At 35.1% G+C, this 127,688-nt stretch overlaps 14 protein-coding genes, 3 long non-coding RNA genes and 1 other non-coding gene across 22 annotated transcripts; 10 read left to right on the top strand and 8 right to left on the bottom strand.

Moving 5' to 3' along the window:
• Positions 1–6,286: 6,286 nt before the first annotated feature.
• On the top strand, positions 6,287–53,700 carry LOC6639761. 2 transcript variants are annotated; one of them, XM_023181915.2, is made up of 3 exons: positions 6,287–6,823; positions 40,944–41,138; positions 52,744–53,700. In XM_023181915.2, the coding sequence occupies exons 1-3, from the start codon at positions 6,505–6,507 to the stop codon at positions 52,968–52,970; spliced, it is 741 nt and encodes a 246-aa protein (XP_023037683.1). In that variant the 5' UTR covers positions 6,287–6,504; the 3' UTR covers positions 52,971–53,700. The 2 variants fall into 2 exon arrangements, with proteins under 2 accessions (XP_023037683.1, XP_015034471.1); XM_015178985.3 differs by lacking the exon at positions 6,287–6,823 and adding an exon at positions 19,677–19,894.
• Trnar-ccu lies at positions 43,098–43,169 on the bottom strand. Its single transcript has one exon. It is a non-coding gene; the product is annotated as a tRNA-Arg (tRNA).
• Positions 53,701–61,393: 7,693 nt separating the features above from the next.
• LOC124460000 lies at positions 61,394–62,434 on the top strand. The gene is made up of 2 exons (XR_006953955.1): positions 61,394–62,295; positions 62,368–62,434. It is a non-coding gene; the product is annotated as an uncharacterized LOC124460000 (long non-coding RNA).
• A 2,376-nt stretch (positions 62,435–64,810) lies between these two features.
• Positions 64,811–65,407, top strand: LOC124459999. Its single transcript, XR_006953954.1, has 2 exons — positions 64,811–64,988; positions 65,043–65,407. It is a non-coding gene; the product is annotated as an uncharacterized LOC124459999 (long non-coding RNA).
• A 3,240-nt stretch (positions 65,408–68,647) lies between these two features.
• Positions 68,648–70,677, bottom strand: LOC6639763 (Golgi pH regulator). 2 transcript variants are annotated; one of them, XM_002062881.4, is made up of 7 exons: positions 70,524–70,676; positions 70,185–70,455; positions 69,889–70,114; positions 69,645–69,829; positions 69,391–69,572; positions 69,151–69,336; positions 68,648–69,094 (listed from the first exon to the last, which is right to left on the bottom strand). In XM_002062881.4, exons 1-7 carry the CDS (start codon positions 70,563–70,565, stop codon positions 68,819–68,821), a joined length of 1,368 nt encoding a protein of 455 aa, XP_002062917.1. In that variant the 5' UTR covers positions 70,566–70,676; the 3' UTR covers positions 68,648–68,818. The 2 variants fall into 2 exon arrangements, with proteins under 2 accessions (XP_002062917.1, XP_023037643.1); XM_023181875.2 differs by lacking the exon at positions 68,648–69,094 and having other exon boundaries at positions 69,311–69,336; positions 69,411–69,572; positions 70,524–70,677.
• A 76-nt stretch (positions 70,678–70,753) lies between these two features.
• Positions 70,754–73,775, top strand: LOC6639823 (nischarin). Its single transcript, XM_002062882.4, has 3 exons — positions 70,754–71,121; positions 71,191–71,424; positions 72,340–73,775. Exons 1-3 carry the CDS (start codon positions 70,909–70,911, stop codon positions 73,351–73,353), a joined length of 1,461 nt encoding a protein of 486 aa, XP_002062918.1. The 5' UTR covers positions 70,754–70,908; the 3' UTR covers positions 73,354–73,775.
• LOC26528791 (ankyrin repeat and LEM domain-containing protein 1) lies at positions 71,460–72,305 on the top strand. The gene has a single exon (XM_015178987.3). It carries the CDS (start codon positions 71,508–71,510, stop codon positions 72,279–72,281), a length of 774 nt encoding a protein of 257 aa, XP_015034473.2. The 5' UTR covers positions 71,460–71,507; the 3' UTR covers positions 72,282–72,305.
• A 2,790-nt stretch (positions 73,776–76,565) lies between the features above and the next one.
• Positions 76,566–82,710, bottom strand: LOC6639825. The gene is made up of 7 exons (XM_002062884.4): positions 81,660–82,710; positions 81,297–81,601; positions 80,708–81,232; positions 80,552–80,642; positions 79,221–80,107; positions 78,791–79,158; positions 76,566–77,994 (listed from the first exon to the last, which is right to left on the bottom strand). Exons 1-7 carry the CDS (start codon positions 82,579–82,581, stop codon positions 77,124–77,126), a joined length of 3,969 nt encoding a protein of 1,322 aa, XP_002062920.3. The 5' UTR covers positions 82,582–82,710; the 3' UTR covers positions 76,566–77,123.
• A 669-nt stretch (positions 82,711–83,379) lies between these two features.
• Positions 83,380–84,732, bottom strand: LOC6639826 (lipase 3). The gene is made up of 2 exons (XM_002062885.4): positions 84,577–84,732; positions 83,380–84,513 (listed from the first exon to the last, which is right to left on the bottom strand). The coding sequence occupies exons 1-2, from the start codon at positions 84,673–84,675 to the stop codon at positions 83,410–83,412; spliced, it is 1,203 nt and encodes a 400-aa protein (XP_002062921.1). The 5' UTR covers positions 84,676–84,732; the 3' UTR covers positions 83,380–83,409.
• Positions 84,733–87,768: 3,036 nt separating this feature from the next.
• LOC6639827 (DNA-directed RNA polymerases I, II, and III subunit RPABC4) lies at positions 87,769–88,286 on the bottom strand. Its single transcript, XM_002062886.4, has 3 exons — positions 88,101–88,286; positions 87,947–88,039; positions 87,769–87,873 (listed from the first exon to the last, which is right to left on the bottom strand). Exons 1-3 carry the CDS (start codon positions 88,156–88,158, stop codon positions 87,851–87,853), a joined length of 174 nt encoding a protein of 57 aa, XP_002062922.1. The 5' UTR covers positions 88,159–88,286; the 3' UTR covers positions 87,769–87,850.
• A 63-nt stretch (positions 88,287–88,349) lies between these two features.
• On the top strand, positions 88,350–89,038 carry LOC6639728 (39S ribosomal protein L41, mitochondrial). Its single transcript, XM_023181832.2, has 2 exons — positions 88,350–88,413; positions 88,480–89,038. The coding sequence occupies exon 2, from the start codon at positions 88,487–88,489 to the stop codon at positions 88,985–88,987; it is 501 nt and encodes a 166-aa protein (XP_023037600.1). The 5' UTR covers positions 88,350–88,413; positions 88,480–88,486; the 3' UTR covers positions 88,988–89,038.
• On the bottom strand, positions 88,982–89,882 carry LOC6639729 (serine/threonine-protein kinase fray2). The gene is made up of 2 exons (XM_002062888.3): positions 89,197–89,882; positions 88,982–89,122 (listed from the first exon to the last, which is right to left on the bottom strand). Exons 1-2 carry the CDS (start codon positions 89,791–89,793, stop codon positions 89,042–89,044), a joined length of 678 nt encoding a protein of 225 aa, XP_002062924.1. The 5' UTR covers positions 89,794–89,882; the 3' UTR covers positions 88,982–89,041.
• A 421-nt stretch (positions 89,883–90,303) lies between these two features.
• LOC6639730 lies at positions 90,304–106,488 on the top strand. The gene is made up of 5 exons (XM_002062889.4): positions 90,304–91,434; positions 104,087–104,248; positions 104,316–104,660; positions 104,727–105,119; positions 105,185–106,488. Exons 1-5 carry the CDS (start codon positions 90,667–90,669, stop codon positions 106,184–106,186), a joined length of 2,670 nt encoding a protein of 889 aa, XP_002062925.1. The 5' UTR covers positions 90,304–90,666; the 3' UTR covers positions 106,187–106,488.
• A 645-nt stretch (positions 106,489–107,133) lies between these two features.
• On the bottom strand, positions 107,134–109,864 carry LOC6639731 (fibrinogen-like protein 1). Its single transcript, XM_002062890.4, has 3 exons — positions 109,725–109,864; positions 107,379–108,460; positions 107,134–107,308 (listed from the first exon to the last, which is right to left on the bottom strand). Exons 2-3 carry the CDS (start codon positions 108,431–108,433, stop codon positions 107,167–107,169), a joined length of 1,197 nt encoding a protein of 398 aa, XP_002062926.2. The 5' UTR covers positions 108,434–108,460; positions 109,725–109,864; the 3' UTR covers positions 107,134–107,166.
• Positions 109,865–109,911: 47 nt separating this feature from the next.
• Positions 109,912–113,440, top strand: LOC6639732 (E3 ubiquitin-protein ligase ZNF598). Its single transcript, XM_002062891.4, has 5 exons — positions 109,912–110,378; positions 110,442–111,151; positions 111,216–112,434; positions 112,487–112,684; positions 112,757–113,440. Exons 1-5 carry the CDS (start codon positions 110,094–110,096, stop codon positions 112,958–112,960), a joined length of 2,616 nt encoding a protein of 871 aa, XP_002062927.1. The 5' UTR covers positions 109,912–110,093; the 3' UTR covers positions 112,961–113,440.
• Positions 113,441–113,443: 3 nt separating this feature from the next.
• On the bottom strand, positions 113,444–116,632 carry LOC6639733 (RNA polymerase II subunit A C-terminal domain phosphatase). The gene is made up of 6 exons (XM_002062892.4): positions 116,102–116,632; positions 115,605–116,041; positions 115,363–115,544; positions 114,238–115,299; positions 113,952–114,170; positions 113,444–113,892 (listed from the first exon to the last, which is right to left on the bottom strand). Exons 1-6 carry the CDS (start codon positions 116,549–116,551, stop codon positions 113,759–113,761), a joined length of 2,484 nt encoding a protein of 827 aa, XP_002062928.1. The 5' UTR covers positions 116,552–116,632; the 3' UTR covers positions 113,444–113,758.
• Positions 116,633–116,905: 273 nt separating this feature from the next.
• LOC6639668 (steroidogenic acute regulatory protein-like) lies at positions 116,906–120,089 on the top strand. Of its 3 annotated transcripts, none has more exons than XM_023181830.2 (12): positions 116,906–116,969; positions 117,266–117,402; positions 117,470–117,618; positions 117,692–117,850; positions 117,932–117,985; positions 118,047–118,179; positions 118,251–118,393; positions 118,615–118,767; positions 118,831–118,935; positions 119,009–119,550; positions 119,616–119,739; positions 119,806–120,089. In XM_023181830.2, exons 2-12 carry the CDS (start codon positions 117,300–117,302, stop codon positions 119,899–119,901), a joined length of 1,761 nt encoding a protein of 586 aa, XP_023037598.1. In that variant the 5' UTR covers positions 116,906–116,969; positions 117,266–117,299; the 3' UTR covers positions 119,902–120,089. The 3 variants fall into 3 exon arrangements, with proteins under 3 accessions (XP_023037598.1, XP_046865933.1, XP_023037599.1); XM_047009977.1 differs by having other exon boundaries at positions 116,907–116,969; positions 117,277–117,402; XM_023181831.2 differs by lacking the exon at positions 116,906–116,969 and having other exon boundaries at positions 117,236–117,402; positions 118,254–118,393.
• A 3,886-nt stretch (positions 120,090–123,975) lies between these two features.
• LOC111519818 lies at positions 123,976–124,931 on the top strand. The gene is made up of 3 exons (XR_002724492.2): positions 123,976–124,046; positions 124,099–124,619; positions 124,687–124,931. It is a non-coding gene; the product is annotated as an uncharacterized LOC111519818 (long non-coding RNA).
• The last annotated feature ends 2,757 nt before the right edge of the window (positions 124,932–127,688 follow it).

Raw genomic sequence — 127,688 nt, 5'->3', positions numbered from 1 at the left:
CGTGGTAGGCAACATACGATCATATCCTACGATCATAACCGCTAACATTGCAACATATTTTTTTGTTAAATGTTGCCAATCTCTAGCAACAAGCGACTTTACAACCTTTTACTTAAAAATATCCCTTTTATTAATATCTTGCATAAAAATTCTACAGCGGATTTGAATAATACCTATTCGATTGAGCAAAATACTTTTCACGATTTTACTAAAAGACTGTCACTAAAAAAGTATTACAGATGTGGGACAAATATTATTATATCCTTATACGGCTAATCCATCGAAAAAGCCCATTCAAGAAAAACAGTTGTTACAAACTGTACAGATTTTGCCTTGATCTGACTGTGGTTCGCAAAGTCTGTCATTCAACAGACATCAATCACATTTTTGTTAGCCTAAGCCAAAATAATAGTCATTTTTATTCTAATTCGCATCATCATCATCAATCAAGATCATGGTTGAATGCTATTTTCTAAGAGGGTCAACGGCCTACAACAAACTCAAATGGCAATGTGTGGAGGGTTATGGGGAAAATGTCTCCCTTGTCTATGACTAGGCATTAATGCTTATGCCTTTGCTTGTCACATGGCCAAATTGAAAAATCCATTTTAATGCAAGAATTAAAGTTGTGGAAAACAGAAAATTCACTCTGTCTCGTTTGTCGCTTGTCAATTCGTGCGCCTAACCCTTTACATGTATGGCTAGAGTCATGCCACAGTCACATCACATCACATCACATCACATCACAATCACGGTAGATACAACATACACGTAATGCAAAACGCAAAAACCAAATTGTTGGGTAGGAAATGCAAATAGTATCCTTCTCTCTGGGAATATTCAGTTTTTCCTGTGGCGTGTCTCCCTCTGTCCGTGTCATTCATGTAACCTTTCAATAAGCGCATGTGTTCGTGTTGTTCCTTCATATGTGTATACGAATGAGGGTGTGTGTGGGAGAAGAAGGCAGGCTGGCAGGAGGGGCATCGTGCTCGTCGGGCTACTCTTGAATCCGATTTTAAAGTCATCATTGAGCACTTTTGACATACGAACTGTCATTTTTTTGGTTTCGACCAACTCTCCTTCACTCTATTGCCTGGTTAATATTGATAGCTTGGCAGATAGCCAACCAGCCAGTCAGACAGACAGCTAGCTAACGAGCCAGGCAGGCGGTTCGGCGGGCATGTGAAAAGGATATAAATGCAGACAGCCATGCAATATGCGCAACACTTGATCGCTTTAAATAAAATTCAACTTTTTGTTAAAGCCAAAGAGGCTTTCGGGTGAAAGATTAATTTCTTTAGACCGTTAAATTTATTGTATTTCATCTCAAATCAATTGCATTAATATCACAATGTCATTGGATATTGAATTTAATTAAAATTTCTTGTAAAAGATTCAAAAGGCTCCTCGAACGAAACAAAAACGAAATTATTATGTAGCTTATCATAATATAGGTAATAGTTTGTCTTGCGCCATAAGCGTTAAGCTTTGAGAAAATTGACTTCAAAACCTGGAGCATAAGAACAATTAAAATTCAAGGAATGATTACTTTAATGTGCTCACTAAAAGAAAAAATTTTATAAAATATTTCCATTACCTTTCATTCGTTTACTTGAAGCCAACTGGGATTATGATTAATTGTATTAATTCAAAACAAATTAGGCGAAAAAAGAGAGGTATATAAATATATATACAAATATATCTTCAAGCTATTATATATCATGTCAGCGCTTATTCAATAACAGACTTTCGCTGTAGTCCATCCTCACACAAAAAAAAAACAGAGACAGGCAATAAATGAAGGTGCCACAAAAATAAATTTGGTAAATTTTTGTTGACGCTGATGTTATTGCTGTTTTTTTTTTATTATCGCGTAGCTAAAATGACATCAGATATGGCAGGCGATACATTCCATATACATATATGTATCTAACATGTCTGTGTATATATTGTTTTGGTTGGTGGTGTTGGTCAAGGTAAAAAGTCAAATAAATGACGAAGGAAAAATTCGAGGAAAAATAAGTAATTTTTCGCAAATGTTGACACAGTAAAAAGTAAATAAGATCTAACTCAAAGAAAATCCTACGGGAATTGACGTTAGTAAAAGCAAAAGGTTATACCAAAACTCAACACAAATTTGCCTTTAAAATTTATTATGTTTTATTGTCAATACTTTAAAAATTGTTGCGCTCTGCTGGCTCTTAAAAGGACACCAAGCTAAAAAAAAGGACACGAAAACTTTCTTCAGTTCTGGCATTTGTCCCAGAGGAAAATGTTCGTAGGCGGCAAATTACACAGAGCGAAAGAAGCAAAAAGTACCAGCCAAGGGCAGGTCGAAAGTCAAAGAGGAAAGATTCAAGAACAACGTGACGTATACGTAATTTTGTGACGTTTTGTTTGCTCCACAAAACAAATCGAAGACACAAAGGCTATTTATATTGTTTCCCTTTTTCCTTTTCTGTCGCTCATTTCCCTTTCTGTCTTGCGCCCTATTTTGTCGTGTTCTTCTACTTTGTGTTTGGGTTAATAAAAATAATGACTTTGCATTTGCGCGTTGGCAAAAGATGCGAAATGATGGCCAAGTCAGCCTTGAGAGAAACTTGTCAGTCATTTTATCAACCTTAAAAACAAACTTAAACAAAATCCCAAAATGAACGGGGTGTATCTTTAAAGATTGGCCCATAACGCGGAGCACAAACTTTTCAAATGCTGGCATCCTCTTGCCTTCTGACGCTCAAGCATTTCTGGAATTTTACAGAAATTTCCAGTGAATTTTCACACGCCTCTGACAGCCAAAAGGAGGTCCTTGTTGTTGTAGCTGGTGCCACTCTTATGCTGCTGACGCTGCCGCTGCTTTTGTTGTTGATTTTCTGGTTTGTACAAATTCGCGCATAACGTTCCCATTCACGCTTGAAAAATTGTCTGACAGATCATGAACACAGCTTCGGAGGGGGATTATGAGAGCATTCCCTTTTTAAAATAAAGGTCTAGTATTAAAAGTTTTGTTTCTGAAAGATATACCCCAGATCAGATTCAGATTTAGTAAGCCAAGTTAGTTTTTGTGCTATGGTTCTTTTAAAACTTCCATTTATGGCTCTTTATTGACTCTATTATAAGAATTGCAAAATTCAGTTACAAATGAAAGGTACAAAATTTATACATTTGAATTTTCGTTAGGTTAAGTCAGTTACTGTGCTAACACAGCCTTTGTAAAGGTTTAAGTACACAATTTATGTGTAAAGACATCAAGTTTAATATATTGAATCTTTATTTTGGCGATAAAGTTGTAAGTCAATGAATAATAATGATTCCTTGGAAAACTCAAATTTTATGTCATTATGAAATGACACAGCAATTTCTTCACTTGTAAACACCGTTGCGATCTTCCTTTAACACTCCAATTTATATCTTGAGCGCAAATTGAGTCATGGCAATTTTTCATTAAGAATTTTGCTCGCCCCTCTTCAATGAAATATGTTATGTCCATGTGTGTTGAAATAGTGTGGTTGGCAGCTATGTAGTATAGTAGTTTTTGAGTACTAAGTGTTGGAAGGGTTCCAAACAAAAACCCAAGAAAAGCCCAGAAAGAGTGCAACAGATTTCGGTTTGGTTGGGTTCTTTCCTTTAAACTCAGCTCTAATTCGCAATTGAAATTCTTTGAAATAATTTATTTAGTGGATTTTTTTTTCTGTGGTATTGTTTTCAACTTGGCTAAAAGCAATTATCCATACACAGAGATTAGTCATATTTAATGAACATGCAGCGAAATCTTGCATTTGGAATACATTTTTGTACAGTAATTGCTAAATATTTGCACATTTTGTCCCATTATACAGGGTGTCTGAAATTTTGTTGTATTTCATTTATTATTAATCAGACAATTTGCATGACACATATACATAATTTTGTTGATTAAAAATTACGCCTTAAAATATGCCACGTTTTTATTGAAGGACAATGATGATGATGGTGTGCTTGAATTAGTCTAAACAGCACACCCTTTGCAAATCGAGTGCGAGTTAGGGGAGGAAAAAGAGGGACAGCAAGTAAATGAACAAATACAATAAAAGCGTACCAATTTATTTGAGTGTGTGTGTGCGCTTGTTTGTGTGAGTGTATGTAAATTAAATATATAAAAAATACCAACCAACTCCCAAAAGGCCAACGCCGCAGACAAAGGCAAAAAAAAAGAAATAAAAATAAAAACACTAGAAAAAATATTAAATCCAAATAATTTGAGTCACCACGAAGTTTAAATACTCTTGGAAGAGTATAACATTACAAGAAAACTAAATAAAAATCCTTAGAAAATCGTTGGTGTATGCATTTTACAAATCTGAAAGACGAAAGGTAAAAAAAGAAGTTGAGATAATTGGAAATCAATAAAAATTAAGATAGAGGCCAGTCGTGATAAACAAAATTGCGACAATTGAAAAGCGGAATAATTGGCATTCCGGATTCTTGAGAGTTGGAAATAATTGGAAGTTAAAAATAATTTAAAATCGGGATGATCGAGATAATAAAAACTGGAAAGTGCTCTAATCACTTATTGAACGTTATGTTAATATCAAAAATCTAATTAATCTAAGCACTTATTAATGGAGTTAAGGAACAAGTTATAATCTACTGTTATTTCACTCAAAGCTGTTCATTTTTTAAGTACCCTGTCACTAGAAAGAGCATCGCAATGAAAAAATACACAGTTTTCCGAGGCGGCGGCTGTGGCAAGCCTTTGCTGCTGCGTCAACATTGTGTGGCATACTTATAGGCGACTAGTTTCAAGTCCATAGGAATCGTAGTATCCTCGAAATATACTAAACAATGATACAAATAAAAACAAAACTTTCATTGATATTTTTTTATGGACAAAAGCTTCAAATTTCCTTTTTTTTGTCTTTTTCTGTATCTGTGTGTGTGTGTTTCGGTTGTATTATTTTATTTTGTTTCAGCTTTTTACGGCTGGCTACACTTCAGGAGATATGTATGAGAGTGTATGTGTATATGCGTGTGTGTATGATGATGATGCCATTGCCTTTGAAAAGTTGTGAGGCTGCTGCTTCTGCTGCTTTGCTGTTGCTCCTTCTGCCAACTGCGGCAGCTTACTCTCTCTCGCTCTCTTACTAATTGTTCTCTCTTTCTTTTTGGCTTCTTGCCTCCCTTCTAAATATGTTTGCACAGTGGTGCATCAAATAACGAAAACAGTGTAAAGTACTTTTCATAAAAATTTAAAGGTTAATTTAATATGTTAAAATAGGATTACATAAGTAGGTTTTCAATAAAATAGAAATTCGTTATATACTGGCTGAAATAGTTTTATAAACCTGCCCGTTTTAGTTTATTTATGCCACGCCCCCTACCTTTGAAAGCTATTGGGATAAAACTTGGTATATGAGCAATTTATAACCTGGGTGAGATGATACTTTTACCTAAGTTAAGCTAAGCTACTAACCAAACAAATAAAATATTCTTAAAGTTTAACTTCCGCTATTTTATTTTAGCTCATCACAATATTTAAACGACGGTTACAATCCGGGGAAGCAGTAGTTCCATGAAGGATAATGAAAAAATTATAATTTTCCTTAGACCCTTTAAAGAGAATCATCGTTTATATGCTAGGTAGTTATTCTCTTGTTAGGGAACACACTTTAATACGGATTATTAATTTTTTTCTTAATGTTTTAGTTAAAACTTTTCTACAACCTTTGATCCAGTATGACTTCGCTCTCTTTGCAGCCCACGCTCGCTTACTCTCTATCTCTTTCTCTGTGTTAGTTGCGTTGAGTTGAATTCTCTCTCTTTTGCTGCCTTTGGGTGTCGTTGACTGCCGGCGGACGCTGACGTAGACGTTGACGTAGCGCTGCCTCTGACTGTTGTGCTATGCTTGTGGGTCCTGCAGGATAACAAAGTCAAATCGAGTCAGAGTCAGAGTCACATTCAATTGTGTATTGTCCACTTCGGTTGGGAACCGTTCCGTTCAGTTTAGTTTTCGGTTCCGTTGCGTGTTCAGTGTTGACGCGACGCTGGCTTAAGTCAGTTGTGTGTGTAGTGTGTGAGTGCCTCAGAGAGACGGGGTTTTCTTTGAATTAGGGTAAAGCCTTAAAGTTTTTGTCGGGCTGCCTCCTCTAAGAACTGTTTGGTTGTGCGCATCAAATATTTTTTATATGAATAAAAGCATTTTTCTATACTAAATTTAAAGTAAGCAGCAACAAACAAAATATTTTGTCGAATATTTTTAAGCAACAAATAGAAAAACAATAATAAATTAAAGGTTTCTCCAAAACAATAACAACCAAAAGGTTCAAAGTTCACGAACAACAAGTGAGAGCTTATACACACGTGTAAGTGTTTGCCTGTGAGTGCGAGACATGTATGTGCATTTGTGTGTGTGAGTGATTGTGAGTATAGAATTGATTAAACAATAGTCAAACCTTTGACTGGTTACCTAGGCCAACAGAAAAAAAAAGAGTTCGAGAGAGATAGACACGAAATTAAATTGTATTAAAAATGGGTTGCAATACCAGTCAAGAGCTCAAGACCAAGGATGGCTCTGCATTGGACGCAGTCAGTAATGGCGGTGGAGCCGACGTAGAGCCCAGTGCCCCACAATTGGAGCAAAGTGAACTCAATGAATTGTCAAATAAATCATCAGCTACGACAACTGCGAATCATCATCATGCCAAAACGAATTCCCTTATATCGAATGGAGAAGCAGCCAAAACAAAAAGTGGAGGAGTTGGATCAGTAGGAGGAGAAGGAGGTGGAGCAACAAATGGTCTTTGTGATAAGGCTGAGATAACAGAACTCAATGATGAAGAGGATGAAGGTAACTTGCATATATCAGAACATGATGATTTACCCTCATTCTCACGTTTTCGCACATTTTGTCAGTTTAAGTTTGTGTGTGTGCGTGTGTGTGTGTGTTGAAGTGTGAAAGAAGTCCTTTATGTGTATGCCTTATTCGCACTTTTTCCTTCTTTTTTTTTGGATTGTTTAATGGTCTCGCAAATATATATTGTTTCATTTTCTCTCGCCGCCTCCCACTCCATATATGTCCTTTCTCTCTGTTTAGTTATAAGCACATTTTTATTATATGACCACAAGCAAACAACACAATTTGTGCAGATTCTTAACATAGTTAAGTAGCTGCCCTAAGGTAAATGGAATAAATGGCAACGGAAATGGCTTTTTCGACTTCATTCACAAAAAAAAAATATTCTGCCTAATGGATATGTGTCCTGTTAAGACCTACTGCTCCTAATAAGGCCATGAATACTACTAATACAAGAAAGACCTTTATTTTGTAACCTCACGATTGTCTTTAGCTAAATATTTATGTCATTTGGGTGGACCACTATAGAAAAATATGACTTAACCTTAGCGTAATGGGCGACTATTATTATTCATACGACATGTTGTCTGCAAATAATGCCACTCGACACACCATCATAGCACGCTGTTTCAATATTCAAAGTTAAACGCATGCTTTAAGAGCTTACAAAATTTAGTTAATTACTTTAGTGGGCAACAGCTGGGCGTGTATTTTGATGCAGTTTCATCTAAGTTTTAAATACATTTCATTATATAATTTGTCCCAAAAATAATTATTAACATTATATAATTTGTCCGAAAAATAAATAGTGACATAAAAAAAAAAATTTAATGTGTACAAATTTTATTTATAAACTTTCATTATTATTTTTCAAAATTGTTCTATTCATTTAAGCAAAGAAAATGCCTGAAAATGTAGGGGACAAAATTATTGACTGATTCATTTAAAAAAAAAAAATTATTATTCTATCAGTTATTTTAACTGTTATATGTACATACATATCACTGTTAAATGTTTTTATCGTGGACTTCAATTTAAATGCTTCTTTCTCATTTTATTATATGTACAATTCTCGTAATCCAATTTGTATATTATATAATTTCTATATATATCACTATATATATCACTTTTTTTTAATTTTATAACTTTATCACTCTTAAAATATTTTTAAATATTTTTATAAAAAAAATTGCCCAAAGGCTAATCAATATTTTGGTTGGAAAAACAATTCTTTTTACCAAATGCTGTATAAGTAGTATGAGCTTTAACTTTTTGGAACTACATATCGTATGAGTAACAAATTTCTAATAGTATGAAATTATTTTAACTTTACTTTGTGTATCAGCAATTTCAATTGCCATTTTCCAATTTCCGGCAAATGCCAAAATCTTGTAGTTCAAAAAATACCACTACAGTTTTAATTGATATATAAATTTCTTATTCTTTGTTTTTACAACTTAATGTAGCACCCTAAAAAATAAAAAATTTGTTGCTATTTTAGGTTCGGAAAAGTTGATATAAATGTTTTCTGCTTGAGGTCAAAGTTGAACGCAAAACCACGAAATAATTTTTTATATTATTTCTCTTTGAGACAAAGTTTTGCAGTTTGTTTGCCCAGGCAAATAATAAAATCCCAACGAAAAGAAAAAAAAGCGACAAAGAAAGAGAAATTGGCTTGGGCTAGGGCGGTGGGGTGGCGGAGGAATGGAAACTGTAAGCCACATCATGACTCATAAATTAACAAAACGTGTTCTCCCTAAAGGCAGGTGCAGCATTTTCTGTTTCACCAGCTTCCCATACCTATGCCCCATTCCAGGGACGGAACCAGGAGGGTGTCCAGGGTGTCCGAAGTTTTAAACTTCACAGTCCATTTAGGACACGGTGTTTTGCAAAACTTTAGTACATGTCCAATTTTTATTTTGTTTAGTACCCATTTCTCGATTGAAGCCCCCGGAATTTTTTTCTAAGTCCGTCCCTGCCCCATTCCCTTAACAACTTTCCTTGCGACTGAATTTCCAACCTAAAAGCGATTCCCCAAGGTATGTGAACTGCGCTGATAAATTGCACAGGCGACACTTTATCAGCAAAATAAAAACGGAAGGAAAATAACGGAAGGGGGTAATAGGGATGCGATGTGTGTTTGTGCGGGAATGAATAAGTTAATGTCACAAATTATGATTATTGCTAAGCAATTTCTGTTTCATTTTAATTTGAACACATATATAATCTGAATTTATGCAAGACGGCGCGCTGCGGCGCTTTGCTTTAGTTGGAAAAATGAAACGACGCAACTGCGAATTTTTTGGTGGAAAAACAAAAAAAAAAACAAGGAAGAGCGTGTGCGCGGAGCCCAATTAGCACTTGATGAATGCTTTCTTTTTCCGTTTAATTTTAATGATGTGCAGGTGGATAAAAGGAAACCTTTACCTAATTGGAGCAAACAAAAAGAATTTAATTTTAATCATAAAAAACATTTTCAAACAAACTTCTTTGTGTTCTAAGCTGGTATCAAACATTAAGACTACTCAGTACAATTTTAAAATACTCTGCTTTAACGTGATCTACAAAAAAAATCAGGCACAATATTTTGGAGAAAGTACTAAAAAATCTCAAACAGCATTTTTACAAAATTGAGCTTAGTTGACACAGATATTTTTAGAGTAAACTGAAGTAAGTCGTATCGCCGACTCATGTGTATCATGCACCAGTGAAACAAATATTTAAAATTTATAATAACAAATGCATACATGTATTTGTATTGGCAAAAATTTGTAAAAGGCCTAATCACTTTACATACTACGCGAGTCTATAAACCTAATTTGGTGGCTTTATCTTTTATAGTCTCCGATATATACCTAAATATCGGAACTATGACCATGGCAAGATCGACTCGGCGAAAAGCGTCTAGCTCTAACTTTTTTTCACTTTGAATGTGCACGAACGTCTGTAGCTACACCGTGAAAATGCCGATATCTAAAAATGAAAAAATATGTTTCAAGTATATAAACTTAAATAGACTTCTAACTAATTTGCGTGAAAAGTATGTCTAACCAAGGGTGACCTGGTCTCTACTTACTAGCACGCCGAGCTGCTTGTATTCCGAACTCGGTTACTTGTGCATCTGAAGATCCCGTTGTTTGTATAGTTCTTAGATCCTTATTAAAGTTAAAGAATAATTCATTTTATTTGTGGGACTCGATGTGGTAGTTTGAACTATAATATTTTGGTGACCTTAATCTCTTGTTCACAGTTTGAAAGTTAAATTTTTGGCACATCCGAAGTGATATTACCAATCTTCAAATGCCAATCTAAACCTCCATTTTTATTTATTTAAAATACTTTTTTTCTACATTTAACTTTTTATTACAAATTTATCCGGTTAGTTAAGGAAGATACGTATCCAAGTTGTATGTTTGTCATAACAGCATTTGAGTGTGGCATTAATTTTATATGACAAACACGTAGACACATAGACTTTGAGTGTGTGCGTGTGTCACCCTCTGTCTGTGTGGGCCTTTGAGTTCCTCAAAATAAATTGAATATTCTGTGTCACTTCGTCTGGCTTTTTGAGATAATTAAGAAATGATGATGATAACTCATCACATAAACCATAGAACGAATACAAAGGACACACACCAACAGAAATATATACATATGTATGTATATACATATGTAAACCATGCATATGTCTTGCGACTACGCCTTGAAAAATTACCTTACAAATTAGCCATATCTTTAATGAATCTAAACAAAAATATGCAAAAATTCCTACATAAAATCCTGGGCAAAAAAACATTCATAGTTGAAGATGATAAGTAAATCAATGAACCAAGGGAGGTGTGGGGCAAATGAGCAATGCAGATAGGCAATTAAGACTTGAATATAAGAAATTAGGGGATAAAGGCTATGGAAGGTGTTCTCCGGGTGAACATTTTGGCAGACTGAGCTTGATATTAATTTCAAATTGAATTCAGTTTCATTTGGTTATATATTTTTCATAATTTGTAATCAATTTTACACTTAGTACGTGAGGCTTGTTCCCTTTTGCATATAATTTTATCTTCGTTTTTTTGTTCTTGTTGGTCTGGTGTTTCCTGTTAATTGTCCATTGCTAATGTTGTCTTAATTGAGTGCAAATAAGGTGTTTTACTTTGACAGGCATTCAATTAATTGAACTAATGATTTCCTACAACTTTACTACCGCATTTTATGGTATAATGTTTAGTTTGCTTTTGAGGTGTGGCCAATCTAGCTCGCCAATCTTATATTTTGGCCTTTTATGGTTGGTGAAATCATCAAGTAGTTAGTGTTCTTAACGAAAGAAGATAATCATTTTGAAAGCAATAGTGTTTACAATGAATTGAGGACTTCTAAGATATTAAATGCGAGATTTTTAATACAAAAAATTTTTAACAAGTTTTTAATGAAAGCCAATTTTTACTAACTTAAAGTTAGCAAATCCTTTGGTATTGAATTTACATACAGAATATTCACACCTTCTCCTTAAAATAACTTTAATAAAAAAAGGGGTAAAAAAGGTTAAATATTTTTGAAATATTTGTATAAATACATACATAATACGTCGTCCCGCCGACTTCTGTATGCCACGCACCAAACAAAAAAATTTTTTAATTTCGAAGACCAAATGTACATATGTATGTTTTATTTCAGGATTATATCGTACATATGTACTTATATGGTTACAAAATTTGTAATACAAATCATTTTAAACAAATTGTTATAAATTTTTGCTGCCGAGTTTCATGAAAATTTAGCTTTAAGTCAAACACACTACCCTGAGAAAAAAATTTTAAACTTGAGACATATTCATGTTTTATGGTGCAGATTCGCTTTGCTTACATTTTCAATTACATGCCACAGAAGGGAAACCAATACCTTAAAAAACATACATTTTTTACAAGGAACATTAAAATTCAAATTTAGGAGCAGCAACAGTCGCAGCAGTTCTGCCAAAACGTTCACAGCTCATTTGGTTGTCGTATCAATAACACGTATACGCCTTGGTGAACCCTCCCATTTATTTTAATTTGGCTGACTGACGAAACATCCAAGTAGAATGAAATGGTTTGGCTTAAAAATACTTTTTTGGCCTTGCCCAAAAAAAAAAGGAAAAAAATTATGAAAATAGGCTAGTGCTGGGAAATTGAGATTGAAGAGATGAGGACGTAGGGTGTTGGTTGGTTTTTTTGGGCTTGGTCAGTTGTGTTTATTCATTTGGGAATGAACTATTGTGTTTGGCATATTTACACGAAAGAAATGCATAAAAGTTGTACTCATTTTTATTGTTGTTGCTGTTGTAGCTGTCCGAAATGCGTGCCCAAATGTTATTTGATTATTTAACCAACAACAATTCCAGCCATCCGAAAAGAGAGACTAGCGGCGCCTAAGCGATATAATATGATAAAATTTCGCATTAAAATGGCCCACACGAGCATTTTGTCGTCGTCGTCGGTCCAAAATGGAAATGATAAATTTTGACAGTTGTTCGCTGGGTTTGAGTCTTGAAGAGTTGGAGTTGGGGAAGGCTCAGTTCAGTATACCCTTCCAAAAGGCTATATTAACTTTTGTCTAAAGTGTTCAACGCATTGAAGGCAGCATCTCCAAGCAAGTAGAGTATATATATTCTTAATCAGCAGTAGTAACTTTTTTCAATAATTATCATAAAAATTAATATTTGTTAGTTTTGTATCCCTGTTAATAATGTGTGGGGCAAACATAACTGTAAAAATTTAATCAAGATCGGACTATGTCATATATCTTTTATAAGGGAGTTCGGTCGAAAACAGTAACATTTATTAATAACTTTCTTACTTTTCACACGAATGCCCTAAAATTTTTCGATGAAACAGTTTTTTAACAAGGATTACACACCGTAATTACTTTTGCGGCTGTTAAGTACAACATAGGTCTCTAACTAAATCTCTTTCAAACATAGATAGTACGAATGTTCTCAAAATGCTTGTTTTGTACAAGCAAAATCAAGCTGTTATAGTCTTTAGGAAAATCAGTTTTATTTGAATTAAACAGGCGGCAATGGCTAGATTTTTTTGGAGTAATTATAAACTTCCCAAATTAATCGAACCTTTGATTTCTAATTATGTCCGATTTTTTTCTAATGTATTGTCATTAGTAAGTCCTTTTACATTATGTTTATATTTCAGAAAAATTACATCAAAAAGACTTCATGTATTTGTCTACCTTAATTTTATATGTGATTACAATATATTCATTTTGACCAAAATTGGCTCCTGATTATTGACTGGACAGAAAAGATCTCATTAAAATTTGTTAAGATAGAGAATTAAATAAAAATTCAATTTAAGTGTAACTATACATAACTTCTGTTAATATAAAACAATTGCTTATATTCATGTTCTTTTCTGTCTCTTGCTTTTTTTTGCTTATCTCTCTGTATACACTTTTTCAGCTTGTCACGACGACTTCCGCTTTTCCTCTTGACTAAATTCTTTTCAATAACAAATTTCTTTCACTACTAGGCTTATTCCTCTGAACTTAGGTTCTTCCTTATTTCTCGCATTATGAATTTATTATACCATGGCAATTGATATGGGGTACACCAACATAATTTATGACATCTATCAAGCACAACAATACTAGTCAAACACATACAGACACCCACAAACGTGTTCACATCAACACAAATACGCTCACTTGGATACATTTGCTGTCTTTTCTTTCGTTTCGCATTTGTCACTGGTAAAATATATGCACAATATATTCGCATGATATCTCTTTTTGGGTATTAATCTAAATGAATCCCTTCCTTTTTTACCAGCTGTGAATACAATTATTCACAGTCAATACTGTGATTATTTATTACAGTTATGGACATAAAATATAGAAATAGAAATAGAATTGGTTTAATTTTTACAATTTGAAACTTTTATTAAATTTTCTTATGGACGAGTTTTAATTTGAATGTCCCAAAGATTATTTAAAGAATGTGTGATTTGTTGTAGACCATGGACTATACTCTCCTCGGATAACTTTTTGTAGCTTAAATCCATACTAACAAATATAAATAAAAAGAAAATAACTTCGGCTATACCCTTGCAGTCTTTGGGAATAATATTTTTTTACATATTTAAAATTCTTTTGCAACTCAATTCATCAATACACAAACAAAACATTATTACTCATTTTACTACAATATTTTTCTTCTTCTTTTCTCATTCTCTAAGCAAAGCCATACGCATAGTGTTTATGTAGCGTTGCGTCTGTGTGTGTCTGCTGGTCTGTACATTTCGACCAATGACGTAGTAGGCAGCGCTTAAGCAGAACCGATTTGTATTGACTGTAACTTGTGTTCTATTTATCCGATCGGATTGCAATTTTGGGATCTGATATTGTATATCCAATACTATCACATTAGTGAATTTCATAGATACTCCAACTGCTTTAGCTACTTTTCGTATATAACTATATCCTATATGTCTCCAGGCGTAGGTTAAAGCGTCTGCATCCTTTGGACAGACGACCAACACCGATTGCTCGATAACATTAAATCATTTTATAAAGTTCAAATTCGTTGTAAAAGCTGTCTGAAGCTGAGACAACACAAATAAAATTCCAGATATGTGTAGACTTCTTTTGTATCGCATATGCTATGATGAGGCATGTAAAACAATTTAATAAACATACATTTGGTCTTCGAAATTTGAAATATTTGTTCACTTGGTGCATGGTATACCAAAGACGGCGACACGACTTACTTACTTAATTTTTGTTTTATAACGGCAAAAAGATCTTATTAAACATGACGATAGATTTTGTTTAGAAAGATTCAAGGGTATCAGTTAGTTTAATAGGCAAAATTATTGATAGGATTCGTGCTATTGATGCTCGGATACTGTTCAATGAGTCAAAATATACTAATCTATGTATATACATTCCGCACAAATACGAAAAATAAAAAGAAAGCCTAAGAACAGCAAAGTGAAACAAACAAGAACAAACTAAATTGCTTATAATATAAATATAATTTCTATATATTTCAAAGATCTTAAGGAAAACACTTTAATTTAAATAGATTCATGGAGATACCTATTTGTAACTTAAGCGTTTGGATAGGTTAACCTATTGGCCCGAAGTGTATTTTGTAGGTGACCATCTGCTCAACCTCTTACTTTCTTAATTTTCACTTATTACTTAATTATTTCTGTGTGTTCCCGTTTTGTTTTTGGGTAAGTTAACAAACTTTTCGGTTCCACTTGACAAATCGGGCCGAGTCAAATCTATTTTACCAAAAATAGAATTCCATTTTGACAATAATTTTGTGGCACGACAAAACAGGACATATTATAAATATTCGTCTATCTAGGCGTAGCCTACTTTTGGGCGATTCTAGATATGGGCGGGGGCTTCAGTTTTATATTCTTTGCCCTACGCACACAAACACATAAATAGACAAAAGCCGATTTTCCCGGGGGAAACTGGTATGGAGCCATTGTGTGTCTTATCGCCTTAGAAGAAGCTAATAATTATGATTATTTTCGAAAATTTAATTAAAAAATTTTGTGTACTTTGGAACTGTTTGGTTTAGATCTGAGGAAGGTCGCAGGAAATATTAAGTATACGCTATATTAGTAGCTGTTGCTTCCGTTTTTATGCCAATAACGAGCAAAAAAAAAAGCGTACACCAAGGCAAAATACTTTATGGTGGGGTATCCTAGCCCCCTCTTGGCATTCAACGTTCGCTTGACAACAAACAAAGCGGAAATTGATTGTATTATATCCAGTATTAAAAACAACAAACAGTAACAGTAACAGCCCAGCAGCAGCGCCAACATAAAATGTAAAACACCATTCAATGCGAGAGCGTGGTAGCATTATGTATTGCGACGCCATGACAATAAACTTGGCGCCACTTCTCGCCTTTATGCATATCCTCATATATATGACAATGAATTGGCCATATACGTTTCGCCCAGAACGCAAATTGGTTTCTATACTTAACCATTATAATGGGTAATATTATAGTCTTCGATTGGTTGGTTTCACTTGCCTTGTTAGCGTGACGAATACGGGATGGATGTGAGGGCTTCTTTGCCGACACCCTCCTTTTGTTGTCCTCTCTTGCTATATGTGTTTCACTTTGTTTGTGCATAACATTCTTCATGCAATTAACTTGATTATGTTTTTCTGTGTGTGTATGTATGTGTATGTGTGTCAGGAAATTTGGCAATAATTGGGCCCACCCCAGATAAACAAAACGCAAAAAAAAGACGAAAAAACACGTAACTGATTAAAAGTTTAGCAAGTCAAGCGAACTGCCGTTGAGGCAGGCAGACTAACCGACAGGGCACAGTGGGCTCAATAGGACTTTAATTAGATGAGTATATATAATTTAAAGGATGTGCACTTTTATAGGAAAAGAATAATAGTTTCCATTTCTTGTGGAAAACCAAAATAAAAAGACAGTATTTCAAATAATAACTACCACAATATAGTAATTGCTTTATCTTTAAACGTCCTATCAAAAAATAAACTTACTAAAACAAGAACAGAATTCAAATCACGACTATTGGTTTAAGATTTAAAGTGAATTAATTAAATAAAATATTAGTATAATGCTTTGAATTATTTCATTACTTAAATAACTTAAAACAAATGGAAATACTTGTAGAAAGTGAAACCTCCAAATATGGATTAGGGGAATAAAGCACACCGGGGCAAAATGTTTAAATGCAAAAACTAAGAAAATGACTATTACCAAAATCTAATCGGCAATAAAACAATTTTACTACATTATAATTGGTTAACGATATACAGTCTCTACATGAACAAATTTTCTGCATCCACTTTGATTTTATTCTAGACTACTGTTTATTTTGGCTTGAAACGGACGGATTGAAGGGGCATAGGGAAAAGTAGTCTCAGAGACGTCTAACTTTTAGGAGACTTTACTTGTGGGTGTGTGTGTGTCTATTTTCTGTGTTTGACTGCGGGCGCTCTATTGCCTGCCCAAGCATAAGAAAGCCCAGAAAATGGAAATTATATATATATATATATAGCTTTATAGTATACACATACATATATATGAAGGTTCCTTGGCTAATTTGGTAATGAAATTCTGAACATAGCTAAACCTAAGGCTCTTTGCATATGAACCAATGTTTAGCGGTATATCCACAGGGAAGGGAAAAGCAAATACACTGCTGAAGTGAGGGTAAAGAGAAGTTAAGCTAATGATTAGAAATTTTGCCTCTTATAAAAATTGTTACATACATATTTTTTTGTTGAAAGCGTATAAAACTTTTACACTTTAAGTGTTAAATGTGTTAGGGACTATAAAAAGCTTTGGGCTAGTTTATAGATGTTTATGGCTTATGAGGTGGCTCATCGTCATTAAGTTATTTATTTGTGAATGGCTTGAAATTTACTCTGTTTAGTCATTAGCAGTTTTCTTTTTTAACTTAAAATCAAACCAATGAATACAAGTTTTCAAGTTGGGGATCTTTGACTATTTCCATATGAAGAAAAGTCGTTTTTATTTGCCGCTATACTTGAGCCACTTGGCAAAACTTTCAATTCTTTTTTTTTTCTTTAAGGCGTATAGTCAATTGGCTATCGAATAACTTCACCAACTCCCAACCAACTTCAGAAATTCCACTTCAGTACTGTTAATAAATAAATTAAATTATAACATCACAAGAAAGCTCAGCACAGGCAGACAAAAACAAGAAATGGAAAAACTTTTTTTACTCCAACTGCGAGAGGTGTTTGAAAGCTTTTCTGCTTAGGCGGAAACAAAGTTCGAAATAGGTATTTTATTATGAATTAAATATTGAGTTTACACCAGCTTCTAATTTTTCTCATAAAATTGGAATAAAACACAAATTTTATGAATTAATTTAAGATAAATTTGTACAATATAATATAAGTTTATTGACAACTTAATCAATTCCAAAACAAAACATACAGTAAAAACGTTTGACCCATTCTATAAACAAAACGCTAGAATCAATATTATTTCCATTGGGGGAATATTTCATTTTATTAAATTCACATAACTCTCTCATTAAATTTACTTCTTGGAAAACTTTTTGACCCCTCCTCGTTAATGTGTGGATTGTATGATTAAAAAGTTTGCCCTTTGTTTTCTTATGAAATGTGCGCGCAAATTAGCTGAAAATTTATGTGAGCAAACAAACAAAAAACTTCAAATGCACACTACTCACTACACACACACACCAGACACACACACTCGCACACAGAAAAGTCGCAAGATTATAAGTGGGGAAAAAATGCGGAAAAGTATTTGCGTGTTATGGATAAATTGAATTGTTCTTATTTTTTTGAGTGCTTAATTTTTTTTTTTTTTTGGGTTTTCTCATTGCGTGTTTGTATGAATGTGTATATGAATGTGTATATGAATGTGAATGCCATAACTATCTCGTATATCATTTGCTTTCATCACATATATATTTTATCCTTATATATCGACAATAATAATTTTTTTGGCCACATTTATCAATGGGGTTTTAACTCTTGAAACGAACAAAATTGTATTTATTATTGTGCTTTTTGTTGTTGTTTGTTTCTTTATCTTTTTACCTTTTGCGTTCTTTCTTATTCAATGAAACAAAAAAAGAGCCGGAAGTGGAGATCCACATACCACATCACCATCATCATCATGGCAGCAAGAAAATTCGACGAAATCCCTTGAAAAATTTGGATCTTGATTTTAAATTTGATGTTAATTCGTTTTAACCGAATCGAAATTAAAATTACAACAACAATTACAACAACTGGTGTGTGTACTCTAAGGCCAAAATTTCATTAATAGTTGATAAAAAATAACGGCCGAGCTTTTATTTGTGCTTCTGTGTGTGTGTATATTAAGTGTTGGTGTTGGTGTTAATGTTGTTGTTATATTGCTGCTGTTGTTGTTATTGTTGTTGTTGTTCTACTAATAAGCCTTCCTATAATCCCAAAAAAAAATTGAAAGTAGTTTAAGTTTTATACAAAAGCACGTTCTTCTTTTTTCTCAAGTAGTACTTAAGTCAATTGGCATGTTTCTTTCTAAAGACAATTATCTAATCTGTAAATAAATGAAAACTCTACACTTTTTCTCTTACTTAATGGTTAGGAAAATCTCTGTTTCTTATTAACCTGGTCGCATTAAGGAAAAAAGCTTGCAAAAGCTTTTCTCTCTGACTTTCATCTTTTTTTTATATTTAACTAACACAGAATATCCTTCTGTATAACTAATACAGCTTGCTATAAAGAAAGTTGATCCCTTTGTTGAAAACTTTGTTACTGTGTTTCAATGTTTGTTTGAATAAATTTTCGTGTCCACAAATTTGAAATTCAATTTTGTTCTTAATTTCTTTACAGGTAAATACATTGTTTACATATGTAGATGACATTGACACTTGTAGAACTTTGCAAGGATCAAGAGAATTACCTAAACCAAACGCAGGAAGGAGTCTTAGCGTCTTTATTTCATAATATTTGTAGAAACCCGTTCTCTATTTCCTTCACATCAAGTTCAAACAGAGTATAAAATCGTTATACAGGTATTTCAAGCTTCACGTATGGTAATAGAGGGAAATTCGCCAAATTTATGGTTCAAAGCTTTTAAAATCTGAAGCTTATATTTGAGTCTTGCCTGGTCTCGTTGTACTCAAAGTGCACACTCAATTTATGTTCCATTCCTTTGAAACACGAAGACCTACTTTCAATTCAGTTCAAATCCCATTACGTTCCAAAGTCAATGTGATAGTTAACAGAAGCCAAAACATCCGTTGGGAAGAGACGGTTTTTAACCTAAACACAACAGAATAAACGAGGCCAGTTTCACAAATCAAGCGAGGTGTATGGTTCGATAGGTTCTTTCTCCACAAGGAAACAAAGCAAAAAAAGTATAAAAAGCGGAAGACTAAAGAAAAAAAAACAGGAAAGTGCGCGTTCGAAGAAAAAATTAAAATAAAAAAGTGTAGCCTACATTTCTGCTGAGAGTGCCAAAAGGCAACAAAACAAGAAAAAAACAGAGAAAAACCCCGTGAAACAAGCCAAAAGGTAATTTCTCAAATATTTATATTTATTTCCAAATTATTTTTCTAGAAGCTAAAATAAAAAATTTAGATTCGTTGTGTGGGTGTGTAATATTTCGCCTTTAGATTTTAGCATAAAAATAACATAAAAATCTCGGCTCTTCTCTTCGGTGTGTGTGAGTATGTTTTTCAATAAGAGTGTTGTGGGTGTGAGTGTTTATGTGTAGTTTTATTTTTCTTTTCTGTTACTTTTTTATCACCGTCATTTGCATCTAATCAGCTTAAAAATTGGCATATTTGATTTTATTATTATGTTCTTTCATACATATATATAAATATATATATAAATACATGTATATATATATATATATATATATATTGATATACAATGGCACTGAGGAGAATTTTTTTCTCTTCTTTTTTGGTGATGATTGAATTAAAAGGCTGATGAGACTCCAATTTAACAAAGTTCCGTTCGAATGTGCGCCAGACTGATGATGAGCATAGGGATTAAAACAAATTATGAATGGGTCCACTCAAAACACGATAAACAATGTGGAGGAGGGTCGTGAGAAAAACAAATTAACGTTTTCAGTTGTGTAAAAAATGTATCGCCTTTTAGGAGTGGAGTTGGGAGTTGAGCATGTTGTGGGATAAAAAACTTTGTTGAGAAAACCTAACAAGTTTTAATCCGGGTACTAGATAATAAGAATAGCCGCACGTTAAAAGTATCCAAGTATTTAATATATATAAGTAAAATTTCAAATGGAATCATTAAACTTTATTTATTATTCTATAAAAAGGCTTTAAAGGTGCAAACGACCATAACAAGGATTCACTTAAAACATGATTGATGGCTTTTCTCTTTCGCGAGTAGAGAAATCACATTCTCGAAATAACAAAAGATGATATTTAGTTTGTTTTCTTTATATTGAGTTAGGCTAAAAAATTTAATTAAATGGTGACCGCAGCTAGTTGCTTTTCCTTTTAGTATAACAAAGTTCCGAAGCATGACATAAGAATGGCATCATTCTGGGAAATTGATAAAGGATGGGAATGAAAGATAATATAAATAAATCCATCATATTTTTAATGCTTACCGACATTATACTTAATATTATAAATACTAATTATTAATGTTTTAATTAATAACGCAACGAAAAACTCAAATTTAAGAATCACAAATTAATGCGCTGTTCGTGGATGCATTGATTTAGGCATGAAATGAACATTCACTTTACGAATGACTTCCCTTTTGCATAAACAGACAAGTAACATATCAAATTGTCGACTCATGATGGCTAACCATTAGAATCTCTGAGTCTTCTTTACCACATTTTTAAAACGAGCCCCAAAAAAATGTATAGAAAAATGTTGTAGATTATTTGATGGAGCAGTAGGATGATTTTGGTAATGTTCTTTAATGGATAACATGCTTGCGTAAACAAACATTTGTATGGGATTTTAACAACTCACTTTGTTAAACGCATCAACTTGGGGAGCGCACCACGCGTTTGACTATAAAATAAAGATGACCTCTCATTTACTTTTTTTACTGGTTTTTTATTTCAAAGAATAGCTGACTAAAGAAAACTATCCGCTTACAATTATTTAATTTCATTTTCCCACCGCTTATCTAAACACTGAAAAGCGATTTAAGGGGAACTTCTCGCTTTTCGTGGGTGAATTTTTTCCATTGCGTGTTAAAAATACATTTTTTTGTTTGCCTCCTTCTTATTTATTTTGTGCAAATTATGCGCTAAACGTAGTTGGCAATGATTGATTGGGCAGAGGCAGATGCCTCTTCCCATTCCAACCCCGCCCCCACAAACACACGAGCCATCGTCTTTGGCCTTCTCCAACCTCGTTTGACATGTTTGCAGGGACTTGCAAAAGCAAGTCATAAAAATTTTTCACCAACGATGAAAATGTGAGAGGGAAAGGAAATAAAATGCTGTAGGTCATGTGTCATTCGCCCGTTTTTCGTTCCGCTTCGTCAACCATGGTGCATGTTACTTATTTTGTTTGCACTTTGTTTGTGCCAACGAAACAAAGCAAAAAAAAAACAAAAACACGAAACTTTAACAAAATTTCATAACAACAACCAAGAACGGGGAGAACAAAAAAACAACGAAAAATATTTTGTGTCGAGGCTGCTGAAATTGAATATCTTTTTTGACATTAATGAAATTCCTGATAAGTTTTTGGCAAGTCTGAACAGGGAAAAATGTCGCATGGAGACAAAACTAGGGAGAGTGTCAAATGATTAGATACCCTGCAAGTAAATAGGTCTCAAATTTATCTCATTCGTTGGAGTAATTTTTCATTGATTCTTTTTTCATGAACTTTTTATCTTAAGCTTGGTTATCGTTGGCATGTGTCTGAATTATCACTGTGGTACCATCTAGCATCCAACTAAAGTTTATGTTCAGTTTTGAGTTTGAGCACTCAATCTGCAAATGAAAATGTTATTTTGCGATAAATTTTAGGTGTAAGATGCAGGATAATTTGCATATGCCAAGAGCATATAAATGTACTATGATAACTTTGGACCCTAAGGTGTTTTCTATGTGGTATAAATACTGTAAGATAAGAAAAATAAATTAAAAAAAAAAAAATACAATTAAACATACATACAACTTGGCTGTTGTTGATCCAAATTGAAAATAAATCTGTCATGTTATCATATTTTTTGTAGCATGTTTTACTTACCAAATCGACGTCTTAAAATTTAAACTGTGCAAAGCAAAGTACAAATCGTTTTCACTGTTCAGATTTAACTCTCTAACTCAGTGCCTCATTTTCATTTACTAACCCTTAACTTGATATACCCTAAACCGTTACAGGACATACAAAAAGAGATGCCTTCAAGTGATGCGATGTGTTTAGAAAGTGTTTTGTGTGTGTTGTCGTACATAAAAGGTTTTAGTATAATAATTTAAATGAACGCATTATTGTTTATTTTCACAATGAAAGTATAAAGTGTTCATCTTATCTTATCTCTTGCCGCCTGACTGCTCAAAATACTTAATGACAAACCAAAAAAAGAAAAATATTACAAAAATAGGGAGAAACAGCCCACACGCGGAAAGGAAACAAGAATATTCCTTGTCAAAATTTGTGTATTTGTTGCTTTCTGTGAGTAGGGAGGCGGCTGACACATCTTTAATTTGTCATAAGTCACTCTCATACATAAACACACACGCATACACATAGCAGACACACACAGTGTTATCAATTTCAGCAAAAAAGAAAATCATTCGGGCGCATAACAAACAAAACCCAAGTACAGCACCAGGACAGGATAATATGAAGAGAAGACTATTCCTTCGTTTCCTTCTCGTTTTTAATGTTTATCCAAATGTCAAGCGGCAGACAAGAGCCCTTTCGCAGACACTAAGAGAGGGGGAATGGTAGAAACAGGAGAGACGTATTGCACATATTGTCATCTAACAAATAGGCTACGTGTTTTGATTCTGACTCTAACTTTTTGTGTAGTTATAATTCAATTTGAAAATATATTCCATGCTTTCTCAACTGTCAAATCAACTCGGAAATTTATCTGGTAAAAATGTATATGTTAAAAAAGTGGCAACGACTTGGGTATACCCTACATTAGGAGGCGGAGAGACTTCAATTTTACGTACCGCCGCACCTAATAAGGCAACGTTCGCTCCTTTAAATAATAAAGAAGGAATTTGTTCACAAATACGGGGCATGGTATATATTTGAAATCAACTTGATTGTTCTAAGACCGACTAGTCGAATCACAATGATAAATTGTTCTAGCCGATGACATTAGACTTATTGAGATTTTAACTTTTAGACGTCGGACTCCTATAGACAACAAATCGTAATGTTTACAATTTATGGATCCAAAAAATGTATTTTTTTTTGACGACTTTTATGTATCGCTTTTATGACTGTGCGTGTAGCGCATGACAAATATTTTCCCCTTGATATTTGTAGGCGCATATACCCACACACACACTCCCAATCACACACACGCACATAACTAGACAGCCATAATTAAACAGTTATTTTCCTGTTTGTCCGTTCATTTAGTCAATCAGGGTGTAAAATTGTTGACAACCTCCATCACTTCTACATCACTTCTTTCTATAGTAAGTTACTCATACGACGAGTTACTCATACGACCTGTTGTGTCTGCGTATAGAAACTTTTGCCTCGGTGTTGACTTTGCATATCTAATGGTTGAGGGCTCTGGGCCCTCTTTGAAAATATTACTTTGAATAGCTTGTGACATGGCCGCCGCCACACATAGTTTTACTACACGACAGCTTTTGCCTTATGGTTGTGGCACTATGCAGCAGAAGCAGATGTAACAGCTAGTTGACTTTTGCTGGTTACACATTTATGTGGGCAACAAACTTTCAGTCATAAGTTGTAATCTCTTTCTCAAGAGAATAACGAAAATGGTTGCTTCTTTAACTAACCATATAAAATTTCAACAAACAATATTTTGGTCACAATAATATCTATGACAGAATTCAAAAGTCTGTTAAGTTAACTTGGTACCTTACAACTAATTTAAATAAAGCCCTAAATTAGAGCAAACTTTACTTTAAGTAATTAATCTACAACATTTTGAGAACATTTGAATATTACTTTTTTAATTAATAATGGGCTTTTTGCAGATCAAACCCTTTCGCACTTTCCATAATTCAAGGGAAATTGTTCTCTTATTTCCCTCATTTATATTTTTTTTGTTTTGGTCCACCGCAAACAACAGTATAACTTTCAAATTTAGCATTATCTTTTTTCGTTTTTGAGGGTCTACAAGACGCACAAATTATTTTGCCATCCGTTGCGTTTCACTTTCAATTTCCTGGCTGAGTGAATTAATGAAAGGAAGGAATTTTCCTCTTAGCATCAAAAACCCTCACAAACAAATCCATTTAAGCTCGTCAAGTAATGACCGAAAATCCGTAAGTGAAATAAATCTGATTTTATTGACTGCGAACCAGAAACGAAATGGTTTTGCATTTGCCAGACAATGGATGGAACGGAAATTACTGAAGGGCAAGATGGGGGAAATTACATTTTCTCGTTTGGCATTGTTAAGAGGCCCCCCTCCACCTTCCACCACCTCACAAATCACAAATAAATTATGATGGGGCGAAAGAGTTTTCCTTTTTGGCCTCTTCGTGATGCATAAATCTTGTTGGTCGCAATCGATTTTAGCCTCAATATTCGTGTTCCTGTTTCGACCTTTTGTTATTAAATATTTAGGTAATTTGTAGATCTACACAACACAATTCGGGCCCTAATGTAACTAGCCATATTTATGGGCCATCTTCTCCCCACTTCTCTTGTCCTCCATTCCTCCATTAGGGTAACATCTACACCTCTAGTGACCATTGTTGTAATTTATTGGCATCGGGTTTCCATATTTAATTGAGTACGGTGTAGCACCAAGGAATTGACAAATGGCCGAAAATTTTAGTGGCCCACTTTTAACAGAAAAAACAAAATACACAGATAAAGAAATACAGGAAATCGTATAATAGGAAAATGTCTAGATGGGTGAAATGATGGCGTTTCTGTTGTTTATTAATAGCCTAACACAGCCAAATTGATAAAGTGCTTTAAGGATAAGAGGGCGACAAGGGGGAGTTGGTCAAAATATGACCAGCAACCTAAGAATGAGAGAGAGAGAGACTAAGCAAAAACTAAATATAGATTTGAACTTTAGCTTCGGTTCATTGAGTATGCTCTTGTTGGTGGCTTCTACTTCCAGGTGTGGATTCTCTCTGTATTTGTCTTTCTCTGATGGCCAATGACTCGACCATAAATCTTGGCTTAAATTAATGAACAAAATGATGTTCAAATGTGTCGACAGAAGCAATAAAATATCGTATAAGAAGTATGAACAAATAAGTCTTTGCATTGCCATTTTGCCATTTCTATCAATACTACAAATCTTTCACCATTTCTCATCAAGAATTAGAATTTATTCATCGCTGTTATCTGTCAATGCAGACCCCTAACTATCATCATCTGTTGAAAAGATGTTTGACTTATCTGAATACTAAATCAATCGATCTTAGAACAGCGGCGGACTTAAGTTTCGGATTGAGCCTTGAAAGTCAAAATTTTGCCGGTTGAATTTGAGCCACAAAAGACGTAACATTTTCGATTTCCCTTTAATTCACGTATATATATCACAAATCCTTTTCATTGTCCCTCTATCTCTAATCTTCTCTCCCATGTCCAATTGCAATAATATACTGGACCCTTTAAAGTCTATACATAAAGTACCTACTTTATACTTTTTTCTCCTCTTTTATAATTTATCAAAATCTGTCTGCTTATGCCTTGTCAAAATGCTTAACTTAATATGCTATGACTTTTTGCATAGAACAAAATTGGCTGCACTTACCCTACGAATGTTCCCCTCCTCTTGCTTTCTCTCTCTCTGGCTTCACTTTGTTGCTTATGCCAAAACCAAGGGTAGAAGGCAACAGAGAGCACAACAAACAGTATCCTTATTTTTCTCATGGTGGCAGCCTTGTCAACGGGAAAAACTTTGATACTTATAATGTATTGGCAAAGTTCAAAGTATGCATAAAGTCGTCAAAAGAAGGCAGAACGAAAAAAGAGAAACTTACTGGCAAGCAAAGGAAAAATTGACAGGCAAGGTAGGGTAGGGGACAGCGAGATGGGGTACCAACCTTGTTATGGGCCACCGCATGAAACTCAGCCACAACTTAACAACTGAGTATAAAATGCCACCATAAGTATTTCTTAAGGCTTAAAAAGGAGATGGGCTTGCACATCTCCTGGTAATGCTTCTATTTGATACACTTACTTTGCTTTTGCGCCTGTCCAAACAGCCTCGGTGGTTGGACCCTTAGTAAGTTTGTTACTCACTCAGTCACTGAGGCATTCAGTCAGCCAGTCGAGCATGTGTTTCCTTCCTTTTCTGCGCTGCAGCGCAGAATTTCCGTTTCAATGCCCTCTGATTGAAAGACTTACGTGCTCAAGGACCTCCAACCCTGCAGTGTTGGCCACCCACACCCACTTAACAGTGTCGCCTGTGCAATTTTAATGTGCAATGACGTCGATATGTGAACGCTGATAATGTACATAAAACCGAATCAACGAGGCAGGCTGGTGGCCCCAATTTCTTTCGATAGAACCGGCGTAAAACACAACTCAAACAAGTTATAAATGAAGAAATATTTGATTTTTTCAAAAATTTGTTTGAGCAGGCTTCAGGTCAATCTTACTGATTTATTTGTAAGACTTTAAATCATAGGCAGCACAAAAGGTGAGCAGGTTGTCTGTATAGCTATTTCAAGAACCACCAAGTTCTATCATCAGCAGACTTCGCTAAAGAATCCACAATTGTAATGGCCATACCATATCTTCAACACTAAAACTAGTTGGGAATTACATTGCCAACTAAATGAAGCGAAAAAAGAACGGCAAAGCTTGCAACTGCAGATTCCACCTTTTTTGTGTGCATACCCATGGGCGCCAGCTGAATTAGTGTAAAGGGCTTCGCCTTAACCAACTAATCGTCGCGCCCAAATATTTTGTAATAGTATATTGTACTATATGCAAAAAAGAGGGTTTTTACAGCAAGTGTAAAACGGCGGGCCTTCCGTTTTTGGTATTTGTCTAGATTTCGACCTTATTGAAGTTAATCAAAAATTTGTTTGAGCAGGCTTCAGGTCAATCTTACTGATTTATTTGTAAGACTTTAAATCATAGGCAGCACAAAAGGTGAGCAGGTTGTCTGTATAGCTATTTCAAGAACCACCAAGTTCTATCATCAGCAGACTTCGCTAAAGAATCCACAATTGTAATGGCCATACCATATCTTCAACACTAAAACTAGTTGGGAATTACATTGCCAACTAAATGAAGCGAAAAAAGAACGGCAAAGCTTGCAACTGCAGATTCCACCTTTTTTGTGTGCATACTTATATTTGATTTTTTTTGATTGCTCAAGACGAACTGAAGATGTTCTATTTAAGAAGTCATAAAGTAATGTCTCGTGGCCAGTGGCAGGTCTAAGTATACATTTTGGGAGAAGAAATCGGTTATTTTAGAAGAGAAATCGGGCTTGGTAAAAAATATCGTTGAAGGGGGAAAGATTTTTCCCTACTTCCCGCCCCAGTGGATCATCTTGTGCTCTAAAAAATATTATCATCTTGTACATTTTTTAAGTACTTCGGACCTAAGGCAATCTATCATCACTGTTCGTATAGGCTTTCAGTCTTTAACAGTTATCCACTTTACGTGTACCCTTTACATTAAGGGTATCACACACGAATTATCATCTTTAGCCTTTGTCTGTGTTGTGCATGTTATATGCTGCTGCTGGTGACAATGCAATTGTTCAATGGACTAAAGGTTGGTGGATTGGTCGATAAAAAAAAACTCTTCAACTCAATGACAATGCGACAAAGGCGATTGAAATCCATCTTTGTTAACCGTTCACCGCTCACCACTTATCGCTTAGTTATGTATGTATCTACCCCAAGTATCTTATTGAATTGGGCACTTAACTTAGATGATATCAGGGAAACGATCGAAGAAAATTCAAGGCTACAATTTGCTTTACCTTTAATTGGATTCGCAGAGTGGCGAGAGTCTTATATTTATTTAGCACTTTTATTTAACGGATTTTTGTTCGCTGGCACATTTATTTGCGTTACGGCTCTGAGGATAGGGCTTTGTTGGGGTCACGGTTGAGATCTCTCTCCCTCTTCGTCTGTGTGTTTGTACTTATAACTGTAAATCCGTTTTTATTATCCGCTTTTAAATTGCCACCAGCGCGAGCAAAAAATAGGAGTCGCAGTCCGCAGTACAAATGTAGGTCCGAGTCCGTGTTTCCTGTGTTTTCTTTCTCTTTCTTTGCTCATTTTTTGCTGTAAGAAAATGAGGAGAATGGCAAAAGCAAAAGCAAAAGTATAAGAATTTCAAATGTTTTCTGTTTTGGTTGCGAATTGTATGAATTATGACCCTAATTGGCTGATATATTATACGAATTAGTTTGCTTCCTTTTAGGTAGAAAATGGTGGAATTTCGGCTGAATTTTATTTCTAGCTTAAGGATTGCAAGCTTTAAGTTTACGGCAGTTATCTTAAATATTGTTTCATATAGTCGTCCATTATAGTGCAGTTATTTTAATTCGGCAAAGAAAAAATACGAATGAACAATTTCGTGTCTCTATAGATCGACGAACTCAGTGAGGCAAGACCATACTTTGGTCCAAGATATTAAGTTTTTAATAATGGTGCCGCAGTTTTTGGATTTTTTTTAAATCATACATTCTTCCGTACGCATTCACGGTTTAACTGCTAATTAGGACAGATATCTCATCGGCAAGGTTGAAGCACTTCGCCCAAATCAAGAATTCATATGCTTTAGGGGCTAAACATTATTCGGATTTTTGGGGGCCATATTTTCATATATTCACCCTCCTATAGGGCTATGACAAATGTAAATATATAACGAAAATTTCGTTTCAACTATTTAGCTTGCAGCTGCCTCTACTCTAATGCTTTACTTACATATTTGTTGTTTGCTTTTTGCATTTATAATTTAATCATTCGGCTCAGTCGTTGCTGCAAGCTGCAATTTCTCATTACACAGAGCGAAATTCCCCACAGAAGCGGAGTAAAACACGCACAAAAAAAAAAAGCAATTCAGAAAAAAAATAAGACCCCAAAATAAACAAAATCCGTGTTGAGTCAGTCAGGATGAAGATGAGATGGATAGAGCAGCAGGATGTTAGGTTGGATTGCGGGTTGGTTGGCTGGTTGTTTGGATGGAAGTATTTGTTGGATGATGTTTCATTTTTGTCACAGGTTGAAAGTTTTTGCTGTATGTATTTTAAGCTCGAGGGCTTTAATTGATTTTAATATTTAATTTGACGACAACAACAACAAGAACATCATGAGGGAATGAGAAATGGGAATGAAAATGTAAATTGCAAAAGGTAAAGAGAGATTTTTGAGCACGAAATCAATTTGATAGAAAATGCAACCAAATGAAATGCGCATAGATTCTGGGAAAAGTGTGGGCTATTGCCCAACAGGGCGGGGAGGGAAATTGGAAAATGGAATGAAACTTACCATTGCCCAATTGGAAACCAGAAAAGTATTAAGTTATTTATTTGCTTAAATATTTACGTATAATTCTTTTTAGTGTTTAATAAACACGAGAGCATTAAATTTGTCTCTCGAAATAAAAAACCAAATTGAAATTAAATCCTACGAAATTTTTATTTCAATGTGATTCACACTTTTTGCCTCCTTCAGATTCATACGGAACCCATTTACACATTAATGCAAGCATTACATTTTCAAAATTGTTTCTCTATGTACAAAGTATGGATTGCAATTTCGTTAATAAATATTTTAATAATGTAAAGTTAGTGGCTCTAGATTTTTATAGTTTCTTATAGTCTGCTAGTCAAGTTATCGATTTTTAACTTTAAACTACTACAAACGAATACTTCCCGGATAAGTTTTCAATGTTGCTCAATAATTTCATCGGAAATGCAAACATTTTGGAAACTTATGTACAGGAGTATTTTACGTGACATAATGAAAAGTTTGCAATTTGTGCGATTTTCCGATTTAGGTAGGTTTTGCTGTTAAACGTATTTTATAATTTTATTAATAAGATGTCATTAATTTCATTTTGACATCTTTTTTTAATACATCCGATTAAGCTCCGATTAAGGAAAATTATGGGCACACGTTTTGTCATTTGTCTGGGCAAACAATTACAGTGGGCGAGGACAAATAGAAAATTGCAAAAGCCGCTTAAGTGGAAAGCTCAGCCTCTACTTTTTACTCCCAAGCACAAATACAAATGTAAACACAACAACTGCGTAATGCTGTTGAGATTAATTCACATTTTGACACATCTGCGCAACTTTACGATCTACAATAAAAGAGATTCATGAAACGAAAAAGCAGAGGGCCGGGGCAAACTTAGACCGCGCCATAGTTTGTATACCCTTTTTAGGGCAATCGTATGAAAAATTATTAATAAAAGTCACTGTTTTCAACCGATCGTTCCTATGGGAGCTATGTGTAATAGTCATGCATTCTTCATTAAACTTTGTACAGTAATCATATACAAAACAATATGATATAGTGGTCCAATCCGGCTGAATCCGAGATATACAAACTCTGCAGTACAAGCCTAAATTTCAGCTCTGTAGCTTTTACGGTGTAGGAGGAGTTTGATCCAGGTGGACACACCAACAGACGGACGGACTCGTCTCGTCGTGCTGATTGCGAATATGCATAAACTTTATATGGTTGGAAATGCTTCCTTCTATGGATTGCAGACTTCTGACCAAAATTAATATACCCTTTTTGCAAGTGTATAATAACCGAAAATTAGTAAGAGAAAGTAGTTAATCCTATTTACACTCTCTGGTTTGGTGTTCTTCGTGTTCTCCCTTTGATCATTATGGTATCGTAGCACTTTATGCCCGTCTTGTTCTATTGATAAGGCTGACTGTTAGTTAGCCGCTTGTTATTGTTAGTGTTTTATTTTCACTCGAGACTTGAAGTTGCCTTCGCCTCATTTGTTTGCATTTGCATGTTTTCTGTACACAGCCCAACCATTTTAGGTTAAGGAAGAGGGGGAGGGACAAATGGGGCCACAAGGAAATGGCCATCAGTGAAGGCAGGCGGAGAAGCAGGAACATATTATGACTCTTTTGGGGGTACCGTCCAGTTAATTTAATTCTGTGTTCAGTGTCTTAATTGAGTGAGTGGTGGCAGTGTGCTGTGGTCAAGCTTTTTGACTAAATGGAAAAGAAATGTTGACCTTCTTTGCCTTGTTTCTTTTTTTTTTTTGGAGGTCTAATGATAGTTATTTTTGGTCAGCATAATATTGGCTTTTTATACCCACATCTTCTAATGGTTATTATAATTTTACTACTATAGTAAAACTTTTCCAATTTGGATATTAGTTTTTTTCACTTGACATTTTGTTGAATTAATTAACACATCATTTGAAAGCGACCGTGAGACCATAGATAACAGATTTAAAACCTTTGAATAATTTTAGCATATTCCTTTAAAGACAATTCTTTCTAATTTAAATTAAACTGCATAAAATTTTATCAAACTCAAAGGGAGAAAAAAATTGGTCCCTATAGACACAGTAATTCAAACTCTGAAATTTTTGAAACAACTTTCAGTACTTAAAGTCTTTAACCATTATTTATTCTATATTTAGATTACAATTTATATTCTCACCATTATTAACAAAAAAGTTTTCACTTTTAATCACCTGTTTTGTCAGTCATTCCATCTTAATGAGTTGGCTCAGTTTACTTCTATGTACCATATACATTCAGCTCCCTACATAATAATAACAATAACCCATCTCAAACATTAAAGGCGCAAACAATAAACAAAGCACAACAATAAATAATAAGCAAAACAACAAAAGGGGGAAACAAAAAACAAACAGTGAAAAACAAAGATTTTTCGAGTAAGCATGACTCCCTTTTTTTTTAGTTTTTTTTTTTTTATTTCCATTTTTCCCGCTTTCTTTCTTTCCTTTGTGCTCACAATAAGAAAATTAAATTTTCGCATGTCGTCGAGCAATTAATTTGGCGACTTGATGCGAGAATGAAGCCAAAGAGAAGGTTAATGGAAAGGGTTTGCAATTTTTCGAGAATGAGCTACTGATTTTTATACCCATGCAATCAGGGTATATTAATTTTGGTCAGAAGTGTGCAACGCATAGAAGGAAGCATTTTCGACCATTAATACATATTCCTGACCAGCATGACGAGCCGAGTTCATACAGTCATGTCCGTCTGCCAGTCTGGTTCAACGCAAACTCCTCCTAGACCGTTAGATGTATACAAACCGCAAAAACCGTCCGTTATTTTCGGAGCTATTATCGTGAAATTTAATTTAGCTGAGCTTATTACACCTATAAACTTTGATCAATAACTCCGTTTTTTGCTATGCTAAAATTGTAGGCCGTGACGGCAAAGAAAGAGTAACAAAAAACTTGCTAGGGTGTACAAACTTTGACGCGGTCGATGTTAGCCCCGGCCTTCTGATTTCTTGTTGTATTCGGTAAGCAAAATCAATAGAATAAAATGAGCGATAGCAAGGAAAAAAGTTGAAAGTGCTTAAATGATGAATTGCCAGTTGCAAGTAAGTTTCAACTGGTAACACACGATATTAATTTCAAAAATTAACACGACCATTAATGAGGTTGATAGAGAAGTTAGTTTTTTGTGTGAAAAAAACAGGAAATAATTGACCCTTGAAGCCAGTTGCTACATTGTTTTCACAGAAGTCGAAAATAGCTCAATCTTTCTTGGATAAGATTAATATAAACGTTGATTAAACAGCCTGAAAATAAGATAAATCCATTTGCTGCGCTCTCTGATGTAAGAATTAAATAGATTTTATAAATACAAGTAGGTTGCACTTAGGTTATGAAATAATCAATAAAACACAAAGAAGAAAATTGCAAAGAATTATAAATGGTCAAATGCTATATATACATAATGACAGTCAGCTTCAATAAACCTGTCCACACTCTCCGCCGATAAAAAGACAGAAAATTATTTGACCTTCTGGTCAAAGGAGAGGTTAGATATTGCATTTAAAGCTTTCAAGCTGCCACCTGAACTTTGGCCTTTAGACCCCCTCCCCTCCTTTAACCTCATTTTCCAGCTAAGCTAAAGTGATGTGAGGCACAAGGAGTCTGTGTTCCATACCTTGTGGATGTTTTATCCAACTGCCATGGAACTCTGCTCTTATGTTTTACTTTCCCCTCTAATATTACAGCCATCGTTGTTCTACCATCATCATATCTTGTTTAGAAATTTCAATTTCAATTGTCCTTAACTGGCAGATGGGGAAAACTTGCGAGTAGACATACACAGTGAATTCTTTATTAATAACCAGTTGCCTTTACCACATGACTCTCGTCGAGTTTGCCACATAGTTTTCTGCATGCCACACTAAAATACAAACAGAGAACAAAAAAAATATCTAAAACAAAAAATTAAACAAAAAATACTATATTCATTTTTGTTGAATAAACTTTTGTGCTGCGTTGGCTAGTATTCTCCTCCTAACTTATCCTTCTGCTCTCCTCAACTCTACTACGCTGTTTGCCTTGCGGGCTGTTTTAATTTTTTCGTGTTGCCAAAAAAAAAGTTGGAGGCAAGTTTTGAGTAGCATTTTAATAATAAATATAGCAAATGCGAGCAACTTTCCTTATGGGTAAAATAGAAGCCCGAGAGAGAGAAAGAGTGCGCCATAAATAGACCGGAAATATGGCAGGGGAAGCGTAACTAATAGCAAAAGAAAAAAACCCCTTAGATTGTGCTTTAAACAATATTAAAATATAAAACTTTTTAAAGTTGCAAAAATGTTGTAAATAGTGCCCCCAGTTCAATAACTTTGCCCCTTTTCAATGTGCTGAAAAACATTTTACAATACACCCAAAAGGCTTTAATTGGGCTAAGAAATCGGGTCGACTATATAGAGGTCTTTTTTAAAAAAACATACATAAAAGAATTTACAACCCAGTCGAACAATAAAATCACAAAAACTTTTAACAAACATGACAGACAAACACTTAGAAAAGTTTGTGCGTTACAATTGCTATGCCAACACTAACAGCTGCACTTAAGTGTTTCATTTTGTAAGCAGTAAAAAATTTTGAAACACTTACTAATATTTAGGAAATGTTTTGCGCGGTTCTTGATACGCTTACTTTAAATCCTTTTGCAACGCTAGTTATTAAGAAACTATTTTTGCAATTTTTTCAAATTCATCTGAAACTTTTGTAGAATTTTAAAATATGTGAACTTTAACATTTGGCGTAAAGAAAATTTGGGTTTCTCAAGTCCTTTAGTCAAAACACGTAAACAAATTGTCAACAAATGGGATTTTTGGGATTTTCTCCTGTTGGCAGTTTGCTACGTGACTAACAAAAAGAAGGCTCAAAATCCTTGAGGGAATTCCCATAGCTGCTGCAGCCACATTAATGCTTTAAAGCCTCTACTCATACAAAAACTGTCCACACCATCAACATATTTTTATCGTACATTTGCGCCAACTGTATAGCTATAAACATAAATACAAAATATATTTTTGGTTTTTATTGTAGTTTAGACTATTTCGAATGTCAATGTTTCGACTGTCGAATTAAGTTCTTAGTGTGCTAACTAACTAATTGAAATTGATTGAGTGGTTATGTCATGATGTGTGTGTCTGCAAAAAAAAAATAAATAAAAATAAATATATATATGTATATATATAGGTATATATATGTTTGTTGGTATATCTGGCACTAAGTTGCTACATTTATGCAAATAGAACAAAATTTCCATTTATTGCTGTCAATCAAAGTGGAAACGGTGCTGGGGAAAGAGCAAAAACTTTGTTAAATTGAAAAAAATTTTATTGCTGCCTGACAATTGATAAAATTGACAATGATTAAGGCTTAAACCAGCAGGTCGGGGGCAACATTTGGCCATGACGAAGTTTTCATGCTCTTAGGTTTCTTTACTAGCCATATAAAAAGTTTTTTTTTGGTTACCAAAAACTTTATAAAACTAAATCTTTGTAGTTTGTAACCTCGAATGTTTCTAGAGAAGTTTTGCTGATTTCAAATCAATTTTTAAAATCCTTGTACAATAACCAACCTTCAGGATATTCATCCATAAACTTTTTAAAAATCATAATTATTACCTAAACTAATTATTATTTTTATTTTCTTTTAATTCTGTAACAAAAGTTCATCAGTGATTGACTTTATTTTAAAGCAAAGAATATAAACTTTAAATCAGAATATGATACAGGTTTTATAAATATGTATTAACTTAATACTATTAGGTCCAATCATCCTCATTGTCCCTTGTAGATACAATGAAGAAAACTTTTTTTCTCTACAGTTAAATTTATTTTTTCCGAGTAAAAATAAGTTTTTTCATGTCGCAAACCTCCGACCATTAAATACATATATCTTTATTATATACAAGAAACAGGCAAATTTCGTCAGCATGAAATGGCAGGGAATTCAAAAAATTGTGGTTAGGTCTGTCTTTTATTATGCAAAGCTACATCATTATGATTTGACCAACAACCAACGACAATATCCCTGTAATTGTGCGTGTGGTGTGTATCTGTTTGTGTAATTTATGAGTATGTTTGACTTTTGGCCTGCATTTAATTTGAACAGGGCGCAACAATTAAGGAAAGTCTACTTAAATAAATTAACCAACATAAATTCCACACTATTCCATCCCATTTTCTGTTCATGCTAGTTTTGGATACATTAGTTGAACATCATTTTTCTTTGCTACAGATAAAAAGACCAAACATGTGCAAAAATTTCACCAAAACCATCATTAAGCCATTTCGTTAGTTGCAACCATTAGCCTAGTTGTGTAGGCTAAATATAGTAGATATATTTTTTTGTTTTTTGTAAATGTTGTTTCGCGACTCGCAGCCAAAAAGGCAACAAATCAATATGCAAAACAAATAACATCCTGCCAAACCAATTCATCAATGTTGTTGTTTTTGAATAGGCGCACGTGCCAACACTTTCACTTCACATTATTTTGTCATTCATTTTGGATAGTGGTGTCAGACAACGCAGAAACGCACTGTAAACTAGTATATAGCATACATAAATATTTGCGTTTTACAAACTTGATATCGATTGCATTTTGCTACATGCTGACAATGAAGGTCGTTTTGGCTTTATACATATGTATGTATATGTACATTCAAACAGTTAATACATACCTATCTAACCTGACACGCATTACGGGCCAAAGTGTGAAACAGCCAAAGCACAACTAACGTAAAAACGTGGCTACTTTGGGAATACCCTACATCATCAATAAGGCTTGGTTTGGTATATTTGTATAGCGACTTTTCGAACAAATTTCCTTAAGGAGTATCTAGTAAGAAACAACTAACAAAGCACCGTAAACAATTTTATTTTTGTCAACATTGCGGAAAAACATAAAAGGATAAAAAAGAAAAAAAAAAAACAACAGAACGTGATACAAAATGAATTATTAATATGGCATCGGTTCGCAAATTATCACAATCATAAATAAATCACTTTGCCAGAGAGATAGAGAGTGAGGAAAAGAAGCCAACAACTAACTTGGGTCCATCAAGTGGTTAGATAAGTGAAACCAAATGGCCAAAAACTTTTGCCTTTTGCAGTTAAGGTGCATAACAATCATAATAACAAGAACAAACTTATGGTTATATGAGCATTTAATAGACCTTTGAGAGATTCAAATCTGGCCTAAATAGTATGCTATATTAAATGAACTTTGGTTTAAGAAGAGAAAATCCTTTTTATAATCCTTTATATTGGAGCTCGCCTCAAGGTACTTGACCTGTTGAGGTTTAAATTAAGATTATATAGGTAATTAATTTAAATGGATTTTGAATAATAAATCAATTGCCCTGGTAAAGGTAATGAAACTTAGTTGAGAAACTTTCTCAAAGACAATCATTCTTAAGGGAAAAATAATATTTTGTACATCTGTCGTGCAATTGCGTATTGTAGTTAAGTAATTATATACTGTAATGCTGTAATCGTTTGTATCTAATCAACACTATATTGTCCATCTGGCAAATTCAGCAATCATTGAAATCTAATTAGTAAAACACAAAGAGGAGGGAATAAATAAAATTATGTAAGCAATTGAAGCACACATGTTAGGTTCTTAGTTAAAACACCATAATATCAGTCGGCTTTCTCAATTAAATAATTATATTCAATTCTTACAATAAATCAATATTGAAGTGCAGTGTGCAACTTAGCAGTCCAGGAACATATAAAAACCCAAATAGATTACTTGCATATATGTTTGTATATACATAGATATACAGATCTTTTGAAGACTATTTAATTTATAACGTGTTAGTTATTGCAATAAAGATTTCATAAATTTTTATTAACATTAAACCCAACTAAACCCAGATTGCAGACAAGTTTGTCACTTAGATTTTATATAGGAATGAATAACCAGAGGGCCGAAGCTGAAATACATATATAAAAAATCCATATATGTATGTACATATATAAAAAAATTAAAAGTTTTATGACAGTTCGTCAAAAATTTTGTTCAATTCAATATTCAAGACTATGTTTTTAAAACCATATGCTGTAGATCATATCATATCTGATCAGATTATAAAGACCCCAACCATAACTAAGTTTAATTGAAATCATTAAAAGTTTTTCACAAATCTTTCTGATATTCGACAAAACAAAATGGATAGCAAAATTTTACTTCAACTAGCAAAACGCAATAAAAGTTGAGTTAAGTAAACAATTGTAATAACCAAGAACTAAAACATAAAAGTAAAGCTAACTACAGCTTTAAATTAAATTAAATTAGGTAAAAAATGCAGTAATGTCAAAGTAAATGCAAGTAATGTTTAAGTAATTTCAAACTTTGTTTTGTATTTTTTATTTCTGCTGCTTATAAATTCTTGAAGAAAAACAGAGAAATCCTAAGAAAGTACGTGTCCTGGGCATTTCTTATTTATTCAAGACAACTGGGCGACTTGCAGTTTTTGCTTGTAGTAGGGACGGAGACTAAGGCACAGCTGCAGTTTATTTCTTGGCAAAATTCTCCCCTTGCTATCTTATTGTTAGATTTCTTTCTCGCTGTTCCTGCTACACTACTCATTCGTTTTAATATGTTTCTGCCATTAGTGTTGTTGCTCTATATAATTGAGAACTATCTAAAGAACTCCACAAAAAAAGAACTAGCCCAACGGGTGTACAAACATTTACATTTACAATAAATAGAAGGTATTACAAAATTTAGCAGGTTGATTGAGAAAAATGAATGGCACAATTGATTATTATAAGTTATATAGTTGGTATAAACTCTGCGGTTGAAAACGCTTGGAACTTTTCAAAAACCGAAATAAAAATTCTGAAGTGAAGTTTAGTTAAATGGAAAACCAAAAGAAAGCAAACATTAGCTACAGAATTTTAATTAATTATATAGCTTAGCCTGGTCATGTTGACAGAGATAGAAAGAGGAGCGAAAACTAGTTGAGGACAGGTCCACTAAGTAGCTCAAAGGCTGCTGAATAAAGAAAACGGAAGCAAGAAATTGCTTGCCCTCGAAATGGTTTATTATATATATTAAATAAGTTTGAAAGATGCCTTTTCTTTGTTTTCTTTATTTTTCTTCGCCTTTTGCGTTAAGATCCTGTGCTTCTTCCGTCGTGCTACCGCTATTATTTTTGTCTTTTTTTCCTTTGGTTGGGTGTATCCTGGCACCGTAATATTCTGTGTGTAAGTGAGTGCCAGGCTCCCTGTTCTTAAACTTACTATATGTTTGCATGTCAATGTATGCGTGTATATTCTTTTTTTTTCCTCTAGCTTTCACATTCTGTCTCTCTTTCACTCTCTCTCTCTCTCCATTTGGTAGCTGCTTGTGGTTATGATTTTATTTGGCACTTGCCATTTTTCCTTCAGCTGTCAAATTTAATGAGCCACATGCAAAATTTATTTAATAACTTTGCCACGTTTTTAGTACGCGAGCTGAGACATGTTGCTGGATATCAAGTGCCATCCCATATAACTTTAATTTGTTTGTATTTGAATTTTTTTGTTTTTTGTCCTGTTTTTGGTTTTGTTTTATTTTTTGCTAACAAATTATTAAGTATATAATAGCTTGCATAAATGAATATTCATTAATAATGCAGTTTATATGAACATTTAAGTTTTCGAATGTGTGTGAGTGGAGGAAAAGGAAATGGTCCATGAGCCATGGGTTCACCCGCTGGCAATACAAAATTTAATTTACCATAAAATGGGCACAAAGTAGGTATTTTCTTTTTTATATATTTTTTTACACGAATAAAGATCCAATAAACCAGAAGGAAAACATTTATGTTTATGCCGAGCGATAAAAATTCAGAATAAAAATAAAGAAAAACAAAATTGAAAAAATTTTACATACCTTCAACAAGTGTGAAATTTCTACAGCAGTCTTCATTATTTTCTGCATATTTTAACTCAATTGCCATATATGAATTCCTTTAGTAATACCCGAAAATTGTTAACATGTACAATATTCTCATTAATTGCCTGTGTATCTCATAGCAATTACTGTGTAAAATGGTCACAGTTAAATGTAGTGTTGGTGAACCAAAAAATATAATATATTTTTATATATTCGTTTTACAAAAAGTTCTTGGAAAATGAGGAATGTTCTTTTTAGTAATTAATGTAATGCATAGCAACGTGTTGGTCAATGCTGTAAGATACATTAAATGCGATTAGTTTTACTTTGAATTCGTATAGCTCTAAGGATATAATGATATCGAATTTCTATTAAATGATTAAATCCTGACCGCTAGACACTCGACAGTTGACAGGCCATAGTGTATATATATGTACATAGATACTCCGAGAGCCAGAGTACACAGGCCAAGCCATCAACAAAATTGTGGCCAACCTTGCTACTACTGGCACTAGCACTGGCACACCTGCTACAACCTGCATACCTGCCACAACCTTGTGGCAGAAAATTGTTCACACAACAACACGAAGCCATTTTTCACAGCCACAAAAAGTAAAACTGTTTTTTCCTCCGCCACCCAACAGCGCACAATGCTTCGGTTTTCGTTTTCGCTTTCCTTTTGCGTTTTCCCCTCTGTCCCTCTGCCCTTTGTGTCTTTTCTGTTTTTTATTGATAGTGGGTATTCTTTTTGTTGTTTTTTTCCTTTTTTGGGATAGAGAGAAGTAATAGCCTTACGTGCCAATTTATTATAACTTCTTTCAAGGCCAGGCGTCTACTGCTATCAACCGATAGCTGCGTGAAATGTGCCATAAAATATTGGAAAAGACAAAAAAAGAAACTTTCTCGGCTCTACTGAACTCGACGAGCCCATGCAATTGATTGAAGTCCTTCGCACACAAAAACCCAACGCACTCCGACACTTTTTAAGCTGATGAAATAAAAGTCTCTGTAACTGTTTTCGTTAATTTTTTCTCTTTGCTTCTTGCTTTTCTACTTTTAATTACAGCAAAAGCCGCAACAAAAATTCAAGCCGTCTTTCGAGGCCACAAAGTGAGAGAGACCATGAAAAAATCGGAAATCAAACCTACAACAACCAATAATGGAAGCAATGGCGCTTCAGCTCCAGAAGCCGAGGCAGCCTCATCCTCTGCAGAGCCAACCAAAGCAGAGCTTGAGGCTGAATTCGATCCCAATGACAAAGGTAAGTATTTTTACTTGGGAGCCAAGAAATTGTTACGTTTTTATTATTAGATGTCAAGCCAAAAACTGCCAAAAACGTATCTTTTATATCCATATCTGACAGCTGAGACCCAATCTAAGCCCAAAACCAAAAACTGAAAAATTTTCCAAACTTGCAGCAACTCAGGAATGTTTGGGGTTAACAGTAAGCAAAGTGGGGACCTGACTTGGGTACCGCCATTTACTCCGAACTCTAAAGCAAAAGCAAGGCAACCCTTTAAAGTCTTTACGTTTCTTTCTGTAGTTCAGCAATTCGCACGAAATTTGAAAGACTGTTAATAATGATTATCTTATTCTGTTTCCTAAATTTTAGGAAACGTTAGCTTATATTTTAACAGAACTATTTAGTTCGTTGCGTAAATTTCCTAAATTTCTGGCTAAACTATACAGTTCCCGTATGGAACCAGTTGAGAATATATACAACCATCCTGACTCTGCCTCGATCCTTCTTATATTCTCCTCTCTTTTCTTAAAGACCTCGAAATCTCAGTGTGTATATTCTGATATTGGAGTCGAAATATTCTCTAATAACTTTATGTATTGCGTTATTTATTTGCAGTAAAAAAAAGTAAAAAAATTTGTCAAACTAAAAGTTTTGCGTTAGCTTAAATTTGCCTGCTGCAAATGACAAGGAAGTGTCGCTGAGGGCTTTGTAAAACTTTTCAACCAAGAAGCAACCAAAACAAGCAGCATCGCAAATAGAAATGGTTAAACAATCCCCAAAAACCCTTTCTTATAGTTGTTTACCATGGGGTATTTAATCGCTCACAATGCTCATAAATAACAGAAAAAACAACTTACCCGCCCCCACAACTCTCACACTCTTTACCACCTATCGCTTAACCCTATTAAGATGTTACAGCCACTGACAAATTTAGGTATACAACTTGTACGCAAAAAAAAACGAAATAAGAAAAAGTCAAAAGGAAAAGCAAAAGCAGCAGCCACAGTGGTAGCCTGGCTCATTAAAAACTTAGTCAGGGCTGTCATCCAAAGCATCAGTGTCAACCTTCTACTACTTCTTGTTTCTGTTCTTGTTCTTGTTCTGGGCTTAATTATAGTGCACATGGTGTGCATAAACACACACATACTCAACCACATCTTGAAAGCTGTGTTTTTGTGACAATGTGGGTGGAACGGCTAATTAGACCCGCTTGAGGAGTCAAAGCTAGAACTAGAATAAGGATACGCAAAGTGTTGAGGCAACATACTCAATTAAGGCTTCACGAGTGTTCATGTATATGCAAATTATGATAGAAATTTAGAGCCAATACAGAATGGGATCAAGAAAATGGAACATATGAAAAATAAAGTATGCGTATACATACTCTGGCTTTACAAAGTTCCGAGAAAAAAGGACATAAAGGAAATTAAACATTTCCTTACTTAAACTCTTGGAAACTGTATGTTCAAAATTAATTTATTTGCCCACTTTATTTTTCAAGAATATAGAAAAAATTATGTAACATTTTAAATGAAATCACACAAAGGTTTGCATTTCGATTTTAAACAGAATAAGAAAGAAGTAAGTAGGTCGTTATGTCTCTCAAAAATAAAATTTTTAACAAGGAAGTAACAAGCAAAATATTATATCTGGTTAGAAAAAGCAATTTAATTTTGAAAGTCCAATTAATTTGAGTTTAATATTTGTTAAAGAAATTTACAATTCTATCAAACTTTGCGTTCAAGTCGGCTCAAGTTTATCCTACAAAAAAGATTCATTTTGGTGGTACCGCCAAAAAAAGATATTTGTCTGCTTTAACTTCCAAACCTAAGGATATTGTTCTTAAAAATGATAAAACAGATAATAGTCAGATTGATAATGATGAATTCCAACTGATTTTTAGGCGTTGTCAGTTCCAGTAAAATAATTTTTTTTATTAAAAAAACTCCTTACACTCTCTCTAACGTAATTTTGCTTTACTCCAGATGGGACTCGAACCCACAATCCCCGGCTTAGGAGGCCGGTGCGTTTCCATTACGCCACTGGAGCTTATTGAGTATAAAAGCCAAAAGACATTTTTGGTCTAAAGAACACTCTTATGAATATAATGGGAGACTAAAAAATTAATTGACCAAAAAATGTGTGGAGACCCACATCTGTTTAAATATTCATTTTGAATGTTAAACAAACTTCTGGTAAATGAGTAAATAAAGGTGTATACTATTAAATCATATAGACTAAAATTTGTAAACAATACCATTCAAATAATTGTTTATACAATTATGTAAATCGTCTCGCCGACTGCGGTATACCATGCACCAAGTGAACAAATATGTTAAATTTCAAAGATCAATAATAGATGCTTTAAATATTCCAAACCAAATAAATACACAAAAAAAAACAATTTTATTTTTTACACATATGAACGTGTACATATTTTAATTTAACTAAAATTATTTAATATGTTTTATATATAACAGTATGCTGGTTGTTTATTAATGATTATTCATAAATTAAAAACGTAAACACATACATACGTCCAGACGCAACGCTACATAAACTATATAAAAATATAGATGGGAATAGAATAAACACATTGTTTATCAAAGCCAATTCGTTCCGATTCGTTGTTATAAATAATGAAGTAAGTAAGTCGTCTCGCCGACTTGGGTATACCATACACCAGGTGAAACAAATATTTAAAATTTCGAAAACCAAATGTATGTCTATTAAATTGTTTTAACATGCCTTATACCATATGCTATCTCGCTCACTCTACAAACACACGAGCACTCTAGCGCCGCCACTAGACAACGGCCAATTCTGCCCTTATGGATCGAGTAGCAAAATACGTTCATACGTATATTTTGTATGTTTCTAGTCCGATTTCAATCAAATTTGGTAGTTTGATAGAAATAGATAAGATTTATTAGTCTGCCAAATTTGATCGCGATGGTCAAAAAATTGCAAGAGCCAATCGGTTTTTTCTAAATTATGGAGGCGTAAGTGGGCGTGGCAACTTTTTAAAATATATGTATTCTGCGCGCATACTAAACCAGTATACATACTAAATTTGGTGACTTTAGCTTTGTTAGTTTTCGAGAAAATCAGTTTTGTTTAATTTTCGGGGGCGGAAATGGGCGTGGCAAAATTTTTAAATAGTCAATATCTGCGCGTCTATTAAGCTAGCGTACATACCAAATTTAATGTCGGTAGCTTTCATAGTTTTTAAGGAAATCAGAGTTATGTAAATTCCGGGGGCGGAAGGGGGCGTGGCAAAAAGTTGGAACAATTATTTACTGCGCGCTAACTAAACGAGTATATAACCCAAATTTGATGTCTCTATCTGCCATACTTTTTAAGAAAAACAGTTTTATGTAAATTCCGGGGGCGGAAGGGGGCGTGACAAAAATTTGAAACAAACTCGATAAGCGTACATACTACACGAGACTGCATACCAAATTTGGTGGCTCTAGCTCTTATAGTCTCCGAGATCTAGGTGTTCATACGGACGGACGGACGGACGGACGGACGGACGGACGGACGGACGGACGGACGGACAGACGGACATGGCTAGATCGACTCAGTTTTTGATCCTGATCAAGAATATATATACTTTGTGGGGTCGGAGATGCTTCCTTCTGCCTGTTACATACATTTTGGCGACTTTAATATACCATTTCACCCTATGGGTGTATGGTATAAAAATGTCTATTGCTCAAAAATTATTAAGAACTTATTATTTTAAGGCAAGCATGTGTATATTAGAGTCATTACAAACGACTTTAAAATCTGCCCTCGTTTGGTTGCACAAATACCTTTTGGCCTTGCGGGTACCACGTAAAATTACGAATCGAAAGACTACGTTTTCAACCAGTTAAGGATTATAATTCAGCAAACTTTTAACTCCTTCTCCACATTCGAGTTGCCCAATAAAACAAAAACAAAAAGAACAAAAGTTGAGAGGGGGCATTATCAACGTTTTTGTGGAATAAATTCAAAGGCAGATGGCCAAGTTGAAAATTTTGTAGCCAGCCTATGTGTGTATATTTTTGTGTGTGAGTATTTGGGTGTATGTGCCACACTTTTTCAACAACAACAAAAAGAATAACAATTTTTGTAACATTTGAAAAGCAACAAAGACAAACAACAAGAGAAAAAGACAAAAGAGGAGAGGATAAGCCCGCATATGACCAAGCTGGAAACAATAAGCCAGAAAAAAAGATCCCAGTCGCAGCAATTTAAACCATTTCAAATGCAAATGGTAAAAATCGAAAGCCAAAAAGCCATTAAAGGATATTTTCTTGTTGCAAACGTTTTGCGGCTTGGTTTTGGCAGGTTTGCTGGTGGTTTATGTTTTTTCTTGTTGCCATTTTGGTATTTGCTTTGTGCATAAAGCACACTAATTTACGTAACACACACACAAAAACCAACAAAGTTTGCACACAGATACATACACAGAGAGGAAAACTGAGAGTCCCGCATTTAGCCTTTTATATCATTTGGGTCGCCTAGTTGTCTGGCTCTGCCTATGGCAATTTTGAGTCCCCTTCATACACTTGTCTGGCATAATCTTTGCTTACTAATTGTTCTTTATGGTAAACATATACAGTATCATAGAGAGAGAGAGAGAGATGGGTATACACATAGTGATAGAGCAAAACTGTGTTAAAATTACCTTTACAATTATATACCCAAATAGCAAATTAATGTTTTCTTCTTCATCTATGTCAATATGTAAAATATGGAAAACCTCAAGGCCAAAAGCCATTAAATGTTCCAATAATTATTTGTGCTGATTTATTGAAATAATTATAGTTGTATTTGATAGAGATAGAAGAGAACGGGAGAGCGACTGTCAGACAGTCGAATATCATACAAGCATAAAACTTACTACTAAATGTAAATAAAAATACAACATTTGTTTGCAATTTGCAAATTCCAATTAAAAACAAATACAAATTTTGTTTGATGTGGCAATCGATTTCAGCAAACTGATAACTTATTGCAATTATATAAGTTTACACTGCCAGAAGAAGAAAAGTTTCTAAAAAATTGCAACTTGTTGTATAAACTGTTTTAGGAATCTTATTATTAGATGTATTGCATGTATCAGCTAGAAATATGCCAATTCTCGATAGATGGCCTTAACCAGGGCCTGCACGAAACTAGCTTTTACATGAAGAAGAAAAAATGTACCACAAAATTTTTTATCACTTTTATAAGCCAAATTCCTAACAAGCTTTAAAAAATGCCAAAGTTATAAGGTTTATTTTTTCAAAGTGCGAACAAATTTTCCAAATTTTTTTCATATAAATTTTTGCATTGCTAATCGGTTAAGGCAATATAAAGAAAAGGAGAGTTTTGCTTGTTGTTGAGACTTACATAAATGCATTAAAAACTCCTTTATGTTGGTGCGTGTTTTTCGCTGTTTTCTTTTATTATTTTGTTCTTTTCCGTTGTTGTCCCGCATGTTAGCTACAAAAATAACAAGAACAACAAGAGCAGTGAACAACTGCGATAATACAGAAGAGCCACGCGTTTTCCTAATTGGATTTTTGGTTTTAAGCAAGCTTGTAATTTTATTTACACCCCAGACAGAGAGGGTGATATAAAGTAGGAAGTAGGTTAAACAGAGAGAGTGAGAGCGAGCGACAGGGCCAAGCCATTTAAGTACCATGTTAAGTGTTGTTGTCCGCCACAACAAACAAGACAAAAAAAAAAATATTTAGCAGTAGGATGAGTAGGGTGAAGATGATGGGGAGGATAGGGGGAAAACGCTGAAGGGGATGAATGGGCCGAGTGGGTGGGGAATAAATACACGCAATAAGCAGCACGAACTAAAAACATTGTATCTGTATTTGTATTGTTGAGGGCGCTGAATTTGCGCTTTTTTCCCTGTGTGACCCAGAAACAAAAAAAATATCAAAGAAGCTAACGTTGACTATGCCGAAATATATATACCCTTGCAGTCCTACGCCGTAATATTTTTACATGTTTTAAACACTTTTTCTGTAACTCAATTCATAAATGCACAGCCAAAAACTTCAAAGTACTATCACTCTAGCCCGTTTTATTTTCCTATAAAATAAAACGCGAAATTTCTTTTTCTTCTTCTTCGCCCATCCTTTTGCAAACCATATCCATGTGTACATGTATTCACCGATTTAACGTATAGCACTTAATGATATACATAGTGATTCAATCCGGATGATTTTCATACTTCATCTCACAAAGACTATAAAATGCTTAAATACCATGGACATGGCTATATCGACTTAGCTACTCATGCTGATCAAGAACATATATGTATATACTTTATGGGGTTGAAGTCTTCTCCTCTGCGTTTCAAACATCTGACCAACTTTATAATACTCTCAGCAAGGGTATAAAAATTAGCAAACCAGAAAGTACATAAAACGGACGACAAAAATGTTGAGCACCTTCTTCGTCTTCCACCTCACTCCTGGCTTTTTTTCGGGGGGACCTTTAATTTATAATGCATTAGTCTATATAGGGGAAGATAGAAAAGGAGAAGTGGGTCTTGACAAGAAGAAAATCTTTAGAAAAGGTGCGCCTGCTGTGTATTTGTTCAGCTTACGGCATAAACGTTTTTTCTACCCAAGTTTCATTTTGTACCATTTAATTATAATGTTAACAAAAGTATATAGGACTCATGCTAAAATAATTTAATGATGTTTTTTACCACAGCATTTTACGATGAAGATCTAATATCATAGTACAACATTCCCTGCGGAAATAAAAATTTGCCTGAAACAAGGAAAAAAACAAATGAAGAAATTCATTTCAACGCCATTTTTCACCACTCTTTTCCATTAAGGATCTCTTATACTAAAACAAGAAAAGATAGTAAATAAAAAGAAAGTTTTTAATGCTGGTAATTTATTATACCGCTGCAGAGAGACATTTCGATGTCTATAAAATATATATGTTCTCTATCCGCGTGAGGAGCTAAATCCTAACTATTGATCAAAATGTTTCTTAAACAGAGAATATTTAAATGAATCAATTCAAAAACTTCCAAGACAAGACAGCTTTATTTCAAAAATAGAGGATACCACAAAGTCGCTTTTGTAATTTATTAAATGTTATCTTAAATATTTCAAAAATTGTAGCACCTGTTTTTGCCTAATTGCCAACATGTGAGTACGAAAATATATTTGCATAAATATTTAATTATAATTTGAATTCATAGTCCTCGAATGGCTTTAAATAAGATGTTAGTGTGTCAAACCAAAAAATTAAAGCCAAATTCACGTGTAAAGCCTTCAACTATAAACTACAGTTAATTATGTATAATGTATAGAAGGATTTGCTGAAAGCCCCACTGACTTTTAATTACGTAGCTTCAGTTCCGGGAAATGCCACCTAACAATTCCCCGCCCAAGCTCCCAAATGCCATAATCTGGCTTTATATTAATGAAAGTTTTGTGTGTGTTTTGCCCGATTTGTAGTTTAATTACATCCAACATCAATTTCTCCTTTTACTGGTAAAAAGAGTGGTTGAAGCTGAAAAAAGTTACTATTATCAAAAGGTTCAGTTTGGTCCGCTTGCCGCCACTTGAAGACAATTTAAATTGGCTAACCACAAGACTGAGGCAGAGTTCTTGAGTTCCGGAAATTGAAAAATGGCTTCCATGAATGGAGAGCAAAGATCCTTGGCAACCGCATTTGGGGCAAAAATCTCTTTGGTTTCCTAGGTATTTTTATGTGGCCCTTGCCAAGAACTTGGCTAACAAATGCCATTTTCTGCTTATTATCGGAGCACATTTTTTTAAAACCTTCAACCCCAAAAACAAAAACAGAAAGGAAAGAAATAAAATGAAATAACGAGAAAGTGCAAATTAAGTGCCAGCTTGACTAAAATTTTTTTTGGGTAAATCAAAATAGAAGAGCTCTCCTACTCCTTCCTTTCTCTCACATAGTGTTGTTGTAAATGGTGTGCATGGTGTGTGTGGGTTTTTTTTTTTCTGTTTTTGGTGAGTGGAAGAACAGTGAACTCAAGTAATTAAAATGTAGATTTATGGCAAAGACTTAACAACGCAATTATGACAGCCTGACAATGACAAAACGCTAAAATCCGACGGTGAAACACAACTGAAACACGTCACAAGGCCTCGGCCATGGTATGAAGAGAAGGAAAGTTGGGAGTACTTTTGGGAGGATAGGAGGGGTTTTATGAAAGATTGTGGCCATAAACAAATAATGAACCACCCCATACAGTGATGAAATTTGTCACAGTTGTCAAAACAAAGGTGCCATCAGCTGGGTCGACGGCTGTGTGCGAAATGTAAATTGTAGTGAGAGTTATAAAAGATAATGGAAAAGTCTACAGCCATCTAATGATAGCATTTTGAAAGAAGTTTCTATATTCTGTTTTAAAGATACTTTCGGTAGATTTTCTTTAAAAAATTTTATAATAACGATAAAGTTAGCTAAGAAAATAGTATGCATACCCTGTTACTGTTACTTAAACACTTCTTAACTATTTTCTATACATCATTTTAAAAGATGTTCATATACTTCTATCTTCGAGATACTTTTGGTGAAAATTGCATGAAAGCTTTTCACAGGGAACAACATTTTCCCATGAGCTATGATAAGTTGAGAATTTTGGCAACAAATAATTTTGGATATTGAGGAACTGCTATGATTTATATTTAGCTATTACTCAAGTTATTTTTAACTATTTTCAAGTTCTTTGGATCTTTCCTTTCCGCTGCTACATATATCGCTTAAAAATTTGTCATATTACAATCGATCAAATGCGAGGAAAATGCTTAGAAACATTTATGTTAAAACTGACTAGACCAGACCCGGTTTAGACTCATTTTCTAATTTCCAAAGCGTACTACTACTTTATGGTAATGAAATAAATTTTTTGTATTTACACTCATCATCATTTGCGCATTATGGCGCGTGTTGTGAAGCTGCATCTTGTTTTTCTATGGGTTGTTGTACCTACATTTATGACACAATTACTTAAGACATACGTATCTCACAGATTGCACTGCTGCTAATGGCATTCAAACCCTTACATAAACACATACATCTACTTTACCCATTGTCTGGAAATTTTCATTTTAAAAAATAAAATTTGCATTGTTTGTTTGTGTGTTTTTTAGCTTTTTTGCCCGTGTCTGTAACTGTAGCTTTGCGCGTGTGTGAGTGTGCGTTAAGAATGTGGGTCAAGAACATTGATGGTAACACATGGGCCACAGCTATTGTGGCCAGAAATAACTATCATCCATCTCTCTTTTTTTCCATTGCCTCTCCATCTATCTCACTTGCTCAATACGACCAAAAATGTGCTGAAATAGGTGAAGCACAATTTACTGAAAGAAAATTGGAAATATTTCTAAGGAATTCTTATAACTGATTACCTTTTGTGTGAAATGGAGTTATGTCTGAGGGAAAAAATCTAATAAATAAATCAACATTAGTAACAATTGAAGCCTTAGTTAAACAAAAAAAACTGTTGGCAGAAAGCTAACGAAAAAATAACTATTTTGGCAAATTCCCAGCAAAAAGTGAGGCTCAGTCAGTGGCTTAGACAGTGATTAGCTTGGGCGTTAGAACTATTTTCTCTCTTCCTCCCTCTAACTTGCTGCCAAATTTCACATGCAAATCACTTGACACACATCAACTAGGCGCCAATGTCCGTGTGCCTATTCCAGCACAGCTGCCACTCCCAAATGTTGAGCCTTCTCCCAGCTCCCGGCTGCAAGCCAAGGTGCAAAAACTACTGCTGGTGAAGGAAACTCAATTTGTATACCCGATAAAGGCCAAAAGCAAAGGCTAACATGTACGATGGTGGCAAGCTTGCCAAGCTTCTATCTTGTTTCTTTTTTTCTGTTTTTTGCATGGTCCTGTGACAGGACACGGCTGTGTACGTGAGCAGCTTGTGGCCATGTGTAGAGTGTTACATGACCGTCGAAAGCAAAGTTTTGTTAACTGAAAAGAGAGGGGCGATAGTGAGGGAGTGTTTGCAGGGTGGGTGCATACATTTCAGTTTGTCAGTGAAATTCCAAATTTTTTCTTTTTTCTTCTTTTTGCCCTATAAATGTCATGGGCCAGGTTCTGGCTTGAGGCTCAGCTATTTGCACGTCTTGTAGTTATTTTAAATATTTTATAAATAAACATAAATGCATTGGCACGTGCTTGGGGCCTGGGTCACGTTGCGTACACTTGATAAAAATGTCCGACCAATTAGTTGTGTGTGTGTGTGTGTGTGGACGGCGACATTAGCTTAACGAAATACCACGGAAAAAATATCCACTCAAATGCTATGTAAATTCAATCTTGAAAAAAATGTAATACGCGTAGATTTATTTACTTTACTTTTACTTTTATTAATTTTACTTTTATTTAACGTACAAACAAAGTATGCAATTTGCCCTTTTCTTCTTCTTGCGTTCTCTAAATGAAATCTTCACACAAAGCCAAGGCTAATGTAATAATAACAGTGGAGCATTTTTATGAAAATTTCTTAGCCATTTACATAAATCATAATATAAAATACAAAGAACCTCAAGCAAACGGTTAAGAGGCAATTTTACGTCAATGCTAAATGCCAGATTATAATTTTGTGAATTTCAACTACTAAAATTAAAATAATCTGTTTTCAGGCCTTTCAGTGTTTTTTTGATATTTTTGATTTTGTGATCAAACCTTTTCCACAGTAAAAATTCCCCTATCATGATTACTGCTAATATACATATAAAATTACATAAGTACCAAAATCTTCTCTAGGAAATCGCGGGTTTATCTGATGTATACCAATCTATTATACCAATTTTTAAAATTTTTCCTAACCACTATTAAGTTTATCATGAAGAGACATTAGAAATATTTCAAATCAAATATATATAAAGACAAACGACGTTATAACTTTAGGCCCTTTGGCCCTTTGGATAAAAATGAAAATTAACGACTTTACAAAGTTGGCAACCGTAAAAAAAACCTTCTGTGACATTTGATTTCAGATATTTATCTGAAATTCATTTGCACTGAGCACCATTGAGAGTCTCAAAGCTAACCCAGATGGGAAATATGCCCATAAATTTTGTCGGTAAAATCGTAATCAAATCATTCCCAAAACACTCTTCAAAACACAGCTGAGCCCGCCGTAAGGCTCAAGGGACTTGACCAGGCTAAGCAAATTATGCATACGTAATATTGTGTAAAGACCACCGTCATTTCTTGCGTATTTAATGTGTCACATGCCACTGCCAATTTAAAACAGAAAAAGAATGTATAGATTGAGTGAGAGAGAGAGAAAGAAAGAGAGCAAATGAGAAGTCGACAACAAAATTAAGCTTCATTTATAATGCCCTCAGTCATGGCGGATGCATGTGGATGTGGTCAAGTCACGCGTCATTGAAACGTGCCTCAATGGCAACTTCCTTTAATTATTTGAGAGAGTCAAGAGTATTGTGGCCTTAGAAATTGAGAGAGTGTTAGAGGGGGCTTGTGGCATGGCAAGAGCCTTAATGAGCTTATTTTTGAAATGGCGCTTAAATCCAATTAGTTATTAATTGTGTAATTAATCGAATAGGTTTATGCAAAAATTAATCTAAAATATTTTGTTCTTCAATATTAGAGCTTTGTCACGCGGCCTTAAAGATTCAGTCCACATTCCGTGGCCATTTGGCCCGTAAATTGGTTAATAAGGACGCACCTGAGGATGAGGATATCAAGGAGATAACCAAAAAAGTTGCCGAAGAATTGGATATTGATCTAACCGACCCAGAATTGAATAAAGCCGCAACTAAAATACAAGCTTCATTCCGTGGCCATAAGACCCGCAGAGAGGCTCAACCCGAATAAGTTTTGGCCAAGTTAGACAAAGTTGGAATTATTGTTGGCGGCAGCAGCAGCAGCAGCAACAGCAGCAACAAAAACAATTAATAACTAAAATTGTTAAAATGTAAACAACAACACTCAAACAATACACACGAAAACCAATTGTAAACTTAAAAAAAAATTTGGCTAAATTTTCATAATAATTATAAATTTATAAATAGAAAAAATTTGGCATAAAACATCTGTTTTGTTTCTCTCCTTTTGATTTTTTGTCGAATTCTAATTGTTAATCTAAGAGTAGAAGACAAGCCAACGACATCTTAAAAATTTTCTAGTAATTTCAGTTGACTAATTTCTAAACCTAAATTAATAAAGTTCAATTTTTGCAAAGGTATAATGAAACCAAATGGCACGATGTTCCAAATAAAAAAAATCAAACAAGATAAAAATAATAAAATAATTTGTATTTGTAGGACAAAGAAAGGGTATTCTTCTAGACCTTGAGAGAACCAAAAAAATGCTGAAACATTTTTTGGAAGACATTTTTTCGCGGTTGTCAAAAAAATTTTGCGAAGGTCAACCAAAAAAACTTTATAAAATATATTTAAAAAAAACACACACAGACACACAAAAAAACTAAAATTAAAAGAAAATTGTACCTACAAAATGGATGAATTGCATTAACTAAACTCAATGTTGTATGGATTTTAAGAGATAACAAAAAATTATATTAAGGGGGTTCACCAGCAGCAGCAGCTACACTAAAAACAAAAAAGAAAAGAAAAAAAATCGTCAACAAAGAAAAAAAAAAATGGATTTGTGAGGAAACAGTTTTCAAAAGAAAAACATTAACTAAAAAACAAATGATCTGGTGGCACAATTTTTCTGTTTTTCTACCAAACAAAACAAACCAAATACAAAAAGAAAAAACAAATGAAATATATAAAATATTAACAAGCATATTATACCTATACAAAGAAATAAAAAAAAAATATTAAGAGTATTAGAAACAAGCTAAAATGCAAATTGTTACTAACAAAGAAACCTAAAAAAATATAAAAGATTAATGTTTAAACAATTCATTAAATTAAACTACTAATGAAAACTACATGAAAACCGAAAAGAAATTAAAACTGAAAATTCTATTAGAGAGATTCAAGTAAATACAAAAAAAAAAAAATTCAACTAAAATGCATATAAAACCCAATTATATATAAACAAAATGAAAGCAAATCCAATTAAAAGCCAGAAAAAGGAAAGAAAATTAAAGTAAAGAATAGTAAAATTAACAGCAGCAAAATGTCCCAACTAAATTTTAATTGAGTAAATACAAATAAATAAAACCTTCTGAAAAATGCTAAAGAAATAATTGTATTTTCTTTCGTTAAAGATTAGGTAGCTTAAATGGGATTGAGTTTTCTATCTACTTGATGAGTGAAAATAAATAGATGTATGCTAGACCATCATTGAGACTATGGAGAAAGGAAGAACCTACTCCAACTTCTTCAATTTAAGTCCTTTTGTCAAAAATAAGTACCCAGTCAGGATTCAGTTGCAACACCCATTCTTATAAAAGCTAAGGGGTCTCTGAAAAGACTTAGAGCTCAAAATAAAAATACGTTAGCTCCGAGGTGGAAGTATTATTAAAAAAAGAAAGACGTTTTCGTATTAAGACTTTATTTTTATGGAACGAGTCACGAATCACGCTTTTTTAAAAACCTTTCGTGAAACCAACCAACAAGTCAGCATAAGAGTTGGCAATATTATATTTGCTTATAGTAGCCTTTTGTGCAAGTATTTTTAACGATTTTCGTTTTATTTTTTTTGTTTGTGTGTTTCCTTTGTTTTTGCTGCCCCAAGCTGCTGATGCCACCGTCTTGGTTATCGGTGCGTTTACAACCGCCTCCGCTGTAGTGGGTGCAACTGCCATTGCTGTTTTTGACAGTTCTGAAGGACTTTGCATTTGACGTTTGAACAGTTTTTAAAGAACACCACACTACTGATGATTGTGGTTTATAAATATGTGAGTGCGTTGAAACCAAGTACAAACAAAGAATATTTCAAATGATCATCGTTTGTTAATTTATTTTAAGCAGATGAATATGATTTCGACAAATCATAGAAACATTTATGATATGGTTAGTATTTATATAAACATTAAACAGCCAAAAGGACGTAAAATAAGATTATGTAAATCTAAGAATATATATTTTAGATTAGCCCAATCTTCCTATGTATAATTCAGACATTTTTTGAGCTATAATTATTTTTGTTGTTTTATTTTATTTTATTATTACAATTATTGCAATCAACTAATAATTATTATTATGATAATATTTAAATTCAACTCGTAATTATTAAAGTTTTGGCATTTGTTCGGACACCTGATTGATACCTAGGTTCATCGTACTGTCAACACAACTACAAACTTGTTATTAATAAATAAACTTATTTTTAAAATAAGGAACGAAGTTCGCCGGATCAGATTTAAAGCATTGAATGTTAAAGTATTTATTAACTTTACGAGACACCTTTTATTTAAATACTCAATTGGTAGTTCTTTTCGGAAAAAAATATTTTTCTGCATTAATTTGGATTAAATCGAATAATAGAAACTTTCTAATACGTAACTTAATTTGAGCATAAAATACTTCAAAAATAACTCCAAATATTTAAAGCTTGTTTAAAGATGTCTAAATTTGCTGTTTGAATAGTCAAAAATGTGTAAAAAATCTACAGGAAGTCCAATTGTAAAACCTGTTGATAATTTACAAAGTTCATTTGATATTATTCTTTCTTTGGTAGGTATCTACAAATTTACACTGTAGATTAAAACATAAAAAATATAAGCGCAAGTTAAGTTGCCCAAAACCTAACTTATGTTAACAACATCAAAGATTAAAAAAAAACATGCAAATCCTATATAAACCACTTCTTTCTATAATAAAAATTTCAGCAATTTAAAAACTGCACAAGAAACCTCTTTAACCTATCCTTTTGTTTATAAGTAACTCATCATTTATCACAATTTCACATATTTTTTGAAGCCAACCATTTGGAAACTGTACGAGGGAAAAAAAATAGAGAGATAGCGAGTGACATGAACTTCACTGACAGTTTTAGCACATAAAATTCTCATGACAATGACGGTGTGTCTGAAGATGAGAATGATGAGGCTGACACTGCTTGACCTACAAAAGCAGAGAGCAAAAAAGAATAATATAAAAATAAAAAAAAGAATAAGAGAATAATTCTCCTGAGGTAAATGGGCTTCAGGTGTTCCATGGGCTCTGTCCTCGAATACTTGATACATCAAAGCGAATAAGAATGCTTTTACGGCATTATCCCTTTTAAATATTGGCATTACCAGAAAAATGCTCAAGAGGAAACTTGCGCTCGAAAAATCTCGCGAATGCCAAATTCACGGTTGCATTGTGAAAATTGAACAAGTGGTAGAGGTGCGACTGACGAAATTGCACTTTCCGCAAAAAGAAAAAAACGAACAGAAAGAGAACTCGAATAAAATCTAGAAAGCTAGTGCAATTTGCATACCAATGCCTAGTAGATGTCAATTTGGATTCCCCTATGCAGATGCTGGTTGCAGTTAAAATACAGTCAAGGAACGTCTAAAGTACTACTACGACTGACAGTAAACTTTCATAAATTTTTTTTGTTCTAGCTCACTTTCATTTTTTCAAGCTTACAAATATTTCCAGCAGAAAATTTATGCGTTCTTACCTAAAAAAGAAAAACATCATGGCTTGACATCTCTCTCACTCTCTCTCTCTCTCTATGCAGGGGTTCACAACAGGCGAATGCGCAATTTATGAGGCATTCAAAACAAAGCACCATGTGAGAACACTGTATAATGGTGAGTAAAGTGAGCCAAAAATGTATACCAAAATGATTGGAGATAAAAATTTGATTGTTTTCAAAGGCCACAAAAGGAAGTGACATAAGTTTACCTTTATTTAAATGCAGCTTCTCTGTGTGTGTAAACATTAGCTTTAACTATATATGTAGTTAGGACCCTTAACCCCGAAAGATATTTTATTTTTTTAAAGAGGTGAATGTATTTTACAGCTAAGCTTTATAAGCTAAATTTAGCACCTTGCGGTATATTTGCAGAAACACAACTTCTTATGCCTTATGAAGAAGCTCCTCAATTGATGTATGTATGCTTAATAGAGACAATAACTTGGTTTTCTTTTAGTGGTAATCTTTAACAATGTAGAAGGACACAGTACAAATTTCAAACAATGCTGATTATTGATGATCATTGTGGATTCTGAAAAAGCGGGAACCATGGGGATAATATTTAAAAACTGAATTTCAAATTTCTTTCCCCGTTACAACTAAGCCCAACTAAGTGATTAACTTCTGTAAGTTACAAAACTAGTCAATTCGAAAACAAGTTTAATGACTTATTTGATGCGATTTGACGAAGTCATTTCCACTTCAATTCACATTTAATTTTTCCCAATTGGATCTTGGTAATTTCCCCCATTTGGTCGTTATTAACCTTTAGCTCTGGCAGTTCAGGCTCATTAAACCACAACATGAATTGGCCATTCGAGTCCTGCTAACTAATTAAGTTCCACCTCCTTGCTTCAGGGCATCATCATCAACATCGACATCCACGTGTTCTGGACTCATTAGCGAAGGTTACACATAATTAGAGAAACTCGTAATGCAAAAAAAGAAAGAAACGAAAAAAAAAATTGTGTAAATGGAAAGCAATCAAAGTGTTTTTTACAATTATTACATTGATTACTTTCCAGATGAAAGCAAAGCCATAAATGCCCCAAAGGAAATGGATGCTTTATAACATAACCTTCTATTAATTTTAACCACTCTTCAAAGCAGAGATTGAAAATAAGAAAGAGAAAGAGAGATAGAACACATACACAACTTTTCAATGCCGATTTCCAATCAAATTATTGCCTATATCAAATATTTAAAAGGTCTGCTGCAGCATATCAGGGGAATCATTGGCTGCTAGCTGGTCAATGCCTCAATACAGGGTAATAAAATAGTAGAATGACCACCAATCTAGATATACAGATGCATACGTATACATACAACATGGTTACCCTGTATATACCTACATATCAATATGTGTATGTGTATGTGGTATGTACAAGGTGACTTCACCTTTTTAATACGCTTGCATTTGGTTCGTCCGTTTCTCTGGTAACTTGGCTTTGTTTTATTTAGATCGCAAAATGTGTATCTTAATTTTGGGAAGATGTGTACAACTTGTGGAAGGAAGAATCTCTGACCATATAATGTATATATATTCTTGATCAGCACGACGAAATGTGTTCATATAGCATACATTTACGCTTGCCTCCCACAAATGGGCATCTCTCTCAGGCGCAGGCCGGCTCACTTATTATATTTAACAATATGTTAAGATCCAATCAACGTACATAGTTTCGTAGAAAGATAATTTTAATAATATTAAGCCATATAATTAACTAAGACTATATGCGATCAGGCGACAGGGTATACACACTTCGGCTTAGTTTAAGTTAATATTTCTGTTCACTTTTTTGATTGCGCTGGCCTTGGCATACATATGTATGTATATAAATTTATGTATAAACACTTTCCCAAAAGACCTCAGCTGTGTCCAATCATTGTTGTTAATAATGTCAGTAGATGGAGAAGAAGTGTCAAAAGACGAGGCAGGTGAGGCCATAGAATGAGGCTGCAGAGTAGATTGCAAAAGACATCAGGTATCAATATTTAAACTCAATAATTTTTCTGACATTTAAAGAGCAATTCAAAAACATGCATGGCCAGCCAAACAACAACAACAAGTATCAAATGAAGGTCAGCCATAATATAGTTAGGCAGGCTTTTAGGCCCTGGTCCAACACGGCACCATCCCTCTTGATCCGCCCTCTATATGCCCATACATATTCCCTTTAGGCCAACTGTGCCAAGAATATTGCACGATTTTGCGCTTCAATGATTTTTCTCCTCCTGCTGAGAGAGTCTCATAAAAGTGTCATAAATGTTGATAAGACAGATTTCCACCTAACGCCACTCCCCCAAACCAGCAACCAGATGAGGGACTATACACACCTGGCCAACAGAGAAACGAGATTGAGTTGAGCAAAAGAAATGTGCGAGAAAGCAAAATTAAGTTAAAAAGGTAGGAGGAGACCGAAGTAGCTAAAGCTTAATACCACGCCCTGTGTCTTGGTGATAAATGCACTGGATGATAGTCCAAACAGATTGTTTTATTACCTTTAGACACAGACACACAATCAGGGCAATCTTAAATGTACAATTTTTGACTTAGATCTACGATTTCCATAACAATTTGTAACCATTTAAGACAGGCAGGTACACAGTCTTGTCTGATTCTGTGCATATTGTATATACATAAACTAGAAAAATCTGTCTCAAGCCGATTTGTACATTTGCCTATCAAACTCTTCATTTTTGGATGCGTAGTCTGAACAGAAAGTTTCATGAACTCAACAATTAGTAAGTACAACTCGGTTTAGTTAAAGATCTTCATAATACATTTCGATTTTGTTTATACATTTGTTTTGTTTATCTTAATAGCGAGTTAATTAGTTTTATTTCAGAGTGTTCTTTCAAAGTGATTTAATTAAAATGAATCTAAACTTATTTTTATAGTTAGTTTCTAAAGTTTCTAAAAACTTTAAGCGGTTTTTTATTGATTTCATTAAATTTTTCGAGTCAGAAAACGTAAAAAATATTTATTATAATTTTTTTATAATAAAAAGCCAATGAAAGTATTTAAATTGGGTAATTCAGATCTGCTGTGAAAAGAAGGAGACTCTGCCCAACAAAATAGGCAAGAAGTTTAAAAAAGTCGGTTTTCGAACGAATATCATGTGGTTAAGAAATAATCTTCAAATCAAGCATTATTTACAAACAACTTTAAATTTTGTAAAAAAAAAACAGGTGAAACGCTACTTACGACTTGACGTAAGTGAGTTATTTTTCAAATCTCCAATAGATGAAACATAATCCTAGAAGCAAATTTACCCAATTTCAAAGATCCGTCAATGATTAAAACGGACCCAGTTTTAGTTTTTTTTGTTTAAATAACAATGGTTTTTACTTATTTCATACATTTTTTTTGCGCATAATTTTGATTTTGATTGGATCTTTAAAGGTGTCTCCCTTATAAAGATTATAAAAAGATATATATATTTATATTCCGTAGTTGATTTAGGTTGCTTGTAGCCTAATCCAGATTTAAACATTCTGATAACAACTTCTCTTGAATAAAACTATAACAAAAATTTGTTTTTCTGAAATACCAATTTGTTGCTCATAATTGCAAAAACTGGAATAACCACAGTCAATTGCTATAACACACGGCCTTTTCAGTAGGGAAAGAAAAAGTCAATTTCATTTGCATAATTTCCGTATTAATGACACTTGATGGCCTCACAAATGCGATGGGGTAAAACGAATAGCCAAGAAGACCAAATGGAATAAATGGAGGTTGAGAGTTGTAGCAAGAGAAGGAAGGGAACAGAAGAAGGCTTTACCATTTGCATGGCGCGCGCTAACTGTCGGCGATATCGCTGTTTATGACAGCTCTGATTGAGGCCATCATTGACAGTGTCAGAAGCAAAGGCAAAGGCCCAGAGACATGATGGATAGAGGAGGCTGTAACTGGGAGGTGGAGAAGACCAGATTCATGGCCATGGCTAGATACATATGTATACATAGACCATGTCTATATAAACGGACAGTTTGTCCATACAGTTGCTTGGCTGGTGTGATTTTCATTTTGAATGAATGAAGACAATGACAGTTGGCTGTCTTTCTGATGATAGAATATTGTCTAATTGATTGTTCTCTCTCTCTTTTTCTTGGCCTGAGATTACTGAGTTTTTTAATACGCATATCATAGTGGAATCATATCTACAAAAGCTTCTAATTGTCGATTAATTTTATTTATTTTTGTTTGATTTTGTGAATAGCAACCCCTGTAGTGCTGTCAAAACTTTATATTAAGGTTTAAGGTCCCTCGATTAAGATGATTTAAATGGTAACTCAATATTATTGCCTTTTCCTATTTTAAGCCAAACAATAAATATATTGCACCCTACGGGTGCATGCCATAAAAACACTAAATGCGCTAAATTGAATATGTGGTTTTTTGAACGATTTCTTAACGATGTGTTTAAGGTTTCGAGAATTGTGTCGCGTGCCTTAAAAAGAATTTTAAATACGAAGCTTCGTTCCAATTGCTGAAAATGTGAAAGACCAGTTTGTTCGCATGCAAAAATTCGGTTAGACCAATTTTGATACACCCTCTGAAGGGATACAAAAACTAACTTAAGATTCCTTGCTACTACAGCCAAGGAAATCAAAAATCCAAATATGGAGATTAACTTACATAGGATATAAACTTCTTTCCATTCTATATAAAAAATATGCATCTGATTATAGCCCGATTTATCAAGACCCACACTGTTTAGAGCTTCGAGATAATATATGATCATTTAAATCAGACGATTTGGTTTTAAAACCAAAAGGACAGCGTTGTGAAACTAGTCAAATATTAGCTTAACAACTCAATGATTATTATTAGAAATAATTTGAGAAATTGAGAAAAACGGAAAAAGTTACCGATTGCTTGAAAATTCTTTAGTTGATATATCAATTTTTGGCTACGTGATACCCTCCCAATTGAATAGAAATGCCTGGCGAATATAAAAGTCATGTCATCACGGGGTTTTTCATGGTGCTAGTTAAATGCTTGTGGACGTCTTTATATTTGTGGTTGCTGGTGCATGCAGCAGCAATATGCCCCAAAATTGATGCTGTTTGGATATCGGAATTTTGGTCTGGCCATTTGAAATACTTGATATCATACAAAACGCTGCTGGGAAAAGAATGGATCAATGAATTGAGTATTCTTGCCATAGTAATCCCATGTCTATACGGACTCTTCCGCTATTCACGCTGCTCTTTTCATAGTTCTTATTTAAGAGTTCAATACGACAGCAAATTGAAGATCGATTGGATGACACTAATTTATTTTATACCCTACTTGTTGACATTTATTTGCTGTTGGTTGAACAGCATGATAGTTATAATAACGGAAATTATTATAATTAACGATTCGGATCAAAATGCAGATCGTCAGAATTTATATAGTCAATTGGCTATATCTGTTTGCTTTAAAATTCTAGTGGCTTGCAATCTATTATCAGTATGTCTACGCATTTGGGCCATTTTAAAGATATTTACAACTGAACCCGAAGGACATCTTATCAATCTACAGAATTTTGGAGATCATTTGAATGTGTATTTTCGTGTTTAGTTCGTGGGAGAAATGCATGTATATATTTTATTTTTGGTTTTATTTTTCTACAATGTCAATGAGAAATTTTATGTGTTTAATTTTTCGCAGAAAATGTCAATTTCTTGTATCCCAAAACCGTGACTAATAAATGTTATAAATGTCAATGGAAAATAAATACTTTTGAACTAGTTTTATTTAAAATTCAACTTTATCAACTATTAACAATATTTATTCTCATTATTCTCAACGATGAATTATCAATGTGGTTACCAAAAGTGTCCTGCTGGAAAGCAATGGTATCAAATATCTAAAAAATTTGTTGAATACTATTTTGGTTTATAATGCAAAATATCATTAATAACTATTAAATCTAATGATGACTTAATTTTTTTGTGGAACAACGACAAGAATAACCAAAGTTGTTATTTGATATAAAGCGAAATATTAAAGGAGATGAAAAATTAAATGCCATTGTGTGGCTTTATGTATATTTTTATGGAAGGGAACACCTAACAAATTAACGAGCCGAGGTTTGTATACCCTTGCAACTTGATCCTAGCGATTGTCCTTTAATGGAGTCAAATACACTCCCATTTAAGACTTTTAAGTGAAAGCTTTAGAAATAAGCAGCATCTAATAAGAACTATGGGGAAACAATGAAAATAGTTGAGTAGATTTTTGGGGATAAGGAAATAAAGATCATTTACTTTGATCTCAGCAGTAGGTACTATATTTTCTACTTTCATTACACTAGTAAACTACAAAATTTAATCAAAATAATATTTTTTCAAATTTTAGAAATTCATGAAAATATAATAGTTTTGGAATTCTACTTTTCACAAGAAAATCGAAAACAGATTTCAATTTCAATAAAATTCATAATTAATTTTGACACGTCGCTCGAGTTTTCAATTAGGAGATTTAAAAGTAAAATGTGTTAATAATGAAACAGAAGCATGACTTATTGTCTGTTATATATATTATAGTTGAAAATGCTTCCTTCTACGCGTTGAACACTTTTAATCAAAATTAATCTACCCTATTTTGGTAAGAGTATAAATAAGGTAAGGACAACAAAAACTTTGATTAAAGTTAAAAGATTCGTTCGATAGAATGGGTGGGACACACGGATTATGGGTCGGTGGTGTTTTAGGGTTGAGGGTAGCTAGACCAAGCCGAGTGATAAAAAATAAAGTGTTCTATATGTCCTAAAAATACATATGGCGTGCCTACCGTCTGGCCTATCTATAGAAAAACCAACCTCAATCAGAAAGTTGGGTCACACAATTTGTTGCAGGAATTTTGATTTCTGCCGCCACTCCCCCGCCTTATTTCTGTCTCGTGCACAAAACACTGATGAAATATTTCAAATTCTATATAAATACATATGTGTATAAATTTTTATGTTTCTCTTTTTGTGTTGTATCCAATTGTTTATTGTTTGTCATGAATAATAAATTGAAAAGCAACCGCAGGCTGTCAAAATATCTGCATCGCAACGCGAACAATTTTTGTGCTTTTATAGTTATACTTCCATTATCTGTATAGTTCCGTTTCACTGTGTGCAAATTGAATAATAGAGCGGGAAATGGGTTTTTAAACCTCTACCACTCTTCCTTTCACCCTTCATAGAGCTACCACTGCCTTGTAGCCCTTCCTTTTCACATGTAAACTAACTAATTCCACCTTCACTCATAACCCAACACGGAAAACATTTTTGGAAGTTGTGAGTAAATGTAATTACAGACAGGTGGATGGAATCCCCTCATATATGTACATATATGTAAGTAATAATAGGTCACCATATATGTGGTGGACAAAGGTGCCTCCACATGATTATTAAATGAAATGACATTCATTTGTGCTGTGGGCGGAGTGGAAATATATGTGGACAAAAACCTATTTTATAGTTAGCGCATCTTGATGGGCTAACACAACAATGTTTGAAGGGCACTTTTAAAAATAGAAGAGAGGAAAAAGCAAGGGAAATCTGGGGCACTTTAGAGAGAGCAACCCAATAACTTTACAAATTGAGGTCGATATAAAAGGAAAAAACAGGTTCAAGAACTATGAAACACTTTAATGAAAAGTCACAATACATTAAAATTCAATGAAAGGTCACATTAGATCCCCGAGTTAGTCCTTTAGCTACACCAACAGAGAGTATCTAAATTTACTTACATATATGAAGCACTAAGAGTATAAGAGGATCAGGGGATGTGAAATGGGTTAAGTTTACACTCTACAGTGTGCAATAAAGAGAGGAGTCCAAAAATTCGATTTTTGAAACCCAATAGAAATTCTCTTTTTTTGCAGATTCCGTGCATCAAATGTTTAAAAGCTATTTTTATAATTATGTTTATTACTTTATTATTTTGAAATCGGTGAGTGCAAAATATAGCCAATTTCTTGTCAGAGTGGCATCACAAACAAAGCATATAATATTAATTTTATACCATAAACATTTCAATTGAGTTTATAATTCTATTTTCCATTTAGTTGATTTTCTATGGTTATATTATACATATATATTTTTAGTAAGATAAAATACTTTAGCATTGTTTTGTATTTCTTACTATATAGAATGTATCTTTACCTCATACTAATTTTATTCTTGCTGGTTTTACACCAAGGCCAGGGAAAGCAAAATCAGTGTAGTGTTGGATTTATTTGGCATACAAAGGCTAAGAAGTGCATTTCACGAAGTTCGCCAGAGAAAAACTGTGGAAGTTAGTTTAACAAAATTTAACCAAATAGTTGCTCAAAATATTCGAATATTTCAGGCTCTGTTCAATCATCGGATAATAAGCATAACATTAACAGAAAGTTAATTTGCCCACAAAGTTATCGTTGGATCAAAAAATATAAAATATGTGCAACATCGACTACCAATAAAATTTAAAAGACGGGACTTAAAAATTCTCAGAGGTGGCAAAACGAAAAAAAAACAATGGACAAAGAAGAAAAAACAATCACAAACACAATAAAACGATGAAGAATAATAAAATATATGTTTCCTTTGGGATAAATCTACGATAAAGCAATAATAATAATGAACAGATGATGGGAAATCAAATGGCACAACAAAAAAAAAACAAAGAAATATGTATCCATGAAACTATTGAATTAAAAAGCGCGGGATATCTTACGTGTTATTATTTGTTTTAGATAAAAAAAGCAGTACAAAATTATGAAAAATAGGGAGGCGAAAGCGAAACCCCTCTCAGTATAACAGTATTCTCTTTGAGGAAAAAAATTACCCCTAACACCCTGTTTGTTTTTTTTTTTTTTTTTTTGTATTTTTGAATATTCCAGTTTTGTTCATAAAGTTGCTGAGGACCATTAAGAGAGAAAGAGAAAGAGAGAGAGAGAGTGACAGAAAAAGTGTAGTATATAAAACAGAGCCCACGGCAATGTTGTGCCATAATGAAGATACAGAGAAAGAAAAAAAGAGCAATATACCAAAGTTGTTTGTGACAGAGATGGTCAAAGGGTGGTTGACATAGAGGGGACGGAGGCGTTGGGTAGTTGGCATTTTGCCAACAAATTACATACACATACACAGACTGTCACAGGCTATTGGTCAGTCGAAAGGAGACACGCTGTCCATTCAGTTGAAAGACAATTGCTGACCCAACCATCTCACACCTCCTCTTTCAGGGTTCAAATTGCAATTGTCTATGGCGATTGATTATAAGAGACACAGGATAGACAGTAGAAAACAGAAAGAGGTAAAGAAAGAGAAGAAAGAAACCATGAAATTTATATTTATATTTTCTATAAAAATGCAGTGGAATACTTATTACAATGTTCTTATAAAAGATTTAACTGTATTTAATCGAATGAAGATATCTCATAATTAATTATTATCGGTGTATAATTATCAGTATATGGAATATCTTCAATTATTTCCCTTAGCCCATGGTCAAACAAATTATGTCTTCTAAAGCGTTAATTTCAGTTTTTCCACTTAATAAATGTGATAGAAACTGATAGTTTAACAATTTGTGAAAGTTCTTTACGGTTCAACAAAGTTTTAGAATATCCTTACCCTTAATACTTATTGTTAGAAAAATATTGATTTAAAAAAAAAAAAAATTAGTTCTTACTGTCAAAAATTACAACACTGCGCTGCAAAGTAGGCAAACAAAACACTGTATTTGTAAAAACTAACATTTTTTTGCTTTCGTTTTGGTTAAGAATGATAGAAGCAAGTTACAAACGCAACGGAAGTGACAGTTTCTCAATCGTTGGCACATTTTGCGGTTGAAATCCATCCAGGCAACAAAACACAAAAAAAGGTGTGAGTCAACATGGTCAGAGTAGCACCAGTTTTACCTACTGTTTGATATGACGACTCTTTAGCTGTCGACTTTTGGATGCTATAGTTTCGTTGGCACGGATTTCATTTCCCACACTCATACCCTAAGCCAATCTCGATTCTCATTCCACAAAGGCGGTTTTTAAAAATTGAAAGTTATGTGTAGTGTAGGTGATGGCAGGCAGCCTGCAAATGTGCGATAAACGTGTGTGTGTGAAAATGACAGCGGGTTTCTAATTCTGACACTTAAACCAAGAAAGAGAGTGAAATGTGGCCACTTAAAGACATCTGAAATGTTAATGAGAATAGAAAAAAAATTGCAATATACATACATACTTACTTTTACCTAACTTTGAAAATATCTCTGTTTAGGTATTTATTGGTGAAAGTGCTTACACTTCCCGTTCCCTAAGACCCCTGTTAGTCTCATTTACCTTATCGATTTTATTGATTACTGGTTGATAATATGTTTGGCCTGGTTTTAGCCAGGTTTTTTACACCAGTGGGTAACTTCATGGTCTTTATGTAAATTGGCCAAGCCAATTGATTGGACTTCCTTTGTATGCTGTGTATGCAATATACACATACAGAGACACACAAATAATTAAGGTCTGGTTCCAGGCCACATGACTGCGGGTTAATTAGCATAAATTTAATTAGTTTTACTTGTCGACAACCTCCTACTACCGTACTGCTCTTGCTTTAGCAAGCTAGATAAAGGCAAGTCACCCCATCTGATTGACAGAAATTTCAGGTCAAGTCATAGGAAAATTTTGAATGTGGTTGTGTGTCTGTTCTCACACACATACATATTTAGCATATTTTCCTGCTTTGACATTTAACCCTTTGTAATGCATTCATGGGCAGAACGTGAAACTGTGCGTCAGATTCGCGCCAAGTCTTAAGGTGACATTTCCAGACGTATCACATCATGCGTCTTCTTTTTGGTATTTTTGTTTGTTTTACCGAAATCTCTTTTCTGGCCTTGAGGCTGTACAACATGAATTCGAATTGACTTAAAGAGATAAGCAAGATAAGTCTGTCATTTAGAGAGAGAGAGTTTTTATTCTTTTTGTCCATGATTAATTTGTGAACTTTTTCCTGAAATGCATCATTCTACATTTGGCTAACCTTCAATCATTTTTTTCCTTTTGTTTCATGATTTATTCATCTAGACACTCAAATGCTTTTCCGCCCAGTTGGATCTTTTGCGGCAGCCGCAACATTTTAATGGCATTTTTGCCCGCACATGGAATAGGGCCATTAAGTTGTTTGGGATCTGTTCAGAATTGCGATTGGTATAATATTGCAAAAAATAAAAATTGCCAATATTATATGTACAAATACATATAAACTTATACATCTATACCTCATTCCATATGATTTGATTGAAGTGACAAATTTATTTTCAGACTTAACCTAACTTAAAGTACATTTAGAAGACACCAAAAAAAACAAAGTCAACAAAAAATATTTCTCTTTTATTACACAAAAAATTAAAGTTCATATTTCCTGGGCAGCTTCTTAAGTTATTCAACAATCAGCCTCAAGTAAGGAAATGTTAAGGCCAATGAGTATAAACTGGAATTTCAATCAAACTGAAGCTTAAGTAAAACACTCACTCAATTTTTGAGTCCTGTAAAAAAAAGCTACCAAAAAAGCTTCCCTAAACTTAAGTAATACTGGGAATATTTTTGATTAGCAGTTACTTTATAGTTTGTTTCAAAAAGTTGCTTAGTTATTTTCCGTTTAATTTGCTGAGCTTTAAAAGATAAATAATGTAATATTAAATTAGTTTTTGATTGGGGCGTACTTAAAAAAAGGCAATGAATCGGAATGGAGAGCTTTATTCTTGGTTGGTAACAACAATTCTATTCCAGTATAATTTTTTTAGCAGAATTTCATATATTTTACTGCGATTTAAAGCCCTTTAAAAGCATTTATATATCTCCGAAGAAGAAATATCTGTTGCATCTTGTATATGAACACTTTTAAACTCTTCTAAAGCTCTTCTACTCTGGCCTATGTAGATTTGAAGTTCTTATAACTAAGCATTTTTTGATTTAATTTCAGCTTAGATAACTTTAATTCGTTTTTGTGCTTTTGGTTAAACCCAACTCACATAATAAATACATACATTCACATTTGGCATATTCATGCATACATACATATGTTAATGTATAATATATATAACTAATCCTTAGGTATCTGTCTTTTAAAAAACATAATTCCCGTCGTTCAGTTCAAATCGGAATCATCTGTGCATACAGCCTTCCGGGATATATACAAGACAATAATTGTGGTCAAGGCACTGACCAGGAATATAACATCGAACCAACGATGATAGAAGTTAAAATGTAAATTGCCAAGAACTTCGGTGATAATCACTCGATACTCGGCTGGCATATTCATACGCATCAGTAGCACCGACGAACAGAAATACATGCCCATTATTTGACCCAAAATAAGGACAATAATATTGCTAGATTTGCTCGACGAAACGCGATAGAAAAACTGCAATTAAAAAGCATTATAGAGTTAAGCAAATAAAAAGATATAAAAGGACAAACCTTGGTGAGTGTCAGCAGAAGACCCCTTATGGAGGTCACCACAATACAGCCCACCAGCAGAAAGGAAACATGCTGATTCCAAAATGCCAGATCTATGTCAAAACCGCACCAATGTACAGCTATTTCCAGGCCACGTGTCACCGGATCTTTACGGCCCACACGATCAAAGATGATATTAATGCAGCACTACAAAAATTATTTTTTACTCATTAACTGAAAAGCAATTTGTTAAATCTTTACCATAAATATTTTATACACACAATAGACACTAAAAAAATGTCCCAATACATTGAAATATTTGCCCTGCAGGGTTTGTGACCAACGTTGACGTTCTTCCATATTTTTCAAAGAATTTAATTCCAGAAAAACTGAACGCAAGAGCTCCTCTAGACCATAGACTTCTTGTTTTAGCTGATTAATGTCTGACAAAAAAAAAAAAAAAATAAGAAAGAAATACATATAAATAAACATTTGAAATTAGTTCTAAGCCTCACCGTCCCCATTGTTAGTAGTTCGATGGACAGCCGAGGCCAACATTTCCCATATTCTTGGTTTGGTATGATGCTGCTTATTATAATTATAGGCAGCCATGGCTATACGCCGTTTTTTAGCCGTCAACATGTCCACAGTTAAGGCCAATCTTCTTTCCAAACAGACAATGTCGCTACGCGAAACGGGTCTAAAAAAATGCAACAAATTTAAAAAAAAAAATATTTTCTAAAATTCTGATGATGTTACTTAATGAAATAGGTCATGCTGGTGTAAGGATAATTTACAGCACCAAAGCCCGAAAGTATAGCCATTACGGTGACACCGATAACACTAATTCTGGAGACGCCCTGCTCTATGGTAAATATGCCATGAGAAGTGCTTAGCAAAGGGAATGGTTCACCTATGCGCCAGAGGCCATAGAGAAATACAAACCAACAAAAGGTGGTGAGTATTTTCACCCATCGATCGGAAACTAATAAGAAACAAGTTAATCATTTAGTAATAGTATAAAATGTTTTGTTTTGTATGCACAGTGGACTTACAAAAAGAAATGCTATGTATCACAGAATAGCATATATAAAGTGGAATCACAGCCGTGACCATAAATAGTAATAAAGTCAGACCCAAACGCCAATGGAAATACCGTGAACTGGACTCCAATACCCCAATAATTTCAAATATAATCAATTCGAACATGGTCACAGATAAGGCAAATGTCGCTGAGAATATTAATTGAACGGATATGTGACGTATCTCATAGTGTTTGAATAATTGCTTATTGAAGAATAACCAGCCGCCGGCAAAGAACAGCATCTGTAAAATAAGTTAAATGGTTAATTTAATAATAATTAATTTCTTTGTTTTTTTTTTTTTTGTTTTACCTGTGATACAAACACAATGCAGCAATCGCCAAGGAATGCCATTTTAATAGACTTTGCTAACAAATAAACTATATTTTTTTGCCTTAAACTATTTGAAAAAACTAAACGAAATTCTCTTGCAAATTGTAAACAAAAAATGCCGTATGATTCGTTATCGATAATACTTGGAGAGTCACTACGAATTCGATAATACGTTCGATAACACGTCGTAGGCCCATTAATTGTTAGTCGCTCAACTGTTATCGATATTATCAACAGCTGTTGAGCAGCAAATTATATATTTTTATTTATTTATTGGACCAACGGTTGATAAATAACGCTTAAATTATGCATATCTAACTATCTAAATTAATTGTTAAATGCGTCATCAACAACAGCAACAACAATGGCTTGTTATTATCGCCAACACGAGGAATCTGCGGTGACAATACCCAAATATAATGAAACATCCAGCGGGGGCGTTATTTTCTATGCAATTTTTGTGCGTGTGGGAAAAGTGGAATGGATGGTTGAGAGACGCTATAGAGATTTTTCTCAATTGAACGATAAGCTAGTTGAAGAGACATCAATAAGTAAAAAACTTTTACCCCCCAAGAAGGTATGAAAGTGACGCGAAAACTACCATTACCAAAACTTGAATTTCAATTCCATGTTTCTTTATTTCTAGCTAGTGGGCAATCGTCAGCCCGCATTTCTTGAGCAGCGACGTGAGCAACTGGAGACATATTTACAGGAGCTTCTTGTCTATTTTCGCACAGAACTACCACGTACCTTGGCTGAATTTTTGGATTTCAATAAATATGATATAATCTATTTGCTGCAGGATTTGGCTCAATTGTTTCACGAACATGGCGATGCCTTGTTGAGTGCCAAAAAGGAATACAATCTATCTGCTTTAGAGGTAAACTTCTATTTTTATTTTGTTATTTATTTTATTGTTTGATCATAGTTCATTGTTCATTTAATATTTTGTTAATTTACACAATGTCCAAATCATTAGTCATTCTTCTAGTCCAATGCGAGTGGTTTTTAGTTTCAAAACAAGAACTCATTTCCTCCCGCCGTTGCATTAGCCACACGCTGGGTGTACTCCACAAGCATCGATCTTCAAAACAGTTTTCCCCCGAACTGGAGCAGACATTCAAATCCGAAGCGAATTATAATAATATTAAGAAATATACCAAATATGCGATAAAGCATAGAAATTGGCATGCCAGAAATAATGATAAGAAGGAAACTCCTCGAATCTATTTCAATTATTTGCTGCTGGATTCACGCATAACCAATAATCTTAAGAAAAGAGCTCTAAGAATGCATCAAATTGATATATGGTTGACATTCTTACGTTCCGTTTTTTATGTGGGCAAGGGCAAGGCATTGCGACCTTATGTCCACTTGCAGCATGCCCAGAAATTACTCCAAGAACCGGATCAACTTAAATTAGCCAAAGATCCCAAATTGGCATTAATTGTGAATATATGGCAAGATAAACGTGGCGTTTTGCTACTTCATGGATTTAGGGGCATCTCTTCGTACGATGCACATTCCCGTGAGGCCGCCATGATAGATGCTCTCGGCATGAATCATTTAACCAATCGACGAGTTGGTGTTTACTTTGGTCTGACCAAAAAGCATTTTACAATGGGTCAGCGTAGATTATTGGGCATAGCTTTGCTTCATAAGTTATTAACTCAGTTTATGGCGGGGGAAGAACGTGAATTACATCCACAAATATCGACTTGTGCTCAGGCGGCTTAAATATAATCATATTGTTTTTATAAATTTGTTATTTTTTTATGTGTTTTTGCCATTGCAGGTCTTTGCCATCAGTGAACGTCTAAGTTTACCTTGTCCGCCGCCCAGCAGCCTGGTACTTGGGGGCAAATTCGATTTCTTCCATGTCTTGGATTTCTGTTCACAACTCGTGGCTTTGGTGGTTACTCCCGTTAAGGATTCGAGCTGCTTTGCCCAGGATTATAACACAGTAGATGTGCCCATTGGTCTAAGTAATATCATTCCCAATCGTTTAAGCTTCAATTTGAATGCCTTCCGCAATCTCAGAGCATTAAAATTCTCTGCTCTATCCACGGAGAATATTGTGGACATTGAATTGTTAAAGCCAACTCTGAAGACAATTTGTGTCCACCATACGACAATCACTCACATTAATCAAGTTTTGTTGTGTGATAATTTGCATAAGGATTGTGAAGTCCCCAGCATATTGCCAGAAGCATTAGCCCCTTCCTCCTCAAATGGCAATAGTCATTTGATTAAGACAGATGCCTGGCAGGAACTTCATGAACTTGATTTGACTGGCAATTTATTAACCCAAATTGATGGCAGTGTAAGAACTGCTCCAAAATTACGCCACCTAGTACTAGAACAAAATCGCATACGTATCGTCCAGAACCTTGCTGAATTGCCTCATTTGCAGATGCTTTCGCTATCTGGTAATCTCATAGCCGATTGCATAGACTGGCATCTGACCATGGGTAATCTGGTGACACTCAATTTAGCTCAGAATAAACTGAAAAATTTGAGTGGCCTACGCAAATTACTTTCGTTGGTTAATTTGGATTTAAGTTCGAACCAGATAGACAATCTAGATGAAGTGGATTATGTTGCCAATTTGCCATTACTAGAAACTCTGCGTCTGACTGGCAATCCACTGGCTACCAGTGTAGACTACAGACCACGTGTTTTGGCCCGTTTTCATGAGCGTGCCGCGGAAATGTGTCTGGACAATGAACGTGGCACTCAACAGGAATTGGACACAGCTCTGGTTTTGTCTGCTTTGCTGCAATCGCAGCAACGAAAGCCACTGAAATGACATGCAATTAACTTTAAAGTATTCCAGAAAAAGCTCACATTTCTATGGCAGTTGCAGAGGATTCTTTGTAAAAGTTGATAAGTTTCGCAATTTTAGTTTGTTAGTAAATCCTCTGCTAAATTCCATCCAAAAGACCAGATCAAAGTACTCAAAAACTTTTAATTTGTTATGTCGTGTAATTAAGTCAAATAATTGTAATAATTTTGTTCGTGTCAGTCCTTCTTATCTTTTGTCGATGGAAAGTGCAATATTTTTAATGCTAACAAAAAATGAAGAAAAAACAAATGCTTATATATATTGTTTAATAAAGCGAAATCTCAAAATATAGATAAAACACCTCTTGGAAATCCCTAAATATTCGGGAAAGTTGTTGCGAGGGTGGTCTTAAATTTTAGTCATACCTCGAACGTTGCTGAATTAGTTTTGATGGTTTTTTTTTTTTTTTGAGTTGGTTGAAGAAAATATAATTTCATACAACCGAAGAAATTTGGAATTTAAGATTTTATATTTAATTTTTATGCCATGCGCCCATAAGGTGAAATGGTCTATTAAAGATGCCAAAATAAGCTAGATATATTTTTGTTCACCATTAACAGCCGAGTCGATGTCCGTCTGTTCTGATAAACTAGATCCTAGATCTCGGAGATTTTAAAAGCAAGAGCCACCAAGTTTGTTATGTAGCTCCGTGTAGATTGCAGGCAGATCCAGTTCATTTAAATTGTTGCCACGCCTTCGTCAAACTGATTATCTCAAAGGCTAACAAAGCTAAAGCCACTAAATTTGGTATGTAAAATTGTTCAGAATGCGCGCAGATGAATAATTTTTATAATTTGTTCCACGCCCTCTTCCACCCCATAATTAGGAAAAAAACCATTTGCCTTCCGCAATTTTTTTCACCAATTAGTGACATTGATTTCTACCGACAAACCAAATTCTATACAAATCGGACTAAAAAAGAAAATTTATGCAACTCGTTTTCCACTAGGTGTGCAATAAGGTAATTTGCGTGTAATAGTGGCCGATGGCGTTTGGCTATACGGCATGTAAAAAGAATTTTATATACATTTTGTCTTCGAAATTGAAAATACGTTGTTAAAGTTTTTAATGGTGAACAACAACATTTATTTCTATGTATAACTTGAGGCTTAAATTAAATTTTTTTTTATATATACTTATGTATGTATATATTTATAGCTTAAGTTTAACAACCTCAATAAAATGAATGTCCCGACAATTTCTACTATACAGATTATCCTAGTTTACCCTACCTTCAAATTTCCAAAGGTGTTCCAAAAATTTTTGTCACAGTGTGTTCATATTTAGATATTTGTGACGTGATAAAAACAAAATTAAATCAATTAGATACCAAGTCCTTTATTAGAAACCTACCTGAGTTGACTTAAACTTATTCCAGTCATGTCTTTGCTCGGGTTGGTTTGTCTATTAGTATGTCTCTTCGCCACTTGTTTATACGGTTCTCATTTCTCTACGCATAATCTAAGTTTTTTACAAACAATTTTAACAGTCATTGCCGAAGAGACGAATGAGCCATGGACAAATACGCCCATTTTTAGAGGTCACTATGTCAATAATGAGGACTTATCACTACTTATACAATGGCTACATCGTGATATTGAAGTTACTACATTTATTTTCACTACAGCTCAAGAGGTTGATGAACGGAACTTATTAGTCAATCAACTAAACAAGAATAATCTACTAACTTTGCTCTTCTGTGATAGCTCCGAGGAATTAATTTGGCATCATTTCGATACAAGTCTATGGCATTTGCGTCAAAGTCGGCTAATTGTTTCTCTGCCAGCGGAGAGAAGTGATGCCTATGGAGATTTAATAAGAATCTTTAAAAAACTTTGGTATTTACAATTTCTCAATGTTCTGGTGGTGCATAGAGAGAGAATCTATAGCTACACACCATATCCAGTGGTAAATTATTACGAGTTACATCTAAGGGATCAACTATTTCCACCAGTTGCGAGAGATCTTCAGGGCTATATTGTCTCTACACCAATGAAAAATGATTTACCAAGGACATTTTATGTAAAAGATGAGCAGACGGGTCAGCGACTAATACGAGGATTTGCTTATCATGTGCTCATGGAGTTTCTGCGCCATCATAATGCCACTCTCCATGTGAGTAATGCCGAAGAAGAGATCTCTCTGACAAGTGGTGTGGATATGACGAGGATTATGAAGCTGATTCAACAACATAAAATGGAAATATCATTACATCCGTATCCGGAAATCGATTGGCATGTGGGCGATAGTAGTTATCCATTGCTGATAAATAGGGTTTGCCTCATGACTCCAGTGCGAAATGAGATACCACGTTATATGTATCTACTAAGACCATTTCAATGGAGTAGTTGGCTAATCTTACTCGGTGCAGTTATCTACATTACGTTTATCATGTATGGTGCCTGTCCAGTGAATCGGCCTAAAAATCTTAGTTATTGTTTCCTGCTTAGTATTAGTCAATTGCTATTCATCAGTTGTCCATTGAGAATCTATCGTCCATCGTTGCGATATTTTTCTATTGCCCTGCAATTAGCCATTCTGGGTTTTTTGGTGACGAATTGGTATTGCAATGAATTAAGTAGTTTCCTAACTACTCTTCTGGTTGGTGAGCAAATGGACAGCATTGAACAATTGATTGAGCAGAGGCAAAAGCTACTTGTACGGACATATGAGTTTGATACTGTCTTGAGGCATGTGAAACCTCATTTGATAGATCAAGTCTCTCGTTTAATGGTTGGTGTAAATGATAGTGAACTTTTCTCAGCTGTTCTAAGTTTCAATCGAAGTTATGCCTATCCCTCGGCAGAAGATCGTTGGGGTTTCCTCTCGTTGCAGCAGCAATACGTTTTAAAGCCCATTTTCCGTTACTCTTCAGCTTGTTTGGGTTCCACTGGCATTGGCTATCCTATGCTGAAGAATTCCCATTTGTCAGAGCATTTAAAATTCTTCATTATGCGTATCCAGGCGGTGGGTTTACTCCAACATTGGCTCGTCTCTGATTTTAATGATGCTTTAAGAGCTGGTTATGTGCGACTCTTTGACAATGATCTTCCCTTCAAGGCTCTCGATATGGACACCACTCGTTTAGCTTGGTTTATACTCATCGTTGGTTGGCTTCTGTCTAGTCTTGGTTTTATCGCGGAACGTTATCGTCGGTAATTGAGGAGACAGCTTAGTCTAATTTTTACCAAATATGTATGGATTTGTGTTTTATTGATTAAAAATGATTTGTGAAAATTACAATTCTGTTTTTCTTTTGATTAGCATCTTAAAATCTAAATGTAGTTAATTTTTTGTTTGTTAATTTTAAATAATATAAACAAACATTTATCTGTGAGTATAGAATCGAAAAAGATTCAAGTAGATGAATCTCTAGTCAGATGGGGACCATAGGCGTATTTAGAGAAGAAAATTTTAAGGAACTTTGCCCCTTAAGGTGTGCAATAGGGTGCAAAGTATTCAAATTTAGAAGCTCTTTGTATCCCTTGTAACATAAAAACTGTCCTTACAGAATATTTCATTTAAGAATTATATTTTATCGTAGGAAAATATCTTTATGTTTTAAAAAGCGAATTCTTAAAGCGTTTAGTAGATACTAGCTCCGCCAGTAGATGACACCTCTTACTTAGTTAATTAAGTAAAAGCAAATTGCATGAGAAAGAAGGATGGAGAAGTTGAGTCTAATAATTTTGCCAAGGTGAACTGAAATCGCGTGGTTTCAGCTAAGGTCTATATCATTGGGGATGATGTTGCTGCTGTTGCTGGGCATGATAATGTTGCTGTTCGGCAGCGGCAACAGCATCAAACATGGGTGTATGCACTTCCCCCAGGAATTGGGGAGTTGGCGGTGGATTTGGATCGGAAAGTTCACCAATCAACGGCATATCAATATCCGTTGAGATGCCACTCTGACCGTAAGCACCCAAGCCATACGTTGTCTGAGGTGGTGCCTGTTGCTGTTGTTGTTGTTGTTGTTGCTGCTGCACCGTCTGCTGTGCATAGTCTGAGGGACCGCCTTGCACCAGCATAACAGGTGCTGCCTCCAATTCACCAAATTGTATCGGCCCAGTTTGTGACTCTGGCAAGGCTTGCGGCGATAGATCTGGCACAGAATCACTTTCCATATAATCCTGTTGTAAATCGGTTTGATTTGACGGCTCTACTAGACCCACTCCAGCACTAACTGCGCCTTCATGCGGTTGTCCATCCTCTGAAAGGCTTTGTCCTACACGGGGATGCTCTTGATCTACTTGTTGTTCTTCGCCCGATGGCGGCAGCATATCATTATTATCATCCATGTCGGCTCCTTCCCCTGATGTTTCACCATCTCGTCGCACTAGACCCAACATATCAAGCATATTCCTCTTCACGGCATTCTCATTAGCCGCCTCCAGACTGGAATAGCAAGTGCTTAGACCACAACCAGCCAAATGTTGTGCCATTTTATTTCCGTTACTGGTGGCAAAACCACAAATGCAATGCATCTCCTGCGGCATATTCACCTCCATGGCATCCACAAAGTTGCCATTACAATGAACTCCATGACGAAACTGAGCACGCTCGCAACAGGTCTGATAATTGCATTTGACGCAATGCAGCCAGCCACTAGAAAGAAGCAAAAAAGAAAAAAAAGTTTTCAAAAATTGGTAACAATCATGTTTGGCCTTTGATTATCCTATTAGGACCCAAACAACCAACCAATCAGCCCACCATTAAACTAGCTCACCCCTCTCAATTAGATTTAATTATATCAATAAGATAAGATAAAACCCTGTCTGGTCTGGTTTACAGTGAGCTATTGATTGATTTTCAAGCTATCCGTAACGAACGCTGAAAAATACTTTCTACTAAAAGTTTTGGTTCATTTGTTATCAAAATATTCAGGTAAATTAGGTCTACTTATAATCGAATTGCTTTTGTTTCCAAGTCAAATTACTGAGACTCAATTTGTTGGTATATTAGTGAGTTGAATGAAATATAATTGCCAGCTTTCTATGTATTTCAAATATTTTTTCAAGAATTATTCTTCAATATTAAAAAAAAAATCGGAACATAATCAAAAAAAAAAAAAACTACTTTAATGTTTTTAAGAACAATATTAGACGCAAAAGAATAAATTCGGTGGTGCCGTAAGGAATTTTGTATGGACGATGGCTTATGCATGAAAGAAGGAAAACTGTCGAGGAACCTTTAAATAAATTCCTTAACATTTAATTTTGTATGGGGGATGTCTTGCATGAAGCAAAGGAAACAGTAGAGGAACTTCTACAGAAATTCCCCAACGTTTACCCTATCAATTAAAGGAAAACTAATTAGATTTCGATGTTCATAAGTATAAAGGTAGACTATAAGCTGATGCAGTAGGCGAAACATAGATGTTTCGAACTTTATCTCCACTTACGTATAATGCGTTTCCTCGCTGGCAAAATCGGCATTACATTCGGCGCATGTTCTGCCCTCCAAAAAGGCAAAGAACGCCGGCCTTTTATATGTCGAAAATGGCGGTTGCTCCCTGTGATGAGTGCGTACCTTGGGCCGTGGAATTAGTAAAGAATTATTTAGCAACAGACGCACTGGCTTATTTGTCTTGGTCATGCTGACATGATGTTGGACAATATGTTGTTTCAAATCGCCCTTCTCAATAAAACTAAGCGAACATTTCGAACAACGTAGCGATGGATCACGCTTATTGACATGCTCATCTAAATGAAGGAAATAATGCTCAATGCGCAATTGATTTATATTTCCACGATGCGAAAAATAAAAGATCTAACAAATAGAATAAAGTTGATTATTTAAGGATTATTTAGGAAATAATATAATTTACTTACATCCAGACAATAGGGACATTGAAGGAAATTTTGATTCTTGTGATCATCATAGAAATGTCGCACCAAATCTCGATGGGAAGACGAACGATACCCACAGGTATGACACCAATATGGCAATTCCAATGTACTGTGAACCTTTTGCAAATGTGCTGTGAGCAAGTGCAATGAATTGTAGCGCTGCTGACAGATGAGGCAATAGTATGAAGGTGAACCATCTGTCTTAGTTTCGGTGGGATGCATTATTTGATTGTGCTTGGCCAGCACCGATTCAGTAGGGTGTTTCTCCAGGCAAAACAAACATTGAAACTGATGTTGTTTGCCCTCGGGTGATATATGTGATACAAGATGAGTTTGTAATTTCTCATTTGAATCGAATGACGATTCATTGCCCAAACAAATGGGACATTCGACAGATCTTGTGATATCAGCGGGATTGGCACGTGGTGAAGTATATGGAAAATGTTCATAATTCTCTTCGGTGCCATCACTTATGCCATAATACAATTCTTCCAGGCCACGCAGTTCATCCTCCTCCTTCTTAATAACCACTGGCACTTTCTCTTCCTTTTCCTTGATTTTTTTCACAGGTCCACGTACAGCTGCCGAAGCTGTAGCAGTGGCGGCGGCTGTAGCTGCTGCTGCAGCAGTTGATGGGTATGCCTTTGATTGGTTTTGTGCCTTATTGGAATTTTTATTCACACTTCCTGGTGGTCTACCGGGTCCCTTGTGCACTGGGGCTGCCGGTGCTGCTGGTGGTGGAGTATTGACACCACGTCGTTTTGTTCCCGCTGGCAATATATCCTTTTCGCGTTCTCGATCTTTTTCCTTTTTGGGCACCTTGGTAACCGTTTCTTTGCCAGGATTTGTATAATCTGCATCGTTAATGGCTAACAAAACAGAAAAAAATATATTTATACATCTATGTATATGTAATATCATGCCATGTGCGTTTGATCACTCCAAAAAACAAATAAAAAATCAAAACTTTTCTTTGATAATGTAAATATATATATATTTTTTCTAAATTTCTCTTTTTTTTTTGTAAATTATTTTTAGTTTGGGTTTCTTTTTGTTGGTACTATTTAAAACAAGTTAACTAACAAAATTAGATAACTAATTAGGATAAATGATTTTAAGCTGATATTTTATATTTACACAAAACTAATCTAAATTCAAAAATTTTTTTTAGAAACGTTTGTTTTTTTTTTTTTTTTGGAGTAACATAACGCTGGCAAATTAACTAGTTAAAAAAATAAGTCATTCTCATCACAATCTTAAAAGTATAAACAGGGATAAGAGGTTAGAGGATTCTCGGCTGACTAATTACTAACGTTTCTTAAGCCGTTTGGGTGCAGCATTGGCCGGTGTCTCCTTGTAGGTGGCCGGTAAAATACTCCAGTCCTTGAAGGGATTGGTGGCCACCTAGAAAAATATACATACAAAGATTAATAAGTCCAAAATGAAGCACAATAAGTATCTTCACTGACCTGATAGAGCCTTTGGGTAATGGTCTCATTGGTAGTCACTCTGGTCTGCTCGGCTATATGTATTATAATGTTATTAAATGCCTGTAATGCGTATGTGCCAAAAGATTCTCGCCACACCAGTTCGTCGAGAAACTGTTGAATCATCTGACGCGACAGCAAGGATAATGTATTTTGGAACATTCGTGGTACAATTCTTCTTAAATATTCCATAACAGCGGAATTATTGTGCTTGGCTGTATTATCTGTTGCCGCTGCCTGAACAATATTCTTAAAGCCCATGCTAAAAAGGGTAATCTTATCGACTGTCAGATCAATGCAAATGGTGCTGTCTTTATGAACCCAACGCGAGAGTGGCTCGAGAATGGCCTGGAATCGTTTCTTATAGTTACGATCACCATCTGTGATTGGTTCAACGGCTCGCAATCTTATGGATTTATCTGAATAATCATAAACGCCGAGTACCTCCACTTTAACTTGTCGTTGTGCTCCATCCTGAGAGGTAGTGCCCAAAGAGATTACGCCCACCTAAACATAAAGAAAAACAATAGTTGAGTTCTGGTCAAGATTAATGTAAAATTTTACAACTCACCTCTACAAATTTACCAGGACCGCCAAGTTTCTTGCATTTCTGATGCACGGCCAAAGTGCAGATGGCTCTTAGCCAAGTGTAAATGCCTTTGATATATACACTGTCCACTTTGACCCATTGCACCACATTCTGTATACTGGTCTGACAGGCCCAATGATAAATGAGTTTTAGCAGAAATGTAGGTGGATGTTGGGCACCCTCAAATATGGAATTATTGAATACGGAAACAAAACGATATGGACAACATTCACTAATCCATACGTAGCCTCCAGTATATGGAAATTTGGTAACATCCGAATAGACACCTAAAAAGGAACGAAACTTTGGTATGGGAGAGATTTCAAACGCTTCGTAAGAACTTACCCAATTTTAATTCATTGGAGCGATGATTAATGCAGTGCTGCTGGGCCCTAAGCAGACCCTCTTGGAGTAGCCACTCGCAGAACTTATTAGGGGTCAACATTAAAACCAATTTGACTTTAGAGTCAAGTTTACTGCGTGTTGCGGCCATATCCTTAATCTTAAGAAATGGTTTGGCCAATACCACCAGCGATGGATATGTTTTGCCCTGCATTTTGGTGTCCTTGCCGTCCTTGTTATTGCTGTCCTTGCCATCTTTAGCATCATCGTTGCTGCCCACAACAAGACCACCAACTGAATTCACCTCGGCAGGGCGATAGTTTTTGGGTGGCGGATCAATAGTATCCTTGCCGGAATCTTTCAGTTTTGATCCATGTTTGCCACCCTTGAGTTGGGGTGATGACTTGCCCGTGGAACCGCCAGAGGCACTGCCCTTCTTGCCTGCCTTGGGCCCGGGAGAGGGTGATGTTGCTGCGGCAGCTGCTACCGCCTTTTTCCCAGCTGACAGAGCCAAACGTTTCGCCAGCGGTACATCGTCGTCACCCTCATCGGACGACTCCAAGTATGCAATATTTGATGCAACTCGTGGTCGACCACGCGGGCGTCCTGGACCTGATGATGGCGTCCCACTGCCACCGCCGCCACCGCTACTAGCGGCTGGTGGCTCTGCCGGTTTGGGAGGTTTTTTGGGCAAGGTGGCCTCTTTCAACTCTTGGAGAACTTTGCCCTTAAATGAATATGCCTGAAACACCTGACCATTGAAGAGTTCTTTGCCATCGTTTGCATTTACGGCCGACTTGAGGGCGTTTTTCACTGCATTGTGCTCACTGGTGATTTTCTCATAGTAAGCCAACTGGGCCGGCGAAAGTTCCTCCACCCAGAACTCCATATCAAGGGATATATCACTTCTTGTAACGCGCGTCATCCCGCACACTGGGATTCCTTTCACACTGGGCAATGTAGTCTTAAAATTAAATGTATCCCAATTTTTCACTCAAATTCAATGCGGTTGTACTGTACTTGTATATGGCATCTCAAACGATAACGCCAGGGAGCGTTATTAAAATCGATTAGTCGTCTTATCGATAAAAATTTCAACTTGGGGAAAACTCAAAAGTGAGCCGGAAGTGCTAAAGACTGTAAAAACTGAGCAAGTGCTCATTTTTCAAAAATAAAATGTTTTCTGCATAAATAAAACTGCCATAATGAATGAAATATAGTATTTGTTGCCAAGGTAGTGCAACCGGAGTAAAATTTTAAAACATTGCGATTATTTACAATTTTTAATATTGTGATACTTTACCTTGAGCAAAAGACCTTATTTGAACTTGTATCGCCGTCCTGAGTGACCAAAATTAATATACCCTTTTTGCAAGGGTACTTCAATTTTACTGCAGCTACAAATGTAAATACTATAATAAAAATAGTTGTTATTTTTTTAAAACATTGTTATCACGTGTACATCACATGACCATTATGATCAAATCGGCCGTCGAAGTTTTCTTGATTTGACTCTTTGCAAATTTCAATGTCATTTCAAATGCAAAACGTTAAATTTACGACCTCATTGATTAGCTACCAAAATATAAACCCCACGCGCAAAGATCAGTAAAATGGAATTGTGTTTTTTTTTTTTTTTGGTTTTATTGTATTTTCTGAGTAGACCGTTTTCATTATAAAAAAAAAAATCTCACCTATCACAATCGAATTTGTACATTTGTACTTAATTTTTGTTGTTTTATTAGTCAGTGTATTACGCATTTTTAATATCATCGATGACCTGATCGTATAGTATTTCCCTGATATTTATACCCCATAGGAAATCCAAATGATTCCACTTGGTTTCTGGCAGACGGTAAGCCTTTTTTAAAGTGTTTGGATTCAGAGTATATCTTAGACGATCCACATCAATAATACTAGCGAAATAATCATTGTCACTATAGTAGAGATAGATTGGCACATCAACGCTTTCAATGTCATATTCTGTTGGAGTCTTGCTGCCGTATTCTTTCTTATTGCGTGTCGTTCCATAATCAAATTGACGATAATAGCCCGAATTATATTCTTGAAGGTAATGGAATATTTGATTGATAGAACAACCCGCTGGTGTGGTGGACATAATGTCTGGAATCATTGTCTCATTCAAATATGGGGAATCCCATCCACCCAAAAGAAATAGGAAATTGGTGCAAATGATTTGAGAGAAAGCTGCATCATTGCACAAGGAAGAACCCAGCAATTCCATGGCCTTGGAGCTGGGCAAAAATTCGGCACTGCCAAAAAGTTCGACAAACGCATTAGGTTGACCCAACAGGGGACCACCAACTTTGGCTAAAGGGCTCTCCATGTGATCCATCCAAACAACTGGAGCCAAAAGATGAGCGGAACTTATGCGACTCTTGAATCGTGGAATCATAGTGCTCAGGACAAAGAACGATGTAGTACCCTGAGAATGACCGACATACGAAAGAGTTTCCTGTCCCGTCACATACAACACATAGTCCATCATGGCTGGCAAATCATAGATCCCAATCTCATGCCACTCAAAGTTCCAGAAAGGTTGCAAATAAACCGATTTAGTTGCATGTCTCTTGGAGTAAGTATTGCCACGTGCATTGCCCATCCATACATCATAACCCTGGGCGGAGAGTAGAAAAGCTAGACCATTTTCTGGGCCACCCAAGACCCAATCCGAAGACGAGCACAAAAGGCCGTGCATTAAAAAGGCCACCGGTCGATTGAGTTGTTTCTCATGATCCTTGTGATTTGGTATGCGATGCATAGTTAAAATATAACCATCGGAAGTTTGCACCTCATGCTCCTCGATATCAAAGCCATGTCCTTTCACAATAGAGACCTGTTCGAAAAAAAAAATGTTGAAATTTCTTTCGAGGATTTTGGCATTTTTCAGACTAATTACCGTGGTCACTGAACTAGAACGACCCGCATCGGGTGGCAGGGACTGCACCATATAGCCAAGACATAAAAGTCCAAATAAAACCTGAGCTACCTTCCACATATTGCGCCAACTGAAGGCAATTTTACAATCGTTTTGGCCATTCCATTGCTTTTTATACCCCCCGCGGTTGAAATTTAATCATCTAATATTTATGACTGATAAGCACTAGGGTTTAGATTTCCCGTCAAGACAAAATTTATTACGGTTTATTTTTTGCACAACACACATATCAATCAGTAGCTACCTATAACTTTGAAAATTTAATACGAATTGATTTAGAATGATAACAGTCTACTGCTCTGCACTAAAGGTTTACCCCAACATCGTCGAACAATGATGATAAAGTCAATTTTTAAAATTGGTTATTCATGAAAGTGTCCAAGAAATTTTTTATTTTTATTCTGTCTGATTCTAAAAATGATAAGATGGTTTGTAAGACATGCAAGGCGTATCGGAAATTGAAGTCTTTTAAATTGAAACGGCATATCGGTTGGGATCATTGGGATCCTCGGAATGAGAACTTCCTCACCTTTGAATTTTCCTATCATTATCGTAACGTAAATTACATTGTTCATCAATTTACTAACCACCTAACGCGTACCGTTGCACAGTTTTAGTTGGTTTATGTTTCGAAGCATGATTACTACGGAGCCAACCTTCAGTTGTAATTATCAGCAGACAGATCGTTCAACAATGAAACTCTTTGAAGTTTGTTTACATATCGCCACAGATTTGGTGCTTTTAGGTAAACGAAGAAATTGGCTGTTTTAAGATGTATTCTGCTATTTGGGGGCAAACAAATCCAAAGGGATCAATAACCATGAAGATTGGTTCAGCAGATCTCGAGTTATAAGTGGTTGAACAAACCCGACTTTCTTTTATATATATAGATAATATTTAATATTTATAATTGATAGACACAAAGTTGCACAGATTAAAAATGGTTTAGAACTAACTTATCTATTCAATTTATCTACTTTTCGCTTAAAATATATGCCACCCTTGCTAAGGTTATAAAGGAACAAGCTGCACTTCGAGCTCTTCTGTTGCATTCATACATTTCTGCTCTGTTTTTGTTATTCGACTGTTTTTGGACCGAAGCATCGCGAGCATTTCAGTAGTATTCAAACATCCTTGTGTTTGTCGTGCTAACAAGCGGTACTTGCGATCGCGAGCATCCTTTTTGCGCTGCTTTTCCTTTACAATTTCCTCTTTTTCCTTTTGGCGAACACGTTCAAACTCCTGTTGCTTCTGATTTTGAATTCGACGCATTTGTTTTGCTATCCTGGTTCTTTCATTCTGCTTTTGTTCATACTTTTCCTCAGCATTTGCGTCCAACCACTCGGCATATTCAGGACCTTTTCGTGCAATAGCGCGGGCCCTTGTATTTCTCTGGCGTTCCCTGGCTCTAAAATGTTCATTTTTTCGGCGCTTCGCTTTTGCCAATGCATCTCGTTGGCGTTCACGTTCCCTTGCCTCATGATCGTTTTTGCGTTTGTGTGCCAATTGTGTTCTGCTCATTTCTCTAAGCTCGACTTTATTTTTTTCATAATATTCTGCTGATTTCTTTGCTCTATCTCGACGGATTTGATCAGCAGATTTTTTCTTTAACCGAGGCATTTTAAAATTTGGAATGACAAAAAAGAAAACAAACACAAACGAGAATTCGCCTCACTTTATACACCGTGAAAAACGGGCAGCTGCAGTTTTCTGTTTAATTTTGTTTGTCTTTGTTGCTTTTATAAAAAGGAATATACAAGACAAAAAAAAAAGAATTAAACGAAACAGTTAAATTACGAATTTTTTTTTTAGTTATATTCATAAATAAAAATACAAATTAAAAAAATTAAACAAAATCAAACTAAAAAAAATGGTACCATATTTACATGAATGAAATATGAAACGGAAGAAAAAATAAAATAAGTTTTAATTATTCTAAGTAGTAGATTAGTTCTAATTTAGTTTAATAATATATCTAACTAGATTAGTTCTAATTTAGTTTAATAATATTTGTAATTAGTTCTAATTTAGTTTTAGCTCATTTTTTATTTCTAATGTAAATATGTATATATACACCAAGCTGTTAAAAATTGTCTTCAAATCTTGCCCTTCGCCTTAAAAAATTGATAGCTTCGCCTGTAATAAGTGTTGCCGAATCAGCTACTTTGTAGCTAGATTTGGCCACTTTTTAAGGTCGATTGCTACAAAAATTTTCAAACAGCTATTAGCTACAAATTTTGCTATTTTAAAAAATTACAGTTAGCTGAAATAAAAGTAAACAATATTGCAATTAAATGACTGAAGCACATGATGACATCAATGTGCTAAATAGTGACTTAAAAGCAAAAAGTACAGTCAAAAAGATTTATAATCTAGTTATACCCTTGCAGAGGGTATTATAAAATTGGTCAGATGTTTGTAACGCACAGAAGGAGACGTTTCCGACCCCATAAAGTATATATATTCTTGATCAGCATGAGAAGCCGAGTCGATATAGCCATTTCCGTCTGTCCGTCCGTCTGCGCGGATGCGTTTTACGCGGCCATCTTAAGAGCTATCGGGATGAAATGTTTTTTGGGGGCTTTTTATTACCCGGGAAAAATAAAGTATGAAAATTGTCAGGATCAGACCCATATATCATATAGCTTTCGAAGAAACATTGTCTTAAAAATTGGAGTAACCCCATGAAGTTTACTAAGATGACAGTATTGGATATAAAACCTGCAATAGCAAATCCCACAAGATATATCGAACAATTCTGGAGCTTCCTTTAACGACATTGTAACCAGTTGTCTTGACAAAATGAGGAAGAAACAAATAGTAAATTGTCCTTTTCGCATGACTGCTGGATCATATTAGAGAATGCGAAAATAAAGTTTGTGGTGAAAGTACCTGTACCTCATAAAACGGCAGAATGTGCGAAAAAAAATTTAATTGATCGTTTCATAAAGGGACAATCCCGCTGTGCAGAAATTTCCGCAAACGCAAGGGACGGTGTTTTGTGGAACTAAAGAAGAATTAGAATTAAATTTCTCAGCTAGCGTTGGATAATGGTAAATCTCTCGCCCAGCGATGGATTACTCCATAGAAATCGTTTGCAAAATACATAACACATACCTCTAGAATTTTGTACAATTAACAAGAATAAACAACTAGTTTATCATAGGTGTATTTAATAATAGGTGTTTTTCTACAAACTATGTGTCCTCCAAGCCATTTAGACTGGATTTGCTATTTAACGTGCATCAAATACCACAACTGCAAGAAATTAAAGTTTTAGATTCGACAGTTTGAGTCATTGGAGCGCCTCTTTCCAACAATGAGTACTTACGACGCTTGGTTCGCTTCTTATACATGATGCGGTAGCCACATTCACGGCAACGTATGGGATCACGTGCTCTCATCTCGTTTTCATGATGGCATTCTAAATATAAAAGAAAACAAGAATTTCAATCACAAAGAGGACATAAGGGCTCCAAACTTACCTCCGCAAATATAAGTCATGGCGGTTTTCACATTGTCTTTGGTGCTGGGCTCCGACATATTTAAACGGGTTTATTCACAAAAATTGGTTTGGTTTAAACGTTTTATAAGAAAAATGTAAAAATTTAATTACGTTTTCTTGTTGTGACGGCGCAAACACCCGCTATTAGTAGAGATGGGAAATCCATCGATAGTATCGATCATGATGTATTAAGTGTTGGGCAACGGTTGGATTCGATATCCAATGTTGGTAATATATTGGCGTTGCCAGAATACCGATAAATAATCATTCGATAGAATTTCCCAACTATCGAGGTAAGCAGCTGTTTGCATTTGTTATTTAACAAAAACTAGAATTTAATATTTTAATTTTTCTCACAGCAAAATCATGCAAAACTGGTTTAAATTAGTGCCCGTGGCTCTAAAATGCCAACAGCGTGGCATCAGCACTTCTCTTCCTTTGAGCGGCAAGCGTAATTTCCGTAAATTCAATGTGTACAGCAAACGAGGTACCCGCGTGGTCAAGGAGGCCCAACGGACTCAACAAAATCCGCCAGTGCCGATACATAAGCGTGGTGTTCGTGACACTGGCATGATAGTCAATGGACAATTTGTCGAAATACAGGAAAAGATACCTGAGATTATTGTGCCGGATCTAACAGGATGCAAACTGAAGCCCTATGTCTCCTACAAGGCGCCCGATGTCGTTCAATCTGAGTTCACCAGCCTGGATTTGTTCAATGCGGTATATTCACGAAAAATTATTGATGATTTTAAAGCGGACAAGCTTCAGAGCGATGGCCAGGCACTGGAGCCTTCAGAAAATGAGAGACTGCAGCCGGAAGAAGCTTTAATAAGGGCCAGAAAAACGGGCAGTGATATATTCTAGATTTAAGATTTTGTTTTTATTGTTTAAAATATATTACGAAAAATCGGAAAACGTCTATTCTTCCATATACTTTTGCCTGTAATTGTAGAGCTTTCGTAGCCATTTCTCTGCCTTGAGATCAGGATTTCCCAAAAACTGCAAATATTTTTAAGATACATTTTAATAACAGAATTAGATAAAATTTTTAGGGGTGACCAAAAAAAACCCACATTAGGATGAAATAATACATCTTCATCGCGAGCAGGACCTCCACTAGCCGGCTTGGTAACCAAAACTGTCTCACTGTTAAGATCTATGATGACCTTTTCCTTATCTGCGGCCTCTCGGTCTCGAGAACTAAAGAAAGTGGTGGGTTTAAAAGCATCTTCTTCGATTGTTTCCAGTGCTTTTTGCACCTTGGCATCAAAGAGATCAATGGCTTTCACATTTGTTGTCGTCGTGGATGTGGATATGGAGGCCCCTGAACGGGAATTGCTCTCAGAACTGGGTGGCCTTGTTGTCCTTTGCGATGCTGAACGCGACTTTTGGCTGTAGTCGCGACTCCTGCTTCTTTTGCTATGCCGACTACGGGAACTACTCCGACTACGAGAACTGCTACTTCTCGATGAATGGCTACTGCTGCGGCTTCGCTTGTAGTATTTTTTAGATTTCTTGGATTTCTTCTTCTTGGATTTGGAACTCCTTGATATTGATTGGGAAGGAGATTTGGAGCGATGATGTCTTCGATCTCGTTCTCTATCGCGGTCTCTATCTTTATCCCGATGTCTATCACGATCCCTATCACGTTCTCTTTCCCTATCTCGCATTATGAACGAATTTTTTATTTATTTTATTTATTTGTTTTTTTGTACCGACAAACTGCAATGGTTCTTTAAGGGAACCAGTTCTGTATTAGAGATGTGAGGTGACTGTATTTAAAATAATGATTTTATGCAATGAAGAGACAGAATTTTTACTGTAAAAAATGGTTATTTTTTTGTTGTCCAATATATTTTGAAGTCGGAAACAATCAATAATCAATTTAAATAGAATTAGGCGCACAATTCAAATTCTTAAAAATGCCTAATTCAATCTCCGACAAATACATATTTTTTTAGTTGCGTGGACGTACAATATTTCAATGTTATATTTCTAAACTTGTCAATCAATTGGAACTAACTAGTAGGCTTCGACTTATTGGTCACTTAACACTATCCGACAAATATATTTAAGAATTTCAAAAAAATAAAGCTTGTTGGGTATACTATTATCGATATGCGATATCGTCCTCTCGCATTCATTCGAAATGCTTACTGTGGTATTTTTTTTTGTTGTTGTTCAGTAGTGTTTTTGTTTTTAACGCGGGCGGTTATTGTGCGTTTCGCCGGGTTGTCAAAAATTTGAAAACCCCAACAATAAGATTTCAAACAAATAAATAAGCAATTTTCTAAACTCTTGTTTAAATTGGCATTAATTGTTTTGCCTTGGACGACGGGAGATATTGATTGTTTTGAGGCACAAAAACTTTTGTTTCTTGTTGCTGCATGTGCCGGTTGAGTATAGCGCGGTTTTAAAATTTCCCGTAACGTTTTGCATTTTTGGGTGCTTTTTTTGCTGTGTTTGTTCTTTGTACCCAGCTCTCCCCACCACAGGTGAAGCTCTACGACTTCTGTCAAAAAAGCAGGTAATAAACCACCACCATGATGCCACTTCAACAGCAGCAACAGCAACAGCCAGAGCAAGTGCATCCTCCCACATTCAACTGGCAATTGGAGGATTATGCCTTTTTTCGTAAATGTGGCGAAATCACAGCATCACCGGATGTACAATGCTTTGGCTTCAATTGCGCCTTTTGTCCAGCCATTTGTTTGCAATTTACTGTCTTTATGGATCACATTCGAGAACACCTGCAGGAGGTGCAACAACGTTACGAAGAGGGGGGAGCCGATGAGAAAATCGAACAAACAACTCAAACGGATTTAATGATAATGGAAATGGACGGCAGCGGCGTCATCAGCGGCAGCAGGCCTTACTCTTGCCCCGATATCTATACGGACCTAGACCATCAGGCTACAATAACAACACCAACAAATAAATATACAAGTACCGCCAAGGTGCTTGACACGCAATCTATGGGTGTGGGTCTTCAGTTGGTGAACATATCCCAAACGACCCCAACAAACCATTCACCAGTGCAGCAGCAGGGTACGCCATTGGCTGCAGGAATAGATTTGCTATATGTCATGTCAAATCCATTACCATTGCCATTGCCACCCTCGCCGCCCCTTTCCAGTGACGGGCAGCAACAGCAACAGCAGAGTCCAAGTCCAAGTCCGAGTTGTTCGTTGCCGCCTTTGGCTCCTTTTGAAGTATTACAGGCGGGCATAGGTGTCACGCCCACACTCAGTCATGATTTGGCCGAGGCAATGACGCCAACTCCTTTGCCACGATATGAGACACGACGCGTGGTAAGTTAATCGCTTCTGATACACTTTTGTTAAAGTCTACATCGCCTATATGCCACACCATTATGCAATTTTTAAACACACTATAATAACTATATTTTTAAAAAATTTTTATAAATGATTCAATTTCTAATTTCAATGGCCTAGTTGGTGTAATTAAAGTTTAAATTTGTTAAAATTTTTTTTATGCAAAACTTAATTTATTAGAACCATTAATTTAACTGTTCTAGCATAGCGATATGAATTCGTTCAAAAAGTCTATCATCTAAGACTAAGCAAGGTAGGACTAAACCTGCAGAAAGCTATCTTAAGGACCTCTTTTCTGACGCTTATAATTTCAGTGATTAGCCTTTTTTTTTATCTTATTATCCATCACGTTCTTCTTCTGTTTATATTTACTGTATAATTGGTTTGCCCCTTTTTTGTGTTTTTAATGCAAAAAAAAAGTAAAAATTGGTCTTCCGAGCCATAAGGTAGTTCCGGTAAAGGGCTTCACTTGCTTTCTGCTGGTCACTTGACCTTCAAAATAACGGAACATACATGCACGTATGTATATAAATACACACATAAAATAAAAGTGTGTCGCTTCGCTGTTTTTTTTTTTTTTTTTTGTTTTAGTTACATATTTGTTTGCTGTGTGTGTGCGTTTCCCTTTTAATCCCGTTGTAGTCCACTTTTTCTTGTTGCTATTTTGCTTTGTTGTTTTGGTTGGGGGCGTATGAACGAGACAGTCCATCAGTTTGTCAGGGACTTCCACCCATATATCGTACACCAAAGCTTCGGCTATTTTTGTTTTATTTTTGTTTCGCGTTTCGTTTCGTTTTTTTTATGATTTTTTGTCAGCCCATGCGACGCAGTTTTTCCACTTTTTTGTTTGGTTTTTTTCTCCAATATGTACGTTTATTTATTTTTATAATTTTGTTTTTCTCCTGGTTCATTTTTGTGGTGGAAATGAAAAAATAAAAAAACAATAAGTAGTCTGTTGTCGTTGTGCATTTCATTTTGGGGCAATTTGATGTGCTAACACGAACAACAAAATTTGGGACACAACAAATTTTGAGTGGTTTTGGAACATATTTTTGGACAAAAAATAAAATACCACTAAAAAATGTTTTTAAATTTTCTATTGAAGCTTGCAAGACCAAAATAAATATGCAATTAAATACAATATATAATTTTATTGTTTTTGTATATTTATTGATCTTCATTTAACATTTCATAAAAAATCTCAAGTAGAAAGGGTATACCATATACATATATACATATATGTATATATATCTTCTACACAAATACATATAAATGCAGTCACTAATATGACATTCTGTAGGTCTGTATATATGTACATATACATACATATGTACATAGAACAAGTATTTTTCACATCTTGAAGAGTGTTTAATATTTTGCACAGATCATTCTGTATATGTATACATATGTTTATTGTATATGAACATTGTTTGAATTCCAGATCGGATAATTGCCTTTTCATTTTCGTTATTTAGTCTTTTGTTTTTAAAAATCAATTTTTGTAAATTCTACTGAAAAAACTAAAAAAAATAAGACCAAAAAATAAGTTTTAAAGTATTATCATTTTAGAAACCTAATAAAATCGTACCTTGGTGAGGGCAACATATTTTTAAAATCACTTAACATATTAAATTAAGGTCTTACAAAAACAAATGTTCTATAAAAAGCTTTAAAGCTTTTAACTACTTCTTACTTCAAATACTTCAAATACTATAAGTACTTTGGAAATACTAGGAAATACTTATTTCGGTAAGATTTTAGTTTTCTTTTGAATAGTTAATATACATATGCAATGACTGTCAGTTGTTTCAAATAATATTGCAATATTCTCTTATATCGAAATATTTTTTTATTTTTTATTATACTTATCTTTTTTTTTTAACACATTTACTTTAACGTCTTTTAAAAATATAAAAATGACAATAACTTTTTTAACCTCTTCAAGCCGATCTATCCTGTTTTCCTATTTATATATTTTTTTTTCAAATGAAATCAAATTTTTAAGCAGTATTTAGTCCATTTCACAGTAACATTTTCTCGTTTTTTTAACTCCTTATCAGTTTTAAAAACAATTCCAAGAAATTTTATTCTCTTGCAAATTTGTACAAAATGTTAACCACTTGATGACATAGTTTCAATGCTTGATGGTTTTGTGAAGCTCCCAAAAACTACGTCACTTGAGAAATCTTGGTATTTCATTGATGTTTGCAAAACGATTTATCAGCTTTTTTTGTTCTGTCCACTTTTGTGTGACGTTGACGTCTCGCAAATTGTCAAAAGTGATAATATTATTAGACATAAATCAGAGTTCACACACTTTCCAAAAGGAAATGAATTCGCTTATTTATTACTTTTTCCTAATAAAATTGTTTTTCGATAGGGTAAGGGGAGAAAACTATAAATAGAAAGCCAAAATATTTCCCAGAGAACCGTTCCTTGTAAAAGTCAATAAATAATATGCCAGAAATTGCATATGTACATATGTACATTTGCACATACATATTTATAAATAAACGATGGAATATAAATACAAAATATATTATACACATACAAGTAGATACTAAGAGATCGAAAGGCACATACCGTTAATAGACGGTTTTTTTGGGGTCTTTATTTTTATCATTTTATGGGAAAAAATAAAAAAGGTAAAGAATGTTTAGAACTTTCTATAGAAAATAATCGGTCAATTTTTATTTTTTTCTGTTTCCTACTTTTATTATCGTTTTTTTTTTTCTTTGTACTTTTTGGCCTCTATGTGTTTTGTCGCACCAACACGCAGTCTGGCCATTATCTAGAACACAAAAAAGTGTAAACAAACAGGAAAAATTATCTAAGCTTCGATTAGGTAGACCTTTACAGTGCGAATCATAACAGTGCAACTAGGAAAAACATGAAAAATTTTTTAAAAATCGATACTAAGTATGTCTAAGTATGTCCTCCATCCCCGACTCTGCCATGGGGCCTATTAAAAAGATATTTTGATGGTTTAGATTTACGACAAAATTAAAGAAATGACGCGCCACTTCAAATAATTTTTTACCAGACGATCGATCAATCGGAACGTTTATCATTGTCCCAGACACACATAAAGCCGTCAATCGCCCTCCACCACCAACACCTATTGGCGGTTGGGGGGCTCTTTTATCAGCCGCTAGCATTTGGAGAGTCTTGGGTGGGTAATAAAATAATTTGTCGATTTTAGTCGCTGAAATTGGCTTAAAAGGCAAGTAGGTGGCAAGTCGGGGCACAGAGAAAGAGAGGTACATAGAGAGAGATTACTTAATGTAGACCGATTGCCCTAACTAAGGTGAATATAATGTACATTTAAACACCTGTAAATTGGAATTTTCAGAGCACCTGCCATAAAAACAATTGCCATGTATTATAAATCATTGTCCGAATCGAGGCATTACGAGTATGCGGCTATTCGACATATTGATGACTACTTAAGCGGGGGATAAGAAGCACTAGCACCAGCACAAAGCAAATGACTGTAATTGGATTATCAATTGACAAGAAATTGCTAGTTTAGAATGCAATTTTAAAGAATATTTATATCTTAGTAGGTTATACAGGTTTGGATTAAGTTGTGAATTGGTTTATAAATGACTGGAAAGCAATTTAGAACTTGCTTAGCAATAACAAGAAGAGTGAAGAAACAATATAGAAATTTAAAGAAATTTTGAAGAATAATAGGAAGAATAAAAAATATAACAATTGAATATATGTATAGCAAATTCATTAAGTTTAATTATAAATCGTTTGAAGTACCAAAATTGAGATACAATAAATACAACAAATTTTGGTTTGGAGGTATTTTATTAGGCATCAATGTATTATTATTTTAATAAAAAAAAAAAAAATATTGGTGAAATTATAAAGTGGATACCCCAAAATGAAAACATTTTTTGAGTATTTTTACGCAATGAAAAGACAACGAATTGTTAAAGATAACTAAAGAAAAAGGAGATTACGTTTAAAGAAAATGTAATCAATTGCGTATGAATATTTGGTACTGCCGAAATTATATACATATGTATATATTATTAGCAAGCAGAATCTGCAAATCATTATTTTCGTAGAATCAAAAGTAAACTAAATCTCAGCTTATTAATAACTAGAAATCTTGACAACTATTTACAACATCCTTAAATCAGAACTTTCACCTCTACAGACATAAATCATCATTTCTGAATCTTATCGAAACGGTCTAGTTCTAGACCAAGGTCTCGGGTTTAGCAAAAAGTTAACACCTTATCTTAAAATCAAACTCATTAATTAAACGAAAATCAAAGTTTTGCTTTCTTTATATCACCCACGAAGTCAAGTTCTGACTATTTTATAGTCTTACATATGAAAGGCCTGTATAAATATGCTTCTATTAATCTAATCGTATCTAACCTGATGGTTAGGTGATAATTTGTTTCTTCGATTTTCGATTGCTTAAAGAAAACCACCAGCTTTTCAAGCTGTCTGAATTCGACTCAATTTTTATCAGTTGTTAATTAATTAACAAGTTTAATTCAGCATTTGTTTAGCAAGGTCTGATTTCACCCACGTAAAACATATCGATCAGCTGAGGAGGTTTTTTTATAAGCAGTCTAATTAAATTATTATTTATTTGTTCGAGTTCGTCTTGTGACTGACTGGCTTGATGGACTTTAGCATTAACAATTATTATTTGTTTAAAGTTTTTCTGCATTTGCTGCGATGAATTCATTGTATTTGATGCCTTTTGGTATTATCTTTGATTTCGAGCTTTGTTTTTCACTCTGGGTTTTGCTTTCGCCCTACCCTTTATATAAGGTTTCCATGATTAGGTATTGTTCTGGGGCTTCTGTTGGCTTACATGTTTCTTTTTTTTTTTTTGTCTTGTAATATATTTTCATAATTTATTAGTCCACTGCATTGGGTTTCTCTTTTTTCTCAATGTTGATGTGAGTGTATTCTTCCTGGATTAGCATTTCGTTTATTATCATCATCAACGGGTATACTTATAAATATATTTATGTATGTCATTTTACGAGCGACCCCAGGTTGGCGTGTTGTAGATTTTTTTCGGAATATTAGGAAGTTTGTAAACCATTAAGATTTCATATTATTATGATAATAAACACACACGTGTGTATGGAAATGTATAACATGGATTCATTCCGTTTGTCTTTATCCTAATGTTGGCCTAGAATCCAATTGTGGTTACAAAATTAGAGTTTCTAGAAATTTCAAATGTTCCACAAAGCTAAAAATTTAAAAAATCTTTCACATCAATTTAATGTTTGAATACTCATAATTTCGTTAAGTACGCATTGAATTTTTAGAGTAATGTGGAGTTTTTGGCTTTTAATTTCTGTAACTTAACGATATCTTTTGCAGCATTGGAATGTTGCATTCCAAGTGCCTTTTTGTAAAGTTTAGAAATTAAAAAATATTAGTTTCTATTAGAATACAGCAATAAACGAAAATGAATAACTTATACGTTTTTTTACTCCATTGTCAAATTCTATATAAGGCTAAAACCTGTTAATGAAGTAATTATACATTTAAACCTTTGCGTTTGACGTTTAAGACGCCTCAACGCCATGGTAATGCGTTATGTGGATAAATCAGTTTTATTGATAAGCATAGACTTAAATTTTGATGTGTTTGAATCCCACTCAAAGCTTTACGACCTTCAAAATCATTCCTTTAGATAGTTATTTAGAGTTTTGAAACTTGAGATTTATGTCACATTCTGGACCATCTTGTTATGTCTTCCTTTAATTGTCAATTAGTGATCAATCCAACTAGAAAAGGCGACGTCATAGCGGCAATATATCAAAGACTTAACATCCAATTGGGCAATTCATGTCAGTTCGCTTTGCACTCGTTTAGCTCAATAAAAACGGCGACTAATGATTGTTTATTGCATTTGTCACTAAAAACAGACAACTCAGACAAATATGCGGGCCATGCCATCAAATTCTTTTTGTGATGATGCGATATGAATGATTACTACTCCCCATACAATACAATTCTATGGCGGCATACAAATTAATTAACAGTAAAAGTTATTCCTCAGGCCATTTCGCATTCAGGCGCCGACACTTTGCCAATCTTAAACTAAGACCTAAGCTCAGCTGTGGACTTAATTGCGAAGGCATCTGGCATTTCCGTTTGATTTCTACTTATATACATATTGAATAATTTGTTGAGCAGAAAGTAAAATAATGTAGTTACCTTTTTATTGGTGTAGCGTTTGCAGTCTTAGAAGATGCTTTGGGTAAAAACCAACATCAAATTATAATTTTATTTGTTCAGAAAGTGTTTGCAGTTAAAACATAATGTTTTCAACAATTGCTGAAGTAACTCACATGTCAAAAGTATTCCTTTAATTTTAGAATTTTTTTTATAAATTTTATGTAGAGGTAACTCGCTTATTGATGCTGAATAAGATTATTCCTTTATTTTAAGGAAACTATTTTGCAAAACTTGCATAAATGAATACAACATTACTATTAAAGATTTTATACAATCCTTGAAATAAAAGAAATCTAAATCAGCTATATTAGATGATCGGATTTAATGGGATTCTATAAAAACGAAATATGTAAGACGTTCCGCCAACTTCAAGTGAACATAATATTTGAAATTTCCAAATTGAAGTCTATTAAATTTATTTTTACAAGCCTCATAATATATTCCAGATCACTTATTTTTGCAAAGACAAGAGGACTCTAGATTTTGATAGAGTAGTTCTATATTGAATAATTATTTAATTTAATTATTAGTCCTCGGAACATACAGCTGCGAGCAAAATGAAGTAAGTAAGTCGTCTCGCCGACTAAGGTATACCATACACCAGTAAAGCAAATATTTCAACTTTATTAAACAAATGCATTTTCACATGCATTTTACAAGCATATCTTAGTATCTCGCTCACTCGATCATACGAGCACCCTAGCGCCCCCACCAGCCAACGGCCAACTCCGGCCTTATGCAAAAACGTTTATATGCATAACTCGACTGTTTTCTGTCCGATTTTGATCAAATTTGGTATTTTGCTAGATATTAGTATTAAATTTAAGTGTGCCAAATTTGATTGCATAAGGTAAAAAAGTACGGGAGATAATCAAGTTTTTCAAATTACGGGGGCGGAAAAGGGCGTGGCAAAATTTTTATACATACAAAATGTGTGCATTTACTAAGCGAATATACATACCAAATATGGTGTCTCTAGCTAGAATAGTTTTTGAGATATACGCTTTTTTTAAATTGCGGGGGCGGAAAGGGGCGTGGCAAAAATTTGAAATAAACTTAATCACTCTACATACTACACGAGTCTACATACCAAATTTGGTGGCTCTAGCTCTTACAGTCTCCGAGATCTAGGTGTTCATACGGACAGACGGACAGACGGACGGACGGACAGACGGACAGACGGACGGACAGACGGACATGGCTAGATCGACTCGGTTGTTGATCCTGATCAAGAATATATATACTTTGTGGGGTCGGAGATGCTTCCTTCTGCCTGTTACATACATTTTGGCGACTTTAATATACCATTTCACCCTATGGGTGTATGGTATAAAAATAGTAGTGGCTTCACCCATTTTATAAATATCATAGAAAGTTATGTTATCGGGGCAAGACTGAGACTTCTTGGTATGCAAATTTATTATTCGGTCTGTTATTAATTATATTATAAACAAAAAAAACCACTCCATTTTGATATTTCGAAAATAATCAAGATTTGGTGTCAATAGTTCCAAATTGAGGCGAGCAAAATAATAGTAGCACATATTTTAAAGAGCACATAATATCATAGTATAGGGTTTTAACGGTACTTAAAGTTTTTACACAGATCGAAATATTATCTTGCAAGTTATAGTAATAAATATCGGCAAGTGTTTTGCGCTACTATTTTTTTGTTCGCAACTGTACATACAAATGTATGTATACCGTATACAGATATAGCACTTTTTGTTTTAGCAAAATAACACAAAGAGACAATTTGGCTCTATTAAATTGATATATTCTTGATGAAACGAAATTAAAACTAAAAGTTACAGCTTTATATCTACTTTATTAGATTCATTGCGACCGACAACTTTGTCCTCATTGCCAGTGGTTTTATACAAATTCATTACAAGCCACCCCCCTTTTAATATTTGCTTGTTTGTTAATAGCTTTCCTCGACAGTTCCAATAAGTTTCGACGCCTTTTTATTAAATAGAAACATATATTCATAAATAAATATGGAACAACAGCAAAAAAAAAAGGCAAGCTGAACAGAACTAACTTAATAATTGAGATGTGTCTGCGATCGGGTTTCAATTTACTCCAAGTAAACTAAACATTTCATTTGCTGTTGATTTTGTTCTTGTTTATTGAATTTTTATGCAATTTTGTTAACTGGATCAATTATTTCAATTGCGTGTTTGATAAACACAGTTGCGTCTGCCTCCCAGTTTCAGTTGTGCTTGAGCCCAATGACGCAAAGAGCAGTTCACTGCCGGTGGAATTAAAGGAGAACAAAAAGAAGAAAAACGCGGAGAAGGATGAGGATGAGGTGGAGCGTTTTGGATTGTTCATGATAGAATAACCACACCCATGCCTTACGAGTTGGCTTTGTTTTGGCTGCTCTAGTTGCCGGGACTCACACGATAACATTGCCGTATGCATTGACCTCTACATTGAGAAAAAACGTGGGTAAAAAAAAACTACACCTTTGTCTGTCACTGTCTGATCTCGGATAAAGACAAATCGAATGTTCAATAAACCACTAATAAATTAAATTTTTGGGACAAACTTTCTAATAGTTTGTTGTCTTCCCACCTAATATTATCTTTAAAAATCATAAAATAGTGCAGGGCTAACCTATTGGTTGATAAACTTAACCATTCCGACTCGGACCATGCTAATCTATGTTATATCTAATAAAATTTGAAAGAGCTCCCAGAATCTATTTACAAAACTTACCTGTTTTTTTTTTTGCAGGATAATGTAAATACATATGTACATATATTCTAAAGTTTTAAAGATTTTGATGATTGGGGTGTTTTTGGGCTCCTCCAGGCCAAGGATAAAGGATAAGTCAAACTAACTCCTAGATGAGTGCCGTAGCTCGTATAATGTGTAGATACCACGATTTTTAGCCAAAAACACGTTTTAATAGATATCTGAGAATCTATCTACAAGACTCACCGTCTGCGATTCAGAATTATCTATGTATGTATATACAAACTGAAATTTCGGAGATTTTAAGGAACTTCATAGATACGTAGAGTACAGTGTATCTTCACTAAGTCTGGCTGTAATTCTTGAAAGACTTAAAAAATAAACACTACAAGGATCTAAAAAGTCTCTTCATATTTCCTACATGGTTAAAGCATAAAGCGAACATAAGTCAAGCTCCTAGTTAGGTTGGTTTTTTAGCTCTATGATTATACATAGGATAAGTCGAGCCAAATTTATTCATACGGTTTTTTTTTTCTCTGTAAAATCATCCATGGCTGGAACTCTAGCCAATTTCCTGTTGCCAAGCCAGACAACGTACAAGGCCAAAAAAGGAAAGGGGTAGGGAGAGGTAGGGTGTGTGTGTGTAAAAGGGTGAAAAACACACACAATTTTAAGAGCCGTTAGGTTTGCTTTGCTAGTTTTTTGGAGGCGTGTTTGCCTCCAATTTTTTTATTAGTTTAGTTTTAATTTTCAAGTTTGTGTGTTTTTATTTCATTGTATTTTTTTTTTTTTTTTTTGGTGGCCTAGGCTGGGGTCTAGTCTCTCTCTAGTAGTTTGAAGTGAAATTATTTTTAGCACTTCGAATGACGTTTTAAATTGCAGTTTTAATTGAGGCCAAGGTTTGACATGCTTCGATTATTCAATTAGCTTAGCAATTTCCGAAACGGAAAAAAGGGGCTAAGCAAAGAAATAACGAAAGTAAAATAATTTATGCGTTTTTCTTTTCTGTAATTTGGGTAAGGTCAAGGTTTTGCGGTGTGAAGAACATCAATGGATTGGCCAATTAATTATATTTAGGGTTTTGCACAAGCCTTTTTTTCTGATGGTTTTAGTGGCACTTGATCAAAATTGTAAAACAATTTTTTTTTGTGTGATGATTTGACATTGAAATTTTTTACAAAATGCTAGAGAAACCGTTCTGAAAAATTTACATTACATTTACGAAAAAAAAACCTTTCCACTATAACTTTCATTTTCAAGAAAACATTACTTTATTTCACCATACCCTAATTGCAACCCCTTAGGTTGTAGAGTAGAAAAATCGAAGAACCGAATGAGCCACAACAGTTGGAGCATTTGTTTGCCTTAATTTGAGACAATCGGACGACAACTTCAATTAGTTATTATTACCAAATCGAAATAAAAGCAATAGGGGGAAAAGTAAAGTAAGATATGTATGTACATATATTGCTTTAGTCCCATATACACAACGACGAGTAGAAACTGGTTAATACTGCCTTAGAAGTATATATTTGAATTACAGAAAGTTCTGGCTCAAGAAAACCAACTGACTTTAGCATAACTTTAAAGAGTAAATGCCCCTATATATATATATTCTGATATCTCGAGTTTGTCTTGTACATGACAAATATCTTTTGTTTTCTTTTGCATTCCAGCCAAACTCTGATAAAGGGCATTGCGACATTACTTGCTGATCCCATTGCCCTTGAATTATTCATATAGATTTTTTTATACCCTTGCAAAAAGGGTATATTAATTTTGGTCAGAAGTGTGCAACGCACAGAAGGAAGCATCTCCGACCATATAAAGTATATATATTCTTGATCAGCATGACGAGACGAGTTCATATAGCCATGTCCGTCCGTCCGTCCGTCCGTCCGTCCGTCTGTCCGTCTGTCCGTCCGTCTGGATCAACGCAAACTCCTCCTAGACCGTTAGAGCTACAGAGTTGAAATTTTGCATGAAGGCTTATATATACTGCAGGCGTTGTATATCTCGGATTCAGCCGGATCGGACCACTATATCATATAGCTCCCATACAAATGGCAAAGTCACGAACAGTGACTTTTCTCAATATCTTCGTTATTTTCTGAGCTATTGTCGTGAAATTTAATATTGGTGAGTTAATTACACATATAAACGACTATGCCAAATTTGATCAAGATTTCATAGCTATATCATATAGCTCCCATAGGAACGATCGGTCGAAAACAGTGACTTTTGTCAATAACTTCGTTATTTTTAAAGTGATTGCTTTCAAATTAAATATTTGTTAGTTTTATATATCTATTAATGTCTGTGCCGAATTTGATAAAGATCGGGTAACTATATCATATAGCTCCCATAGGAACGATCGGTGGAAAACAGTGACTTTGATCAATATCGTCGTTATTTGCTATGCTAAGATTGTAGGCCGTTCTTTCGGAAACAGCTTTTTTAGATAAAACGTTTTTCCACTTTAATGGCTATAGGTAAGGAAAGAGTTTCCAAAAAAATTGCAAGGGTATACAAACTTTGACGCGGTCGAAGTTAGCCCCGGCCCTCTGGTTTTTTATTCAAACAGAAATGAATACGACACCCATACTCAATAAGTAGCAGAGTGTTTTCTACAACCGCCTGTAATGCAAACCAAAACAATCAAAAGCAATAGATATATACAGATGAATGTATGTTTGTGTGTATAAATTGACATACATACTGGAATATATGTACATATATGCCCTCTATATAGTCGCCCCATATGCAACTTTGCGATAAGGAACAATGTGATGACGAACAAAAGGCCAATAGCCGCTTCCATACGTATTCGGCTCTCTGTGAACAGTGACGCGTCTGCCTGCGGGTGCTGAGGGGACTTTCCCTTTTTTTTTCTCTCCACTCTCATGCACTTTTCAAAAAAATTATATATATATTTTATTAACAATTTGAGTAATAATATAATTAACTACATGAATTTTAAAGTGTGTATAAAAATATATATTGATAAATGTATTCTGTTATCTACGATGTGTCTAGATAATCATAAATATTATTATTTAATGTATTATCGGCTCAGTAATCAGTCGCATATAAATTGGGAAATTTTGGAACTATTTATAACAATTATATGTCCCAATAGATGAACAATTCTTCTGATACTTATTTAGGGACTACATGAGATAAGCTAATATCGCTTCAAAAATTCTCTTAATTTCATAAGAAGTTATGCTAGTGTGAAGACTAGCAAATAACAAAACATTATGTTCAAACAGTTTGTTTAAATAAAAATGTTGTCAAAGAAGCATAACATTCTAAATTTGAACTATGCCCCCTTAACTAATCAATATTTGTAAGCTTTTATGGAATCGTAAAATGAAATTTTCAAATTGTTGAGGTGATTGATTAAAGAAGAATTAGGAAGAAATCGAGTTAATAACACAATTGCTTTGACGCCAATTTCAAATACGACAAAACTTATTATTTAAATAAAGTAAGGCACAAGATAAGTTGAATAAAAAATTGTTATTTTGCAAAGTGTAACCAATTTTGACCCCGAATTACTGTACTGTATTGTTTTTGTCTGTTTTTGTGCAAGCGATAAACACTTGACTGGTGCAGAATGATCATAAGACCTTTTGCTTACAGAGGACACGAAAGAGAATAATGAAAAATTTCTATTCACTTGTAGGCCATGCAACGAAAACAACAGCAACAAGAGGAGCAACAACAATTGGAGCACGAGAAGCAACAGAATGCACAGCATTCAGTTGAGAATGTATTGCAACTAACACCGCCAGCTACACCACCCACAACAAATCAAACAAATACGCCCACCAGGAACCTAAAATCGGTAAGAAAATATTTCCAAAAACCCAAAAGAAGGAACTCTTATTTAATGAATGTGTCCTCTTTTTTAGAGCTCGAGACGTGACTTAGAAAGAAATCGTGAATTTGTTAGCTGTCTTCTGGTGGCTTATGAACGCTTAGAGAAATTGTGGAATCCCAAGCATCCGGACTATAAATATAATGCCAAACGTAGTGTTTATAGTGAATTGGCTGCACCATTGGAGAATGCATTCAATCTCCAATTGACCGGAACAGAAATATTTGCCGTGCTCAAAGAACTACGTGGACGCTATAGACGTGAATTAAGTAAATTAAATTCATTGGGTGGCAAATATAAATCCAGATTATGGTATTTTGGTCAAATGCATTTTTTAAGAACTATTATCGAGAACAAACGAGCCGAAAAGGAAGCTAAGGTGAGAGATTTGAAATAAAAGCAAGAAAAAGGCAATGAAATTGAATGGTTTGGTTTTTTTTTGCAGAACTTAATTGACATTGTCGAAAGTGAAAATGCCTGCGAGACTGATACAGAATCCTTAACAAAATCCTCTACATTTCGTGAGGTATTAAGCTATATACTCGATGCTTTTAAGCGTCAAGAATGCTTGTGGAATCCTCAGCATTATGATTATGCCAGCTGCTGTAAACAGGAATTATATTGTGAGATTTCGTCACAATTGCATGAAGATCTTAATTATGAGATGAGTGGTGACGAATGTTATAAGGAAATACAAAAGCTAAGGACACGCTATCGCAAAGAATTACGTATGGTTATAAAACATAAAGGTTTATATTTACCAAAACTCTGGTGCTTTGATGAAATGGAATTTCTACACCATATCCTGCAAGAGCAAATCTTCAATAAAATAAGCAAAGTAACTAAAAATGAATATCTACCATCTCAAAGGAAATACTAATGTCATCTAATTTTGTTTTGCAGAAAGTTGGAGTAGTTGAAACAAACCAAAGAACTAAATTTTTTAATGCCAATGCCATAGAATTTGCCACAGCCGAAGATCAATTACAATTTGCAGATATTTACAGAAATTATCCAGCCCTGTGGGATGTTGATCATCCAGATTTTCGATCAAATGCCTATCGCAGTCAGGCTTTGGGACAAATGTTGGATGAATTGAATACAACATTAAATGTGCCGAACTGCTATACGGCCGAGCAATTGGAAAAGACTCTGTTTGAAATGCGTAAACAATTTTCGGCACAGAAGAGAAAAATCTTAACGCAACCACCAAATGCTTGTAGTAGTATTTCCCTATTGCATGCCAAATTATCACAGTTTTTGGAACAGAATCTAGGACCATTTCGTTGTGATGTTTGTTTGGAGCTGATTAAGACCTGTGATCAATTTAAGGTTCATCGTTCGGGTCATGATAATACGCAGCCATTTATTTGTACCCTATGTGGCAAGGGCTTTCAAATGCCTTGCAATCTAACTGTACATATACGCAGACATCGTCGAGATTTCCCATATGCCTGCGAAAGATGTGATAAAAGATTTGCAACATCCACTGAGGTGGCCATTCATATGCGTAGTCATACAGGGGAACGTCCATACATTTGCGATTTGTGTGGCAAATCTTTTAAAACTTGGTCTTTCTTTGATATACATCGACGCAGACATCTCAATCAGAGTACCTTTCATTGTCCCATCTGTCCGAAGGGGTTTTATGAGAAGAATCGTTTCACCGATCACATGAATTCCCATTGGGCCATCCGTAAACATTTGTGCACTGTTTGTGGTAAAACCTTTACCACATATGGTAATTTAAAGAAACACACCGAACTCCATTTGGCTGTAAAGAAATACAAATGCAATGAATGTGGCAAACGATTTGCTCAGTTTGCCAGTCTACGGTGGCATAAAAAACGTGCCCATGCCCATGAGGAGGAGGAGGAGGAAGATGAAGAGGACAAGAGCACTTGAGATTATATTTGATTTTACCATGGCCCGTTTACCAGGCAATTGTGAGATGTTACTCCCACAAGTGCTGGAACCTTCTTATCATACCATACTAAGACAACATTTAAGTAATCTATTTATTTATTATTTAAGCTTTTAACTTTCATTTTAAGTGTATTGTAAATGTAATCTAGAGAAGCTAATCAACTGATGATTAGCACAAAGAGCAATGAATTGAAACCAAACACAAAGTACCTATATACAAATACCTACCTATTTACCTGTAAAACCTGATAAGATTAATTAAAGCATGTTTAAAATCTAAACACTTGAACAGTTTTCCAAATTATTAAATAACTTTAGCCAGATGATCAAAATTAAGAAATATATATTAGTTAGCAACTTGTTATAAATAATTGTCAATTCATTTGTGAGAAACATTTTTGTTTAACCGGTTCAAACCGATTCAACACACATACACACAAACAGGCCTGATCAAACATCGAATATATATCACTCAGATTATTCCGGTCTTACAAATTGTCCGGCCATTTATTTATATTTTATGACGGCGCCGTTGTCATTCGACTAATTTATCAATATGTACATACGTTTTATTGACTCCACTTGACGGGCACCTACATTAATGACTCACTCTCTTTCCGTCTGCAGCCACCCCACGAAAGTGCAAGTGACAAGTTTGCCTACTGTCTACCCCACCTTTCTTCTTTTTCTCCTTATACTCCTCCACTTGCACCTAGAATTCATTAATTTTTTCATAAACAACTGAAAGTTTTTTAATTAATTGCCCTAATGATTTGCGTCTGGGGTAACAAATCTACATACATTCATACATATGTATATACTAGCTATATATTATATATACAAAAAATGTAATGAACTGTGACAAAGCAATTACATTAAAAAAAAACAAAGGCATAACATGTTTAAATGGTTTTTTTTTTGTTTGCTTGTTTTACTTGTTTTGGTTTATAGTTTTTAAGTTATTTAATCTCCAATTCCTTTAGACTTTTGGGTCGTATTTGCATTTGTACAGATTTTAAGGACTTAAAACTGTACCATGGTTCCCAATAGATACTTTGGGCACTATCCACTTCCTCTTTAAAATATTTGCCATTAAGATTACTGAAAAAACAACAAATCATTTTATGAATAAAATCTAGCAAATCTACAAATTATACAAAGATAATTATACCTTCTGGAGCAAAAATCGTACCACCAAGCGCCATGATGATGAACCGCACAATTCATATGGATAAATTCATCATTATCTCGATCAAATGTAGAGAACTTCATTTTATCATGCGTTCTCAGGGCATCACTGGCATTGCCTTCGTAATGACCCAGTAGTTGTAGCTCAAATCCCTCTGTCTCGTTGCCAATTAGAAAATTATCATAATGTGCATAGCTCCAGTCGCCATTGAATCTCTTGATTATTATATATAATTCATGGGGTTGCGAATTGGTTAACCAATGCAATTTCTCCAAGCCCAAAAAGAATTCTCGATTTAGTTTACCAAATCCTTTGGCATATTGTTTCCAATTGCGATAGAAATCAATCGAACCATCGAAACGCCTTTGTATAACCGTCCAGCCAGGGCCAGCCGGGGTAAGGCCTTCACAGTGCACCAGAAAGGGCAAATAATTTGGGAGCTGTATCAAATGTATACCCGAAGTTTTGCCGTAGGGTATACATGTGGTCGTTGCTGATTCCCAATCGGCCAATAAATCATCTTTTTTCTCTCGAAATTTTCGTTCCAAATGTATAAGTTTTAATTTTAAATGCTCTATTAAAAGCATATGGGATTCATTGTGTTTTCTTAGTTCACTGAGTGCATGTTGTTTTCGACGCAATCTCGCTTCATAGATTTTTAATTTCAATTCGAGTGATTCGATTTTTACATTCTTATTTTTTAAATTTTTTTCAAATATCACAGTTTGATTTTGGCACACTTCCGTTAAATTCTGAAACCTTTTTAAAATTTCGTTTTCGCCTTGATCCTTGCTTTGAAGTTGATTTATTTCATTTTCTTGATCTTTAATGGTCACGGCATTTTGTACTATTTTACCCATGTACAAATCTAGAAGATCATTTAAATCCTCCTTGGTGATACGTATAGTCTTGTGTTGATCTATATGCACCTCTGTTAACTTCTCAGCAGGTGGCAGAGGTGTAGTTGTTCCATTTACAAAATGTGTAGTATTTCCCATGTTTAAATCAGTTTTATTTTTGGCATCCTTCAGAGGCATCTTGCTGGGTTTCACTTTCGCTAGAGCCTCATATGTCCATGGGATGATTAATAGAATAAAAAATATATTTAAATAATTAGCCATATCCCAAAAGATTATGACACTTTCACAATGAAAACGCGAATGAAATCTATTTCAGGAAGAGGAAACTAGCTTGCTTACAATTCAAAGTTGTCTGGTGATAAGAAATAAAGCTTGAACTTGAATATCAATAAATAGTAGTTTTATCCATTCGGCATAGTACAAGATTAAGTAACTATAACTATATGAAAAATAAAATGTGTATCTCCTGTTTTAGCATAAAATAATGAAAATTATAAAATTGAAAAAAAAAACTTAAATCTAGTTTTGCTTTCGAAAATATAAAATTATAGCATATTAGCAAAATGGGAAAGCTTGAATTTAACAAGACCTAGAATAATTAGCAAATTTCGTTCATTTATACCAATTTAAACCGTTAAATTCGAAAATCAATTGAATATTTTGAAAACTCCCCAAAACAAATGCAAGTGCACTTATAATTTATAATTTTAACCAGATTCACAAAAACTACATTAAAATATAGAATTATGGTTTTTCTATTTTTGTAAGTAATTTTTTGTTCAAAGTTTTTACTTCATTTTTTAGTGTAGGTTTGATTGATTTTTATAGATCCACAAGTCCACCAGAACAGAAATATTTACTTTAATTGATAATAAATTAATAACTTTATTTCCAACATATAGATTCGAATTTTATAAATTCAAAAATTCAAAATATACGGCAAGTAAGGTAAGGTAAGAAAAATTTTCAATTTGTTATTTAGTGTTATTTTACAAATGAAATTATCAAAATCATCAATTTTTTATTTCATTCAACTTAAAAATAAATAAAAAGCAAGAAAAGAGAATTATTTAAAGGTTTATAAGATATTTACATTAAAATAAGTACCTTTTGGTACCTGCAGATTTTCGGCGATGCTAAGAACGAGAAATGATAGAAAAATGTATTTAAAAAGTTTTAAAAGATGTCATGTCAAAAATGTATACTTTTATTTTTTTTAACATTCAATAGTTTTAAGTTAAATTATTCTGTTAAAAAATATTCCTTCAATTTAATAAACCAGAATTACACAACCGCTTACAATTAGGCGAAATTAAGAACGCTTAAAATAGCTGCTTGTTTCATATATTTATATCGGGGTTACTATTATTTGATATTCAACTCCCACTCAACATATTAACTCACAATCTCGTTTTTCTAATATCAATCCTCAATCCTTTCAATCCTTTTATTTCCCGTATTTACTCACTTTTGTAGTTGACTCATGATTTGACAATGGCGAAACCCACCCGCTATTTGAAAATAAAAACAATAGGTCTCCACTCGATAAACGCGATACTTTTGTGAACAATCGAGAATTTTCGATATATTTTTAATCTATCGGAAAGAATCGATTCTTTGCAAATACATCGCTTTTATCGAGTGAACTCCCAGCTCTAGTTTGCCTCGTGTTAAAAAAAGATAAAATATTTTAGGCCTATATTAGCCAAATAACAGAAATTCCAAGGCAGCCAGCATTGAAAACACCTTGAAAATACAAAGGCCAATCCCAATAACAAGTCATCAGCAACCACGGTAACAGATTTGCTTCGTTTTCACGCTCCTTTCGTTTGGAAAAATGAACGCGAAACCAAAAGCCCCAGCCTCGGCCCTGGTCAAGCAACAGTATCACCGACAACGGCTGGGAACAAGACCCTCCAGGGAAGCAGGCGGCATTGGCACTACTCCCACTGCAGCAAGTTCCGAAGGCCCTGATGATAATGCCTGTGTAGTCTGTTTTAAAACTGTAGACATATACTCCATAGGAGATTGTGATCATCCGGTTTGCTATGAATGCTCAACTCGTATGCGGGTGTTGTGCCAGCAAAACGAATGCCCAATTTGCCGTCATGTTTTGGCGAAGGTTAGTCAAATCATCAAGTTTCCTGTGAGCCGTCATACGTTAACCATTACTATTTTACCACAGGTTTTATTTACATTGGAAAAGCTTCCTTATCGCGAACTAGAAGCAGCAAACCGATCCGATTTTTATAGCAAAAAGTATCGCATCGGATTTTGTAGTGCCGAGATCCAGCAAAAATTTTTTCAGCTACTTGATCACCCGTGTCAAAAGTGTGCGGTGCCACCATACAGGACATTCTCGGGGCTCCGTAATCATGTACGCAATGAACACAATTTGTACTATTGCGATTTATGCGTTGAGACGTTAAAAATATTTACATTCGAGCGTCGTTGCTACACCCAAAGCGAACTACATATTCATAACACCAAAGGAGACGCAGATAACAGGTCACATCGAGGCCATCCAATGTGTGAGTACTGTAAAAGCCGCTACGTAGACAGAGACGAATTGTTCCGGCATCTTAGACGGGAGCACTATTTTTGCCACTTTTGTGATGCCGATGGATGCAACGAGTTTTATAACAAATATTCTGACCTGGCTGATCACTTCCGGAGCGAGCACTTTCTCTGCGAAGAGGGCAAATGCGCCACGGAGCAGTTTGTTGGAGCGTTTCGCAATGAAATCGAGTACAAAGCGCATGTGGCAAATGTCCACGGCAAGTCATTAAACAAAATGCAAGCCAAACAAACGCGTACTTTGCAGCTGGAAATTACATTGGGTCGACGAGGTCGTAGTGGACCCATGGAACAAGGCATAGCCAACATGAGATCGCGGTGAGTTAAAAGGATATATAATTCAAAAAATAATTTATTTGATATGAATTGTTAAATATTTTAGCAACGATGAGCAGTTCGACGATTTGCCCTCGACAAGTACATATCATGGGCCAGTTAACATTGATGCAGGCAACGAGGAAGAATTTCCAACTTTGGGTGGAGTTACAGCTGCACCGAACGTTTCGTTGGTAAGGCCGCCGCCACCTTCTATGCGTAATCTAAGCGGCACTTCGGGATTAGCCCGAACTAAAGAGAATTTTCCGGCTCTCGGTGGCGCAACTAATACAGTTTCCGCCGTCAGGGGAGAACATTTTCAACAAAAGCCTGTAGCGGCTGTATTTAAAAAGTCCAATGCAAACAGTTCTACACAAGGTAGTGGTGGTAATACGAATGGTATGTTATTACATGTTTCAAATCGACCAGCCGCCAAAAAAACGGGTGCTGCCACAGAAATGGATTTTCCTGCGCTCCCAGCTGGAAGTAAGAGCAAGAAAAAGGTTACCACAGCTCGTAATCTGGAGGAGGATATGTTGCCCAGTGGTTCGTCACCTTTTACAACAAACGTTTCGGCGAAACATAGAACTCTCGTCGATGATTATGTGTCGGTTGCCAATCCTAGCACGTACCAAAAAATACAAATGGTTCAAAAGGAGGAGTCCGAAGCCAAGGCGCGACAGGAGGCCATGAAAAAAAGCGCGCCCAAGTTAACGGCAGCCGAGTTTCCTACTCTTGGTCCCACCAGCTCAAGCAAAGCTGTTCCTCTGGTTACCGTTCTCAAATCGTCACAAAACAATTGGGCCAAGCCGAATAATGAGAAGAGACAAAGGGAGTTGGAAAATCGAAAGGCCAAAGTTGCGCCTGCTCCGGTGCTGCCTACTTCAACCGGTAAGATAAACAACAATAACTATCAAATCCAACAGCCAGCCAAGAACACTAAGGAAAAGAAAACAAAAGAGAAGAAAAAGAGCACTAACAATAATGAGGAGATTATTACCAAGCCAAAACAAAAGGAGAAAAATAACAACGAACAAAACCCGTCCAACGAAACTCCAAATTTAATTAATGCCAATGGACACTCGACTATTCGTACTCCGCCTGGTCTCGGAGCGTCAGCTTCAGCACTAAAGCCACCGCCTGGTTTTCTATCCAATGTAATGGTTAATTCAGTGGCTAAGTTGCAAAACGATTTGACATTCACCAGTTCCTTAGGCGAGAGTTATAGCATTGTGCCCAGTCCCTATACATACAGCGATCCCCCTGAATCCGATTCCAGAAATCAGGTATGTATCGTCTTCAATTATTTTCCATCTAATAAAAATAAACTTTTTGCAGAAATTAGTGACGCAAATTATGAAGATACTTAAAACGCCTGAGAACTTGGAAAATTTTCGATTGCTGTCGCTAAAATTCCGTGACGGCTCTTGTACAGCCCAGGCTTATTATGAGCACTGTCAAAGTGCTTTATTAGATTCCTTCTCCAATCTTTTTCCGGAACTTTTGGTTATGCTTCCCGATATAAGCAAGCAACAGGTATGGAAACTGTATACCAATAATTTCCAAAACTTCCATTTCTAAGTCTTGAATTTACTTTTTCACTTCCAGGAGCTTTATCTTGTCCATAAGCAACAGTTAAACTCTCTATCGGTATCCCAACGAAAATTACTCACGTGCCTTGAAGTCTGTGGAGTATGTAAACAAATTGTCTTACCCAAGGACTTAGAAAGTCATCAGAAAGTTCACGAGCTCTCCAAGAATTTTCCCAGCTTGAACGCAGGTGGATCCTTTTCCAATGTACAACACGAGTAAAACATAAATCGCAAGCGAGTTGATGGCAATTGCAGTGATGAACAAAATGAAAAAGCTTTAACCATCTGTATTTTGTAATGCATGTGTATATTTATTCTCCTGCTCCTCCGTGTGTTGTATAATTTGAACTCAGATGTGAAGATTGCCTAATTTCATAACTGGGCATATAGTTAGGCAAGCAAAACTTTTTTGATGTGATTTCAAAACAGCTCCATGAATCTTAGAGTGCACAATGATAATACAAGTTTCCAAACTAGATAAAGTGTAAAGCAATCAAAATTAATAGCCCGATTCCGTTTAAATAAATACAAAATTAAAAAAAATAATATGAAATGGTCAAATACAAACGAGCGAGCGGGAAAATGAAACTGAAGACGATATAGGTTAATGCAAACAAAAAAAAACATATAATGTTTTTGTTAATTTGTAAAAACGAATAAACTATTGTGCCGACGATAACGTTTAAATATTCCTTGAAAATACTAAGGAGACAATTTTAACGGAATTTATTCTTGTAGGACATGTACATTTTGCTTAAATTTACATCGTAGAAAATAAATTGAAAAGGAAAAATGTGTGCGATTGATCTTAAATATTACACTAAGACTACAAACTAAACACTAGTACATACACTGTAGTTCTTAGGCATTTTATGTTATACCTGCTCTTTGACATTTTAAACGTAGATTGCGCAACCACTGTTCCTTCTTTTTAATGGAACTTCAAATAGGTCATAATTTAGGGCTTCATTTTGTTAACCTTTTTGAATTTTAGATGACCAAGTCAAAGATGATAATCCTAATCCTCTAAGCCAAGGAATTCACGTTCGAGAGCGGCGCCCATCATATTCCATTCGCCATCGTCCTCGTCTTCCTGATTGTTTTCACTGTTTGAGTCGGATCCCATTTCTAAATCAGAAGGTAACTTCTCACCTGCTTAACAAGAAAAGAGTTGTATGAAAAATAAACGACAAAAAGATTCATTAATTTACCCCGACGAAACTTTGCGCTAGGCATGTCATCGTCATCATCTTCATTGGCGTTGTCATCGTCGTCGTCGTTAGAACTCTTGTCCAACTCTGTTGTCAAGTTACTGCTTGTTGTTCCTATTATAACATCATCGGTGATGCGCGTAAAAAAATCGTGCGCTCGATTAGAGTTGTCGTCTTCCCGTTTTCGCTTAAGCAGCTTTTTGTCCATTGGAGGATTTTCTATTTTGGTAAAAAGCAATAAATATACACTTTTGTTAAAAGTTCCGCGTTTATATTTAAATCTTACCAAAGTTTACAGGTCCCTCGTCACTAGAAGAGTCAGACTCGAAGAAGGTTTCAAATTCCTTATTCATACTCTCAATGTCTGCATTAGTGAATACAAGCAAAGGGTTGAGAGTTTCACGAAAATTCACACCCTGCTCTTCTTGCTGTTTGCTGCTGGATGGCGAGATTTCCGATCGTTCGCTATAGTTAACTACATGCTCGGGACTATGACAATGGGCAGGAGGTTGGCGGCCTTTATTGCGTACTTTGCGATCTAGGGGAAAGAGTTTTTCCTCCACATGCTCCCAGCGTTCGGCACAAGCCCATAACCAGTTGGCATTGACAACTTTAATGTGTTCATCTCTTTTGGCCGCATTTACTTTGTATGTGCCAGCATTGACAGCTACTAAGTGTGTTATATCCTTCCCAATATTAGATTGTACTTCGGCTCCTAGACTTTTGGCTATGAAATACGCCCGCGATTGTTCTAGTTGCATCTGTGTTGGTACCAAACCGGAAAAGACCAGATTTTGACCGCGCAGCACTTCGCAACGTATTTTCGGCACAATGATTTTCAAATCAGGTATTTCTCTGGTCTCATCATAGATTGCGTAAAATCGCTTATGAATATTTCGCAAAATGACCTCCAGATAAAGTAAATAGTCATCTGGATCCTCAATTTCAATTTGATGTTTCTGTCCATCGATGTTGGTAGTCGAGCTGCTACAGGAAGAATCCACAGTTTCAGATTCAACTGGTCTTTTAACATTTATTGATATCGCAGCCATTTCCTCCTTATCGTCAATGACAACAATGTCTTCAATATCGCTAGTCAAAGTTTGCTTAGCTTTTTCTTCATTAAATTCATTGTCTGTGTTTTCAAGTTGACCGTTCAATTTTTTACAAATATTTGTGCAATCCTTGGTATCACTCTGTTTATCCAACTCAAATACATCCACTGATTCGTCTTCGTTCTCTGCCTCATTACCTTTGCTTGTGCTGGATACAGTACTATCAGCAGGTTTGTCGTCATTTTCTTTATTCGTATCCTGCTCTTCCTTCTTTTCTGGGATCTTGTCGATTTCTGTAGAGGCAAATTTATAAAAAACCAACCAACAGCCATCTCATATTTTTTAATTCTTCCCACCTTTGAAGTCGACTCCCTCGCCATCGAGTTCATGTTTGGACAAGCCAGGTGGTGCATTTATGTCTCCTGTATGCTGAAAAAAGTGATAAGGCTTCACTTGGATTAAATTGGAGGCCATATTCCACACGTCTTCACGATCATCAATAATGCAAACCATCGAATCACCATTTGGAAAAAGGGCCCTACAAAAAGTTAAGTTTAAGTTACTTGAAAATTTTAACCGCCATCTTAAAATAATTTACTTTAAGTTATCTGTTTTGCTTGTGGCATTAAAACACTCATCCCGAGACAGAATTCTGTGGGAAAAAAACTTTCCCTCTGGATCAAGAAGTTGAGCGATCATATGTGCATAGTTTCGAGCACCAAATGTGCAAATGTGTAGCTCATACAAATGGGACATGCGATCTAAAAAATCTGCCGTGCCTGGGCGTAGGCGTGTGTGATACCACGGTGATTGTGGGCCATAAAGTTGAAAATGATAGATTCCTTTAATATTATCCGGTACGACATCGTTTGTAGTATGTATGACGGTCTGGTCAAGATCAACAAGCAAAACGAGTTTGCGATCAGCTAGCAGACGTCTTGTATCATCATGACCAAGCTTTTGTGCCAATTTTTGAGTAACCTTTAAATCGGGCATTGTGTGAACAATAGGCACCGAAGCTTCTGATGTCTGACCCTGCAGCGATTGACAGAAAAAGATAGACATCAAATATTTTATAACTTCTCGGGCACTTACATTTTCATTTTGTCGTAGATCAGCTCCACAGTCCGCGCACATGTCCTTGATAACGGTCGTGTGTATACATTCTGTCAATTCCAGCAGAGTATCCCCCTTGAGCACAAGATCCCCTTCTTTACGTAGCCGCTTACGGACCACTCCAGCACGATTTGATTTATATTTTTGTATACCACCTGCCTTTTTTTGGTTCTTTTCGCAGATTTCACCATCGTTAACTTCTTGATAAAGAAATAAAATCTGCGCGGGCGAAACATGTTGACCCTCACGGACGCGCCATTTATTGATTCTTATACACCGTGTGTCCAAAACAATAACAATGCCCCTATGGCTCTTGCCGCTCTCACACCTTTCGGAGCCGGGTCCGTCATGGGGCTGCCCTGACGGATTGGCTTGCAGAGAATTGCTCTGGCCAGTTTGTGAATGCTCTTCCTGTTTTGGTTTGTGCATTTTCTTTACTTAAATTATTGTATTGTTTTTTTGTTTAACTCGGTTGCAAGAATGTGACACTGCAGAAATTAATTTTTTTTTAGCCTTGCATTGACAGCTGATGACACTACGGCGAATATAAAACTCACCTGAAAGTTAACTACAGGTAAAAAGAATAACTATGAGGATATATTTACCACACGATTAAGTTATTTCGGATTTGCGAAATACAGATTTTGCCAATATCTTAAATTATAAAGTTAAATATCGTTTACATTTTACAAAATAATTCAATTCCTCAAACAATCAAAACGTTAATTCACTACAGTGCTTATCGATACTTAAATAATATCGGTATTTTTATTCAACTTCAATGTTGTTGCCGTCACTAAGGCCAGCTGATTCATTTTAACCAAAATATTCGCAAATAAAATAAAATGTAAATAAAATTTCTGAAAGATCGTAATACATGAATATAGACCCTGTGTGTTTATATGGGGTTTTTAAGTAATAAGTGGACAATTAGCACATTACAATCGGGGGTGTCTATCAACCATCCAAAGTGGCAAAATGCTTTGTACCAGTCAAAACAAAGAAACCTAGTACTCCAATTTTGCCTTTCGAACTTTTGAAATGCAATATCCAGCAATAGCGGGGCCCTCCGAGACATAAAATTTTAACATAAATAAATAATATATATAAAAAATAATGTTAAATTAATATTATTAATAAAAGTCCGGTTGCAGTTAAAGCGAAAAATGCACACAAAATGAGCGTCATGGCCCACAATGACTCGGATGAAGTTCGCAGCGCTGCTCATCTAATCTTGTCGAATGCACGAAACAGTTCTGCTATTGCGTTTCATGATATGTGTAAGTAAATTGTAAATTTCGCCTGCTGAAATGTAAAAAATTTGAACAACTTTAATTTCTTTTATAGCGCGACCACATTCCATTAATTTAATTACGGAAGACTTTCTTGCTGGTTATATGCAAGATGGACGCATGTCAGTGGTGCGACGGTTCTTTTGTTTATTTGTTACATTTGACCTGGTGTTTGTATCTTTGCTTTGGTTAATTTGTATAGTGGTAAGGTTTTAGCACCACAAATGAAATTTCAAGTGGATAACAAATAAGGGATTTTTGCATCGTTATCTTACAGATTGATGGCGACAATATATTCCAGGCATTCCACAAGCAGGTCATGCAGTATACTATCTACACATCGCTTTTTGATGTCGTTGCTACAGCTCTTTGTCGATTTATTGTATTAATATTTTTTTACGCCATGTTGTATATTAATCATTGGTCCATTATAGCAGTGAGTTATCTTCCCAAAAAATTTTATTTCTACTATAATATACACTATACTATATACTTGCTATAATTTCTTTTGCCGCAGCTGTCAACGAGCGGATCGTGCCTCTTTCTTATAGCAAAAGTGTTTGTTTTTGATGTAAGAAATATTATTCTATTGATATTGTCATGTTTATACTACATATTTATTTATCCTTTAGTGGGTGCATTCTAAACAACAAGTATTCGATGTGATCCTCGTTATAACTTCATTTATTCTTGCCTGGGGGGAAGCCTGGTTCTTGGATTGTAGGGTCATACCCCAAGAGCGTCATGCCCGCCACTATTTTAGGAGTAAGTATGCACTGCATTTAAAAATTTTACTCTTAAAGTTACTTTCATATCATTACTGTGTATTTTCTAAGCAGCACTTAACACCAACACCAGCAATCGTTCTTTTTTAACACAGCCAGCCATCTTGAGTGTGAATGAGCATCCGCCACCATCAAGTATGTTTTATTCACCATTGGATACGGCCCACCAATCTGATGACGACGAAGAAGAGCAGGTTAGCTTAGCGTTTTTATTTATACATATATGCGCATTTAAAAAAATGTTTTGCATAAAACATTTTTCCATTGTCGTCTGATGATATCTATAAAAGGCAATGCAATGAACAAACCAAGAATTATTTTAAATTTTTTCATGTTAGGGGTATTTTCTAGAAGCACTAGCTTTTGCTGACATATCTTTAGAATATACGTTTTTATTTTATCAAATGTCTTTTAGGACTTCGAGTATCAGCAAATGGGTTTAGATTGCCTACGCAAGGCATTCGAGCTTATCGAAGGCGGCAATTGGAAGGTGGAAAAGGTTACTCATAAGGGAGACACTATACACAGCACTCAACGTGAAAAAATTGGCAAAGTTTATAAATTAACAGTATGTACTTAGTAATAACAGTCATGTTCGTTTAAAATTGAAAGTACTAAATTTCATTTTAAGGCTCGTATTAAATATCCGGCAAAGGAACTAATGGAAGATCTTTTTTATCGAATTGAAGATTGCCCCAAATGGAATCCTGCTCTATTAGAGAGTCGAATAGTACGCGTAAGTTTGTATGCCATTTACTGGTATATTCATGCCCCTTTACTATCTGGATATTTTAATTTTTTTTTATTAGAAAATAAACTCGTACACGGACATTACCTATCAAGTCTCTATTGGAGGTGGAGGCGGCATGGTGAAAAGCAGAGACTTTGTGAATTTACGTGCATGGCGTATGTTTTACAATGGCAAAATTTGCGATGACGACGAAATTTCTAAACTGAGTAGCGAAGATGATGAATTCGATCATGATAGCTTCCTTAATCGTTCTTGTGAAGGCAGTGTCAGCACCGTATCTGATGGTGAATCGCAAGACACACCTGTCCAGGGCAGCGTAGGCAGCTGTCGAGCAAAGTTTACCAGCGGACAATCATCATCAAATGCAGCTGCACAATACGACACACTAAGCAAAAGCCTTGGAGCAAAGAGTTTAGGAACAGCCTTAACGTTTGACGTCGAGCCACCACCATTTGATGAATTTGAAGACGCTAAAGATACAGAGATAAAGACGGACACTACACTGCCCGACGGTGTTGGAAAAACGAAAGACAAAGTATGGGTTAGCGCTGCAATTAGTGTTCAGTATGCTTCTGAGCCACCAACATCAAAATACACAAGGTAATGTAAAGAGTTTGTCGAAATTTACACAGCTGATTTTATAATTAAATTGGAATTTCTTCTAGAGGGGAGAATATTGTTTCAGGCTTTGCCTTTCGAGAAATAATTGGAAAATCAGATAGTTGTATATTGGAATGGGTGCTTTGTCTGGACCTAAAGGGCTATATTCCTCGCTATGTGTTGGATGCCGTGAGTCAAAAGTTTGGTGCCTAATATTAATTCTCAACTAATTGTTTTTTTTTATTGTGTTAATAGGCTCTAACGTCTTCGATGATTGATTATATGACAAACTTGCGCAAGCATGTAACTGAATTAAAAACAAAAGGTAAACGTCGCGCTACAAAGCCGTAGCTATAGAACAATGACTTAGATTTAAGTTTTAAAACCAAATGGTATCTCAAGCGTGTGCTCTAAAATATTGTATCAATGTACGCTAAACAAGATTACAATACATCATATTTTTTGTAATTTAATGCATAATTATCTAAAATGGACTGCGTAAGTATTTGCGTTGGAATAAATATGGATTGTATAATAAATTATTGTACTGCATTTATAAAATTTTGTAAACAAGAAATACATTTATCAACAACATTTATCAGGCTATCAAGATTTTGCGATAATGTATACTAATGTATACTAATTATTTTTTGCTGTTTTATACATGAATGTAGTTTGGTTTTTTATATAGTGTCAACTTGAACAGATTGTTTCAATATATAATGGTTTTTTAAAACTTTTTGCCAAAAAGCTACTGGATTTTATAGCAAAATTTGCATGACGTTTAAAACTAACGTACCACGTTTTTTAAAATTGTCCAATTAAAATATAAGTCTATCAAGGCTTTGCTCTAATATAAGGAGAGCGAATTTGGTAAGTGGGACACTACATTGCTATGTATACCAACTAAACCGATTGAGATATTAAAATAAAATAAATTTATCTTTAAACTTCTTAAATTTATATATATTGCAGCCCATTAAAATGGAAAAAAGCTTGCGTCAAAATTAGAAAAAAATCAAACAAAGTATATTCAAACGAAATGAGTAAATGGGCCAAATTGTTAATTTGTGTCCTAATTTTAAAATGAAGAATAAAAACCAACTGAAACAACTTTAAACTATTGAATAGCCCTCTCCTCTGTTTTTTATCAATTCCAATATACGAGCTGCAATTTAATTAAGCGTGTTTTGGAGCATTTGGATATCCAATTTGCTCGATTGTTGCAAAATTTCTTCTTATAAGCCCTTTAAGTTAGCAAATTGCTTTCCGTGGGCATAAAGCGGTTGAATCAAGATGCCTTAAAGAATTTTTTATCGGATTTGGGTCTAGTCTGCTTGTTGACCAGTCTAAAATAAGAATTGGAGAGACTTTCAAATAAGCGTATTTTGGAGCATTTGGATATCGAACTTGCCCGATTCTTGCAAAATGGCTTCTTATAAGCCCTTTAAATTTGCAAATTGCTTTCCGTGGGCATAAAGCCGTTGAATCAAGATGGCTAAAAGAGTTTTTTTATCGCATTTGGGTCTAGTCTGCTTGTTGACCAGTCTAAAATAAGAATTGGAGAGACTTTCAAATAAGCGTGTTTTGGAGCATTTGGATATCGAACTTGCCCGATTCTTGCAAAATGGCTTCTTATAAGCCCTTTAAATTTGCAAATTGCTTTTCGTGGGCATAAAGCCGTTGAATCAAGATGGCTAAAAGAATTTTTATCGAATTTGGGTCTAGTCCGCTTCTTTCTAGTTCTAGTCTAAAATAAGAAAAAGTATGTATCCTGTCCAAATGGCACAAAAACGATTTTGGACAACTCAATATAGTTTTGTGCATTTATTTTATGCTTCATAAAACACTTAAGAGTACATTCAATAAACGGGAATTCCGTTCATATAATCATATACAAACTTCTGGACCCATGAGCTTATTTTGTAGCGCAATATCGAATTTAATAGCGCTACCGCTCGGGTTTTTCTAAGATAAGGCGTTTGATCCGCCTGGCCAAAGTCAGAAAATGAGGCCAATTTATTTGTTCTACCCTTTCACCCTCTTGGTCCAGCAGAGCAGAAATTTTAAATGAGGGCCGTTACATCAGCAGGGGGGGGGCCTTATAATTAACTTATAATTAGCTTAGTTAATAACAATAATATAAGACAGAGAATTAGATTAACATTTTGATTTTAGCGTATTTAGATAAGTTAGCACTTAGTTATTTTTAGTGTAAGTATAAGTAATTTTTTGATTTGTTTTCTTAGCCTGAATAATGAGAATAAAAGAACTTGAGTTAATTGATGTTCGATAGTATCGTGAGATTAAATGCTAAGGGCGCTAAAAATCGTGGCGATGAAATGTAGGGAAAATGAGAAACTGGTTTTACTCCATACTGGGGAAAAAGCAGGGAAACCCAGATTTTGGGTCTGTACAACACTAGTTGTTTACCGACAGAGATGAGTGAGGGGGCCATCGATGTGATATCAAAGAATGGCGGAATATTTGGCTTTAGAAACTAGCATAAGAAATAGTTAGAATTTTAGGATTAGACAATGGGTATTGGGTTAGGTTGCAATAGTGTGTAGGAATTATTTAGCATAAGAAGCATATATTTATAGAGTTATTTGCCCTATGAAGGTTTGTAGAATTAGACGATGGGTATTGGGTTAGGTTGCAATAGTGTGTAGGAATTATTTAGCATAAGAAGCATATATTTATAGAGTTATTTCCCCTATGAAGGTTTGTCTAGAGTTTATAGCTGGTATTATTTAGTATTTTAGCTAAGCAGTTGCCGCATCAGTTGCGAGCAAGGCTGCCTTCTGCTGGAGTAGCCAGACAGATATAACCAGTTGCCGCATCAACTGTCAATTCTCCGCTAGAGAATTACCAGCCAATGTGGCGGGGAGTTAGTTTTATAATGCCAAAAATTTTAGAGCATTTGGCTTTTATTGTATCGGCATTGTAAATTGGCCAAATAATTGTGTAAATGGCCAGAATTGGCTTGAGTCGTTGCGCAAAAATGCACAAAATGTGAGTTCGATTTATTACCGATTGCGTATCGATAAGTCGAGTTGCGGCGGCCATTGCCATAAAGCGTTAGAAAGAGAAAGCGGTATGCGATGCGTGTCATCATCGGCCAAGTGCATCTCTTTTGCAGCTGATAGCGGTCGTCAAGTATAAGTGGCACAAAATTTGGCACTGGCTTGGCCAAGATGGCCAGATTTTGTGCTCTCTTGCTTTGAGTATTCTTGGTAATGGTTAGCTTAAGTAATGGGCCTTTTTTGGCACTGGCTTGGCCAAGATGGCCAGATTTTGTGCTCTCTTGCTTTGAATATTCTTGGTAATGGTTAGCTTAAGTAATGGGCCTTTTTTGGCAGGCGTAGGCATAGAGACAGGTAGCGACATAAGGAAAGGTAGCATAGGGTAGAAATTAGGCTGTTTTTTAGCAGCTCTGGAATTAGAGGCGAGGGGTATTTAGTGAGATAAGCTATGTTGAGATCAGGCATCGTAACGGTTATATTCAAGGGTAAGTTATCAGGGCAAACAAGCATATTATTGACAATATACAATACAATATAACTTATAAACTAGCTTAATTACTAACAATGAATGTATAATGAGGCAATAAAATTTAGAGTTTGGCAAATTTAGATTAAGTTAACGTTTTAGAATTAATTTTAGCACAAGTATAAGTAATTTTTAGAATTTTAGTAAATGCATAAGGTAAGTATTAATTATTGAGGAATGAGGTGGCTGCCTGTGCATGTGGCTAAAAGAAAAAGCGATAGACGGTTGGCATAATGTGCATTGTTGTAAGCTTGCAGCAATGGATGCCTATATTCATGTAAACTATTCCAAGTTCAGTATGACTGTTTACACAATGTGCTTGTGCGTAAGCTGCAGCAATGGCGTCCAAAATTCATGTAGACCAATGGTTGCTATTTATGAAGGCTATTGGATGTTGGCCAATCAGAATTCAGTACACAGCTTCTGGTGGCGACCATTGGTTCATGTGACTGAAAGAGAAAGCGATACACAGTTCACACAATGTGCGTGTGTGTGAGCTTGCAGCAATGGCCGCCGGTAGTGATGTAAACCAATCAAAATTCAGCATGACTGTTTACACAATGTGCGTGTGCGTAAGCTGCAGCAATGGCGTCCAAAATTCATGTAGACCAATGGTTGCTATTTATGTAAGCTATTGGATGTTTTGCCAATCAAAATTCAACCATCTTTTATTGTTTTTCGCCCCCTATCAGGAAGCATATACAATTACAATAAAAACGAGCTTAGAAATAATTTACAATGGCTTAATAATAGTGTGAATGATTAATATATAAGACATAATGTTTGTTGGGTGTTACTGGTAGGCCAAAAAAAATTGTGGGAAATTTACATGGGAAATTTTTTACATGCAAGTAAATAAATGCTTACTGGGTTATACCAAGCGCCATAAAAACAAATAGAGGATCAAGAACAATTTGCAAGCTGCAATAATTATAAAGAATATGGTATTTACAAATATTATTCATTAATAGTGATTAGTATAATTGTTTCCCGCAGGCTACCAGTTCGAATCATATCGATTCATGGCGTAATTGCAGTTGGCAAAATCATTGAGGCAGCGCTCTTATTGGCAGGAAAAGAGTAACATGTGTTGTTTTTTATTTGCCATAGGCAAACATTTCGGCATTAATCGGCTTATTTCTGTCTCTCTTCTCGGATTGGACTATGTGAGGCCCCAGAACAATGTATGCGTGCCCTTCAGCCCCAGTAATGGAGGTTTTGGGCCGTCAGAAGAGCTTGTTTGCCTGTGGAGTGGCAGCACAGTGGGCTAGCAATTGGTGCGCAGCACAGGAGAAGCATCTGTTCCATCTACAGGCTCGTTTGGAGGAAAATAACTAGGAGCGGGAGGGCCAAATCCCTTCGACCGCAATGTAGTGCTCGAGCAGGCATTGCTAGGATGGTAGGTCCATATTGTTTGCCTGCTGGCCAGGCCTGGTACAGGCTGGCTGAAAGCGGGAGGGCCAAGTCCCTTTAACCGCTGTATGGAGATCTTGTCAAGGTCAGCTGGCTGAAAGTGAGTAAGTAAAGAATTAGCAGTTTTTTGCACCTTCATGGGTGGTAATATCTCATTTTTTTTCGTTTCAGCTTCTATGCTATTATCAATCTCATTCAAGAGCAACGTTTTGGAAATAAGGCTTCCCCAAATGGGGATAGCGTATGACTAAATAGGAATTAAGATTTGCTTGAATATTGTCACCTTACAGCGTGTTCTTAAACAGCTGTTTGCTCCGACAAGCCATTTAAGGCGATTATGTGTAGCCTTGGCTTGGCAGCAGAGTTTGGCAATATACTTTTTAATAGAGAGCTTACTATCGATGGTAACCCCTAAATATCGGTAAGACGACTAGTTTTTAATGGGTTTATCGTTGTATTTGACGGTTGCGGCTCTGGCAACAGGAGACACGATCCGTCTAGAGAAGAGGACGAGGACTGTTTTTCCCACATTGACTGTAAAACACCATTTATTAGTTCAGGTTGAGAATTTATGTAGATAGTTTTCGGATTTTCTCATAGCTATTAGAGGGTTTTTATCAGTAGCAATAAAAATGGTGTCATCAGCAAATGTGGAGAGAAGAGTGTCGTGGTTTTTATTGGATGCATAGGAGTCAATCAGCGTTTCATGCTCAATAATGAATTTGGGAATTGGCATATCTGACGAGTAAATGTTGTAGAGCAGGGGCCCCAAGACGCTGCCTTGGGGAATCCCTGCTAGTATTTTCCCGTCTCGAGACATGATGCCGTAATTTCCTCGTACAGCGAATGTACGATCTGAGAGGTAGCTATCCAGAACTTTGAATAAGTTGATTCGAAGTAACTTTATCAACTTAAAAATGTTTTTTAAGATAAAGCGTTTGGAACCGCCTGGCTTCAGTCAGGAACTGAAGCCGCTTCATTTCTGCCCTTTCACCAACAAGGGTATATAGCAGAAGTTTCAAAAAAAGGCCATTACAGCAGCAGGGGGGTCACTAAAAATAATTATAAACTAGCTTATTAACTAACATTGAATAATAAAAAAAGACATTTTTCTTTGTGTTGAGGCAATGCTCAAACTAGCACCAATGGCCGAATGGCCATTGTCTCCTTTATTGTTTTCATTCTAAGACCTTAGAATCTATAACATTTGTGATTATATACAGCAATTTACATAGGTGCTGAGGGCATTAATTACGACAATATTGATTAAGACTAGGCCCAAATGGTCTAGAATTTATATAATAACGAATTAATTGGTAATTTTGAGCCACCTTATCATAGTAACATAGCAAGTAAAAACCGTTTACATAGCTAGGTTTTTGCTGCACTGTAAAAGAGGCAGAAAATTATCCAAAAATTATTTTGCTAACAGCATAAAACAAGAGTGCAAATAAGTTTGCTATGGGAATTAATAAAAAGTTTTTGCAGTGGATTTTTTTTTTTTTTTTTGGATAATATTATGATGAAAAAATGGCATTACAAATTTTTTTTTTTTGTTTTTGTTTTTGAATGAGAGATAAGTGAGTGAGTTGAAATTATTAATTGATGTTAATCGTCAGGAGGCTTCTGCTTCCTGTGCTCATTTGTCCACCAGTTGCGTTTTATTAAACTAGGTGGTTTAATAGATAGTGTGGGAAGGCCAGTCATAGGTGGCCAGACGTCTTTGGCCCCATAAAATGAAGTAGCATTAGGGGGACGAGGGAGTAGCAGCATCATCAGGCCGGCGGCCAGTAAGTGAAGCAGGTGAGAGTGTGGTCGTCTGAAGTCATCCTTAAACAAGGTATACAGTGGTGATGTCATCAGGCGGCTACGCACGTAGAAACTGTGTGGTCGTCGGCAGATACGAGGAACTCCCTCAGACCCTCTATTAATAGTGAGATACGGGTGGGCAGCAGTTAACTTGTTGTTAACAATTAGGCGCTTAGATCCAGTCAGAGAGTTGTGAAGCAGTCTTGTCTGTGGAAGAGACGTTAGTTTTAGCAGCTACAATTTGTGGCTGATCTTTTGTCAAATTAGTTTTAGTGATTTTTAGCTGCCCATCTTTGCTTTTGCTGCTATCTATGCATTTGCAATTTGGGTCATATAGTTTGTCCTTCCATAATTTGGCAAGGTCAAAGTTGTCATTTTTTAGAAGAATCGGAGTAGGTTTTAAGATCGGAATAGAGGGCACATCATTATCATCAGAGTCAGAAGAAAGATCAATAACATTGAGTCCCATTTGCTCAATAAGAAAGGTTTCCATATTTTTGATGCCAGAAGCCATAATTTGGTCATCAGTTTGTATGGATTCTCTTATCCTTTCTTCATCAGTAGGGGGTGGTATAATTTTTTGTTGTATATATAATGGTTGATCAGCAAGAGCTCTTTTGACAGTGTTTTTAGTCTCAGTACCTTCTTTTAATCCGATTTTTAGCATTTTCATGTACCATCTGGGGATAATTGGAGCTGGACCATCTTTGAGTCTCGCTTGCCTCGCCAGTTCCTTTTTCTTTTCCTCGTCTTCGCGCATTAGTTGATCGTCTTCAGCTTTTTGTATTTTGATTAGCGATGGGATGTTAGCAGCTCGATCTTCAGCGAGTTTAACAACATCCATTGAGTATTAAGGCCAACGGGTTATCATGGCAGCAAAGAGATGAGAAAAGTCGTTCACTAGAAGTTGAATAGACTTCCTCCACGGATTTAATGTTAAAGTTGTCTCTAAGTATTTGGTTAGAAGTGTATCTGGAAGCCCCAGTAATACGTCGAATAGCTTTGTTTTGAGCTGCACAGATAGTTCCAAAAAGGGTATCCGAAGCTAAGGCTCCCCAAATGGGCAGCGCATATTGCCAGATTGAGGCAACCATTTGTTTATACAAAAGGACTTTGCATTCAGTTGGCAATTTGCTGGATTTTCCAATTAGCCAGTTTAACTTGCATTCCACACCTCTAGATCGTGTTTTGAGGTATTTCACATGAGTAGTCATACCGAGTTTACGATCTAGATGGATGCCCAAATATCTATAGGATGATTCATTCGGTATTTTCTGAGAATTAATTTTAGGCGCCAGTGATTCTATGCTTTTTGTTATTACTTTTCTAGTATAAAGAACATGAACAGTTTTCTTTACATTTAT

This window comes from Drosophila willistoni, assembly GCF_018902025.1.
Source record: "Drosophila willistoni isolate 14030-0811.24 chromosome 2L unlocalized genomic scaffold, UCI_dwil_1.1 Seg196, whole genome shotgun sequence".
In the NCBI taxonomy this organism is placed as follows: domain Eukaryota; kingdom Metazoa; phylum Arthropoda; class Insecta; order Diptera; family Drosophilidae; genus Drosophila; species Drosophila willistoni.
The sequence above is the reverse complement of the archived record's forward strand: the minus strand, read 5'-3'. Positions and strand labels throughout refer to the sequence as shown.

Excerpts from the sequence above, each read along its gene's own strand:
- LOC26528791 (XM_015178987.3), top strand. The coding sequence starts at position 71,508 with ATGTCCAAATCATTAGTCATTCTTCTAGTCCAATGCGAGTGGTTTTTA.
- LOC6639728 (XM_023181832.2), top strand. The coding sequence starts at position 88,487 with ATGCAAAACTGGTTTAAATTAGTGCCCGTGGCTCTAAAATGCCAACAG.
- LOC6639668 (XM_023181830.2), top strand. The coding sequence starts at position 117,300 with ATGAGCGTCATGGCCCACAATGACTCGGATGAAGTTCGCAGCGCTGCT. Across the intron at positions 117,851-117,931 it reads ATCATTGGTCCATTATAGCA|CTGTCAACGAGCGGATCGTG; the intron begins GTGAGTTATCTT and ends CTTTTGCCGCAG. Across the intron at positions 118,180-118,250 it reads TGCCCGCCACTATTTTAGGA|CAGCACTTAACACCAACACC; the intron begins GTAAGTATGCAC and ends GTATTTTCTAAG.
- LOC6639763 (XM_002062881.4), bottom strand. The coding sequence starts at position 70,565 with ATGGCATTCCTTGGCGATTGCTGCATTGTGTTTGTATCACAG. Across the intron at positions 70,456-70,523 it reads GCATTGTGTTTGTATCACAG|ATGCTGTTCTTTGCCGGCGG; the intron begins GTAAAACAAAAA and ends CTTATTTTACAG. Across the intron at positions 69,095-69,150 it reads TTCTGCTGACACTCACCAAG|TTTTTCTATCGCGTTTCGTC; the intron begins GTTTGTCCTTTT and ends TTTTAATTGCAG.
- LOC6639732 (XM_002062891.4), top strand. The coding sequence starts at position 110,094 with ATGAACGCGAAACCAAAAGCCCCAGCCTCGGCCCTGGTCAAGCAACAG. Across the intron at positions 110,379-110,441 it reads GCCGTCATGTTTTGGCGAAG|GTTTTATTTACATTGGAAAA; the intron begins GTTAGTCAAATC and ends ATTTTACCACAG. Across the intron at positions 111,152-111,215 it reads ATAGCCAACATGAGATCGCG|CAACGATGAGCAGTTCGACG; the intron begins GTGAGTTAAAAG and ends TAAATATTTTAG.
- LOC6639761 (XM_023181915.2), top strand. The coding sequence starts at position 6,505 with ATGGGTTGCAATACCAGTCAAGAGCTCAAGACCAAGGATGGCTCTGCA. Across the intron at positions 6,824-40,943 it reads CAATGATGAAGAGGATGAAG|CAAAAGCCGCAACAAAAATT; the intron begins GTAACTTGCATA and ends TTTTAATTACAG. Across the intron at positions 41,139-52,743 it reads ATTCGATCCCAATGACAAAG|AGCTTTGTCACGCGGCCTTA; the intron begins GTAAGTATTTTT and ends CTTCAATATTAG.
- LOC6639729 (XM_002062888.3), bottom strand. The coding sequence starts at position 89,793 with ATGCGAGATAGGGAAAGAGAACGTGATAGGGATCGTGATAGACATCGG. Across the intron at positions 89,123-89,196 it reads ATGTATTATTTCATCCTAAT|TTTTTGGGAAATCCTGATCT; the intron begins GTGGGTTTTTTT and ends AAATATTTGCAG.
- LOC6639825 (XM_002062884.4), bottom strand. The coding sequence starts at position 82,581 with ATGACGCGCGTTACAAGAAGTGATATATCCCTTGATATGGAGTTCTGG. Across the intron at positions 81,233-81,296 it reads GTCCTGGTAAATTTGTAGAG|GTGGGCGTAATCTCTTTGGG; the intron begins GTGAGTTGTAAA and ends CTTTATGTTTAG. Across the intron at positions 77,995-78,790 it reads AGCGAGGAAACGCATTATAC|TGGCTGGCTGCATTGCGTCA; the intron begins GTAAGTGGAGAT and ends GCTTCTTTCTAG.
- LOC6639823 (XM_002062882.4), top strand. The coding sequence starts at position 70,909 with ATGGCTTGTTATTATCGCCAACACGAGGAATCTGCGGTGACAATACCC. Across the intron at positions 71,122-71,190 it reads AACTTTTACCCCCCAAGAAG|CTAGTGGGCAATCGTCAGCC; the intron begins GTATGAAAGTGA and ends CTTTATTTCTAG. Across the intron at positions 71,425-72,339 it reads ACAATCTATCTGCTTTAGAG|GTCTTTGCCATCAGTGAACG; the intron begins GTAAACTTCTAT and ends TTGCCATTGCAG.
- LOC6639730 (XM_002062889.4), top strand. The coding sequence starts at position 90,667 with ATGATGCCACTTCAACAGCAGCAACAGCAACAGCCAGAGCAAGTGCAT. Across the intron at positions 91,435-104,086 it reads GATATGAGACACGACGCGTG|GCCATGCAACGAAAACAACA; the intron begins GTAAGTTAATCG and ends ATTCACTTGTAG. Across the intron at positions 104,661-104,726 it reads GAGCCGAAAAGGAAGCTAAG|AACTTAATTGACATTGTCGA; the intron begins GTGAGAGATTTG and ends TTTTTTTTGCAG.
- LOC6639733 (XM_002062892.4), bottom strand. The coding sequence starts at position 116,551 with ATGCACAAACCAAAACAGGAAGAGCATTCACAAACTGGCCAGAGCAAT. Across the intron at positions 115,300-115,362 it reads CGAGGGAGTCGACTTCAAAG|AAATCGACAAGATCCCAGAA; the intron begins GTGGGAAGAATT and ends TTGCCTCTACAG. Across the intron at positions 114,171-114,237 it reads CGAGGGACCTGTAAACTTTG|AAAATCCTCCAATGGACAAA; the intron begins GTAAGATTTAAA and ends TTACCAAAATAG.
- LOC6639731 (XM_002062890.4), bottom strand. The coding sequence starts at position 108,433 with ATGCCTCTGAAGGATGCCAAAAATAAAACTGATTTAAACATGGGAAAT. Across the intron at positions 107,309-107,378 it reads TACGATTTTTGCTCCAGAAG|TAATCTTAATGGCAAATATT; the intron begins GTATAATTATCT and ends TTGTTTTTTCAG.
- LOC6639827 (XM_002062886.4), bottom strand. The coding sequence starts at position 88,158 with ATGTCGGAGCCCAGCACCAAAGACAATGTGAAAACCGCCATGACTTAT. Across the intron at positions 88,040-88,100 it reads CATGACTTATATTTGCGGAG|AATGCCATCATGAAAACGAG; the intron begins GTAAGTTTGGAG and ends TTTTATATTTAG. Across the intron at positions 87,874-87,946 it reads TAAGAAGCGAACCAAGCGTC|TTGTGGTATTTGATGCACGT; the intron begins GTAAGTACTCAT and ends AATTTCTTGCAG.
- LOC6639826 (XM_002062885.4), bottom strand. The coding sequence starts at position 84,675 with ATGTGGAAGGTAGCTCAGGTTTTATTTGGACTTTTATGTCTTGGCTAT. Across the intron at positions 84,514-84,576 it reads GTTCTAGTTCAGTGACCACG|GTCTCTATTGTGAAAGGACA; the intron begins GTAATTAGTCTG and ends TTTTTCGAACAG.